General features: G+C 39.7%; 2 protein-coding genes and 1 non-coding gene across 3 annotated transcripts; 1 reads left to right on the top strand and 2 right to left on the bottom strand.

Moving 5' to 3' along the window:
• Nucleotides 1–70,591: 70,591 nt before the first annotated feature.
• On the bottom strand, nucleotides 70,592–121,998 carry iars1.L (isoleucyl-tRNA synthetase 1 L homeolog). The gene is made up of 34 exons (XM_018258935.2): nucleotides 121,842–121,998; nucleotides 121,308–121,439; nucleotides 112,851–113,007; nucleotides 110,162–110,281; nucleotides 109,756–109,838; nucleotides 106,775–106,892; nucleotides 105,439–105,586; nucleotides 105,221–105,308; nucleotides 103,572–103,632; nucleotides 102,701–102,796; nucleotides 100,654–100,776; nucleotides 99,083–99,174; nucleotides 98,702–98,800; nucleotides 92,044–92,170; nucleotides 89,941–90,014; nucleotides 87,510–87,704; nucleotides 86,407–86,493; nucleotides 85,512–85,595; nucleotides 83,142–83,286; nucleotides 82,005–82,125; nucleotides 81,661–81,752; nucleotides 81,057–81,134; nucleotides 80,827–80,948; nucleotides 80,629–80,731; nucleotides 80,438–80,521; nucleotides 79,632–79,806; nucleotides 79,362–79,474; nucleotides 78,195–78,290; nucleotides 76,770–76,946; nucleotides 75,036–75,156; nucleotides 74,392–74,514; nucleotides 74,141–74,284; nucleotides 73,933–74,064; nucleotides 70,592–71,774 (listed from the first exon to the last, which is right to left on the bottom strand). Exons 2-34 carry the CDS (start codon nucleotides 121,424–121,426, stop codon nucleotides 71,692–71,694), a joined length of 3,780 nt encoding a protein of 1,259 aa, XP_018114424.1. The 5' UTR covers nucleotides 121,427–121,439; nucleotides 121,842–121,998; the 3' UTR covers nucleotides 70,592–71,691.
• LOC121403562 lies at nucleotides 117,468–117,600 on the bottom strand. The gene has a single exon (XR_005967413.1). It is a non-coding gene; the product is annotated as a small nucleolar RNA SNORA84 (small nucleolar RNA).
• Nucleotides 121,999–140,475: 18,477 nt separating the features above from the next.
• Nucleotides 140,476–142,444, top strand: LOC108714578. The gene has a single exon (XM_018258934.2). It carries the CDS (start codon nucleotides 140,897–140,899, stop codon nucleotides 141,578–141,580), a length of 684 nt encoding a protein of 227 aa, XP_018114423.1. The 5' UTR covers nucleotides 140,476–140,896; the 3' UTR covers nucleotides 141,581–142,444.
• Nucleotides 142,445–144,179: the final 1,735 nt, after the last annotated feature.

Below are 144,179 nucleotides of genomic sequence, written 5' to 3'. Positions count from 1 at the left end.
TTGAGAAATGTGCCCTTTATTGGAGCTCCCATAGATCTTTACGTCCCTGTCCGTGTTTCAAAGCCTAGCTGCTGATTGGTTCCTATTCTATAGTGCAGAGTGCTGAGTGTTATTCGGACAATTTGTATTTCGTTTTCATTATTTATTATCTGTGCTTTTTGCCTTAATTAACTTTTTATTCAGCAGCTCTCCAGTTTGCAATTTCAGCTTGCTATGTACCAAATGAGATGAGTAATAAAAACTAGCAAAACTGTAAAATAAATACATTTGTAGCCTTACAGAGCATTTGTATTTTAGATGAGGTCAGTGACCCCCCATTTGAAAACTGAAAAGAGTCAAAAGGAGAAGGCAAAATAATTAAAAAACTATAAAAAAAATTGAAGGCCAATAGACACGTTGCTTATAATTCGCCATTCTGTAACTTAACGGTGAACCACCCTTTAATAAGCAAAATTATTTCATTCATTTTCTATTGATTTTATTTTTATTTTACCTACTCAAATTTTCAGCACAAATTGCTCTTCTGCTCTGACCCGGGTTCATCTCATTGGAATCAATAGAAAATCTCATTTTTATTTTGTGGATTGTGTTCTATGCTCTGTTTTTGTAATGCAGATATTTTGTAAAATGCAATTTAAAAATGTATAATTAATGATATGTAGAAATGTTCTAACATTTGGGTATACAGTAAATAAATAACAAAACAATTGCATTTTGATATACTGTATTATATAGAATATTTACCAACAATGGAAAATATTGCACTAGGTCAATATAACTGGTCTCCATATTGTTCCTTTGGCTTTTCTGGATTCAAATGGTCATTCTGTGATACAGGTACTGTATGAGATCCCATTACCTGGAAAAAAAGAAAAAGCTCTGAATTACAGGATGGCCGTCTCCCATAGACTCTATTCTAACCAAATAATTAAATTTTTTAAAGTTATTTCCTTTTTGTCTGTAATAATAAAAGAGTAGCTTGTGTTTTAGCCCAACTAAGATATACTTAATCCTTCTTAGAGGCAAAACAATACTATTGGGTTAATTTAATGTTTAAATTATTTTTAGTAGACTTAAGGTATGGAGATCCAAAATATGGAAAGATCTCTTATCTGGAAAACCCAAGGAACTGAGCATGGTGCATAACAGGACACATACCTGTACAGCAACCATATTGTTAAATGAATATGATTTTATGAATTCATGCCATTTTCAGTTGCATGTTATGATGTTTTCAGAAAGAACACCACAGTGCAGAGACCCCAACAGAGGTGGGAGAAAATTACTTCTCTACAGGTGGAATTAAACTGCTATACAGATCCCTACCAGCAAAACTGTTAATGATCTTCAGAAAGATGGGGGAGTCATTAGCAATGGAGCATTTGCCAATTTATGGATCAGCAGTAATGATTTTCAATTACTGCTACATAAGTCTATGTTTCTATGGAAGGATGAATTGCTACGTTGTACTTATCTAGATATATATGGGGGTTTTTCATAAAAAGCATAGCCACCTGGCTGATCTGTTACTGGCCTGCATGGGAGAAATTATGCCAATGTTATAGGAGAGAAGCTAAAAAAAGATAAGAAGGCTGGAAATCAAATGTCTATATTTATCTACTAGCCAGCTAAAATGAGATCTATCACTAATTAAAATGATCTTTCATTGGTAGGCACGGAACCTATAACCCATTGCAACTAGATGCTTGCTGCATTAGACCAGTTTATTTTTAATTGATTGTGTCTTTTCTGGAACCCTATCTTAATTGCTTCTATGTAAAATATCAAAGGCAGTTGGGTTTCTGCTATACAGACCCAACATCTCGGAGCTGGGTTAGACAGCCAACTTGAGCCCATAAAAGGAGACTTTGTATACTGCCAATCAAAGACATCGCAATATTATAAAATCACATGATCCACGGAAGCAAACAGTGATGAATAAAACATTACTCTACGCAGGACTGAGTTTTTTTTTCATCTCTCAGATCATGGATTCTGTTAATATCAGGGCTGTTTACACTGAGTTACACTGTTGAATAGTGTAGGAATAAGAAGGCTAAAGACAATGTTGGGGCAATGATGCCTTAAAGTGATAAAATGCAGGTATAAAATACAGGTATGAGACTTATCCGGAATGCTTAGGACCTGGGGTTTTCTAGATAATGGGTCTTCCACAATTTGGATCTCCATCCCTTCTCTCTACTAAAAAATCATTTAAACATTGTTTTCCTCCAATAAGGATTAATTATATCTTAGTTGAGATCAAGTACAAGGTACTATTTTATTATTAAAGAGAAAAAGGGAATTATTTTAAAAAATCATTTTATTAAAATGGAGCCTATGTAATTCAGAGCTTTCTAGATAACGAATCCCATCATCTATTTAGGGGCCTATTTACTAAAACTCGAGTTAATCTCGAGTTTTCTTTTAACAAAGTCGACCAAACTCCATTCCACGAATTGAACTCATTTATCAATAATTTGTCTCGAAAAATTCAGAGCCAAAATCGGCGTCAATTTGTATCATACGATTGATGCTCATTTGTTGCTGTAAAAACTCAACTCTATCAGATTATTCGACGAAAACCCGGACTTTATCGGATTATCCAGCTCACATCACGATGTCAAGAAACAAATTCAGAGACATCTGCCATTGACTTCTACATGACCTCAACAGGTTTGAGATGGTGTATTTTCAAATTCAGTTTTTAGCAGCTTTGGAGTATAATAAATCTCTAAAAATTCCAGTTTTTATTTTTGCACAAAAAATTGTGTTTTCCCCCAAAAAAACAGACAAGAAAAAAAATTGAGGTTTAATAAATGAGCCCCAAAGTGTTTTAATAAACTATTGTTCCGTCAGCAGCTGCTGCTGGAACAGGAATAAAAGGCAGTTACTGGGAAGCAGATCCTGTGCCAACCTGAATGAGGAGTTTGGCAGAGGACAACAGGCTTCTTCCAGCCAGAATAGGTCTGGACAGTTTTTATCTCTAAATTGCTTCTCTGCCTGACAAGTTCTGCAGGATACAATGAGTGGGAGTATAGCACCTTATTTATTAGGAGTCAACGGTTTCACCATATTTGGTGCAGGCAAATTAGGAAGATGTTTTTTGGAACTATGCCGAATGGGAATCCCGAAACAATGTAGTAAACATGCCATTGGACTGATGGAGTGCCTCTCAAACACCAGCCAGAAACTGAAAGCTTTAGTCCCCGTAGCAACATTTGCACAGAGATAAATACTCTGCCGTCATGATTACTTATCATTTGTACTGAGCAATGTAGATAGGCATCTGCACACTTTCTGGGCAACATTAAACATTTGCATCTTAGTTTGCATTGCTCCAAAGGGGTTTATATAGGCCATTAACAAGAGCTGCTTGTTATCGATACTATTTGGCTGTCACTTTGCTTACTCTGTGATTAACAATGTCCTGCAAGGGAATTTAATTGGTGTCTATGGGTGTTGCAGCCATGAGGCAGGACCTTGTGTTGTAATGCGCCAGGGCAGCAAATACCAACCCACTGCTATCTGGCAGATCCCATGTAACACATGTAACACATGTAATACATGACAGCTTTATATAGAGTAGGTGAAATCCCCTTTAATATGGAAGCCAGAAGAAAACTGCACTGGGAAATAGCTGAGCAATACTGAGAGGGGAACCTTCCAGCAGCTCTCGGTGAAAGCTCGGATTGGCATTGACTAGTAACAAGTGGAATTCATGGAAACTGCATAAAACTGACCTGCTGTGATTGAATACGGAAAAGGGCAGACTGAGAGAGATAGGAATTGCTTACAGAAACTGAAGAGGAAATTAATAAAATAACACGTAAGGGACTGCATCACAACAGAGGAAATCTGCCAGTGCTGTTAGATGTACAGGCCACCTAATACTAATGGGAGGGCATCATAACCAGCTACTCACACATCAATTAACACCTGCCTTCAATAAACCAGGAATGGGCAATAGAAAATTGGGAAATAAGGGCAATGCTATAAAGACAGGTGCAAGGGCTGTATATGTGAGATTATTCTGGGGCTGCAAACACACAACATTTATAGGTAGAGCCTATAGTAACTGTTACACCGAGGAAGGACTCAGATGGCAAAGTAGCACTAAGGGGTATATTTATCAAAGAGTGCAGTTAATAATAGTGACGTTCCGCCACTAGAGTGAAATTCCGCCACTTCCCATTCATTTCTATGGGGTTTTTAAAGGCGTATTTATCAAATGGTGAAATTTCACTTTCACCCATTGATAAATACACCTTTCAAAATCCCATAGAAATGAATGGAGAGCTGCGGAATTTCACTCTAGTGGCGGAACTTCACTCTTTGATAAATTTACCCCTATATCTTTTCTTACCCTCATTAACTATGCAACTATGATGAACAGGGACCCTTCTGTACCTTAGAGTTTATTTATCTCCCATTTTCCCCCAGACTCCCTGTTATGACCCTATTGGTCAGTTTAATGCACCTACTAAATTGTATTTGTTTATTATTTGTCCTGTGTTGTACCAACATTTGATTTCTACAATTTGGCATCTGTGGCGGTCAAGTTATTTTAAGATCACATTGAAGATTATGAAGAATAGCATAATGAGCAGTAATCAGCATGGCTTTATGCAGGATAGGTCAGACACATTTAATTGCTTTTTATGATGAGGCTAGTAAGACGCTGGACAGTGGGGGTGCAGTAGATGTGATCTATTTAAAGTTTGGATGACGGATTGCAAATAGAGGGGTGGTTGGCAATGGTAAATTTTTTGCTTGGATTCTGTATGTCTACTTTTATTTAATTTCTTCATTAATGACTTGGAGGAGGGTAATTTATGAAATCTATCAGTGTTTGCTGATAACAATAAACTAAGACCATTCTTTTTCCATCCAGAATGCGGCATCTTTGCAACAGGCTCTTGACAAACTGTCAATCTGGGCAGCTAAGTAGCAGATGAGATTCAATCTTGATAAATGTACAGTCATGCACCTGGGATGTAAAACTATCCAAGCACTTATACTCTCCATGAGACTGGCAAACCCATAATGGAGAAGTACTTGGGGCTACTTGTTAATGATACATTTGGTTGTAGCAAGCAATGCCATTCAGGAGCTGCAAGGGCAAACAGGGTTTTGAGGTATATCAATTTGTGGGAGAAGATCCCCATTATTTTACATTAAAAAGCAATGCCACAAGTATAATATGCAGTGGAGTTTTGGTTTCCAGTGCTTGAATGGAATAGAGCACAAGAGCGAGTCCAATGAAGGACAATTAAGCTGGTAAAGGGTACAGAAAATCTTCATGAAGAAAGACTGTCCAAGATGGGGTCTATGCTAGAGAAGAGACACTTAAAGGGGAAGGAATCCTAGTCGGCGCAAACCCCCCACCCCCCCTCCCGTTTGTTGCCCACCCACCCTCCTCCCCCCTGGCCTACCCGTCCCTCTGGGCAAATGCCCCTAACTTGTTACTTACCCTTCTGCGCAGGTCCAGTCCAGGGAGTTCACCGACGACATCTTCTTCCACGCGATCTTCTTCCTGCTTTGAACGGCGCATGTGCAGTAGGATCATTTCGCCGGTACGATCTACTGCGCATGACTTTTGGCACATGCGCAGTAGATCCGTACCGGCGAAATGATCCTACTGCGCATGCGCCAAAACGCCGTTCACAGCGGGAAGAAGATCGCGTGGAAGAAGATGTCGTAGTTGAACTCCCTGGACTGGACCTGCGCAGAAGGGTAAGTAACAAGTTAGGGGCATTTGCCCAGCGGGACGGGTAGGCCGGGGGGGAGGAGGGAGGGTGGGCAACAAACGGGAGGGGGGGTGGGGGTTTGCGCCGACTAGGTTTCCTTCCCCTTTAAGGGGATATACAGTACAGTATTATATCTATGTATAAATATATAAGTGGATCATACAATAAACTCTCTAAGGCTTTATTTACCAGTACATCTTTCCTGTAGACATGAGGTAAGAGTTTATTACAGTGAGAGCTGTAAAGTTGTATAATTATCTCCCTGAATTAGTTGTACTGGCTGATATATTAGATAGTTTCTATAAGCGATTGGATGGTTTTTTAGATAATGAGAAAACACAGGGTTATTAACAATAGCTCTAAGTATAAAATTGTCCAGGGACTGGACTGATTGCCATCATGGAGTCAGCAGGAGACAATTTAGAGAGGCTTCTGGATCATCTATTAGTTAGGCAGGTTTCAATTAGGCATAATAGGTTAAACACGTAGTACACACATCTTTTTTCAACTTAAGTTACTCTGTTACTTATGTTTTTTTAGAACCCAGGCAATCACTAATTTACTTGGCCCTGATTTCCCAGGTGGGGTTTGGGTCACCAGAATGTTAAAATAAAATGAATACTGTCTTGATACCTTGTCCGCCTCAAGAATATAATCACTGATGAGCAACAGGTAGCGGCTCTGTGTGAGTAAAAGTGCAGGTCAGGGCAGAAAAAATATCTGCTTTAAAGGCAACAGACCTTCATGAACTAAGTGATATGTTTTATAAAAGAAAGGTACAGAATCATTTAACTTCATTTTATCAGACATTAACCCAAACCCTACTCTTATTTCTTTATTTGGTTAAAATAAATGTCTTCTGTCTCTTGGCAATAGTATTTCTTTTTTTTTATTGACTAAGAAAAGTGACTCTTTCTAATAAATTGGTCTTTAGAACCACATTACCTGTAAGTATTTGTATTATTCTCCAGGTACAGGTTTAGGTTGTGAATGAAATTCTGTTAAAGGGTATTGCAATTTTGTTGGTAAACTCTGATAAGGTCTTACATTTACCAGAGCTGCTAAAGTCATATATCTCATTAGTTTCCTGTCGCTTAAAAATCAGAAAGCGTGGAGGTGTTGATTAAATGGCCCCTCTGAGGGGGAATTATTCCGTCAGGAGTATTCTGGTGATTTATTATACAGCAGCCACCAGAAAGCACTATATTAAAACAATGGAAAACTGGAGAGGATGCTGCCAAAAGGGGGAAAGGGACAGATCTGAATGGAAATATGGCAGAAAGTGAAAGGCTTCCACAGTCCCCTGGTTCTTTGCCAGCTGTAAAGTTCTCTTTAGCTGATGTCCCCTCACTTCATTAGAAATCCTTATCATGAAAAATTCTTTCCTGGTTGGAATAGTACAAATGATTCAGCACTGTTCCTCACTGTTCCCTGTAGTATATGTACTTGGGGAATTGGTGGTCCAACTGACCACATGGTTTATCCTTTACTACACAATTAGCACCTGGCCCACAAGGTGAACACAGTGTTCCATTTACACATTTACATCCTTTTAACAACAGTCAAGGAAGTCATCCATATCTGATAGATTAGAATTAGGAACTTTTTCATAAATTAACCCACAAGCTGATTTGCATTTAAGTGGAACGATGAAAGCTTTATGCAATTCTTGCTGAATGAATGATAAGTCCCTTATAGACATTCCTGAACCGGGGTGTAAGAGCTCACCCCTTAGTACTCAGTCTGGGAGCCCCCTGCCTTCTGCATTCCGCTCAGAGCTTTGGTAATTCACCAGCAATTGCGTCAGGCACATAACCCCCTTGCAACCACAATGATGCTGGAATTCTTGGGGGCAGATTTACTAAAGCGACTTTTCTCCAGCGTTGCCACTCACAGGGACATCGCCAATTCACTAACAGGCACAGGCGCCAATTCACTAGCGAATGGGATCGTCGATAGTGTTCATTCACACTAAGCGCACTAGGCGACTTTTCGCTCTGGCGAACGATTGTTACTCCGCAAATTCACTAAAGTGCGAATTTTACTGAACGTTACCTCTTTCACCACCTCAGACCAGGTGAAGTGCTATAAAGCAGCTAGATCTTCCACAATCTTATGTCACTTACATCATATCCTGTGTGCCGAAAATGCATCAAAGTTCAAAAAACGCTGATGACTTTTCCTTTTTTTTAAGCGGGATTGGCTGCAAAAGTCCTAACTTACTTTTCTGGGTAAGTGGTTTTCTTCACACATTTTATAACATATGGAACATTCATTTTACCGTGGGCTCATGTGTTAATTATATTAACCCTCTTGTCTTTATTAAGGTTCCCTGAACATGTGTAATATAAACTGTTGAAGCAACATTTATAATAATAACATTTATAATAAAGACGTCCATACAACTTTAGATTTCCCACCCTATGCAAATTAACCTAAGCACAAGATCACTAGTGAAGTTTTACTAGGCACAAATGAACGCTAGCGCATCTTCGCTATTAAATGCTTACACTGCCAAAGTAATGCTAGCAAAAAGTCGCCGTCGTTCTCTTTGGTTTCACAGGTATAGGGTTTATTATGCTCGGGACCTGGGGTTTTTGGGATAAGGGATCGTCCTGTAATTTGGATCTCCAAACCTTAAATCTGTTAAAAATTATTTAAAAAGTAAATAACCCCAATAGGATTATTTTGCCACCAATATGGGCCCATGCAGCATAGTTACCATCAAGTACAAGGTACTGTTTTATTATTACGGGGGAAAAAGTAGAAATTAAAAAAGTAGGAAAAGAGAAAGTAAAATTAAGGGGCCGATTCACTAAGGGTCGAATATCGAGGGTTATTTAACCCTCGATATTCGACTAGGAATTAAAATCCTTTGACTTCGAATATCGAAGTCGAAGGATTTAGCGCAGATAGTTCGATCGAACGATCGAAGGATAATTCCTTCGATCGAACGATTAAATCCTTCGAAACGAACGATTCGAAGGATTTAAATCCAACGATCGAAGGAATATCCTTCGATCAAAAAAAGTTAGCCAAGCCTATGGGGACCTTCCCCATAGGCTAACATTGACTTCGGTAGCTTTTAGGTGGCGAACTAGGGGGTCAAAGTTTTTTTTAAAGAGACAGTACTTCGACTATCGAATGGTCGAATAGTCGAACGATTTTTAGTTTGAATCCTTCGATTTGAAGTCGTAGTCGTAGTCGAAGGTCAACGTAGCCCATTCGATGGTCGAAGTAGCCCAAAAAAAACTTCGAAATTCAAAGTTTTTTAACTTCGAATCCTTCACTCGAAGTTAGTGAATCAGCCCCTAAAAGATAGAATTATTTCCTTAATGTATTTATCAAAGAGTGAAGTTAGAGATCACCACAGTCCTATAGAGTGAAATTCCACCACTCTCCATTCATTTCTATGGTATTTTTAAAAGAGTATTTATTAATGAGTGAAAGTGAAAGTTCATCCTTTGATAAATACGTCTCAAAATTTCATAGAAATGAATGGAGAGTGGCGGAATTTTCACACTAGTGGACTGTGTGGGTCTCTAACTTCATTTTTTGATAAATATACCCCTATGAGATATTGCCTTCACGTAATTCTGAGCTTTATGGATAAGGGGTTTCTGGATAGGGAATCCCATACCTGAACTAAATAAATAGGCAGAAGTATCACCATGATAATACTTTGCATAGTCCAGGGTTTGGGGTTTTCTGAGGTTCATGTACCAAAGCAAGTGGTAACTAATAAAATGATAAAATGAGCGTACAGATAAGTATTGATGCTGGGGGAAACCTAGAACTACCACCTGGTAGTAATTCTGAATTACTGATTCAGTGCCTTCAGAAATGATGACTTTTTTATACTATCAACAGTAATATGTCAATATAAAATATACTAAAATAAACCAGAGATACTCATTCATAAAATTGTGTACCTATTAAATGTAAACTAAACGAATGAACATTATATAATATACAGTATATATAGAGGTGGCATATATATATTTCAGTAAAACACTGGATATCAAACGAGTGAGCACTGTACAGCGTATGGGTATAATAAATCTGTGGATCTGCTATACTATAGGAAGCATTGTGACACAATAATCACAACATTCACATGCAAGGAAAAGCCAAATATAACAGTATAGAGGGAAAAAACACACTGAAAGGATTTCAAGTCGCAGTTGACATTTTGCTGCCTATTATAATGCAGGCTCTTAAATTCCACTCATACCTTCTGTGATATACACCATATTGCTGTAGAATGGAAGTCAAGGCAGACTCCAAACCTCTTTGGTTCCTTTCTACAAATATGTTTTGGTCAGGCTTAGTGGGAACCAAAAGAAATTTGCACTCACAGTAAGTAATGTCTTCTACAGAGAATATTACTCTTTCAAAAACCTATTAAACTATGAAATGGGTTTCTAGTCTGAGATCTTTTTATGATAAATATACAGTTGTCTGGAAAGTGCAGAAGTCGGCGAGTACAAGTGCTCTTACATACAGGGCCCTCTAGTGCTCTTGCATCAGCCATCGAGGGTTTTCTTGGAAGCTATTTCAGTCTTCTCATTTCTTCTCTCTTTAGATGAGCTATTGTTTGCTCAACTTCCCTTATGGGGGATTATTTTTTATGCTGATTATTTATATCTGCCGAAAAAAACTGTGCAAAAAGCTGTGTAAAATATTGCATGGTATGTGTAATTTTATGCCATGCGAACACCAGGTTTGCAGCTATTTTACATTGCTTCCTGCTTACAGGGTGATAGGCTAAAAAAGATCGTAATTTTTTTTGGGGGTTCCCTCCTTCCCCTGTACATTTCATAACATATGGCACCTGAACTATACAGTGGGCACATGTGTAGGGCAATATAACACCTCTATTTTATTAAGGTTCCCTGGCCTTGTGTAGTGTAATGTAGTTACTGCAACATATACATCCATTGTACCTGCCCATCATTACATGTCATTCAGCAAGGTGCCCGGGGATACAAACAATTCGGAAGCCCTTTGATCAAAATGCCCTGGTGGAAGAGGCGCTCTGTGTGAAATACTTGTTGGGTATTCTTTACCCCCCTTAGTATGGCTTACCCTGCCATAGAGATTCACTTCTTGATTAATATAACCAGAATCGCCCACAGGAACATTGCCAGTTCGCTAGCGAAAGAGACAGGCGCCAGACGACAATTCGCTCTGGCGAATGGACGTTACAACATAAATTCACTAAAATGCGTATTTTACTGAACGTTACCTCTTTCACCAGACTTGCCTTCGCCAGCTCAGACCAGGCAAAGTGCAATGGAGTGCATAGATCTTCCTCAATCTCTAGTTACTTGCATCATATTCTGTGAGTGGAAAATGCATCAAAGTTCGAAAAACGCTGGCGACATTTCCTTATTTCAGAGTGATAGGCTGCAAAAGTCCTTAAAAATATTTTTTTGGGTAACCGGTTTTCTCCATACATTTTCTAACATATGGAATAGTAACCTTACAGTGGGCTCATGTGTAGGGCATTATAACAACTCTTTTGTCTTTATTAAGGTTCCCTGGACATGTGTAATAAACAGTGTGAATGTAAAGTATTTGCTGCAACATATAACATAAAGAAGTCCATTCAACTTTAAATATGCAAATTAACCTGTGCACACGATCTCTAGCGAATTTTCAATAGGCAGAAATGAATGCTAGCGTATCTTTGCTTTGAAATGCTCACATTACCGAAGTACTGCTAGCGAAAAGCGTTCAGCGCCCAGTACAAAACTCTGCATGTCAGTGAATTAGAGTTGTCTGAGTGAATTTTTGCCTGGCGAAGTGTTGCGCTGGGTGCAAAGTGGACGCTGGCAAATTTTCCCCTGGTTAGTAAATCTGCCCCTAAGAATCTGTTCCCCGTGGGGTTCTGTGCTGTTCACTGTTCATTCGTAGATGTGCTAATATATATATTTATTTACACTATATTAAAGAGAAGTGTGCATATACTTTGGAGACATCTGCAATTATGTCAACCATAAAGCTCTGTGCTCTGCTCCTTGAGTTGAATTTTCAATCGACCAAAGGTGCAGAACATAATGTGCACTGAACAGGGGCTTGGGACAAGGTATAAAGCAACCTAAAGGACACATTTTGTCTTCCTGGACACACTAGTACTTTTGCCTAGCCCTTTGTAAATGAGTCCAATAGTGTTTTGCAATGTGGTGAATACAGGGCTGGATTTCCATGGTAGGACTGGGCTGGTGGGACACGGGGAATAAACCCGGTGGGCCACAGCACAGACTTGCTTCCCAAGGTCACATTAGATTGTGTGCTTCCTGCACCCGATTGCCACTCAAACGCTGCCCCCATCATAAAGAGAGGAGAAAAGAAGTACACACTGCCAGAGGTAGGCGGTGGTGGGGCAGGGGGGCCGTGGGGGTGGTGAAGTGGTATAGTAGGGTGCCTGGGTGGTACAGGATGTGCATAGATTTAAATAACAGGGAAAGTCCCCAGTGGTCTGAATAAGAGAAAACTTCAGATGTGGCTGGGTGGATTGCCACCCATTAATTTGTGACACCCCAAACTTTGTGGCCTTGCCACAAATCTGGGCCTGGGTATATATTTATGCTGCACCTATTAATAAATCCTTATCTTCTCAGGGACACATCCAATAAATGCAAGTTACCGGGCTGCACTAGATTTTTCATAAACACAATGTTGCACACTCTTATAATTACACCACATTTTTATATGCTTCTTGACTTGGTCTATTTAATCCAAAGCCTTTGAAAGTTGGTACCTAGTGGAGAGCATTTCCTAACAAAAAGCAGTCGTATCTCAAAACAGAAAGCAGTAGGAGCAAATGGAGGTCAATAACTTGCTAATTTTAATGCAAATATTTCAATTAATGAAGGATATAACCAAGTCTCTAGCACTGACAATGTGTTATGATTTGCAAAGTTGTTATGACTGCATAGAGACAGATGGCTCTGCAGGGTAAACGCTCCCTGATTCACTATTAAGAAAGATCAAAAATCAAAATAACATTCATTTAGCCAACAGCCACCTTAAGTGTGCCAAGGAAAAGCTCAGGAAAAGCCAATAGTCAGAACACAATTTTGCAAATTATCTTTCTTGTCTTCCATAAGAGAAACAACATTTATTGGAAGCCAGTCAGGGCTAAAACTAGGGGAAGGTAAATAGAGGTATGTGCTTAGCGCCCTAGGTTCTATCACCTACCTCTATTCTGGGCCCTTGTTTTAACCATTACTGTGTAGTTGCGGTTTACTTAATAAAGACATATAGAAAAGATTGGATTAATGAGATATAATTGTTGTTGGCCAAATGGCTCTGTTATTTCCCACAGACAATGTATGCCTTGGTGGCAGTTAGCCACTTAGGACAGAGAGAAAGGGGCACCATGAAAAGCATTGGAGATACAAATTTTGACCATCTGGACTCAAGCAGAGTTCTAAAGATCTATTAAATGCTGCCTGCCCAGGAGTATATGCATTTGGGCCATATATTGAGTCTCGTCTCCTGAAGGACATGTGGTTCTCTAGGGATAGGGTGGAAAGTGTATTTTAGCTGTTCTACATGTCACAGTGAGATTATTATTTGTTAATGTTATTACTTTGGGGAGGGGAATGCTCCTAATTCACATTTTTGCACAGGGCAACATGCAGCCTAAGGCCCTACTTTTCCTACCCCTGGGACAGTAAGATCAATCTCCTTATTGACAGAGTTGTGTGTTCTAATTAATAAACTGCTCAGCAGCACACACTGGCATCGGCTCTACTCCCCTGGGAGACTCTCTGTATATTTGTCTTTATTCATATGGGCGGGGGCAGCCTTGTCAGTTACACGGAGGAAAGTGAAACCGTGGTCTCATATGATGGTTCATTTGCTTTATGGAGAGATTGGTTTTGAAAGCAAGACCTGTCAGACATGGGTTTTTTTTACTGTTTTTTTACTGCTTTTAAACTTCATAAATAATCATTATAATTTATTTTTAAAAAACCTCAATGAGTTTATTGTTTCAGCCACAGTAACTGCCTGTTGTGCCCGAGCACAAGGGGAAAGCATTAAAGGAGTGGTTCACCTTTAAGTTAACTTTTAGGGGGAAATGTAATCAAATGTGAATATAAATTTGCATGTCGCAATGTAATATTCTTTATTAGGCATTTTATTGCATTGTGAATCTTAATTGCGCATTGCGAACCTTTAACACCTGCTCTGGAGTTTTTTAAAATATTTTGTTGCAAAAAATGGTTTGCGATTGCAAAATTTTATTACATACACTGCGCACAATCGCAAACTTTAAATCAGATTGCTCCAGGCTGTGCAGTAAGTACAGGGGTGGCCTGTGCCTCTTACACTCCCTACTTTGTGCACAGGCCCTGATCGGCAATCTGTTGATTCTGGCACATGCCAGTATAATGTGCAAGTGAGAGGACTGGAGAGGGAAAGCCTACTTGCCTTTGCTGCCTGCCCTATATGAATACAGTGCTGCTGAACACAGGCAGTGATGCATTCATGAAGCAAACGGAAGTCTTTGCACTTCATTTTAGAGTGCAGAGACTAGAGTCTCTTTTCCTACTTGCAAGGCAGTAAGAGTAATAGTAAATATAGTAAAGTAGTCCCTGTAATTCAGGGATCTGTAGGGTCATGGCAGTTCCCCTTTAAAGCTTGTGCTGTTAGTGTTACCTAAGAAACAGGGCAGGACCTTTGAGACGTGACTAGACATTTCTATCTGTATATTAAAGTAAGAACAGGCCGCTCTCCAGGAAGTTAGAAGACAAACAGTAGCCTATCTGACTGTTATTTTATTCCAAAGAACTTCCCATGTCCTTGCAGAGCAAGGTTTCCAGTCTCCCACATGTCAGCTAAATATAGGGACCTCTTATTTTCCACTGAATCCTTTTTCCAGCGACTCCCAGAAACTTTTGCCTTTTTTTTTTTTAAAAGAATAAAAAGTCAAACTAAGTATACCTATCCCGCATAATTAACCACACAGCGCTCGGCATAATTACACAGCAGAACTAAAGCATTGTACGCGCATAGTTATTATCGTATTGTAAGTGGGTGACAACTTCATCCTGGAAAAACACAGATGATATCAATAGACACAAACTTGTGAAAACAGCAAATATTACAGTAATGTTAAAAAAATTAAAATACTATGTGGATACACAATGCATACAGTGAATACGTGAAATCTAGTCCATTATATGTATCCCTATATAACTCTGTATTTTAACATACAGAACAGCACAAGTATAGAGTATCCAAAAGTGATATAAACAGCCCCAAGAGCACTTTGGATTAACCCAGTATCCCCCAGGCATACTACAACTCTACAACTGGCAATGGCACTACAACAGCACCCCCATGTGGCTGGTCTTTCAGTCTTTACCTGCTTCTCTCTCATTAGGTACATTGTTTTCAGTGGAGTGTTAGACAATATGTATGTATGTAAGATACTATTTAGAAAGTAAATTGCCCAAGAATCTTTTCACTACAAAGCTCCTGATTATAGGGCTTGTTTAGTATTTTCCTGGATGCAAGTAAAACCGTACTAGGAGGCCCATGCACAAAGCACTTGTACCTGGGGCAACAGTCTGTGTAACCATCACTCTGCTCCTTGTGCCAAATTAAAAATCCATTACAAGTTGCAAAGCACAGAAATGCTGGGCACACGGAACCTCTGTATCTATCCACTGTAGGCAGCCCTCCTGCTCCTTGCAACTCTTAGGGGCCCATTTACTCGAGCTACATTTAGCTCGAGTGAAGGAATAGAATAAAAAAAACTTCGAATTTCGAATTATTTTTTTGGCTACTTCAACCATCGAATTGGCTACTTCGACCTTCGACTACGACTTTGAATCAAACGATTCAAACTAAAAATCGTTCGACTATTCAACCATTCGATAGTCGAAGTACTGTCTCTTAAAAAAAAACTTCGAACCCCTAGTTCGCCACTAAAAACCTACCGAAGTCAATGTTAGCCTATGGGGAAGGTCCCCATAGGCTTTCTAAGTATTTTGTGGTCGAAGAAAAATCGTTCGATCAATGGAATAATATCCTTCGAATTGAACAATTCGAAGGATTTGATCGTTTGATTGAACAATTTTTCGTTCGATCAAACTATTTGCGCTAAGTCCTTCGACTTCGATATTCGAAGTCGAAGGATTTCAATTCGGCAGTCGAATATCGAGGGTTAATTAACCCTCATATTCGACCATAAGTAAGTTTGCCCCTTAGTGATCTCAAGACGGAACCTTTGAATGGCATGCGATGCATGTATCATGGGAAAGTATATGTGGCACTCACTACCTTTTCCTTCTGCATGCAGTGCTGCAAACAAAGCTTTATGCAAAGCAAGGCTCTGTACTCCATTCCATACTCTTTTACATTGGATGTTGTCCTGGCTTAGTAAAAAAAAAAGGCCTTATGAGTTCCATTATCCAGAAACCTGTTATCCAGACAGTTTAATTTAAATAATGCATGTTTTTAAAAATTATTTTCTTTTTCTCTGTTATAATAAAACAGTACCTTTTGCTTGATCTCAACTAAGATATAATCAATCCTTATTGGAGGAAAAATAATCCTTTTGGAATTATTGACGGGGTTATTTATCAAAGGTCGAGCAAAGGTCAAAGGTTGAGTTTTTCAAACAGTTAAAAAACTGCAAAAAAAACATTATTTGCAATTTGAAAATTTTGAAAAATACACTCCCCCCATAAATCCCCCAAAGGGGATAGCCTTCGTGATATTCAGGTTTTTTTCAGTGGGTTTCACTTGAAATTCAATTAATTTAATCAAGTAATTTAGTTTTTTCCCACAGAAAACTCGATTAATTTGAGTTTTGGGGTTTTTAACCCCAAATTCACTGATTCGAGTTTTTGCCATTCTAGTTTTTTCTTAAATTAGAAAATACTTGAGTTGTGAGTTTATTCGAGGTATAAAGAAAAAAACCCACAAACCTCTAAAACTTGACCTTCAATAAACAACCCCGATAATGTTTAAATTATGTTTTAGTAGATCTATCCAAATTATGGACAGACAGGTCCTATGGCTGTCTTATATTTATACATTATTTTGCCACTGTTCTGTGTTAATTCTGTGTTAACTCTTTTGTGATTATGTTGTTTATCTATTGTAAATACTATGATGAGATTTTTGGACCTAAATAATGAAATGCTTCCATAGTATAGTTTCGTAGCAGAACTTTACATACACCTACACTGGGCCAACTTCATTTAGATGAGATTCAGTTCCAGATTTCCCCATATACTTCAGTAGAGTTTTCACATGATAAACCATGATATAAGGTTTTCTTACTCAACTGACTCTGTCCCAGTGTATTTTAATGACATGCTGTTTCAACAATGTCCCTTATTTATCCTTCAATTGCCATTCTGAAAAGATATGAGCACAGAATATTCTACAGTTATAGGACCTGTTATCCAAAAGACCTGGGGTTTTCCAGATAATGGATCGTCATACCTTAAGTCTACTGGAAAATCATGAAAACATTAAATAAACCCAATAGGCTGGTTTTGCTTCCAATAAGGATTAATTGTATCTTAGTTTGGATCAAGTACAAGATACTGTTTTATTATTACAGAGAAAAAGGAAATCATTTTAAAAATTTGGATTATTTGGATAAAATGGACTCTAAGGGAGGCAGCCTTTCCGTAACTTGGAGCTTTCTGGATAATGGATTCCATGCCTGTAATCATAAATTGTTCACATATGTGTGCATCTGTGTATAAATATATCAGTTCAATGTATTGTTTGTTGCTCATTTCAAGTGCACAGCTTATTATTATTATACTTATATCCCTTTAAGCAGTTGAACAGAAAACACTTAAAATGTACTCTGAATTGTTATGTCACTATAACCAATTTTATACATCTATTTCCTTTTTTTTAAAGGCTGTGCTAGCTTAATTCCAATAGATAGCGCTGGGAATCAGAACCAATCTAACTCCTTCCCAAGGATTAAAATAGATGTTAGCTATGGGAATTAAAGGAAAGACTGAAGTTGCACCAATGTAATCCAAATATAACCTCTGCAGCTCTGCTATAACTTGTTATGTTGTGTACATAAATCGGTATTATAGCCTTTTTAATTGCTGAAACAAATTGTCATTTCAGACGCAAGTCACCATGTTTCTTAATACAGTGGCCATCTTTGCATGACCACATTTGTGTTGCACTTTGTACTGAGCCCTATCACTTTAAACTTTTTAACCTTATTGGGCTAAACTATATTTGCTCTGTCATTTGAAAAAGCTGCCTATTATGTATATTATTCTAGAGCAGTGCTGTCCAACTTCTATGGCACCGAGGGCCGGAATTTTTCCAATCTACATGGTGGAGGGCCGATAGCGGAAGCCAGTGTTAGCCACTCCCTGTTTTTAGACCACACTTTAAACCACACCCATGTTACCGCAAGACCATGTCCACATTAATAGCACACCAAAAAACCAAATGGTTGGTGCTCACTGCAGGGATCAGGGCCGGAACTAGGGGTAGACAGAGTAGGCGGCTGTCTAGGATGCCATCATTGAGGGGCGCACTATTAAGCGTTTATGTAATAATTTGTTTCAGTAATCATGGTCACCCAGTTGGGTGGAATCCATCTCCTTCCCCTTCTACCTCTTGCCGCGACGTGCATACATGCGTCAATGTCATCACTGAAGTGTTGGATGACAGAGAGAGGCAGAGAGCTGGTGGCCTGCTTGGTGTGGCTCTTGCTGCTCTCAGCCTTGCACAGTTGCACTGAACTGAAGACATTCTTTCTATTACTGTGTGAAGCTTCCTGCTGGCACAGCCAGGTACAGATTTGGGGCCCATATGTTTGCTGTTGCTGCTGGGCTGGGCGCTGGCACAAATACTTGGGGGCAATATGATGTGATCAGATTTTATTTTTGGCTGCTGCTGACTCAGGTAAAGATTGCAGGAGGGCTGTATGATGGATGGCTGCTGAGCTTGCTGGTACAGGTACAGGGGGCAGTAATATAAATGAAAAAGTGTTGTACATTTTCTTGCTCTTTTTATTTAAAAACCATCATGGTAAGGAGGGAAATTGTAATGCAGGACAGGAGGGCACTGAGTGAAGCTCTTGCCTAGGGTGCCAAACTACCTTGTGCCTGCCCTGGCAAGGATGTCACTCGTATGAAAACAGTTAAGTCATATTAAGACATACCCATAAATCCATATGCCTCCTCCTCCCCTGTGTATAATACAGTACCCCAGCATATGATTAAACACCTTAGGGGCCACTAACAATAATTTTCAATTGCTAACAAACCCCCAGAACAAATACCAAAGTATGACACATACAGGGAGCATAGGGAAGGCAGAACAGAGCAGGAGACAGGAAAATCAGGACCAGTCTAATATGTACTACATACAGTGACACAGTGCTGGTGCCCCATTAGCATTTTGAATAAAGTGTGAACAGGTGAACAATGTGGGCAGTTTCAGTCTGGGTCTTAGGTGTGAACTGTAAAGGGTTTTAGGGGAGTGAACAATAGAGGTGTCACAAGTGTGAATTTGAGGTTTAGACAATGCAGGGCCAGTTAATCTCTGTCGTGATACCTTTTAAATTTTACATATGATAAAAAGACACAGCAGGCAGACTTTGATGTGGAGGGCCACATGAGGGGGGGTAGCGGGCCACATGCGGCCCGCGGCCCGCCAGTTGGACAGCCCTGTTCTAGAGGGTAACTTTGCCTGAGCACATCAATGAAGCCATGTTGTGGTAACAGCATAGAATAAAATAATGAAGCACCAGACCAGACACCTTGAAGCACTAGACAAAGAACTATCAGAGTGAGAAAGGTGAAAAAGGAAAATCATTCCAAATTTCACATCTATTTATATTTCCCACCTTCCCCCCAGTTTCCTCCTCTGTTTCATTTTACTCACATCTCTTATTCATAATTATTTTTTTAACATGCCACCTGTGGTGTTTATACAGAGGGCCTGTAGGTGTCACAGTGCACAAGAGTTTTACTGTGTATACATAGTACTTTCTATACTGCTTAAAAGTATTAGAGTTGAAGTTACTGTTGAAGTGTAATGGCTGCATGAACCTGCTAATAAAGCAATGTTAAACTCATCCTCGGCTACCAAAACATAACCAATTGGCGACGAGATGTCTCTTCTACCTCTGCAGCAGCCTGCAGCTTTTCTCCCAAAACCTGGTGAGCCTACCATACCTTTTACTACTTGCATCTGTATGTTTGAAAATTACATTATTGCTGCTGACCAAGGGGAGATTTCTGCTGCTAGAAAGCGTGCTTTACACTGTTATATTCTACTCATCCTCGGCTACCAAAACATAACACCCCCTCCCTACATTTTCAGACTTATCTTCTTTAGGTCTAATAATGTTAGCTTGCATAAATATCGCATTCGATTTGCCAAATATTTTTCAAATTTAGGTCCTTACCCATGAAAAGAGTGAGAAAAACTCTCTAGGAAACCATCTAGGAAAAAAGGGCCTTAGTGGAGAAATAATGGTTAATTTACTTATGTCCCTGCCATTATTACAGGAAAACTAATGGGTGCAAAATCTTCATTCCTGAGCTAACCCAGCTAGGCCCCTAGTCAACCTGGCCAGTCACCTCCTCCCCAAGCCGCCCCCTCAACCTGGGCGTACATGCAAATGAAAGGTAAAATTATCTACTGCCAGTGGGGGCGGGGGCAGGCGACAGAAGAGGTCTCTTTGTTTTTTTGTACATGCACTCAATACAGTCACTGAAAATAGTCTGAATGCTGGTCTTTTTTTGACAAATAAGAACCAATGTTATGGCCTTACTAGTGGGCCTTCCTCAGGGTTTCCTGGTGAAGTTAAGTTGAGTTGCCTCAATATATAGGCAACTCAATTGAGGCAACTAAAAAATTCTTCCTGACTCCAAGAGGGTAATTGGAACAGTCCCTGAACAAAGACTTGACCTTCTATTGTCTAGTGTATTTCTGCCCTTCATAAAGCCATGCTGAATATTACCTATACAACACAATCTCGGTGTCAGGGCCTTGGTTGTTTGTTAAATTCTCAGGGGAGAGGGGCATGTATTCTTGATGTTGTGGTGTTCCTGATGTTTCTTTTAATTTCTTATGAGAAAGGGGGTGGTCTCTGAATATATTCTGCAGCTAGGTTGACCATTATTGTCCATAGGCATAGGTCTATAATCATTCCCATCATAATGGGAATCCCCTTCATGTTACTGAGATTGGTCTTACACATTCTGTTTATTTAGCAGTGTCTTGGCTATTCCTTGACAAAATATTCAGCCTAACAAGCAAGGTTAAGGAAATGTAAGCAGTCTTATGCTTGATCAGCTAGCAGCCCTCCACTTCTATCACCTGGGTCATGTTTTGTAATGGAAACAGGCTATGTGGATGACCAAAAATAAAGGACAGAGGCAGCTTCTCAGTGGCATATACATTTTTGTCTGCAAACATTTTGGAGGGGTCAAAAAATTGGTGGAAAGACTCAAATGAAATGTCTGTGTTGATGTTTTTGTCAGGCTCTGCTGGGATTCAAGCCAGAGATCTTTGGGTTTCTGGCTCTGTGCCTTAACCATTGGGCCAGGTAAGCAGCCTGCAGGGATGCTCACTGTCTATTACCTGGTCTGTGCAGCCCTAGCCCAGCATCCTGATTGGTTTGCAGTCTGCCAATCAGGGCTGACTCTGCCCTATTTAAGGTCAATCCTCCAAACACTCTTTGCCTGAACATTGGTTCCTATACTAGCAGTTTGGCATTGTCCCTAGCTAAAGGTTCCTACTCTAGCCTCCTTGTCTTGCCTTCTCTGAACCCTTCCCTGTCTTGTCCTGACTTGCTCTGAACGTTGTCTTGTTTACCTTGCCTTGATCTGCCTTGCCTTTCCCTTCTTGTTCTGCTCCAGTCCTGCTTTAAACCTTGTCTTGCCTAGCCTGTTCCTACTCTGGTTCCAGTACTGCTTTGACCTTGATTTTTCCTTGCTTTAACCTTGCCTTGACCTTCCTACTCTGAATCTTGTTCCGCTTCTTACTCCAAACCTGACCTTGCCTTGATCTTACCTTGTACCATCTCTTCTTCTCCTTTCTGAATTTTGTCTGCCTATCCTGATCCTTATCTTTTCCTTTCCTGCTATCCAGTCCTCCTGCTATCTAGTCCTCCCATTCCTGATCTCAAGTCTGCTCCCGATCTATGCCCGCACTGTCCTGCTCTATCCTTTCAGTCTGCTCCCAATCTATGCCTGTACTGTCCTGCTCTATCCTTTCAGTCTGCTCTCAATCTATGCCTGCACCATCCTGCTCTATCCTTTGTCTGCTCCCAATCTACGCCTGCACCGTCCAGCTCTATCCTTTCAGTCTGCTCCCGATCTACGCCAACACCGTCCTGCTCTATCCTTTCAGTCTGCTCCCAATCTACACCCGCACCATCCTGCTCTATCCTACCAGTCTGCTCTTGGTCTACTCCCGCACCATCCTTGTTCCTTCCAGTTTGCTCCTGTCTCCTGATCTGACCTACGTCTGCACTGTCCTTGTTCCTGTCCAGTCTGCTCCCCATCCTGTTTTGACTCTACAACATTGTCATCCTGTTCCTGCCTTTCCTTGCCATGTCCCATTTGGCACATACAGCTTCTGCCTCAAGGACTCACCCTTCCCTCATCTACATCCACAGTGCCCCCTACTTAATCCTTGACAGTTTTGCAACTAGCTAGAAATAAGCAAGAAAAATGCCCTAAATTAACTTGTTTGTGTTTCTAGTGGTTAGATGTTGGTTGTTGAGTTTTGTTATTTTAACCTCTCCAGGTCAATTGGACGACACTTGTAAAGAATGTTGGGCATTAGAACTAAGAGTGGAACTTGTAAAAGCTATTTGTGTTAGAGGACCAAAACTGGATGGTCAACTTCTTCACCTTCTTCCTCAAGAGGTGAAAATCAAGCAAAATTTGTAAGTTTTTTTAGCAAACATATTTGAGGCTTAAGACAAATGTACAATGGTAAGATTTATGTGTGGGATGGATGCCAGTATTATTATATAAATAAGCTTGTCTAGATAATATCACCACATTTAACAAGTAATTAAGATCTAGACTGATGTACAGGTAAATTAATAAATCACTTTTTTCATTACAGATAGCTAAGCTTCAATGGTAATGACAATATTTGTGCTAATTCAGAATTATTAAGCAATAAAAGCTCTGTAATAAGTCATGTCTCTAGAATTATTTATACCACTGCATTGCCATCTGTGTAAAGCTATATATAACACACTCTCAGATGGGAGCAGCGTTCTTCCAGTGTGTAGGAAATGCAACTTTTCACAGCATTAATATGGAAGGTCATCACTACATACATCTTCCAACATCAAAATATAATTTGTATGTAATAACACTGCTGAGTAGCAGTAAGCCTTGGAAGCACACAGGTCCCTTGGGATATCTTATGGAAATCAGCCAAATAAGTGCACAAACATAATTTGCCTTAAATGGGAAATATACCCTATTTATAAGAAGACCTAGCATAAGCGGACACAGTATGACATCATAGAAAGAAAGAAATATGTGCCCACCCACTTGTATTTATACAGTTTGGAAGGTGTTGTGCTTTTTGTTCTGCTAAGGTAAAGGTAAATATTAACCATAATTCGGACAGGTTTCAGAGTGGGGCAGGAAGGGCATTTGCCATGGCAGCAACACCTTGGAGAAGAATATAATATAGACCTTAGAAGTGCCCAACCTGTGGGCCTTGAGAAGTTGCTGAGGTACAACCTCCAGAATACATTGGGTAATGCTGTTGTGGGATTCTGGGAGTATAGTTGCCAACAGCCCAGCCAGTAAATCATTGGCACAATCTAATTGCTCAATTTAATTTTGTTAACATGTGTTTAAATAATTCTGTATCCTCTGAATCCACCATAGCTGACCACTGGTTCCATCCAATCTCTCCCCCCCCATGACATAATAACCCTGTCTTGCAACATCATAAACCAGCTTTGTGACATCATATTCCCCCACAACCTTTGGGGCCAGTAAGAAGCCCCATTAAAAGTGGCAACCCTATCTGGGAGTTGTAGGTCAGCAACAGCTGTAGTAGGTTGTACACCCCTAATTTATAAACTCCTTTTTCTTGTGATTGTGTTCCCAGACTTTCTAGTCTTCTAAGTTCATCCTGGAACCTAAAAGTTAAAATATCAGGCAAGTATGCCCTGTAATAACACCTCTCTTGTATGTAGTCATCAATTCATATTGAAAAGAAATGCTTGTTGACATGAATTACTAGACTACAGTAAACTCTACCAGTGTTACTCTTTAACCCATATAAAATAAGACTGAGAAGGGAAATGAACAAATACTGATGTGCTTGGTGTGTTTACCTCCAGCCACTAGAGGGCTTCAGTCGATAATAATAAGTGTTTCTGTAGTTCTTACAATCAGACTCCTGGTTCAGGAACTGATATTCAGCCATGAGGTGCCACTGATGTGTACTATAACCACTCTGAATAAAAGTCTGAAGTTCTAACCAGTGGGAGTTTACAAAATAACACAATGTGGACCATCTGGCATTATCTTGACTTGTGCTAACCTGGCTAAATCAGATGCAGTGCTATAGTTTCTCTTATGCAGACATACAACAGATTTAGAATAAAATAGTCTTAGGACTATCCTCTAGGGCAGGGATCCCCAACCTTTTGAACCTGTGAGCAACATTCAGGAGTAAAAGGAGTTGGGGAGCAACACTAGCATGAAAAATGTTCTTGGGGTGCCAAATAAGTGCTGTGATTGGCCATTTGGTAGCCCCTATGTGGATTGTCAACCTACATTGAGGCTCTGTTTGGCAGTGCACCTAGTTTTAATGCAACTAAAACTTGCCTCCAAGCCTGGGATTAAAAATAAGCTCCTGGTTTGAGGCCACTGGGAGCAACATCCAAGGGGTTGGAGAGCAACATGTTGCTCATGAGCTACTGGTTGGGGATCACTGCTCTAGGGTTCAACCTGGAACAGCCTTATTCATAAAAAAAAATTGGAGGTATTTCATTTTAGGTTGCATAACTAAACCAACAGGGGGTTATTAGTAAAGAACACGATAGCCATAATAGTACAGAACGTAACAACTTTTAAATCCTTATTGGTATAATACCAAAGCTCTAGGTAAATACTTTCATTATGCAGAATCTATGTGCTGAGACAATGAGAGCTAAAACACCCACAGATACTTGCACAACACCAATTAAGGGAAATCAAATTTATAACTGTATATACATAACACCTTAATTACAAAAGTAACAACCGGATGTACGTATAAACAGTAAAGTTCTGCATAATTCTCTAAGCCAGACCTGACTGTTGAAAAAGGTTATAGGTAGTAAATAAAGAATTCCAATCATTAAAATAGGATATTATACATATATATATATTATAATGGAATCTGGGAAAAAAGATATCAGAGCAAAGCAAGTACAGAGTGCAAAGTACAATTTCAGGCACAAATTATTGTGTTATAATAATTCTAGAATAACTGACCTTCGGCCACAGCAATTGCACCCAATGTGTCAAAATAGACACTGTTGCCCTAGTGTTTTGAGTGCAAGTTGTATTTAGTATTTTCCAAAGAGCAGTGGCATAACTATTGAGTAAGCAGACATAGTGGTCACAGAGGGTCCCGGAGACAGAGGGGCCTGGGCCATGGGATCTGCTTCCTCCATAACCACTCTACTGCAGCTTGAAAATTCGATGTTCCTGGTAGGTGCTCCAGGGTTCTCCAGTCAATATGCACAGTCCTGCAGGCAGGACACATTGGCAAGTTGGAAGTACAGGAGCATGTTTGGAATCAAATACCTTCATGATCATCATTACTTATTTATATAGTGCCAAAAAGTTATGCAGCAATAATTTATAAAGAACAGGGGACTCACAATAATCTAAAGGGGAACTCCACAAAAACATTACTTAAGCTTTTTGAAAAGTAAACATAATTTCAAGCAACTTTGCAATATATATCAATTTAAAAATATACCGACTTTTCATGATTTTTAATGGTTTCATATAGTTCCCTAAGCCTAGCCCCCTGATCTCCTGCTGATCTCTCTGACTACTTTGCTGAGTTGACTGACTACTGTTACTTTGTATCAACAGCCAGCTGTCCTCAGCCTGCATCCTCCAAACCCCACAACCGGCACACGTGATTTCAATAAGGTAAGGAACATCACAGTGTAATGCATTGTGGGTTATGTAGTTCTTGCATGCTGTCTGTAAGCTGTTGAGAATTTGTTACAATTTGTAACATAAGTGATTGGTCCCCCCTTCCCTGCCAGGATTTCAAATGATGCAGAAAGAGAAGAACTGTTCAACAGCTGGATTTCAGCATAGAAATGGCATTTTATTCATACTTTTTGAAGAAACTTGTTTTCTTTGATGGATATTTTAGGTGTTTTCTGCGTTATGTGGGCCTCTTTATCAGATTTTGGTTTGGAAGCCTGAGTTCACCTATAATGAACAAGATTTGCAGAGAAAAAATAAGATCAGGGGGTCCTACTCACAAGAGCTTACAACCCAAAGGGTACATTTGAAACATAAGGACTATGAAACAATGAATAATCTCTGATAAGCTGATGTCTGTTTAATCAAGATACACTTGAAAGTTTCCAGAGACAGGCAGAAGCAAGAGAAGTCTTGCAGTTGGGAATCGGATAAAGTGTTGAGAGGAGAAGAGAGGCGAAGGTTAGAAGCAGAACGTAGGTTGTGTGAAGGAATGTATTTTGAGATCATAACTGAGGTTGTATCAATATGTGTTCTCCATTATGTCTATTTCAGAGCAACCAAACTCACGTTTGTTTGTAAATGACCCCTTAAAATGTCAAACTATTTGTAGCAAAGGAGATTTTATCATAAACTCAGTTAGTGAAGTTCAAGAGCAAGTCCCCATTATACATTAGAAGATGTCCCAGGGGTGGCTCAGTTGCATATAGGTGTGAAGCTCTACATAGCACTTATGTGTCTATAACAGGAGGGAGCACGTGTTAGGTGGTCCAAAAATGGGGACTTTTGGGATAACACTTGTGCTGTGCCAGCAGAGTGCCAAAATTGATTGTTCCCTGAACAACTAATCACTTGTGTGTGCAGTGTTGACTTTGGCACTTCTCTGAAAAATTGATTTTGCAACGGCTGCTTGAAGATCTTACTTTGATGTTCATTAGGAATCGATCTTCACACCTTATTCCCCTGCATATTTTATGATTTCTATTTCCACCCCTGTATTAGATTTATGTTTATTGGCACCGTTATAATTAGGAAACCACCTCAAATCTCATAATCTCAAACGTTCTTCTGCAATGAATGCGTTAACATATCACGTTGACATTTAGGATGTCACTTTGCTAAAAGAATGGTCAATCATCTTTCATTTTGCATATTATTTGCCTGTTGGTGCAATATATTGGAAAGGTAATACTATTATACAGATAACACAAATTGCATTCAAACCTACTATCAAATGGTAAGGTCATGCAGAACATGAACATAAAGGCAGAATACGTTGAGAGCCTGGTCGATAAAATTTTTCAGAGTTTAGGCCAATCTAGCTAGCTAGTCTTCTATAAATCAGCAGCAGCAGAGGTAGACGTAAAAGTATCCACCAGTCCAAATGCATCAAATCTTATCAAAACAAAGGTTTAAATTTAGATCCTTATTGTAAAATGGACAAATCCACCCGGTAGGGAGGTACAAGCCAATAATGAAAAAGGATGGTGTTTTGATAAATACTTTGTATGTGTGGGGGTTTTTTTTGTTATTAACGGTTAAAGAATGAATTGAGATGTTGTCCATTAACCACAGAGATGAATTCTTGCAGGAACAATCCAAAATATACCTTCTCCAGAGAAGTAACATAGTAACATATTAACATAGTAAGTTAGGTTGAAAAAAGACACACGTCCATCAAGTTCAACCTTTTGACTCTATTTTAACCTGCCTAACTGCTAGTTGATCCAGAGGAAGGCAAAAAACCCCATCTCCAATTTTTCCCATTGGGGAAAAAAATTCTTCCTGACTACAAAATGGTACTATCTTCCATAACCCTGTATTCTCTCACTTGCTAAAAAGCCATCCAACCCCTTCTTAAAGCTATCTAATGTATCAGCCTGTACAACTGATTCAGGGAGAGAATTCCACATCTTCACAGCTCTCACTGTAAAAAAAACCCTTCTGAATATGTAGGTGGTAAATAAAGCATTAAAGAGATTATTATTTGATTCCCTTATATTTTTACACATAGTTATAATATAACACCTTAAGCGCCTTATCTTCAGAGTAAACAGCCCGAATTTGGCCAGTCTTTCCTCATAGATAAGATTTTCCATACCTTTTACCAGCTTAGTTGCCCTTCTCTGGACCCTCTCTAATTCAATAATGTCCTGTTTGAGCGATGGAGACCAAAACTGTATGGTATATTTTATATGGGGCCTTACCAGTGCTCTATAAAGTGGAAGAATGACCCCTCCTCCTGTGAATCAATGCCCCTTTTAATGCAGCTCAAGACCTTGTTTGCCCTTGATGCTGCTGACTAGGCAGAATGGATTTGCCTAGTGCAGTCCCATTAAGGGTATAAGTGACTTGGATATTTTTACATCCCAGGTGCATGACTTTACATTTATCAACATTGAATCTCATTTGCCACTTAGCTGCCCAGATTGCCAGTTTGTCAAGATCGTGTTACAAGGATGCCACATTCTGGAAGGAATAAATTGGGCTGGATAATTTTTTGTCATCTGCAAACACTGATACATTACTTACAACACCCTCCCCTTAGTCATTAATTCACAAGTTAAATAAAAGTGGACCCAATACCGAGCCCTGAGGGAACCCCACTAAGAACCTTACTCCAAGATGCCAGAATCCTGCCTGCTTTGGTTCCTGGGCACATTTTATTGGTGCCAATACAACGTGCCCTGGCACCCACCTGCTGCTCATATTAGATATTGCAAAGCCGCTGCAAAATAACCCCTGCAAAAAACCTCTTTTGCTAAAAACACATATTTCCAACTCACATGCTCTCCATTTTAAAAACTCATTTATTTATTGAAGGTGGGGTTATTTGTTATAGGTTGCTTGTACAGGTATGGGATCCATTATCTGGAAACCCGTCATCCAGAAAACTCTGAATTACAGAATGACCATTTCCATAGACTCAATTTTATCCAAATAATCCACATTTTTAAAAATGATTTATTTTTCTCTGTAATAATACAACAGTACCTTGTACTTGATCCAAACTTTAGATATAATTAATCCTTACTGAAAGCAAAACCAGCCTATTGGGTTTATTTAATGTTTAAATGATTTTCTTGTAGACTTAAGGTATGAAGATACAAATTACAGAAAGATCCATTATCCTTAAGACTCCATTATTTTGGATAACAGGTCCCATACCTGTACCCCCTTAATGTGCATTAATCTGTAAACTGGGTGGTTATGGCATATTACTTTGGCTTCGGCATTTGTTTGCCATGACACATGGAATTAAATATTCCACTGATCCTAACTAATCGTTCCACACTTTTTCACCAATCTGCCTTTGAAGTTCTCTGCTTTATTTGTCCTCCCCTCGCCGCAACTAAGAAAAGCCAGTTATTAAAGTTCATAAAATGAATGAAGTAAGATTAATGAATGGCAGCTCATCTTATTCCAGAACTATTGTTCCATGTAATACAAGCTGATTAGCCCTCCATATGGATACCCTGCAGTGAGGAGGCTTTGAACAGGTGTAAATCTTAATAAGGCAATCTACAGCCCCAGGGAGTTGGAGCCAATACCTCTGTTATGTAGAAATTAGCATTCTGATACAAATTCTTTTTAAATAGGCATCTGACATGGTGGTGCACAATTAGAATATAGATTATCCTGTTGTACCGTTTTGGAGTGATATAAAATAGTAAAAAACAGACAGTTTTAGTTGTGATGTTATTAACATTTTCTCCCTATAAAGATTACTAACTCAAGGATGCCATAGGACAAGTGCCAACTTTAAAAAGTCTACATTCACTAATAATTCACCGAATTACAAAAATGGCCGTCCCCCATGAATCAATCAAATAATTCAAATATTTAATACACATGCTCTCCATTTTAAAAACTCATTTGTTTATTGAAGGTGGGGTTATTTGTTATAGGTTGCTTGTACAGGTTTGGGATCCATTATCTGGAAACCCGTTATCCAGAAAGCTCTGAATTACAGAATGGCCATTTTCCATAGACTCCATTTTATCCAAATAATCCACATTTTTAAAAATGATTTCCTTTTTCCCTGTAATAATAAAACAGAACCTTGTACTTGATCCACACTAAGAAATAATTAGTCCTTATGTTTCAATTATTTTTTTAGTAGATTTAAGATATAGAAAAGATCCCGTATCTAGAAAAACCCCGGGTCCAGAGCATTCTGGATGACATTCTGAATATAGACCCATACTCAACATGGTTTGTAATGTGGCTAGACTGAGTAACTGTAGAGGGGCTACAGACCTGAAACCCTAGAAAAACAATTGAACTAACCATTGTCTTTCTGTCAATAGATGTATCTGCTTCATTTTCCAGGGTTACAGTTATGTAAAGTTTTATCATTGCAATGCAGCGTTGCCCTGAATTCACTATCAGTCAGTCAAACACCCGCCTTAGAAGTAAGTGTAAGAATTGAATTAAGCTTTCTGTTTTTGCCATACTAATCATGTCAGCATTATAAAAACTCATGAAGCAAATCTGGATTAACAGCTCTGATAATCAGTTTGCTAAATGTGATCCAGTGATGAAGCTGCCATGCGGGACTAGAGGGCTGCAACTGGCTTATTACTATAAGGCAGCGCCTCCATCCATTAGCATTTGCCTCATTAAATGTTTTCTTGTGTCATCCTTAATCATGTTACTGTATGTAGTTCATCCTCCCCCTCTGTTCATTGCTCTACAAAACTTAACTGTAGCTTTTCTTCTCAACGACTTGGCTAATTACCTCGTATTTATCTTTGATGTCAGAGCTTTCTTTGGGGGACAGGGGTGGTCATTTTGGGCCCAATAAGTTGTTTGACCTCACATAGCAGCACTTTGTAGGTTTAAGGGTCATGGAAAATATTAATAACACACTTCCAATATACCTTTATCTTTTTAAAGACAGTGGAGATTCTACTTCATGAGATCAAAGGTGCCATAGGGGAAGGTTCTATATACAGTAGCAGTGATGATACCATGCATATGCAGTACAAACTTGCAGGTCCCCCTCACAAGATCCCCTGCCCCCTCTAAAGCCACAGGGAAGCATGCATAGTAGAGAGAAATGGCACCTATAGTAACAGTGGGATAATAGTCTCTGGGAAGGGACTGTAACTGTGGGATAGCAGGTATAGTAGGGAGAGATGGTGCCTATAGTAACAGTGGGATAATAGTCTCTGGGAAGGGAGTGTGACTGTGGGATAGCAGGTATAGTAGGGAGAGATGGTACCTATAGTAACAGTGGGATAATAGTCTCTGGGAAGGGAGTGTGACTGTGGGATATCAGGTATAGTAGGGAGAGATGGTGCCTATAGTAGCAGTGGGGATAATAGTCTCTGGGAAGGGACTGTGACTGTGGGATAGCAGGTATAGTAGGGAGAGATGGTGCCTATAGTAACAGTGGATAATAGCATCTGGGAAGGGAATGTGACTGTGGGATAGCAGGTATAGTAGGGAGAGATGGTGCCTATAGTAACAGTGGGATAATAGTCTCTGGGAAGGGAGTGTGACTGTGGGATAGCAGGTATAGTAGGGAGAGATGGTGCCTATAGTAACAGTGGGATAATAGTCTCTGGGAAGGGAGTGTGACTGTGGGATAGCAGGTATAGAAGGGAGAGATTGACCCTAAAGTAGCAGTGGGATAATAGTCTCTGGGAAGGGAGTGTGGCTGTGGGATAGCAGGTATAGTAGGGGGATGGTGCCTATAGTAGCAGTGGGGATAATAGTCTCTGGGAAGGGAGTGTGACTGTGGGATAGCAGGTATATTAGGGATACATGGTGCCTATAGTAACAGTGGGATAATAGTCTCTGGGAAGGGACAGTGACTGTGGGATAGCAGGTATAGTAGGGAGAGATGGTGCCTATAGTAGCAGTGGGATTATAGTCTCTGGGAAGGGACTGTGGCTGTGGGATAGCAGGTATAGTAGGGAGAGATGGTGCCTATAGTAGCAGTGGGATTATAGTCTCTGGGAAGGGACTGTGGCTGTGGGATAGCAGGTATAGTAGGGAGAGATGGTGCCTATAGTAGCAGCATGGATAATAGGGACTGTGGTTCAGATAACAGGTTTATAGTATGTAGAAACATGTAGTGCAATGCCAGTTTAAAGGGGTGATTCCTCTTTAAGTTAACTTTTACTATGTTATAGAATGACTAATTCTAAACAACTTTTCAAATTTATTGTTATTGCTACTTTTTATTACTCAATACAATACTTATTATATGATTATTATTATTATTATTCAAATAAAGACATGGCTGCTAGGGAAATTTTGACCTTAATAATAAAAAAAAATGAAATAAATAAATAAATGAAAAATGAAAACCAATTGCAAACTGTCTTCTAATATCACTCCCTACATCATACTAAAAGCCAATTTAAAGATGTACAACCCTTTTAAGGGACCTAGGTAATATATTTTTGTGAAAAATGAACCCCCTCCATATCTGTCTTGCCCTCACCCTGCAGATGTTAAAAACTGACTTGCATGATGAACTTTGCTACTGATTAAATTATTTAGAATTATATATATATATATATATATATTTGTTCTGACTGTGCAAATGTTTTAAGGCCCTGCACCTGCATCCAGGATGGAATAATGTTATATAATCTGCATTCTATCATAATCTACTGTAACCCAATTAAAATTAATTGCAATCAAAAACGTATGCAATTACAATATCAACTGTTTAGAATCAAGAATTTTATATTTAACTTTTTTGAAGAGTTAGGAAATACCTAGGCACAATTCTACTTTAACCAAATAGCCAATTAAGGGGTTTAAACCTTAAAATAGGATTTATTGACAATACCTTTAATCTCTGGATTTCGAAGGCAAATTCCAACATGTCTGTCTTTTCCATCTGCACTTGGTAACTTGGCCTTTGGCATGACATGCTTGACAGCTGCTCAGTCTCACATGTAAGTGACATGTAAGTAGAATATTTATAAAATAAGTGTACTACTATATGTGTGTACTATGACAGACGTGTGTTGCAAGATGATGGCTGCCCCCTGAACCAATATTAGACATTAAAGCGATTAGATAGATGTGAGCTGCATTGGTGTTGGTTGACTTTTCCAATGGCAAAAAATTCATTAATTCCCGTGAAAGAGACCATAGGCCTTGATCACTGATTCGGGGTGGGTGGGCGGGAGGAGGGGTCATTGCTATTTCCGTATGGCTACTTGGGATTTTTCAACTAGTCAATTTTATTTCCTGTGCCTTAAGGTGACTTAAAGCTGCTGATATCGGTCGTTTAGACCAATTTGACAGCTTATCTGCCCGGGTATGGGGGCTTCCGACGGGTTTTCCCGACGGGTTTTATCTGGCCACGATATTGATCGGGAAGGTTTGATTTTTACCCGACCGACCCATCGGAGCCCCTTGGCGTATCGTAATCCAATCTTTTGACCATACGGCCGAACGTTCGGATTACCCCCTATATAGGCATGCCGTTAGTGGCATATCGGGGAAAGTTGTCGACATCGCCAAACGAGCGGATCTTTGAGTCTACAGCCAGCTTTAGGCTTTAAAATGAATTTTCTCAGCTCTATGAGGACTCATTAAATCTTTAAAATATTATGTCCAGCTCTTTACTAAATTCTTCAGTATGTAGTAGTCTGGAAAATTCACCATCAAATCCTTTCAGACACTCACAATGGGAACTGTCAGAGGATGCTGGGAGTTGTAGTGAAATGATTGATGGATCATGGATGCATACTTGACATGTGGCTGTCCCCTTCTTATACATCTGCCCTATAAGAATTCTTTGTATTCAGTATTTTAAGAAAGCCTTACCTTGTAAACATCCTGATTTAGTATGGGGCTAGAATGGCAAATATATTTAAAGCCTCTACCTGCTGTACCTGCCCTCTATCTGTTCCTTTATTTTAGACTAGTGGAGACTCCCTGCAGCAGTCAGTGTATGTTTTTTGTGATTCTGTTACACAGGTACTTGGAACAGGGGATTGGTCCTGCCAGTTACATGTAAACTGGCTATATAGACATGGTGTAAAATCAGTGGTACAATTTATTCAATAACAATTCACTTACAAGCAGTTGTAGTACATTCTGCTTGTCAATATTAAAGGTCTGTGCATGGTTATACAGTACAGGTGTGGGATCCATTATCCTGAAACCCGTTATCCAGAAAGCTCAGAATAACGGACAGGCCGTCTCCCATAGACTCCATTTTATCCAAATAATCCAAATTTTTAAAAAATGATTTCCTTTTTCAATGTAATAATAAAACAGTACCTTGTACTTGATACAAACTAAGGTATAATTCATTCTTATTGGAAGCAAAACCAGCCTATTGGGTTTATTTTATGATTACATGATTTTCTAGTAGACTTAAGGTATGAAGATCCAAATTGCAGAAAATCCATTTTCCCGGAAAATCCCAGGTCCTGAGCATTCTGGATAACAGCTCCCATAACTGTACCCGTGAGTCCAAATAGCAAATATACCCATGCACAGGGCTTTTATTTATGAGCTGAATGTACTACAAACACTTGTAAGGGCAATACTTATTGAATAAATTATACCACCAATTTTACACCATTTTCTGTTTATCCTTAGATCTTCATAGACTGACCAAATATTTGTAGGAGGCTGTGCCAAGTACCAGCATCATCACTATACAGAACTTTTGTATTTGGACATCTGGTCTTAAAAGGTTGGTTCACCTTTAAGTTAACTTGTAGTATGTTATATAATGACTAATTCTAAGCAACTTTTAAATTGGTCTTCATTTTTTCTATTTTATAGTTTTTGAATTATTGGCCTTCTACTTCTGACTCTTTCCTGCTTTCAAATGAGCGTCACTGACCCCATTTAAAAACAAATGCTCTGTAAGTAAAAATGATTTATTTTTTCTCTGTAATAATGAAACATGTCCCTTTACTTGATCCAGAGATATAATAAATCCTTATTGGAAGCAAAGCCAGAGTTTATTTAATGTTTACCAGATTTTCTAGTAGACTTAGGGGCATATTTATCGAAGGTCAAATTTCGAATTGAAAAAACTTTTGAAATTCGAATTCAAAAAGACCAACTGAAATGAAGTCAAAGTTTTCTTTGGTCGAATAGGTCTGTATTCGGCCGAATTCGAATCATATGAATCGAAGGAATAGCGCATCCGACCGAATTCGATTCAAAGTTTTTCCCCAAAAAAACTCTGATATTTCAAAGTCCACCAATTGACTCCAAATAAGTTCTAGGTGGTCCCTCATAGGCTAAACCAGCAATGCGGCAGGTTTTAGATGTCGAATGGTCGAAGTCGAATTTTTAAAGAGACAGTCCATGATAAATTTCGATATTCTAATTTTTTTCAAATTCGAATCTAATTTGGACTATTCCCTATTGCCCCATAATGTATAAAGATCCAAATTACGGATGACCTGTTATCTGGAAAATCTCAGGTCCCGAGCATTCTGGATAACATGTCCCATACATGTATATATTTTGTGCCTGGGTATATACTGTCAGGTATTGCTGGGGTTCGAGCCGGGGACCTTTGGGTTTCTGGCTCGATGCCTTGACCATTTGGCCAGGTGAGCAGCCTGTAGGGTTGCTTGCTAGGTATAACCTGGCCTCTGCAGTCCCAGCCCAGCTTCCGCCTGATTGGCCTCTCCAGCCCCAGCTCAGCTGCAGCCTGTTTGACATCTACAGCCTCAACCCAGCTGCTACCTAGTTAATCAGCCAATCAGGGCTGACTCTTCCCTATTTAAGGGTAGCTCTTAGACCACTCCTTGCCAGAGCATTGTACGGTGTTCCTAGTACTGCGGCAGCACCCCTAACTAGGTAGTTCTAGCTCTTGCCCCTTTTCCCTTGTTATTCCGCCTTGCCTTGCCTTGCCTTGTCTTTCTGCCTGTCCTTGTCTTGCTTTATCTTATCTTGTACCTTCCCAGCCTTGACCTTGATCCGACCCTGCCTTGTACCCCTCTCTTGCTATCCTGCTCCAGTCTCCCTCTCTTGCTATCCTGCTCCAGTCTCCCTCTCTTGCTATCCTGCTCCAGTCTCCCTCTCTTGCTATCCTGCTCCAGTCTCCCTCTCTTGCTATCCTGCTCCAAGTCTCCCTCTCTTGCTATCCTGCTCCAGTCTCCCTCTCTTGCTATCCTGCTCCAGTCTCCCTCTCTTGCTATCCTGCTCCAGTCTCCCTCTCTTGCTATCCTGCTCCAGTCTCCCTCTCTTGCTATCCTGCTCCAGTCTCCCTCCTCTTGCTATCCTGCTCCAGTCTCCCTCTCTTTGCTATCCTGCTCCAGTCTCCCTCTCTTGCTATCCTGCTCCAGTCTCCCTCTCTTGCTATCCTGCTCCAGTCTCCCTCTCTTGCTATCCTGCTCCAGTCTCCTCTCTTGCTATCCTGCTCCAGTCTCCCTCTCTTGCTATCCTGCTCCAGTCTCCCCTCTTGCTATCCTGCTCCAGTCTCCCTCTCTTGCTATCCTGCTCCAGTCTCCCTCTCTTGCTATCCTGCTCCAGCCTCCCTCTCTTGCTATCCTGCTCCAGCCTCCCTCTCTTGCTATCTTGCTCCAGCCTCCCTCTCTTGCTCCAGTCCTCTCTTGCTCCAGTCCTCTCTTGCTCCAGTCCTCTCTTGCTCCAGTCCTCTCTTGCTCCAGTCCTCTCTTGCTCCAGTCCTCTCTTGCTATCTTGCTCCAGCCCTCTCTTGCTCCAGTCCTCTCTTGCTATCTTGCTCCAGCCCTCTCTTGCTCCAGTCCTCTCTTGCTATCCGCTCCAGTCTCCTTCTGCTACTGTCTTGCTATCCGCTCCTGTCTCCCTCTGCACTCTATCCCCCAGTTTGATCTACGCCCGCACCGTCCTGTCCCATCCAAGCTGTTCCACTCCTGCCCCGTCCAGTCTGTTCCTGTTGAGTCGTCGCCCTCTTCTTCCTGCCTAGTCCACTCCTGATCTTCGCCCTCTCCGTCCTGTTCTGCACCTGATCCAGACTGACTCTTCGCCCTCATCAACCTGTTCCTGCTTTCCCTTCTAGTGTTCCCTAGGCACATACAGCTCCTGCCTCAAGGACTCGCCCTTTCCCTTCAGTCTCTACAGCGCCCCCCACCTAATCCTTGACAGAATGCTCTGGCCAAAAGAGTCTGCAAGGGCTGTTCCTGTGCCTTCTGACCGGATTCCCAAAAAGACTGAATATTCTATTTTGACCCGCAGATACTGTGATGGCTCCCCAAGTAAAATTCCTATCTTTCTAGAGGAAGTCCTGCTCCTTTCTGAGAAAAAATACTTTCTAAGTGCTCCTCCAGTCGAGCAAGTTTCGGAAATCATTTTCTTCCTGCTAGAAGGTGAAGCTCGTTCCTGGGCCGAGAACTTACTGTGCAGTAAATCCCCTATAATCTACTATACTGCTCAGTTTCTGTTGGCATTCCTGGATAAATTTGCCTCAGTTCCTGGGCCGGCTATCCCTCCGCAGTCTGCTCCAGTTCCTGGGCCGGCTATCCCTCCGCAGTCTGCTCCAATTCCTGGGCCGGCTATCCCTCCGCAGTCTGCTCCAGTTCCTGGGCCGGCCATCCCTCCACAGTCTGCTCCAGTTCCAGGGCCGGCTATCCCTCCGCAGTCTGCTCCAGTTCCCGGGCCGGCTATCCCTCCGCAGTCTGCTTCAGTTCCCGGGCCGGCTATCCCTCCGCAGTCTGCTTCAGTTCCCGGGCCTGCTACCCCTCAGCTGTCTGCTTCAGTTCCCGGGCCTGCTACCCCTCAGCAACTACTTCCCCAGCAGCATCCGCTGCCTACAGTTCCTGAGGGGCCTACCCAGCAGCATCGGCTGGCCACAGCTCCAGAGGGGCCTACCCAGCAGCATCGGCTGCCACAGCTCCAGAGGGGCCTACCCAGCAGCATCGGCTGGCCACAGCTCCAGAGGGCCTACCCAGCAGCATCGGCTGGCCACAGCTCCAGAGGGGCCTACCCAGCAGCATCGGCTGCCCACAGTTCCAGTGGGGCCTTCCCTGCTGCTGCCATTGCCTTCAGCTCCAGAGCCAGTTCCCCAGCAGCCTCCGCTGCCCATGGCTTCAGCTAGGCTTCCCCGGCGACTGGCTCCCCACTGGCTGCCTCCTGCACTTGTGCTGGCTCCCCAGCAGCTGCCTCCTGTACCCATGCCTTGTCCTGTGCCCCCGGAAGTGGGGCTTCTGCCTGATCCTGTGCCCCCGGAAGTGGGGCTTCTGCCTGATCCTGTGCCCCCGGAAGTGGGGCTTCTGCCTGATCCTGTGCCCCCGGAAGGGGGGCTTCTGCCTGGTCCTGTGCCCCGAGAAGGGGGGCTTCTGCCTTGTCCTGTGCCGTGTCTTAACACAGTGACTGTACTAACTCATAAAATAATGTTCAAAACCCAGGCACTCATGTGGAGGGCACCCGCGAGGGTGGAGTTGCCTATACTGTTGCCAAGTCCCAGGGCACCCGCATGGGTGGCTCTGCCAAACACCTGGGCACCCGCCAGGGTGGCTCTTCTGAGTCCCAGAGCACCCGCCAGGGTGGCTCTTCCGAGTCCCAGAGCACCCACCAGGGTGGCTCTACCAAGTATCAGAGCACCCGTGAGGGTGGCTCTTCCAGGTCCCAGAGCACCCGCCAGGGTGGCTCTACCAAGTATCAGAGCACCCGCCAGGGTGGCTCTTCCGAGTCCCAGATCACCCGCCAGGGTGGCTCTACCGAGTTTCAGAGCACCCGCCAGGGTGGCTCTTCCGAGTCCCAGAGCACCCGCCAGGGTGGCTCTTCCGAGTCCCAGAGCACCTGCCAGGGTGGCTCTACCAAGTATCAGAGCACCCGCCAGGGTGGCTCTTCCGAGTCCCAGAGCACCCGCCAGGGTGGCTCTACCAAGTCCCAGAGCACCCGCCAGGGTGGCTCTTCCGAGTCCCAGAGCACCCGCCAGGGTGGGTCTACCGAGTCCCAGAGCACCCGCCAGGGTGGGTCTACCGAGTCCCAGAGCACCCGCCAGGGTGGCTCTTCCGAGTCCCAGAGCACCCGCCAGGGTGGCTCTTCCGAGTCCCAGGGCACCCGCCAGGGTGGCTCTTCCGAGTCCCAGAGCACCCGCGAGGGTGGCTCTTCCAAGTCCCAGGGCACCCGCCAGGGTGGCTCTGCCAAGTTCCAGGGTGGCTAATACAATAGCATTACCTTCTAGTTGGGCACCCATGTGGTTAGTTCTGCCCATAGCATTGCCAGTTCCCCAGGTGCACGAAAATGTTGGTCACTGTGGCGCCTGGGAGTCGCCTTGTGAGGGGGGGGATACTGTCAGGTATTGCTGGGGTTCGAGCCGGGGACCTTTGGGTTTCTGGCTCGATGCCTTGACCATTTGGCCAGGTGAGCAGCCTGTAGGGTTGCTTGCTAGGTATAACCTGGCCTCTGCAGTCCCAGCCCAGCTTCCGCCTGATTGGCCTCTCCAGCCCCAGCTCAGCTGCAGCCTGTTTGACATCTACAGCCTCAACCCAGCTGCTACCTAGTTAATCAGCCAATCAGGGCTGACTCTTCCCTATTTAAGGGTAGCTCTTAGACCACTCCTTGCCAGAGCATTGTATGGTGTTCCTAGTACTGCGGCAGCGCCCCTAACTAGGTAGTTCTAGCTCTTGCCCCTTTTCCCTTGTTATTCCGCCTTGCCTTGCCTTGCCTTGTCTTTCTGCCTGTCCTTGTCTTGCTTTATCTTATCTTGTACCTTCCCAGCCTTGACCTTGATCCGACCCTGCCTTGTACCTTGTACCCCTCTCTTGCTATCCTGCTCCAGTCTCCCTCTCTTGCTATCCTGCTCCAGTCTCCCTCTCTTGCTATCTTGCTCCAGCCCTCTCTTGCTCCAGTCCTCTCTTGCTATCTTGCTCCAGCCCTCTCTTGCTCCAGTCCTCTCTTGCTATCTTGCTCCAGTCCTCTCTTGCTCCAGTCCTCTCTTGCTATCTTGCTCCAGTCCTCTCTTGCTCCAGTCCTCTCTTGCTATCCGCTCCAGTCTCCTTCTGCTACTGTCTTGCTATCCGCTCCTGTCTCCCTCTGCACTCTATCCCCCAGTTTGATCTACGCCCGCACCGTCCTGTCCCATCCAAGCTGTTCCACTCCTGCCCCGTCCAGTCTGTTCCTGTTGAGTCGTCGCCCTCTTCTTCCTGCCTAGTCCACTCCTGATCTTCGCCCTCTCCGTCCTGTTCTGCACCTGATCCAGACTGACTCTTCGCCCTCATCAACCTGTTCCTGCTTTCCCTTCTAGTGTTCCCTAGGCACATATAGCTCCTGCCTTAAGGACTCGCCCTTTCCCTTCAGTCTCTACAGCGCCCCCCACCTAATCCTTGACATATACCCAATGAAAAATCCAGCACAAAGCAGTTTTAGTGTACATACTTATGTTTATGGCACCCAGGTCATTTTGTCTGCTGCAATCCAGTGAAGAATGGCATTGGCAGCTGTAAACCAATCCTAATGTTATTTAGTAGAAAGTGCCCTGGCTGATCCAGACGACTCTTACTGTCACTGCCCCATTAGGATGGGAGCATTTTGACTGCCGCTGTTTTCTTCTGGAGGGCAGTAGCAGTCAAGATGCCCCATGTGCGATTCCCCTTAGGCATTCAGTCAAATACTGACAAAAGTTAATGGCCTGTCCAGCAATAAGCAAGCACATATACAACATTATTAGCACACAGTATTTATGGCCATGCACTGACAATGTTACATGGTTGCTTGCTGTTAGCACAACAAATTACAGCTTCATATTGAATGTCTATTTATAGAAAATAATTGGGAGTATGCAGGGCATAGTTTCCCTTTATGCAGCAGCATTGTGGGCACGCTAATGAAACTGCCACTCAGTAGTCCTGAAGGGCCATTTCATCTCATATGAGTTTGGCGAGGCCCTGCAGTACACTGCTGACACTTTTACTCAACAGATTCTGCTAGACAGTCACAGCCGTTGCCTGAAAGGAGTGTAATTGATAGCTGTGTGCATTATACCCTGGAGACTCAAACAGGTTAATCAGGGGATACACTACCTGCTTTCCAAATAAAGCATCTGGACCAATAACTGGGTCCTGGCAGACCCTTTTTATTTTATTTTATTTTATTTTGAATAGTGTTAAATTTGCACAAAAAATGTGTTGCATTGCATTAGAGCAGTGCATCCAAAACTATAGGTATGTGGCCTGGAGCTGTGACAAGGGGGCTCAGCCTGAAGGCCAGTTAGAGGGAGATAATGTCCTCCTAGATACCCTGGAAGTCCAGCCTAAAGGTCAATTAAAGTTATATTTGTGGTGAAAACAAAATTCCTGCCCTGCATATTCTTGGAACTGATACACCAATAATTGACATTATCTGTAACGTTTTAATAAGTGTAGGGGGCCCTTAACCAAATGTTGGACCTATAAAGGGGGCTTGAACTGAAAAGTCTGTCAACCATTCGAGAATGATGCGCCTTTTTTGGGTCTCTATGCGGCATTATGCTAGATGGTGCTGTGTGTAGGGTTGTAGGGACCTTATTCTATGACACCCCTCTGGATTATTCAAAGTTCATAAACTGTCCTTTTAAAGGAGTTGTTCACCTTTGAGTTAACTTTTAGTATAATGTAGAGAGGGATATTCTGAGACAATTTGTAATTGGTTTTCATTTTTTATTATTTGTGGTTTTTGATTTGAGTTTAGCTTTTTCAGTTTGCAATTACTGCAATCTGGTTGCTAGGGTCCCCGTAAGGTTGTGGAATGCACTGCCGGGTGATGTTGTGATGCTGATTCAGTTAATGCCTTTAAGAATGGCTTGGATGATTTTTTGGACAGACATAATATCAAAGACTATTGTGATACTAAACTCTATAGTTAGTATAGATATGGGTATAAAGAATTTAATTAAAAGTAGGGAGGGGTGTGTGTATGGATGCTGGGTTTTCATTTGGAGGGGTTGAACTTGATGGACTTTGTCTTTTTTCAACCCAATTTAACTATGTAACTATGTAATTACACTAGCAACCATGCACTGATTTGAATAAGAGACTGGAATATGAATAGGAGAGGGCCTCAATACATAGTAATAAAAAGTATCAATAATACATTTTTAGCCTTTTGGGGCATTTATTATTTAGTTGGGATCATTTGAAAGCTAGAAAGAGTCAGAAGAAAAAGGCAAATAACTATAAAACTATAAAAAAAAATTAATGAAAAACAATTGAAAAGTTGCTTAGAATTGGCTGTTCTATAACAAACTAAAGGTGAACCATCCCTTTAAATTGTCATAAAAATAACCAACCTCTGACCCACTGAGCTGTTGTTAGATTCAGGCAGTAGTTATGTGTCAGTGGGATTCTGGGAGTTGCAGAACAGCTGCAACCCTACTGTATGTCAATGTGACAGAAGCATTAGATTGTAAGCTCCACTGGGGCAGGGATTGATACGTGGACTCATTTCATTGGCCCATCCAAGGAGACAATATTTGGAGTGCATCGGACTACTCCCTTACAGACACAGAGCATTCTGTGCTCAATCATCAGAATTTCGAGAGGGAAACAATTAGTTCAGCAAAAAAAAAAAAAAGCAGAGGGTGCACTGAAATATTTAGAAGCTATCTCCTTAACCCTGTGCATTTTTAATTATTATACAATAACAGAGAAGCACCTCCAAGTATTTCCTGCTAATCAATCCCACTGACACTGAGCGGTGTCTCGGGTATCACCTGCGTTCATGTTGCACGGATTACCTGCCATTGACGCTTGAAAGTGCTATATTTAAACTGTGCATTCAGCGCTAGAGAAAAGGACGCCTTCCACCTCATTACTGTTCTGGTGAACCGAATAACACTTGTCTAAACATTAGTAAGACTTACTAAGTAATTAATGCACGGATTTCTGTGTGTCACGTGCCCAAGCCTTGCGTATGGTAAAAAAAGATTCAAGTAAGTGGTGAACTTGTTAGTGGGGCTGGGTGCTATAATCTACAGGACACCATCTACAAATAAAGTCCATGTTTACAGACTTGCCAAAGAAGCTGGCATCTGCAGACCAACAAAAGTTGTGAAGACCCTAGTTTCAACTTTGAAGGCATTGATCATTACTATTACAGGGCTGTTGTACCTCTGGGCTCGTACTGACAGTTCTGTATATAAAACACAGACTTTCTAGCCATATTTCTTTTTAAGGATTTAGTTCTCCGTTAGTCAGCCAGTTGCAGCATCCCCAACGAATTACATGAATCATAAAAACTCAGACGAACAGAAGGAACATTTCTCCTAGTACTTTAAGCAAAGTTCAGCATATTATTAAAGTTATTCTATTTACCTGCAAACTATAAATAAATCCTTGTACGTCTGTCTGGAAACAACTACAATCCAATCATTACATGAATATAATGATTATTCTCCAAGTAGAAGTTTTGCTGTCAGATTGAAGGGTGGAACAAGTGCAATACACTAAAAATAATTTATAGGAGAACAGAAGCAGCAGATAAATATATCTTTGATTGTAAACCCTGAGGCAGCGGAATTACAAGGTTCCTTGTGGGGGAGATCCAAATTGAATAGGCTTTTATTACATTTTTATAGTTGTTTTATGAGGACACTGACAGAATCTTGAAGAATCCATAAAAAATGTGTTTGGGTGTTTGTGCTTTCCGCTTATTTTATTTATTTTACAAATTAATAGTTAGAACATCAAACGCCCACATGCCAGGGACTTATTCGGTTATTATTTCCTGGCAAATAGACTTGGCTTTTTTATCTAGGCTCTAGCTGTGTCGATTCAATTAAACATAAGATGCTCCGTGTGCCTGCTAAAATAGGGTAGCCAAGAACATGATGTCACTCTTAAGAGTTAGCGCCATTACCATCTTCCAATATGTATATAATAAATCACTCCTATAATACGGCCATTACCCGCTTTGGGCACCACAAAGTATGAACAGCTACAGGGGCGTAACTACAGAGGAAGCAGACCCTGAAGCTGCAAGGGGCCAAGAACATATAGGCAATTTATTGCCATGAGGCAAGTTCAATAAATATTGGTAAAACAGGACAACCTCTGGATATGTTAGGGCCCCTAAAGTAATTTTGCTGTGGGACCCAGTAACATCTAGTTACACCACTAATCAGCTACTTAATCGCTAACAACCTCATGTAATTATGCAATGAAACCACAAAAATTCTGATTAATTGCATAGCGTGCAAGTGGCTCTTAGAAAGTAGTGTTCTCCTTTCATCTTTAAATAGTGACTGATAGACCTTGTGTAAAAAGGGGTCTGGATCCCTCACCACACCACCCAGATATCCATGCCCCCGAGCATCATGTGCAAACTAAATTTATTCTGCCCATGTTCCTCGACCCCTACATGGATGATTTTTGCTTGGAACATTGAGATTGCAGTTATATATGGAAAATTATACAGTGGATAGAAATTATTATTGTTATTGAAACCTAAAACATTTGACACAAAAATAGCAGCTCTTTATGAAGCTGTACCTCATGTAGGGCTGTGAAATCCAGTCCCCACTAGAGGAACAACTGCCTAGTGACCTCACTGAACACATGCTGACATCATACATCCTTCCCTTGCTCAGAGGTTTTTAAGCCATTATGAACAAATAATTAAAATATCATGTGCTGCAACACCAGGTATTATAGTTAAAAATAGGCAGAATTTTCGCATATATCCATAAATACCATGTTAATCCCACTCTGGGCACTAACTGAATGGATAAAAGTGGGATTATTAAAGAAAGGCAGCATAAGAAACCACATATAGAGTATTAAGCAGATGGTATTTGGTTCCCACCCGCAAAGCTGAATGGCCACCAGGAGCAAATCCCAACTGTTACAGAGGATGTCATGCATTAGGCACAACGGGACATATCTTCTGGCAGTGTGACCAAATCCAGCATCTATGGATCAGGGTAAATCAATTAATACACAGAGCACTGCACATAAATGGGCCCAACAAACCTAAAACAACATATATAAATACAGACAGTATACTAACCCATTTTAATTCAGTTGTAGCAAAAGCATGGATTGCAACTCTTCTACCGTTCTCAGAAGTGACATCTAGAACGTATAAAGTGTTGCTCATGGAGATACTCACTAACATTCTAGACAAACAAAACAACTCCAGAATGTCTGGGACCCATGGATCAGATAAAGATTTCCACATATATTCCTTAAGTTTATAGTAGTAAATTGATAATAAGTCAGTCCTTCTTTAGATGAGCCTAATGAAACGTTACCAGTGCCCCCCTTGATCATACAATATTCTTTTCTTTCTGATCCTCTTTCCCCCTTTTTAATGCTATTCTTGTCATTGTCACTGCTAATTTTATCTACCGTATGGGATCCGTTATCCAGAAACCCATTATCCAGAAAGCTCCAAATTACAGGAAGGCCATCTCTAAAAATGATTTCCTTTTTCTCTGTAATTATAAAACTGTACCTTGTACTTGATCCCAACTAAAATATAATGAATCCTCATTGGAAGCAAAACCAGCCTATTGGGTTTATTTAATGTTTACATGATTTTCTAGTAGACTAAAGGTATGAAGACCTAGAGATCAGAAAGATCCATTATCCAGAAAATCCTAGGTCCTGAGCTTTCTGGATAAAAGGTCCTTACCTGTATATGGTGGTGATGTGGAAATTCAGTTACTGGAGACCACTTGAGACAAAAGACAAAGTTATTTGACACAAGCTACAAGGATTCTAAACTGACAAAAAGTAAGAACCCAGAACAAAGAGATCACAGGGTTTTGTAGACTTGTAAAAGGGGAGTTAGAAGTGGGAGAGCATAGAGATACTGCTCAACAGCAAAGAAAAACAAAGAAAAACAAAGAACTGATCTTACAGCCAAACAGGTGGCTCTGCCTCAAGACCAGGGTACTAGTGACCAAGGCTAGCTTGAGAACAGACTCTATCACCAAGGAATCTGCATACACAGAATTGTATTCTCTCTCAGTGGAATAATGCAATGCAAGAGTCTGTGTTTTAAGCTGAACTGATATAATAGTTTATTGTGGGCTTATTTTACAAAACTCAACAAAATATTAGAAGACAAAGAGAGTAAGCATAGTGATACCATGCCAACTTTATCATGTTTGAAAAATTATTTTGCCTCTTTATATGTCTACTATTTGTTCAGACCTGACCTTAAATAAGGAGATCTACCTTTTGCACAAGCATTACCGTACCTGAAATGGCTCACTAATAAAGGATAGCTATACAATTCATGAGGGAGAAGAAATGAAGAAATTAATTCACTTAATTAAGTTATGATGGCTGGCTGCCAAATTGGAGTTGTTTTCTCTATAGAATATTTGCTTTAATAGGCATTTTTATCAATAAGGATTAATACCTTCAGTGCGAAAACAGGGATTTCCCATGAAGGAGACAAGGACCATTAGACAAGGCAGCTTTATGATAACATATTTAAAGCATTAGAATTATTCTTCTATGTTGGTTGTTATGGCTGACTATGTAGATGAAAGTAAGACTGCTGTCAGTGTTGAGGTTCCAGGTTTGACTCTTACGGAGTTTGTATGTTCACTCCATGTTTCCTCTAGATACTCAGGTTTCCTCCTACGCAGTACAAAAATACATACAGGCAGGTTAATTGGCTTCTGATTAAATTGACCCTACTGCGTTTAAATGTGATGGGGGCTTCAGACTGTAAGCTCCACTGGGACAGGAATGGATTGGAACGATGAACAATCTTTGTAAAGTAAATGTGTCCATGCTGTATAAATAAAGGAAAATAATATTGCTACCAGAATGAAGGTGGGACTATTGATCCAGTGGGGTATCTGATTGCCTTCTTGGATTCAGAAAGGAATCACCCACCACTATTGACTCAACTATCTTGTGTTTCAGTGGAAGGGGAATGTCTTCCTCTGGATCAGATTACATAGAACAGAGTCATCTTTAGACTGACCTTCATGGACTGGTGCTTTTCAACCTTAGCAAAGGTTTTCGGTAATTAGATAAAGGTATGTTGGGCATGTTTTCCCCATTTGCAGTACTTTTGCTAAAAAATGTAAGAAAGTAACAGTTAGGTAGGATTCATTTAGAGAAAAAGGATGAACTTGAGGGATGAATGTTTTTTCCAGCCTAAATTACTACAAGGAAGAACCACTAAGGACCAGGAGCATAAATACACTGGGGGCCCAGGAGTAATAGGGGGCCCCATGAGCCCCTAAATTATTAGCTATTTCAATATGTATTGGCATAACAGGTCACCTTTGCACATTTTGGGGGCTCTACAATTAATTTGCTGTTAACATTAACATCTAGTTGCGCCACTGCTTGGGACTATACTGTAAAATAGATGCCCAATGTTTAGAATGGTCCTTGCTTATGATAGCAGCATTAACAGCCCTTCTTTAATGAAATGCAAAGCACATTTGACTTTAATGAGTAATACTGTGTCTTTAGCAGAGCTCCGCTAAATTATATTTCCAAATAAAACTGCTTAACAACCCTAAGAGGTTAAGTCAATGATAACGAGATGAAAGAGATACTTTAATTGCAGATCATCTCGCCAGAAAATGTAGCATATGTTTATAGAAGACACGAAGCATAAAGACTACAGACTTCTCCTTCTTTTATGCTTTGCCTCATATGATTGGTGCCGCCTCTGGGCACATCATCCCATTGCATTCATGGACTGTGACGTCTGAGTACTCTGTTCGTCCTATTATTCAATATGGATCGGAAAACCTTTGTTTAGTTTCTGCGGAAGTCTGGATAAGTCAAAAAATCACGCAACATTGAATTTCTTCTGTTTATGCTTTTGCAAAGGCTGTATTTGTGTGTTTGTTCTTTGGGTAACTTGGTTGTGGGTTTGTCTATCCATATTTATAAATGATAAATGCAATCTTGCATATTATACTGAAGCCGTGTATGAAAAAGCAAATTATGTGGTCTGTGGAGAAAGTCTTCCATTGCAGAGAAATCAAATTGGAAGCGCACAGAAACATTACCGCCCTGGGCTTTCCTTCCTTCACATCCATTAGCAGACAAAATTGCTTTGTCTTAAAGAAATGTCTTGTGAACCAATTTATTTCCGACATAAAGACAGCATCTGAGACTCCAAAGGCACTCTTTATACAGATTTACTCAGATAATAATCCCATGCTGAATTAAATCCATGAATATTGTTGCAGCAAAACCCACCATGAACTGTACCATTGCACTGTGGTTGCCACTTCTTTCGTATAGACTCTCTTTTTATGAAATCCTTGATTGAGGAGTGCCCGACCTAACCTGAGACCAATTGAAGGCATGCCCTTTTAAGACTGAACACATAATAAATCTTCATTCTAAGCCAGGGAGGATAAAGTAAAGGCTCTGGGTGGTGACAACCCCCCTCCTTGATCCTCCTCATTTTGGCCTGTGATCCACCTTAAACCTGTACCCAGCTGCTCCCCCTGTCCTACCTAGTCTCCAAACCACTGGGTCCCCTGGAAACCAAAGTCAGACTGGGGTGTCCAGGGCCCACCTGGGTTGCCATCTTGAGGGCCCATCATCCCAGCTATGGAGGCCGCTCTACAGCACAGCTTTAATATACTGTTTATAAATAAATAACCAGGCTCCACACAGGCTAATGAGACTCTAAGCGCAGTTCTACATCTGAATTAACATTTGAAATACTATTAAAGTGATGATTAAAATTTAGTATACCTTGAGTTTATCATTCACTTTTGTCCCTGCACCAGTGGGGCTTACAGTCTAAGGTCCCTAAGAGTGCGGTATGGCATACCCAACTGTCCTCTCCCACACCCTGCCACTTTCACTCAGCATGCCAGCATGAAGGAAAACAAAATGGAAGTAACACAAAAAATGCAGAAGAAACTTTTAGCTTTCTATTTGTACATTAGTATGTGTGTGGATTTATAATGCTAAGGTTGTCACCATTGGATCGCAATGGCATCCCTGCACCAATGACTGACCTGATTTGTATTTTGAATGCATTTGTATGAAATATACATGCAGCTGCTTTGGGTGCCTTGCAGAAATCTTTCTCCTTGTTTGCAGGGATTCCCAACAGTTTAATATTTACCTGACTGCCAGGGAGGGAGGTGTTAAAATACATCTCACTTTTTAGTACAGATAAAACACCATAGAACTAAGATTAATCTGTTAGTCTGTAATAGTCTATCCCCTCTTATTAGATATGATGAAGCTTCACTGTCCTTTAGTCTCATAGTCAGTTGTCCCCATCCACATATTCAGTGTCACCAACTTATCCAACTGTCCCTGACCTACAAAATGATAAGCAGAGAAACAGACCCCAATAGTAAAGTGTCACAAGATCATACTAGTACAAACCTGATATCTGATTTATCAATATGTTCAAATGCCATTCTGCTCAATGGCGTGGTAGCAGTCATTGCAGTTAAGCAGCAGCCCTAAGTGCTAACACCTATCCAGATTCCTGATGCAACTGCCACGTAGCGTGTACATTGGACCCTAGCTACCATATACCTCCTGAAAGAGAGCTAAATAAGAAATATATATATATATATATAAAAGTTAATTTAAAGGTGAACAAACTCTTGAAGCAGAATTGCCATTAATTATCCCTGGTAGTCTTTACAACTAATTAAGTTATGAGCCATGGTATTGTTATTGGTCTAGATCAGTGCTGTCCAACTTCTATGGTAGCAGAATTTTCCTGACCTATGTAGTGGGGGTCCGGTAATGGAAGCCAGTGTTGACTTCCTGTTTTTAAACCACACCCATGTTACCACAAGAACTTTTAAGACCATGTCCACATTAATGGTGGTAGCAAACCAAAAAAAACAAATGCCTGGTGCTCACTGCAGGGATATCACTCTTCATTCATATGTGAAACAAGTTTATTAAGTCATACCCATAAATCCATATGCCTCATCCTCCTCTGTGGATAGCACAGTAACCCCCAGCACACGCTTACACACCATGGGGACCCCTAACAAGTATTTCCAAATGATAACAATCTCCCACCAGGTTCACCTCCCACAGGCAGAACATGGCACACAAAGAAAAAGTAGGGCAGGCAGAGTATGGCACATACAAGAAGCATAGGGCAGGCAGAGTATGGAACACAGGGAGCATAGGGAAGGCAAAATACAGAAGGAGACTCTCCCACCTTGTGGGTTCTTTTAATGGCCCACCAGATTTAACTACAGGTTAAGTGACTTTTTCCCCATCCTTTCTACCCCCTCTTTTCTTCCACCACCCTTCTGAGTAGGGTTGCCACCTCACTCCTTTAAAACCAAACACACATGGAATCCACAGAAGACGTTACCCTTTTATTCTAAAGAGATGTGATATTTCTCTCTGATGAGCTATGGTGAGCTCACTGATAAGTATGTCCCTAAACCTTTACATGGCAGTGGGAAAATTGCCATGTGTCAGTTGTGGTACATTTTCGGTTTTTCTTAACCCGTGAATTCTAAGAGTTTTTCCATGCAGGCTGGGTATAGAATACTTCAGCTCCATTCCGTATAAAGAATTAAGTTATGAAAGTGCTCTATTTGAATGTTCTAGTGGCAGGATACGTAGAAATGGCAGCCCGCTGAGGTTAGGTGATGTAAAGCGTCTAAGAGTTGAGCTTTTTCTTTAAGTCTTTCTTTCTCTTCCCACTTAATAACAACAGAATAGGAACACTGTTTATTTCCCCCTTATGACAATAGCTATGTGTGGGCAGCCAGATAGAAGGACCTAAAGACAGAATGTTCACAGTATACCTTCCAATTGGGTACCATAGAGCTCAGTAAAAAAACGAATTACTCCCCACACAAAGCTGGCTGGGTGACAAAAGAAGTTCCTGTTTATCAAGTGTAAATAGATGTTTTGTTGTACTAATTGTACTTGGAAAGTAAGCAGTGCTAGGAAGGCTCCCATATTCACTCACAGTTCTACTCTGTAATTGCTTCCCCAGTCTGTCGCTTGTTAACATTCACAAAAACAGTTTACATTAATGAAGATGCCAAATTTGGTTGATTGGGAAAACATCCCATCTGTAATCCAGTCAGAATATAAAGCACAAGGGTGTCATTTATACACAAGGCCATGCAATATGTACTTTAGCTGGGGGTAACAATAGCTCATTGGTCAGAAGCGGTTTTATTTGTTAACGCTTTCCAGCTTTCCCCAAAATGTCAACAATTCTGAAGCATCTTTTGGGCCACATTTTCTATGGGGAATCCTCTATGTAACACCTGTCTTTGACTCATAATATCCACTTTTTGTGTGTTACCCATTAAATACCCACATGACTGCCATAGGGATGCAAATGCAATTTGCACAATATATTTAAAGGGAGTTCTGGTATATGTTCTTTATTGCATGTAAAACAGATTGCAAATTGTGCCATTTTTTGCAGTTTGCGTATAGTGTTGTACTTTATATGATTTATCTTTCTCATCAATTAGGAACATTTAAATATCCTAGATGGTATTTAAAAAAATGTTCCAATAGAATTATTTTTTCAATTAGTTATAGTAACTAGGGGTAGAGTAATGCATTAGTTTGGGTACTCACAGTTCCCCTTGGAATACCCACAAAGTGGTCAGGTTTAGGGCAGAAATACACCAGTTCCCTGACCATGTGGGTGGTCATCTGGTTCCCTTCCTGGGTACTTGGGCTGATTGAAGGTTTACATTCCCCCCCCCCCCCCACACACACACACACACACACACACACACCTCCCTGACCTGGTTGATCTAACTCCAACGTTAGGTCACTTTTTCTTGGGTCCTGGGTTGGTCTAAAGGTTTAGGTAGGGTCAGGCAGTGGGGACAGAGTGCTCATATAGCGGGCCAGAGGGTCTGGGTCAGGTTGTGAGTCCAAGTTGGACATGAAACAGACTTGCTAACTATGGGTAGGCAGAAGAGACATGTGCCTAGGGCACAAAGTTGGAGTGGTGCTAGCCTAGGCATATACTTTTCTGTCTGCCTACCCCAAGTTCTGACCCCTTTGTAACTCTGGGCATCAGTGCAGTGTATCAGCAAGTGGTAGGGATTTATTGTGTGCATTGTTAGAGAGTCATTTTCATGAGTTGCAGGGGGGCTTTGTGTGATGAGAAGCATACTTTGGGAACCTTTCACTTTTGGCTCAACATGGGGATACTGTCATGGGAAAAAAAATGTTTTCAAAATGAATCAGTTAATAGTGCTGGTTCAGCAGAATTCTGCACTGAAATCCATTTCTCAAAAGAGCAAACAGATTTTTTTATATTCAATTTTGAAATCTGACATGTGGCTAGACATATTGTCAATTTCCCAGCTGCCCCAAGTCATGTGACTTGTGCTCTGATAAACTTCAATCACTCTTTACTGCTGTACTGCAAGTTGTAGTGATATCACCCCCTCCCTTTTCCCCGCAGCATCCAAACAAAAGAACAATGGGAAGGTAACCAGATAACAGCTCCCTAACACAAGATAACAGCTGCCTGGTAGATCTAAGAACAACACTCAATAGTAAAAACCCATGTCCCACTGAGACTCATTCAGTTACATTGAAAAGGAAAAACAGCAGCCTGCCAGAAAGCATTTCTCTCCTAAAGTGCAGGCACAAGTCACATGACCAGGGGCAGCTGAGAAATTGACAAAATGTCTAGCCCCATGTCAGATTTCAAAATTGAATATACAAAAATCTGTTTGCTCTTTTGAGAAATGGATTTCAGTGCAGAATTCTGCTGGAGTAGCACTATTAAAGGGGACCCGTCACCCCAAAAAAAATACTTAAAAGCCTTTTTTATCACATTAGTCAAGCAAAATGAACTTTAATTACACTGTATAAATTATTTGAATCTTGTTTCCTTCAAACTGGGAATTCATAATTATAGCAAGCAGGCAGCAGCCATTTTGTGGACACTGTTATTAAGACAAGTCTTGCATCATCTCAGAATCTTGTTTGTGCACCAGAATGGGAGACCCGATGTCCATCCCCATGCCCTGGCTACACAATTAAATAGTGAAGAGAACGAGGGAATGTGTGGAGAGCAGTGACATCTAGTAAGTGATGAATGGAAAGTGAAAGTAATTGTCTGTCCCTCCTCTATGCCCAGGGCATAGAGGAGGGGCAGGCAATATTTGATTGACAGCTGAGATTTTTAAACAAGCTCACAACAGCTATGAATGCTTTAATAAAAAATAGAAATTGGATTTCATGTTCAATTTGAAAAGGACTTTTATTATACAGCTTTTTGTGTCTGGGTGACAGGTCCACTTTAACTGATGCATTTTGAAAAAAACATGTTTTCTGATGACAGGATCCCTTTAAGCTTTTCAGTGGGTGCTGGGGGTTCTTCAAAGGGCATCATAATGACGACCTCCTGCAGAACTTTCTGTATACAGGACATTTCCTCTTCAGTGTGTCCAGTCACAGTCCTGATCTCTGAGGCACTGATTAGAAACTGTTTATAATCTGAGTTGCATAAATGGCACCCAACTAATCTGAACAACATACTGTAAATATTCTTGCCATAATGGTCATATCCTTCTCTAACAAGGTGTAAAGCCTGCATATAATTATGCCTAAAGATGGCTGTAAGAGACAACTTTACAAAATATTACATTGTAGGAAATTAATACGTACGCTAAGATTTCTTATGACCTAAAACAATGTCACATTAAATAACCTGTGAGTTTCAGTTCTCTGAAGTAAGAGAAGAAAGTGTCACTGTAGGAAAAGGGAGTTGGTTGGCCATCTGAATCGTTTTGCGGTGCTCCATATGTTGCTGCAGACTTAGTAATTATATTACAACAGGGTAAGGGCTGCACAAAAATCAAGAGCTGTCTAGTGAAGGGTCAACATTGTTCTAAAGAAAAGGAAATGTCTGTTTCCAGAGAAACAATCTCCATCCACAGTCACATGTCATTGTAGAGAGGAAAAATAATGGCAAATGGATTTCTGCTGTTACAAAGCACCAAAACCTACTATATTAGGTATCAATAAAATATGTTATGAAGGGAAAGAAATTATAAAGAGCTTTTCAATTGTGCAAAGTTTTTTTTTTTTTTGTTACATTTTCAGTGTTTTTAGAGTCTGTACATGGAATTATCTAAAGCTGCGTTTTGTCTCTGTCCGATCTGCCTTACTGGTTCTGACCGTAGAAACAATGGTTTTAGTACAGAAATACAAATGCTATGTTGCAAATACATATATACAAATAACTTAATAACGAATAACATAAAAATGTAACAATGAATAACATAAAAATTATTACATTTAAATTTAAAAAATTCTTGGGGTGGAGTTGCTCTTGAATAGCAGCAGTACAGCTTATAGCAGGGCATCAGATAGAATGACACTTCCCTGGTAATGTGGCATTGTTAGATGAATTCTAGACTCTAGTTAGAGATCCATTGGATGAAGGAGAGCATTTCACCTTTAGACCAATTCCTTTCCCTAATAGCTTTCATTTGTCTTAATTTCCTTCTTAACAATCTTTATTGGCATTGCAGCATTGAAAAGTCTGAACATTTGTAAATGTTTTGCGATATGGCTACTTCTTAAAAATGTACCTATTTCTAAAACATCAACTTTGAAAGAAAGAGAGAAGGAATGAAATAAAGAGAGGGGGAATGAGGATGAGGACGTTCATTTTGGTATATGAGGTCACCATCATAATACAAAGTGCACCGAAAATTTAATTAGCCAACATCATACAAATAGGCCTAATTGTATGATGTGGGCTAAATAAATTTTTGGTGCACTTTTGCAACTTAAATACAGTGTGCTGCTGGTTCCTTTTTACATGTTGTTATGACCCAGTTCAGCACCTGACATTACAAGAAGTGTGTATCAGTGAGGTGAGCACTCCACGTTAACAGGTGCATCATACTACAAAGGTCATGGAGGAGGTAGATCGGACATATAATAAGGTGTAATACAGAATACTACACATACTAGACACCAGAAAAGGATGGGGAGGCCAGCCTAGAGTGACATGGAGACCTACAGTTGAGGCAGAACTTTGCAGAAAATATTGGGCACAGTCACAAAACTGGCCAGTTAGAAGTGAAGATCCTTTGTTGCTGCCTTTAGAAAACAGTGGCTATAATGAGCAATGATGATGATAGAAGAGGTCTTCAATGTTTTACTTGGAACAAAACACTGTCAAGGTCATCAAAATGTTATTTAATGACATCTCTGTTAATAAATTGACACGTTCTTCACCATTGCTAGACTTCAACATCAACTTTCTGGAATTGAATAGACCGTTTCAACACAGATGGAGATGTGGAGTGCGTTAAAGGAAAACTATACCCCCAAACAACAGCTCATGTAAAACCCTGCTTCATGTAAATAACCCACTTTCATAATAATGTACTTTTTTAGTAGTATATGCCATTGGGTAATCATTAATAGAAAATTGCCAATTTAAAAACATAAGGGCTGCCCCCTGGGATCCTAGGATTCACAGTGCACAAAAACATACCAAACATGTTAGAAGTGATGGGCGAATTAATTCGCCAGGCATGAATTAGTGGCGAATTTCCACGTTTCGTCACCAGCGAATAATTTCGCAAAACTGCAGGGAAAATCCACCGCAACAAAAAAATAATGTGCATGTCAGCATAGTCGCACATATAAAATTGTCGCTCATCAAAATAATTTTGATGCCCATTGACTTCACTGCGATTCATCCAACACTACGTTAGGTCACATGAGCCAATAAAGAGACAGAGTTCTGTCTTTTGCTTCCACACTTCCTCCTGTTAGAGCTGCAGTATTTCTGGTCAGCTGATCTCTGAGGCAGCACACAGACCATCATGAAATGGGGGCTCAAGGCAAGAAATGTAAAAGCCCAATATTTACTAAAATATATGTACCAGTTTGGGAAGATTCTTTAATATGTCACTTAATTTGATTTAAACTGTATTTTGCTTAAGTATTTGTTTGGGGGTATAGTTCTCCTTTAAAGTGATAAACAATATGGTGTTGAGGCTTCAGTGCGATTAGTTGGTTGCTATTTTAGTTTTTAGTTTAATAGTTTGTTAGTTTGTTCACAATATTTACAAAGAAACCATCAATGGCAGCAGCCACAAGACCAGACATGGGCAGTTGAGTATTTCTGTAAATGACGTCATTAGAGAATACTGGGGTTGCCATCTGGCTGGTATTTTATTGGCGCAACCAGTAAAACTGATTCATTATAACAATGTCATTAATAGAGCAGAAAAAATATATATTGATAGGGGTTTCCAGCTGATATTATTAGTGTCTGTCATGGGCAGTGTGTTTCCTATGAAGAACTAAAAAGCAATTTTTTTAGGCAGTTGCTGTAGAATAACAAACGAGGGATAAGAGGTGGTTTGCCAAATAGAATAATAATCTTACAAATGAAAGCAAAAACACAACACATAAAAAATGTATTCTTCGTAACAAACCCTAATATGACGATGCATCTTCTGGCATTGTGGAACCCAAGGGAGATATAGGGTAAATAAAGTGAGCCTACTAAACTATATGAACGCCGGGATCGTATTATTTTTCAGTAAATAAGCTTTGCAGAAGATTATAAATGTGGAATTAATTGGACAGTACAACAATTGATTACTTAACTAGTTCTCTTGTTAAAGTGCTACTATTAATAAGCTTACTTGCTCGCAGATGGCACAGGAAAGCATGCTTTACATAATGCTGCAGTGAGTGCATTATACTGTATCTATTACTGCACTGTCTGGCCGCAGCAATCTGCCATAATAAAATCCTAAATTTAATTACAAATTGATCACTGTTCCAGCTAATATGTTTATTCACAGGGCTGCTTTCAGACAATCCATAAGTGCACCGAAATAAAATGCCGCAGTCTGCATATAAGATGCCGCTCCTGTGATAGGCTTTTTCCTTTCTCTTAACCAAGATACTGATCCATTAAAGGAGAACATGTATTTATATCAGTGGTAATACTCTCTCCTTAGAATCCAGGAAAATATCAGACACCAGATGAGCAGGGCTCTTTTAGTTCCTGTATTCCCAGGACAGTCACGGCTTTTGCCATTAGAAATATGCAATGTGTTATTTCAGATTTCTGGAGTCCTGTACAAAGGTTGGCAAAGTACAAAAATAGGGGTAATGTGCCATATATTTCCTACTATGCAAGAACTCCGCCATCATTGTACAGGTGACAAAAATGCTCAATAGTTTTCAATAATCCAATTGAAAACTAATTTGGTAAAGAGTAGGGAATCATTGGCTGATGGGGAGATAGATGGGACACATTACTCCAGGAGTCAATTCATTCAGCCTGAGGGCCATTGGATTACTATGATTTACATACACTGTTTATCATTCACACCAGATGGTTATTTATGTGTGGGTCAGAAAAACTCAACTGCACCCGCATAACATTAACCCACACCCAGACCTAACCCACAAAGTATTGCAATTGTAAGACTCACATCATCCCACTCTGTAAGCTATTTCTAAGCGAACTCTGTTTCTAAGACACAGAATTTTTGGGAGCAGTAGAGGAGTGTACTTCTCCAGTCTGATTCGCACCCAACCCTATCCCGCAATGGTTGGTCAAATTTCAACCCTAACCTGGCCAATCAGTGGTCAACCCATGGGTTACCGCAGGTTTGGGTCAACCCAAGCATTACTACAGACTGTGCCCTAGTGGGGCTTACAGTCTACAGTCAATGTATCTGCCTATATGTTTTAGGGGTATTTACATAACAGAAAACCACCCTACAGGCAAGAGGAGAACATGCAACCTCTTTCCAGACAGTGCTCAAGTCTGACCCAGCAACAAATAGCATGACAATAGTCCTATGTGTCACCAACTGTAAGCAGCACCTTAGGCTGAACACAATCAATGTCTTTCTAAAAATACTGTTCGTATACTGAACAGAAGGAATGCCATTGGTTCAATATTATCCCCTTAGATGTAGTTAGCTTTTCCCAGCTACGGTATTACTGTCATACAACATACTAAGATGCCATAACAATGACCTTGTTTATCATGATACCACTTTGGTCTTCAGCAATGCAGGCATCTTTTGCAATGAGCCTAGTTAGGACCTTGCCTGGTCATTGTCTTCTTGCAGTGAGAGATGCATGGAGTGAAAGCATCTGATTGATTTCTAGGTAAAATTAGGTAAAATTAAGTTATCAAGCAGCCAGACTGCATGGAGCTATTTGTCAAAGCTGAAACTCAACCTGAATACAAGGCTTGGGGTTAAAGGTAAAGTAAGGACTCGACTAGGTCCAACTGATATATATTTATAACCCATTATTAAGCACCAGCATGTCTACGTGTTCATTATTCACATCAGTTCCTGCCCAAATGGAACTTACAGTCCCCATCACCCCGTCACACAACACACTTGGGTCCACTTCATTTTTACCTGCCTCTTTGTTTTTAGAGTGTGAGAGGAAACTCCCATCATTATGCTCTTTTCTCATTCATCCCTAATAAGGAAATTGTTTTTTAATTTCTATAAAACCACAACCGGATCTTACTTACTATACAATGTTTGCTTGAGGCTGGAGATAGATAAGAGAGGGCCCCACAATTCAGGAAAGATTGGGTGCCATCTAAGGGGGAGGGGGTGTTGCAAGAATCATAGTTGTTTTACATGCAGACCTGCAGCTGTTGTTGAGCTACAATTCTCAGCATCCATTCAACAATATCTGGATGACTGCAGGTGAAGCAACTCTGATATATATACCAACATTATAGCTACACAATATAGTATGTATTTTTTACCTTTCTCTTCTCCTTCAGGGGATCCTATTACGCTGGGGAACAAGACCAAATGCCCCTCTGTCCTATACTAAAACCGGCCCTGCCTTTACTGCCATTATACTTATGAGAAAACATTTTTTTCTATGAAGACATGACTATGAATATTAAACGTTGCACTTCCGGCTATAAAATTTTGCAAGGTTTTCACCTGCATTCACATCTTGTGTGCCAGTGTGCCTTTTCTCAGAGGTTTATTCTATACCTAATGTCATGGCCATATGGGGAACTTTAAGATTTCCTTGTGAAAGACTTCAGAAGTTCTGCCAAAGTGACTTCAAGCTTTATAGACATGCTGTAAAATATTTATATCAGTAGTATACAGCTCTGCAGAAATTCTTCAACTAATATATAATTCATGATATCATTTCTTTAACAGATATTTGGAGGGTTGGTGATATGTAACTTGTGTAGTGGATCCAGTAATAACTTAATTGCCTTAGTGTCTCATTCTAGACAATGTACAAAATTAATTTCGCTCATCAACTCCTTTGATGATCTTTCCAGCAGCCTCAGAGCAGATGCACAATTTGTAATTCCTGTCTTGGATGCAAGTTTTGGATGCATAAAGACCAAGTACTGCTAAACAATGCCTCCTGCATGCTGGTGATTCTCACCCCCCCTCCCGCCCTGAGGTGGCTTCCGTGCTGCTGCCCCCCCTGTTCCCCCTCTCTCCCCTTTCCAGGGGGTCCAGGGAGGGTCTGCGTCGCTAGTGCAATTGCACTCTCAGCACTAGAGGAGCCGAATTTTCAATTTGATAACCGTAAATTCGGCACTTAAAGGAGAATTCAGCCCTTAATTAAAAAAAAACCCTACACAGACCCCCCTTCCATTCTCTTCGGTAATCTTCGGAATGAGAGCGGCGTATCAGTGCACGCGCAGTTGGAGCAATTTTCCGTTTCGCAACAACTGCGTATGTGCCAAAAGTTGAGGTGAATTACAGAAGTGACGGAAGATGGCGCCCATAAACTCTGATGCCCTGAATCTGCACCGAGGGGTAAGTAAAGAATTAGGGGCATTTACCAGGGGTAGCAGCTAGGCTGGGGGGAGCAGGGAGGGGGGTCTATGTAGGGTAGGGGGGGTAGAGGTTTTTTTTCATTCAGGGTTTAGTTATCAGTTAAGGTTACAAAAAGCTCATGGGGTGCTACTATTTTGCTGCAGGGCCCCTGGCAGTCCACATATGGCTACAAAATAGACAGTTATAGCCATTATTGGTAACCATTACAGCAATGTTTTTCAGGCATGTGTGGCTCCCCAACACGTTTTATCTTTAAATGTGGCTCACAGGTAAACATGTTGGGGACAACAGGCAAACAAGAATACTGTATGGTTAAAAGTAGCCATGGCAAACTGGTATTAAGATGTTATATCCTTGATATAGCTAGTAGCACTAATTGTTACAGGTCAATTTGTGGTTGATTCTGTAAAAGTGACCGGCTCCAGCACAGGTGAAACATGAACATCTCATGGTTGTTAGTTCATATTCTTTTTCCAACTGCAATTTTAATCTTAACATACAGTTAGCTTGTCTTAAGATGCTGTGTTCACTTTAGCTCTGCCCAATATTATTATGCTTTAGAGGACTGTATTGACTTTCCAGTTCTATTAATATGACAACGGTTTTATAAGGACCGCACATGTTACCTTTTAAATGATGTATCATCAAAGAAATGTGTATATGAACAAGATATTAAGAATACATTTCAAGATTTCATGCCAAAACAACTGACTTACTGTCATATGTAAACACTGTTTTGTTTTGTTTTTAATGAATATCAGTTGATTAAAAGATTAAATTTGTTTTTAATAAATGATTAAAAAAACACACAGTTCATGGTGGTGACATTAGACACTTTTGGACCGTATTACATTGTCTTGAAAAAGTTTAGGAAATCTGACCAAAATGTCAATGTATAGCCTCTCTGGCATTTTCGACAGCATTACACCCCCACTGTTTGCACAGGACAAAGCAACATCATTTATTGGTGGGATGGGTTTTAATAACACAGCCTAGGGTACAGATTTATCATCGTTTTTGACGCAATTTGCACGATTTTTGCAGTAAAACAACACACATGTATTAAGCACAAAACACTTAGGGGCCAATTCATTAACTTCGAGTGAAGGAATAGAAGAAAAAAACTTCGAATTTCGAAGTGTTTTTTTGGCTACTTCGACCATCAAATTGGCTACTTTGACCTTCGACTACGACTTCGAATCGAAGGATTCAAACTAAAAATCGTTCGACTATTCGACCATTCGATAGTCGAAGTACTGTCTCTTTAAGAAAAAACTTCGACCCCCTAGTTCGCAACCTAAAAGCTACCGAACCCAATGTTAGCCTATGGGGAAGGTCCCCATAGGCTTGCCTAACTTGTTTTGGTCGAAGGATAATCCTTCGATCGTTGGATTAAAATCCTTCAAATCTTTGATTCAAAGGATTTAATCGCTTGATGGAACGATTATTCCTTCGATTGTTCGATCGAAGTATTTGCGCAAAATCCTTCGACTTCGATATTCGAAGTCGAAGGATTTTCATTCCCCAGTCGAATATCGAGGGTTAATTAACCCTCGATATTCGACCCTTGATGAATTTGCCCCTTAAAATCTCAAATTTGGCAAAAAAGGTGGAGATTTCATGCAGAAGTCAATAGGGAGCTGTCCGACACAAAGGGGCAGATTTATCTAGGGTCGAATTTCGAAGTAAAAAATACTTTGAAATTCGGCCTTCGAATTGAAATACTTCGAATTCGAATATCGAAGTTGAAGTATTTTTCACCAAATTGGCCATGGAACGATCTTAGCGTACGATCGAACGATTTTACTTCGATGTGTGAAGACTTAGAAAAATGGTCTAGAAGGTCCCCATAGGCTAACATCGCACTTCGGCAGGTTTAATTTGGCGAAGTATTGAAGTCGAAGTTTTTTTAAAGAGACAGTACTTCGATTATCGAATATTTGAACTATTTTACTTCAAACCGAATTCGAAGTAAATTCGAAGTCATAGTATCCTATTCGATGGTCGAAGTATCCAAAAAATTACTTTGAATTTACCCTTGATAAATCTGCCCCAAAATGTGTTTCTTTTTTCAATTTGAGTTCTAACTAATATCTCTTTTCCACAATAAAAGGAAAACTATACCCCCAAAATGAATACTTAAGCAACAGATAGTTTATATCATATTACGTGGCATATTAAAGAATCTTACCAAGCTGGAATATATATATTTAAGTAAATATTGCCCTTTTACATCTCTTGCCTTGAACCACCATTTTGTGATGGTCTGTGTGCTGCCTCAGAGATCACCTGACCAGAAATACTGCAACTCTAACTGTAACAGGAAGAAGTGTGAAAGCAAAAGACAGAACTCTGTCTATTAATTGGCTCATGTGACCTAACATGTATGGTTTGTTTGGTATGTTTGTGTGCACTGTGAATTGTACGATCCCAGGGGAAGGCCCTTGTTTTTTAAAACGACAATTTTCTATTTATGATTACCCAATAACACATACTACCAGAAAAAGTATATTATTATGAAAATTGTTTGTTTACATTAAGCAGTGTTATCCATATGAGCTGTTTTATGCAATATCTTTTTGTAGAGACCTACATTGTTTGGGGGGGTATAGATTTCCTTTAAGCAGAAAGCTAATGCATAACACATTCCTAATTAAGTGTCAGTGAGTGTCTCAATATCTTTGCCCAAATAACAAAATTCCTTTATATGCCCAAACTGCAATCAAAATTATTCATCGTAATAAGTCTCCCAGTAGAATCACTTCTCCCAGTCCTAGAAATGGCAGCCTCTGTAAATGCTCAACAGCTAGAGTTGCCACCCGGCAGGTATTTTACCGGCAATGCAATTGCCGGTAATTTGAAATACACTTTAAAAAAAGCCCCTGGCCTGCCCCCAATTCGAAAATAACTTACCTTTTTTCCAGCGCTGTGCGATGTTGCTCCGCCCCTTTTGCGGCACACCACGTAGCTCCGCCCCTTTTAGTGTCACGTCGCGTAGCTCCACACTCTTTTAGCCTCATGGACCGCCCCCTTTTGGTGCCAGCCTCCCACTGGCCGGTAAAATTTTTTAATAAAGGTGGCAACCCTATCAACAGCTCATGCAAGAGGTTGTCCTTCCTGCCTTCAATTGGTCTGGTTGTTCTGTATCTATGGACAGACATCTTCTGTACCAATCAGAACCAAAAGATCTTCTCTTCTGGTACCTTCCAGGGCATCAGATCTTCTCTTCTGGTACCTTCCAGGGCATCAGATCTTCTCTTCTGTTACCTTCCAGGGCATCAGATCTTCTCTTCTGGTACCTTCCAGGGCATCAGATCTTCATAATCTCACTCTGTGTGGAGACCCTGGAGTTGGTTTACACAACTGACTACCAACATGGTGGCCTGAATTCATAGGGGAAGAATTGCAGGATCTTCAGCACCACTGCCTTTACTTTGTATATCATTTTTTTCTCGAGTGTTTAATGGTGAAAGACCTGTAGATTTCAGGTATGTTTTGCAAAGATACAGAAATACATAAACATATTAAAAAGATTTCTTAGAGAATCAGCCTACTATGACAATAGCCATTCCAAATAACTCTGAAGAATGGTTTTGATCTCCTCCTTGACAGTTGGAATTACATTTCCCATACTTGGCTCCTTGCTCCTATACATTACAAGCTAATTATAGCTTTATAAATGAAAAGATCATAATAAAATGTTTTCGGAGTCATTGAAGCTGATAATACAAATGGTATGCAGACAATCAATTACGTGCATATGCAGCTTCCTGATGCAAAGCATGTCATTGCCACTTGAGTGTGTCAAATAATGTTATGTATTACAACATCACAAGCTGCACGCATGGAATGATGGCCTGAGAAATATCACTGCGCCTTTTATCTGATAACCAGACGAATTTACCTAATCTGCTTCTATCAATGTTTCTCACTCTCTTCTGTTTAAAGGTCTAACATATCCTCATTGGTTTATTAATTTCTTTGTACAGGTAAAGGATCTGTTATCTGGAAGCCTGTTATCCAGAAAGCCCTGAATTATGGAAAGGCGATCTCCCATAGACTCCATGTGACCTGTTTTGCAGAATGCTCAGGACCTGGGGTTTCCAGATAATGGATCTTTCCCTAATTTGGATCTTCATACCATAGTCTACTATAAAATCGTGTAAACATAAAATAACCCCAATAGGCTGGTTTTGCTTCCAATAAGGATTCATTATATCTTATTTGGGATCAAATACAAGGTACTCTTTTATTGTTATAGAGAAAAAGAAAATAATTTTTAACATTTAGATAAAATGGAGTCTATGGGAGACGGCCTTTCCATAATTCAGAGCTTTCTGGATAACGGTTTCTGGACAATGAATCCCATACCTGTAGTTCATAATTTTAAAAATTATTTCCTATTTCTCTTTAGTAATAAAACAGTACCTTGTACTCGATCCCAACTGAGATATAGTTAATCCTTATTGGAGGTAAAACAATCCCATTGGGTTACACGATTTATTAGCAGACTTAAATGGGCAGATTTATCAAAATGTGAGATCAGAGCTCACCACAAAAAAAACCCACTTACTAATTACTCCTATGGGATTTTTAGAAGTTAATTTATCAAAATCTTTCACCCATTGAAGTGAATTGAGTTTTTATTCAATAAAACTATCAAACTTGAATTAGATTTGCCAAAATTAAATGTTTTTGAGATTTGTGAAAGTGCAAAAAAACTTCCACGTTTAAGTAGAAGTCAATTGGCGATGTCCTATGCAAAATGTAAGCAATTTTTTAAGGATTTTGATTTTGAAAAAAAATTTGAAAACATTTCTGGAATGTGATTTTGCTCCAGTAAATTTTCAGTTTTTAGAAGATTAGTTCAAATTTAGTTCAAATTTGTTGAGTTTTTTAATTCACAAATTCAAATTTTGATAAATAGTCCTCTAAAATTGGAGTATCAACCCTTTAAAACATGATTTTGGTGAATAGTGTTAAACATAATTCAGGCTATTGTTTTATTGAAGAAATATCTATTGATTCTGTTATGTCTTGCACTATACAAAGCCAAGCCTAAATGTAATTCGTCGTAGCATGAGAGGTTCTATAAAGCCCTGCCATTAGAGGTATTTCCCTGTACTAATGATAATTGTTCAGAAGAAGTTGAGAGGATAATGAACTGACATGGTATGTACTGGAAATGGCTAAATTACAAGAGTAAATTATTTCATGCCATTTTTAATCCCACCATGTGCTTGCATGAACAGTTTCCTTGCCTCTGGGCAAGCTTCTCCCCTGTATTTTACAGCTGATACTGTTATTGAATTATTGCAGCATGAGAACCTCTAATGTACTGCAAACTAAACACATATCAACCCTTTATTCGTGTTAATTTAGTTGGCAGATGTCTATTAAAATACAAAGAAACGACTACATGAAATAACTTTTACAGAATGTCTTATGTTCCATATAAGGGCCAGTTACCTTACATAAACCTGTTTCTCCCATTTGGATATTATTATTATGGAGCTCTTAAAGAGGAAGAGGTCATAAAATTCTGCCAATCGGACAGCCATGTCTTCATAACATTGTTTTTCATAGCGACTCCCAAAGCCATCCTGTTATTGTCATCTCACAATAGAATGAACTAGAGTACAGATTAGTGGCCAATCGTGTGGGCTGATAAAATCCAGGCATTAACCTGGTTATTCCACTGGTCTTTATAGGAGTAAAGTCTCATTTAAATGCTCATTTGTATAGGAATAAATAATGGAGACAAAAAGCTATTTTTTTACAGTTATTTAGGTTACCTTTCCCTCTTGACTTTAGATGGCAGCTGTTTCTTCTACTTCTGCACTTCCTCAAGGCAATTTGCTCCATATTTTGCTATTTTATTGTTTATTCTTCATATCTGATGTGCAGGGTACAGTGGATGTAGATATTACAAGGGAACAAAATGCTGTCATATACTTTATACTAAATACATCATTAGTGCCGAGTGGCATGGATAATTGCTTTACATTTTTTGGGCATGACAGACCAGCGTAAACATTAGCTTGAAAGACAAAGAGCATATCAAGCAAGAATTTAGCAATAAGGAAAATACATTACACTGCTGGGGTCTCAGGTTTGAATCCAGCCTGGGTATTAGCTGCAAGAAGTTTTTTTTTCTTACTTTAAGGCTGGGCCACATTAATGCCATTGGTCACCTCTGTGATCAAATTGATGTACAGATTCAGGATGGTAAGAGGGAATGGATTCTAAGAGCCCCATGAGAGATAAGGGAAGGACTTACTGCATGTTACTAATGATGTGCCAATAATCCCCCATAGTAACTGGTCTGTGAGATAATATAGTATAATTACAGTATTTGCTTTATTCTACTTCATATCCTGCCTGAAGCTTCTCTAGAACATCCAAGAGTTGGGAGGACTTTCAGCACAATGTTTTCGGAACCATTTCCAGATCAAATCAGACTAGGTTTGCCACCTTTTTGCTGTAATAAAACCGGCTTTCAGGTCAGATAGTGGGTGGTGATGTCACATGGGGGCAGGGTGATGACATAACTGCACATTGAACAGGGTGGCGTGGGAGGGAAAATGGGCAGAGTAGGCGGGGGAACGGGCAAGGAATAGGCGGGCTAACATACAAGGGGCTCTTTTCAATGGAGAGGGTCAGGGAGGGGAGGGATTTGTGGGGTGTTGGGAATTAGTGATGTGTGGGCCCATTATTAAGCACCCTGAAGGGTGTGAAACGCGTAGGGTGGATGGAGATGAAGCCATAATTTCTAATTTTTCTACTAATAAATTTATCTTTTAACTGAATATATCTGGTCTTGTGGATCCGTTTGAGTGCCGGTCAGCCCTGTTTCTTTATCTTCTGCTGTACCGCTCCCCGAAGCTGGGGGTCTGGTGCACCCGGACCACTTTCACTGTTTGGTGAGTAACTTTACAATTAATTCTGGAGCCCCTTGTCGTCCTCTAACCATTTGATGACATAACTGCACATTGAACAGGGTGGAGTGGGAGGGAAAATGGGCATAGTAGGCGGGGGAACGGGCAAGGAATAGGTGGCTAACATACAAGGGGCTCTTTTCAATGGAGAGGGTCAGGGAGGGGAGGGATTTATGGGGTGTTGGGAATTAATGATGTGTGGGACGGGGGTGGGTTGGCGCAGGTCTATAAAAGGAACCCGGAAGTCGGGTGTGGGCAGGCGCGGGTGGAGGGAGGGAACATCACTATTGGGAATATACATGCCATTACATTGCAGGTCAATTTTTATTATTAACCGCAATGCAGTCGGTACAAACTGATCTGGCACAATAATATTGTTGTTCCAACAGCATCCCCTCTAGACTGTTCCCCAAACTAGATTTTCAATATGATCATTGTATAAACCAGGTATGAAGGCCTGTGGTGCTCCTGTTACTGGAATATATGCAAGGCAATTTCTGAGCTGCCAGAAGCTTCCAATAAAATGCATCAATGCAATAATTTGCAAGCTGCATTGCTAAGAAAAGGGGTGTAAATATCAGAGCATTTATTAATGCAAACATTTTTCAATTGCATTGTCAGTGTGAATTATGAAAATCCATTGAAGCGTGACTTAATGGCGCATTCTTAGGTTCATCTATTTTCGGCATCTGCACCACTCTGCTAATGAAATATGGCTTTTAACTAATTCAAGACAAGCTCTCTGCAGCAGCAAGGTGTCAATAATATCCATAAATCACTGATGCAGTTGAAGGCACCGGATTTAAAGCCACTGTTATAGATAACTAGTTATGCATGGAGATCTGGATCTAAAATGCAACTAAAACACTAGAGGGAATGACTTTCTGACAGGCAACGTAAGTTAAAGCACATTAATATATAAGCCACCTTTATCTCCGTCTATCTTTTCTACCCTCCCTTGTGATTCTAGTAATAAAAGTATACATATACATTTAAGGAGGGACAATGCTTCAATCTCAAAAATGCCTGGTTGCAAGTAAGAAATAATAAGCAGGAATAGGAACTGCACTCAACAGATATTGGAAAATGTGTACAAGCTTATTAACATGACAAGTACAATACAAATCCAACATTCTGTCACATGTCCCTGTGACCTACATCAAGGACATATGTGCAGTCAAACAGTGAAACGAAATGGATTTACCTATAAATACCCCATATAGTGACAAAAGCGGCACCAATGACTACCTGGTTGTCACAGCAACCTGGTATTTAAACAATAGGGGGGGGTGTTTACATAATCCCTGATGAAGGTCACATAGGTGTGACTGAAACATTGGATTTGTAATTAACATGTAGTATTAATAAAATTCTAGTGAGACTAAAAGGAAACTATGAAGGTGATGGCAAGGGATAAAGCCAGGGAAAGAGAACGAGGCCTATGGCACACAGGTGTAGTCTCTGTTGGTATTTTGCTGCTGGTAGAGAAGAACACACTCATAGCTGATCTGCCTGTTATTTACTTCAATAGAATCTGCATGCCACTAGCAGTAACAGGTGGTTTTAGGGCAAAAAACTCTCAAATATGGATTGTGGCCAAAATTGAAGCAAATGACAGGTAAAATATACATAATTGGTTAATTCCCCACTGGCTGAAAAACAGAGGCACTGTGTGCCATAGGTCACAATCTTTTGCCGCTGGGATTTTTGCCCATTCCTCAAGGCAAAACTGCTCCAGCTCCTTCATGTTAGATGTTTTTCACTTGTGAACAGGAATCTTCAAGTCTGACCACAGATTCTCAATTGGATTTTGGTCTGGACTTTGACTAGGCCATTCCAACACATTTAAATGTTTCCCCTTAAACCACTAGAGTGTTGCTTTATCAGTTGCTTCGGGTCATTGTCCTGCTGCAAGGTGAACCTCCGTCCCAGTCTCAAATCACAGGCAGACTGACACAGGTTTGCTCAAGAATATCCCTGTATTTAGCACCATCTTTCCCTCAACCTGGACCAGTTTCCCAGTCCCTGATGCTGAAAAACATCCCACAGCCTGATGCTGCCACCACCATGTTTCACTGTGGAAATGGTGTTCTTGGGGTGATGGGATGTGTCGGGTTTGCGCCAGACATAACATTTTCCTTGGTGGCCGTTGAAAAAAAAGTTAAATTTTATTCTCATCTGACCAGAGCACCTTCCTCCATACATTTGGGGAGTCGCCCACATGCCTTTTGGCAAACTCAAAACATGCCTTCATATTTTTAACTTAAAGTAATGTTTTTTTTCTGGCCACTCTTCCATAAAGCCAAGCTCTATGGAGTGTACGGCTTATTGTAGTCCTATGGACAGATACTCCAGTCTCTGCTGTGAAACTCTGCAACTCCTTCAGGGTTACCTTTTGTCTCTGTGCTGCCTCTCTGATTAATGCCCTCCTTGCCGGTCTGTGAGTTTTGATAGGCGGCTCTCTCTTGGCAGGTTTGTTGTGGTACCATGTCATAAAAGGTGTGTTTATACTGACAAATCATGTGACACTTAGGGGCAAATGCATCAAGGGTCTAATTTCGAGGGTTAATTAACCCTTGATATTCGACTGGGGAATGAAAATCCTTCGACTTCGAATATTGTCAAAGGATTTTGTGTAAATACTTCGATCGAAGGAACAATCGTTCAATCGAACCATTAAATCCTTCTTATCGAACGATTCGAAGGATTTTAATCCAACGATCGAAGGATTATCCTTCGACCAAAAAAAGTTAGGCAAGCCTATGGGGACCTTCCCCATAGGCTAACATTGAGCTCGGTAGCTTTTAGGTGGCGAACTAGGGGGTCGAAGTTTTTTCTTAAAGAGACAGTACTTCGACTATCGAATGGTCAAACAATTTTTAGTTTGAATTCTTCGATTCGAAGTCGAAGGTCGAAGTAGCCCATTCGATGGTCGAAGTAGCCAAAAAAACACTCCGAAATTCGAAGTTTTTTTTCTTCTATTCCTTCACTCGAACTTAATGAATGGGCCCCCTAGATTGCACACAGGTGGACTTCATTTCACTAATTATGTGATTTTTGAAGGTAATTGGTTGCACTAGGATTTTTTAGGTACTTCATGGCAAAGGGGGTGAATACACATGCACATGCCAATTTTCAGTTTTTTTTTTAATTCTTTTTCACATATTTTTCTCATTTCACCATTTTAGACTATTTTGTGCAGATCCATCACATCAAATAAGATTAAGAAACATTTAAATTACAGGTTGGAATGTAAGAAAATAGGTAAAAAAAACTAAGGGGATGAATAATTTTGCAAGGCAGTGTATGCCTGTGTCCCCTAATCTAGACAAGACAATTTTTTTTCCCTTTACCCCACTTACTAATCAGTTCTCTTTTCTAAATGATGAAACATAGGCACCATGATGGCCATAAAGACCTTGCAACCGGAGAATGGACACCACAACTTTGAGACATATGGCCCCCACTGTGTAAGAAACTCTTTCCTATAGTACGGGGGATATCAAATATATTTATTGAGCATTCATTTAGGCAAAGTACCAATAGGCAGCGCCCAGTAGGAAGGATTATAATCATATACTTATATATTGTGGTTGGTTTGTTTTTGTGGAGGCTAAGCCACTCTAAACCTTTAATATGTTCTCCCTATGCTGTACTGCTGTGGCTAATGGAAGCCTCTGTTAGGTTCAGCTTTTGAATCCATATGTTGATCAATGAAAGTCCCCGCACGTTATTTCCCTTTAATGTCCCACTCTCCTCCTTGCAAGCTTTTGGGCACTACCTGCTACAGTATATATACACTTTGATTTAAGTGTAAGGCATGTGCTATAGATTTGCTACTGCCAAACCCAGACCCTTTCCTCCCACTGATCATAATGTAACTGCTGCCTCTTTACTCATTCACCCACTAATAAAATCATAGCCTCATTAAACCATTGCACTTCCATTTAAATACAACAATGAAAGGAATAGGAAACCACCACTATATCATGAAATAGTCCATTTAATGCAGTCATTTAGCTGGAGCCATCAGAAAGCTGGGATTCAGAAGTACGGTCAAGGCTACAGTTTAGTAGCAGCAATAAACATTTTTGGGATATACAGAGATTGCATATGGGTCCATAAACTCACTTGAATTGGGCTTGTTTACATTGGACCATGTACAGCAGTGCCCACTATTCTACTCACTCCATTTCTGACCATTCCACACACCAAATTGAAACAGATTAGACAATTTTCATTTGAAAGACAATTTTAATTGCTGAGAGGTGCTATGTAGAATCCAATTCCAAAATACATATAGATCAGAGAGAATGTTGCAGTCAAATGGTTAAAACTTTGGTAATAAATAACACTGTCCCAGACCTGACATTATGGAAGCTGCGTGTATAAACAGCTTCTGCGGGATGCACGCCTATCTGATATTCATAGGGAATTATACACCGTGACAAGTAGCTCTTTCACTTATTTTACATTAAATGTTGAAGTACGACAACAAAGCTTGTTGTATGCATAGAACAGCAGGAGTTGCCATAATGGTTTGCCTTGGATGATGCATTCTCTACAGATAGCAACAGGAAAATTCACAATATTTGTCAATCACTTGATTGCGCTGTTAATTTGAGATCTAGAAAGAATGCTTGAGAGCTCTGACAAGCAACATGAAAGCTGCCATTCACCAATATCAATGCAATATATGCCTAAAGGTTACACTTTATGCACACAATAAGCTACTTATACTGTACTGGCTATTTAGTGTAAAATACAAGGAAGGATGGACATGTATTCTCTTTATAAGTCTCAGTGGATAGTAGAACAACATAGTAAGTAATCTTGGGGTCATTGTCTGAGCTGCTGCTTTTCTTGAGTGTATAAGGATAGCCACAATCCAACTAATTCTCAATAATTGGCACCAACCCTTCCCGAGACAGGGTGTCAGCATAGGCACTACTATTCAATTGTTACAATATGAAATTCTCCAATGTCTGTTCTCTTGGTTCCTGTAAGATACGGGTAGTTTGCATATTGGATCCCTTAGGAGCAGCTGAGTGGCAAGAGCAAAGAAGTTCAAGTAGGGAAAAGATCAGCTAACACTCAGCTGTAGTTGGAAGGACCTGGACATACAGGGTCTTCTGATGAAGGCTTGACAGTGCTGTACCAGGCTTCAACTCTACGTGAAAGAAGAAGGGAAGACAGAGGTGTGAAGCTGCGTTAAGCATTAAGAGAACAATACATACCCAAAATTCACACAAATATACATTGGCAATAAAGATTGTACAATTGCTCAATTAAGATATTGCTTTCAGCTTTATAACATCAACATATCCCTGGGCAGTGGCGTAAGAATTCCTGGATGCCAGAGAAATTTCATTAGAACCCCTAACGCTTCTAGCGGTTGACTTGGCTTACAAATATTTAAATAGATCATTAAAGGGGTGGTTGACCTTTAAGTTAACTTTTAGTATGTTATAGAATGGCTATTTCTAAGCAACTGTTCAATTGGCCTTTTTTTTTTTTTTTATATAGTTTTTTAATTATTTGCCTTCTTCTTCTGACTCTTTCCAGGTTTCAAATGGAGGTCTCTGTATGCTCTGTAAGGCTGCAAATTTATCGTTATTGCTACTTTTTATTAATCATCTTTTTATTCAGACCCTCTCTTATTCATATTCCAGTCTCTTATTTAAATCATTGCATATAATTTGGAATCTTGCAACCAGATTACACAAATAGCAAACTGGAGAGCTGCTGTATAAAAATCTATGTAATTCAAAACCTACAAATGATTAAAAAAAAATGATAGTGATGAATGAAGCAAAAAGAGATTTTACTGTATATTATACTTTCACTTAGTTTGTAAAACATAACAAAAGCAGGATAAATGGCAGCATTGCTGTAAGGAATATGTGAGGCCTAAGTCATACTAGAAAAAAAAGTCAATAAGCAGGACATACAGTAGGTGTGACTCAAGGAACCCATCAAGGTTATGGAAGAATATGGAGTATATACTTCTGAGGTCTCCAATAAAGGACAAGAACAATGTAGACATTTATTTACTAGAATACAGATGATGTTGCTTTGGCTGGTAAATTGTTTGGAGGATTGATTTTATTTTAGAAACAGTACTTTGCATTGGAAATCAGATACCAGTAATTGAGTTTTGTCTCTAAAATTGAAAAGCGATACACTTATCACAAGTGGCAAGGTATTTTATTTTAACTCCATTGGCACAGATTCAACAGGCCTCTTCAGCAAGTGTTTAGGAACAAATACAGCCCTTCTGCAGGGACCCCGAACAAGCAAACATCTACCCTGCCAAATTTTAAAGGGGAAATCCACTTTACAAATGAAGCAATATTTTAAAGGCAAAGTCAAAGGCAACTAGTTGCAGTTCTTTATAGTGTTCAACCTATTTAACCTGTTGTTCTTCATGTATTCTGCACTGGCACTGGATAAGAGAAATATTTGGTCAGTTTGCTGGAAACTAAAAAGAGAATCAATGGGAGAGTGCAAGAATATAACTATACATGTACAGGTATAGGAGCTATTATCTCGAAGAAGGGGTCTTTCTGTAATTTGGATCACCATACCATAAGTCTGCTGAAAATCATTTAAACATTCAATAAACCCAATAGGATTGTTTTCACCAACGTGGCTTTATGGATCTTAACTGGGATCAAGTGCAAGCTACAGTTTTATTATTACAGAGAAAAATTACATTTTTTAAAAATTAGAATTGCTTAAAATGGGCTCTATAAGATATGACCCTCCAGTAATACAAAGTCCTTGATGTGTTAGTGGATGCAGGATTTCATACACATATAAATTTAATTTGTAATCACTGAAGAATAAATAATAAAAATAAAGTGAATGTGAACTCCACCTATTAACCGGTACTGTACACTGTCCCTTTAAAGACAATAGTCAGCTGAGCTTAACCAATGTAGTGTAATGTAGAGAATTGTTTGAGCACCATTGTGCTTAACATTATGAAGCATTTTAAATCAGGAATAAAACCCAATACCAAGGCTCTGCAGTCTATTTAATTATGAGGATTTCCTCCTTGCGAGCACACCAGTGGGAGCTGTCCTACATTCTGACGCACAAAGGAAGGCTCGATTCCTCCTTGGTAAGCTATTAGTTGTGCTAGGGGCTGTCTTTTCTGCAAAACAGGTCTCCAGCGCTGAGCCTTTGTTCTCGTAATAAGAAAGAGCTGAAGTTCTTATGAAACCAATTTTCCCAAAGTAGGCAGAACAGGTAGGCATGATTTGCCATGATGAACTGGGGGGGGTTCACTGGCTCCAAAGCATTAAATTGCTTTTCTTACTCACCTTCATTTAGGGCCGAGTCCAAAAACAATCTAAAGCGTCTGCTTCGAAAGCTGAAAACTTTAGCTACTTCATGGAATAAACCAGAGCAAGTCAGGCCATTTTGACCAATGGGGTTTTCCAATAGCAGTGTTCCTAAACAGATGAACAAAACTGATTCAGCATACTAATGTACTTTAAGTAACGGGTCTAAAACAGGACTATGCATTACCTTGTCTCTCTTCATTTAGAAGTCTAAGATTGATATACTGACACAGTAATTGGCTCCCATCGGCAGATACCTCTGCAGGCGAGGCAGAAGAAACATGCAGGGTTTTCCCACTGAGACTTAAAAGGTTGCAGTCATTCCGAAGCTCTATGGGACAGACAAAAGTATTAATATTCCTATGATGTACAGCAGATATCTCATATACTTTCCTTATCTATAGTGACATTGGTCCGGAACACCGTATCAGATCTTACCTGTCCTGCCACAGTACATGTTCAGTTGGGGGCTCAGGTGGAATATGTTGCAGACAGCAGCTTTAAGCTCAGTCAGCTTAGATAATGCATCTCCTTTAGGATTCTCTAGAAGAAGGCAACCACCTAAAACAGACCAAATGAAGAAGAGCTTTATAGCCTAAGTAAATCAATTATTTGCTTTGGTTTTATATATTACTGCAAGTCTATGGGTCATACGTTGCACAATTTGGTCACAAATGGACAGTCAAATTACACAGTGCAGCGGATATATCTTTTTGATTGGTCAGTGACCTTATACAGGTAATAACGGGGCCATTCTGGCTTTCTGTTTTGGGTGATCAACTCTGTGTGGACATACCCAACTAAGCATGGTAATAATTAACATCTTTAGGAGTCCTTCCTATGGACTGTTATTTCATTTGGTGCTAAATAGGAAAACAGTGTTAATGTATCAGTAGAGTTCTTTCTACCAAATAGAACTACTGTGCAAACCTGGAATAAAAATTGCCAAAAAATATTTAAATTGAATTAGGCTGAACTCAAACTGCTTTAAAAAGCTAATTGAATAGGAATACACGAGCAATATCAAATATGTTTGTATCTAGAGGATGAAGGGTTAAAGAAGGTAATGTTTCAGGGCTTACGTTGTTCTGTGCCATTAACAGATATTTTCAGATTGACATAGGCACAAGCAGGACCAGGCTCTTCTGCTACTGGTTGTTGTGACCCTCTGACCAGCGTAATTTCTAAATCAGATCCTTTCAACTAAACGGAGCAAACGTAACAGTTGATACAATGGAATTTATCTTTACATGAAAAAACAGCAAGTTCAATTGGAAAAAGACAAGATACACCTCATGTTGCAAAAATTATGTGTTCCAGTTCCTACAAAAGGGAGGGCCAAATACTGACTTGACTTAGATGCTAGAAGGCCATCAGGAACAGGAGAAGTTTTTGGCATACAACCACTCAACCCCTTTCCCAAATACGGTGCCCATACTATAATTACATCCATATTTATGTAGGCACCACAGCCCCTCTGTAATTTCTTCTTCGGCATTTCTATAAAGTAGTGTAAAGTGTAAAAAACAAGAATGTACCAGTGCCTTATATTCTTCCGATTTACTGAAAATTTCCGCAAAAAACTAATAGTCCCAATAGCCTGTCTTGCTTGTGTGACTGCAGGGCTGTGATTGGCTATCCCCCTCCTACTGTGCTTCTGACAGGGACCACGAGGACACGCCAACCCCCCCCCCCCCCACCACCATTTGAAACACAGACAGAGACCGTAGCAGATCTATAGGGAGCTGCAATAAAGGGATAAAGGGGCCATTTTTAAAAAAAAGATTTTTAGCCCAAAGGGAAACCAGTACCATATAAATTCATTATTGCTTACAAGAATGGGAATTTTTTTTAGTTATGTTATATGTCTCCATTCATACTCTCTTTTCTTCTACAGCTCCTGTCTCCACATCATGTTTCCTCATGATAATTTCCCTTTATTGCCTCCACTTCACTATCTCTCCCTCCTTTTCTACTCGATACTTCATTGTGAGCTCACCATTTGCCTTTCCCTTCTATTTTCCCTTTCTCTCCAGTCCAGTTCTCTCGCTCTCTACTTTGCACTCTACATTCTTTTATGCTTTTTTCCACCCTCCCCGATTGTTCTGTTCTCTCCACTGCTGCCACCCTTTTCTTTTGTGCACTCTTCCCTTACTTATTCTATGATATTCCTCTCTATCCCCATTCCTTGTGTTCTGGCTCAACCTTAAGCTTTCCATCAATCTTGCCTATTTGTTTTTGCAATTTCCGGCTTCCTATTTTTTCTTCTTTTTCTCATTCCTTATAATGTGCCCCCCTTACCCTCTCTGCTCATTGGTGATCTACCCATCATACCTCCATTCACCTCTCGACATGTTTCCCCATCTGCTCTGGGCTGTTTTTCCTTGAATTCCTATTTATTTGGAATTGCCATAAACCATGCAAGAGGACAGCTCTGCTTTCAAGTAGAACCAGGAAGCCTCATATTTGGAAAGACACACACACACATACCGGTAATCGAAAACAATAACAGGTAAACCAATCTACTACCATTTTACCTTGATAGCCATGGAGCAGATATGTTATGATTTGAACTACAACAAGCCAAGTGTGGTCATTTTAGCAGGACGGGAAAATCATATACCCTTAAACTAAACTGAAAATTATTAAAAATATAAATATTTCAAGGGCTTTGAAACAGACATTCTCCCTTCAGATTAAATATTTAGAATATGGCTTTAGATCAGATGGCTATGGATCTTTGTTCAGAAAGTAGTACAGGTCCCTCTTGGTTGGTACAGATACACTCACCATCCGAATCAACTAAATTCAAATACCTGTGTCTTCTCCTTTATAACGACACTGCTAGATGGTGGTACTGGGTAAGCTTTCAGAGGAGACTTTACAGTGGCGAGAATGAAGTCAGTGTGCCTCTCAATAACAGACTGTAGGTAATTTCCCTCTGGGAGTGATTGGTAGTAAATGGTGATCTCATCAGTTGGAACCAGATTTCCCTGGAGAACAGTACAAGGTCAAAAGCCGCAGATGCAGACTGTAAACTTTAATTATGGTCTGGTGTAGAATATTTCTAATTTTAAACCATATTAAAATGCCCAGAACATTTTCATTGCATATATCTGTAGTCGCTGATTCACAGCAGGGCAGAGATGCGACAGACAGCAGATCTCTTTAATCCATAAGAAAAAAAATTTCTTATGGAATAAAATTTAATAAACAGAGAGCATGCAGTGATAATTCATTTGGGCAAGTCAAAAGTACAGGTTCTAAGGAAATCTTCTTGTGAACACAACAGCTCTAGGGCTATTATCGAACAACTAATTGGCCTCCATTGAGATTATTCATGAAATCAGCTCTGAAAATCTTTACCATGAAATGTTAATTTTTCCCCTATAGGCTGCATTTTTTTAATTTAATGTATAGGCCAATTTATTAGCTTACAGAAAATATTGTAACAAGCACAACACAGAGCCAATAATAAAAAACAAAATCTTTGGGTCTTGTGTCCAAACTCATTTGTCCGCTGAAACTTGTCACTGGATTCATTGATGACTAAAAAGGGCAATTAAATAAATTGCAATAAAAAAAAAAAAAATCATCACAGGACTTTATGCACACATTCACTGTCTCCTGCTTAAGGAATCCATTTATTATAATGATCCCATTAAAGATTATGCTTGGCAATCCTTTAGACAATATTATACCATCAAATATTTGCTTTTATAGCATCATCACAGGTCACTGAAAGTCTCGGCAATAAGGTACAAAAAAATGAAAACGGATTATGAATTATGATGAGACTTTTCAATAATGGACCTTTTACAAAATGATTCCCCCCCCCCCCCCCGGACAGGAAAAGTCTCTTTATTTCCAAGAAAGGCCGTGTCTCTGCTGGTAATGTTTTAAGAAAGTTAAGGATATTTTTCATCACTATCTGTAATGCTCTTTCTAGTCTATTCAAGGGTCAAGGAAATGGTATTAAAAAGCCAGGAGCAATTATCTGATAATATAACTACAATGAATGCAATTATCTGTAGCCAAAAATAAGTTTTGCTATGTGGAAATGCTATGTTTAGTTATCATTACACCAGAAAGCAGCGCACAGAATGGATTGGGTTTATCCGAGTAGACTCTAGGTATGCACACGCTGAAAATTACATACAACTAGAAGACACAAATGCAAGAAATTAGAAATAGTAATGCTTGCACATAAATGTTTGGCATTCTAAATGGGAAAAACTAACCTTTTTCCTCAGCTTTTGGATGCGGTTAATCACTTCTCTAGCGACGCCTTCATCTACCATGGACTGGTCTGGTGTAACGTCTAACAAGACCAATACCTGCAGACAAAAGTAAAAACATGAAGGAACACAAGTATTCATTAATGAAATTGCTGCAATGTATGTTGAGAGATCCAGTTGTAACCACAGTTAGAATTAGGCCCTTGGGCAGTCCTATTTAAAGGGGTAGTTTATCTTTAGGTTAACTTTTCGTATGTTATAGAATGGCTGATTCTAAACAACTTTTTTTTTTTAGTTTTTAAAATTATTTACCTTCTGACTCTTTTCCGCTTTCAAATGGGGGTCACAGACTCCATTTATTTGTAAGGCTACAAATGTATGGTTAGTTAGTACGGAAAACCATTATCCAGAAACCTCAAAATGAAAAGGCTGTCTCCTATAGACTCCATTGTATCAAAACAATTCAAATTTTGAAAAAAAAATATTTCGTTTTTCTCTGCAATAATAAAACAGTAGCTTGTACTTGATCCAAACTAAGGAATAATTAACCCTTATTGGAAGCAAAACCAGCCTATTGGGTTAATTTAATGTTTACACGATTTTCTAATAGACTTAAGGTATGAAGATCCAAATTACTTAAAAAGATCTTTTATCCAGAAACCCCAGGTCCCAAGCATTCTGGAAAACAGGTCCCATAACTTTTGTTACTTTTTTATTACTCATCTTTCTATTCAGACCTCTCCTATTCATATTCCAGTCTCTTGTTCAAATCATTGCCTGTTTGCTAGGGTAATTTGGATCCTAGCAACCAGATTGCTGAAACTGCAAACTGTAGAGCTGCTGAATAAAAAACTAAATAACTCAAAAGCCACAAATAATAAAAAATGAAAACCAACTGCACATCGTTTCAGAATATCGATATCTACATCATATGAAAAGTTATCGCAAAGGTAGACAACCCTTTAATAATCCTTCCATAAGTTTCTGTACATTCATTTTAAGGCAGGTCTTCAAATATCTCTAAAGGCACATGCGACCTGGACCTTAAAAATGAGGCTGATACGAAGGAAACTATGAACACTGTACCTGTAATTCTAAAAAAACGTACATTGAATATCTAAAGTAGGTGGCTGAAAAAGAAAACATTACTGGTTGTGGCAAGATTCATACCTGGGCATCCGAATGAGCTTCAAAATGAGCATCTTCTCCAGATACTTGATCAAAAGTGTAAAGAAGCCTAATATCCTCCTCATGTAGCTCATGGCCTTCCACAACTATGGAACCTGCAAGGGACAAAAGCATACAAAAACCTCAGATGTGTACCTATCTATTACCATACACAATTGCGTTTCGGCAGTCATCTAAAGGAATTTGAATTGTTCAACAAATCTCTGTTAAAAGAAAAAAAAAAATCATTAAGGAAAATGATGATTTCCTTACCAGTCTTCTGGAATTCTTCTAACTGATTGCTCTTCAGTTCTTTAATGGCAGCCATAACTGATTTGAAAGCCCCCTTTAACCGCTTCCCCAGTACCATGTGATCTGGCTCTGCCCTCAGCCGAATTCCATATTTGTCTTTGTTTGTGGAGAATGTAACTTGTTTCACATTTAGTTCCTGCACAGTTGAGAACATTACGGGAGTTACATCATATACATTTAAGGGTGTATTTATTAAAGGTTTTAGGCTCCTGGGTGCCAAAATGTGAGTTTATTTTCTTCCTATGCACCAAAAGGATACTTTTCTTTCAAGAAAAATGCCTTTGTATGACCGAAAGCTTACTATCTGCAAGCAGCTTCTTTTAAAGGCAGCCATGACACACAAATCAAACGTCAGTTGGAAAGCATAGCCTTTGATAAAAATGCAAAAGAATAATGGATATCTGGAACCGTCTAAATAGAACTCCCTCCAGCAATTAAAAGCAAAATGTCATATTGTTAATTAATAAAATGTAGATAATCCAGTGGAACATCAAAGAGACCAATTTGCATTGGTAATTTCTAAATGGTAGAATACTCTGCCCACACTAAAGCAAGTTTTTATTAGAATGGGTTTATGCTGAGAATCCTGCAAGCACATGGAACAAACAATGGCAACACAAGATGAGGCACTACAAATGCTAATGAACTACAACTAACACACCCTGCCTGATGGAGAATGCTGGGATATTTTGTTCAATATCAGACGGAAAGGTACAGACTGGCCAATGGCGGGATACATGCGTCAATATAACAAAACAACTGCTCACCTCTTTAATGTATTTTTCCAGGGATTTGATATCTGCTAAGGCTTCAGAGTCTTGGTGGATAACTATCACTTCCTTCAGTGGGTACTATAGGAGAACAGAGTTCGAAATCAACATCAGTGCAGGCATGTCACTGCATCTGCTAACAACAGAAATCATTAGACAGTGAATACAGCCAAGTTTCTCAGACTCACCTTAACTGGAAGGGTCTTACGGTCACGTATGACTCTTCCCAGCTCAATGACAGACTGCATGCGTGACACTGCACTCTCAATCTTTTTGTCAATCAAGTTCTCCCTGATTAAGAGAAGAACCCACAAAGACAATAAGAAATGTCTATGATATTGGAACTGTACAAGACATATGCGGCAACTTCCTTGCTAGAAGATTACCTGACAATGGGCAGCATTAGATAGTGGATGCTCTTTGTGTCCTTATCCTGCATTGAAGATGGATCTATTAACAGTCTCAGCTTTTGGTACATCATCTCTGTTATGAACGGTGTGAATGGGGCCTATTTTAATTAGAAAAGACAGAATGACATTATACCTCATCTTTAGTCGTTGTAATATCTCAGTCCAAGCCACAATGACACATTAATGAAGCAAACAATGTTCCTCACCATTAATCTGCACATGGAGAAAAGAACACTGAACAAGGTTTCCAGAGCCATTTGGCAATCTTCTGTACCACTCTCACCCTAGTGCAAAAGAAAGTAAAAATAAAGGAGTAGGATAAATAACAAGCAGGGTAAGGGTGGTGGCACACTGGGAGATTTAGTCTCCAGCAATAAATCTTCGCTACTGCAGATGACTAATCTCCCCAAAATGCCTTCCTACCGGCAAGAATGTGAATCGCCGGTGAGATGGCATACGTGTCTCTTCGGTTTTCCAAAGTTTGATCTGCTTTTTTGGCAAGGTAGCCCAGAAGGCAACAATTGGATCAGGCCTACAGACACTCACTGGGCAAAGACTGCATTAAGCCTCCTAGAGGGTGGAGCTTAACCCCATCTGTCCCTGTGTCCCCCTTGAGACAACAGAGAAATGCAGATATCCAGATATCAATCAAGCAGGCCTCTTAACATGGGAAAATAAAACCCACCCCCCAACTCAGTCTGGAGGGGCTGAGTCAGAAACTTTATCTGCCTGCATATAGCCAGATTAAAAGAGTGGAAGAAAAGCAAATAACATCACAGATTCATAATGGGCACATCCAGGTCAACTTACTTTTAACCGTCTTCGGTTCATGCGCACGTACCAGTTTGTGAGCATATCAACAAACTTAACAAGCCGTGGGACCACTGAGTATAATCTGTAGTCTATAAAGAAAAATAACAGGGAGTAAGCAACACTGTTCCTGTCGAAATCAGTTTGTAAAATGAACAACTACAGTTGGAAGCCAGAGAATGATATGGACAGAGAGAGAAAAAAAATATATAGGATAACAAACTAAGGAAATACAAGAAAGAATTTATATAATAAATATATAGATAAAAAAGTAGAGTGAAAGAATAGTGTATAAATGAAAGAGAGAGAGAGAGTGCAAGAGAAGAAATTTTAGAGCTGCCTACCAGACATTTCAGCCTTAAAGAACTGCACTAGAGACTGAGTAAAGGAAATTATCCACTTGTCCATGATGTTGCTGCTTTGCTGCTTGCTGCTTTCATTAAATAGGAAGTGGATGTCTTCTTCCTGTGAAAGTATTCGGGAGATATCCATGTTAATACGTGCTGCATTTTTTCCTTTCTACTAATCACAGATAATTCTGCAGTGTAAGAACATTGATCCTATATTTAGTAAAAAGGCAGGCAACCAAGAGAGACAGGCAGCACTGCCCTTACTTGATAAGAACAAGTTAACAAAACTATGTTTAGCCTAACATTGTTGTATATACTTTATCACTATATCTGTGATTATTTACACCAGAGTGCTTCAGCAAACTGGCATCAACATGGGTTTTTTTCTATACCTTTATACATTCCCAGGGGATGTGCATACAACACAAAAATGTAAAAACCTTCATAAATTTTTTTTTTTTAAAGATTATGTTTTATTTGTTTTAATAAACATTACAACTAAAAACATTGATACATCAATAAACATGTGTACAGTTAAACATGGTTTTAATTTAGTTACTTTCAAATGTTTCATCTTATTTGGAATACAAATGAATCCTAGTGGTTTTAGAAATTAAAATTAATTTATTGGGTTACATAGACATCTCTTGTGTTGTGTGCCCGGCCCCATTTCCCAGCAAGGACTACATATCTTCTCAAATTTATCTGCTGTGCCTCTTGCTTCATGCGTGAGCTTTATCATGGGTATCATAGAGTCAACTAATTTTATCCAGGCGTCCCTTTTAATTAAAATACACTGCTCCCCTGTTGTACATGCAAAAATTTTTCAAATGCTTTAGTATCATTCATAGCAACAAGTTCTTTTGTAGCAGTGTAGGGGATCATGTAGGATCCTGTAGGGCCAAACTGGATTCCTATAAATACATCTTCATTTAGATTTTGTTCCAGCACCAGTGTCTGATTTACTGGAATTAGGAACCACACTAGCAATTATTTATCCCCATGAAAGCAATGCCAAGGACACTCACCATCTATGCACTGGGTAATGGTGTTTCTTGAAAACCAAGAAACAATGAAATCTACACTACAACCGAGTATACCGACTATACTATTTTGAAACACTAGGGTTACCTTGTGTAGCCTGTAGATGTTCTGCATTAAGAAGCGGTAGGCGTTATACCAGGGAAGAAAGACATCTTTCAGCACATCCCGGACACCCTCCTCTTTAAAGCGTAGGTTTTCAGCTCTAACCACTGGGGAGTTTATCAGGTACATCCTTTAAAAACACACGAGAAACCATTGGGAAGGGAATTAAATCAAACCAACAGATTTGAAAGTAAACTATACCCCCTGAACTTTGAAGGTCTCTAAAATATTATTTCACATAAAGTAAATAGCAGTTTCAAAGAAAAATATCTGAAATAATGGACTATTACAGAATATGTAATGAATACTGTTATAGAAACTAGAGAATGTCTGATGGAGTAAAATAATTTGAAAAAATTTAATTGGTGAGAAATGCAGGTTAATGGACTTAAGCCTTGTCTTGTAACATTTAGTTTTTGCCTAGTAAAGGTGACATCACTTCTATTTCAGAAAAATTACAATCTGCATCTTCCTTCTGCATGAGCTCTTTTATCAGTAGCCCAAAACAAACCCAGACGTCAAACATACAGAGAATTAACTGCCATTCTTTCCTTTTAGGATAACATTAGACAGATATGCGTTTTCCCCTGGGGTAAGGAGCCAAATAAGTGATCCCTGTGAATGTATTCTTCCCTTTCATGGCAAGGAAAGCCCTGCTGCACCCTGGAACATTAGCTCTTCCACCCATCTATATAAACAGTTCTTGGCTCTATAAGGTTCGAGAGCCAGGTTTTGGCAGCAAGTAATGGGAAACAGAGGCACCGAGAGAACAAAAAAGGCATCACTTTTCAAAAGTAAAACAAAATAAATCTGTAAAGGGCAAGTAAGGTAGCACAGAAAAAAGCAACTGAGGGAAAGATCAAGATGTTTGAATTGGATTACTGGTGTGGTTCCCTTAGCATGCTTTTACGCATCGTGGCATTGTTAAAGTGCTCTTCTAAAGAAGACTATAATAAAATAAGCATAATTCAAAGCCAAAGCAAGCAACATAACAAATTGAAAAAGTACAAGCGGGTGATTTATTTATAAAGTGCAGGGTTTTGGAAAAGAAGAATTTTGTATAGGCATTCGCAAACCTTTGTACCTCCAAATACCTTGAAAATGAAACCCCAGGTATTCCCTGGACACTACTAATTTAGAAAATCCATTGGGGGAGGTACAAAATGGACACATCTCAGAGATGGTTTGCCCAGGAAGTAAAATGTTGCTGCAGGAGTATACATTGCCCACAGCACAGCAAAACCATTTCAGTAGTGGCAAGGATTTCCTTACCAATTTACACCATAACATAGGCGATGCCACTTCCAGTGGAGGAGCTGTGCAAGGCATCCAGGGTTGCTTCGCCAATGAGGCAAGTTGAGGCTGTTGCCTCAGGCGGCAGCGCCCCGCTAGGTACCAGGGGCAGCAAAAATGCTGCTCCTGGTACTTTAAGAGCGAATTTCCGGGGGAGGGGGGGCTCAGGCGGCGGAGGGGCCAGGATCGCCCCTGAAGGCATCCATGCTATGCAGTTTATCCTTTCTAGACCTGGGAAATTATAAATACCCTTATTTCGGGGTATAACGGATAAAAGTAAAAACTGGTGATAAGGGATGATGAACTTTAGAGCAAGACTGCATTGGGGTATTGTTGCTTTAAGAAAAGGACACACATATTTTGTTGGCAGGCAGCTGGTGTCAGATAAGGACATCTCTATACCTTAAGATATCGCAGAGATAATGTGCTTTAATTGCTCCCAACAGGAATAGTTAGTTTTAAGAGAAACAAGCAAGTTTGTCTTGCATCTTTTACTTGAGAACAAAACCAATACTGAATTATAGGAAATACATGTCAGCTTGCATAAAATAAAGATGAAGGGTGCCCATGGGTGCCCTTTACTTACTGTAATGGCACCATAACAGCTCCATTTGTTCAGTTGTATTGAGCCGATATACTGGATTATACATCTGCAGAATGCTGTGTTAGCATTACTTACTTCTGTAAGCACTAAACTATGTGCATTCACTGTCGAGGCAGCATGTTCCTCAGAGCACATTCTCTAATATTAACTGAATTTTAGATGTTAATAAGAGGTGTCTGCATCTGCATGTTAGTGCTATAACAATGCATGTCAGGGTTGTTCTGATCCGTATAAGTCAGCTAGCAACTGTATCTAATCATTTTCCTGAGGGACATACAAGGAGCAAGTTTCTGTGAAAACTAGAATAAAAACACACATATATAATACATACATACATACATGTGTTTATAATATACATGTAGATACATGACCAAATTTACCAAGTTTGCAATCAGGGTGCATTTATTCACAGCACAGAAAAAGCAAGAAAATGTTTTTTGTTTTTTTTCAATTCTGACCTGAGAGCATCTGATCCATAACGGTTTATCACTTGCATTGGGTCAGGGTAGTTCTTCTTACTTTTGCTCATTTTTTGCCCATCGCTGAAACAAACAAAGCAAATAAGCAAATTAATATACACTGCAACACATCAGTGGAACTGCTAGCACCTTACACTTGAAATATGAACCCCTAAGGCGACCAGTGATTGTTTCTAATGCTGAGCTATATTTGTCTATGTCTTAGGAGGACTGCAAATCTAAAGCTAGGTATACATGGGCCAATAAAATCAGCCAATAAAGCCACTATTCAACCAAACTGCATCTCTACTCATGTGTTGGGTTTCTCCAAACCCAATCAACTACTTGAATCTGCTTGGAAGTGTTCAGATTCCAGTGGAACATATTTGTAAATATGTTCAGAAGATGACTGAAAAGGAGTGATCATAGGCTACATGGATTAATGGCCCTTCTGTCTGGACTTTTCATCTAGACAAACACTGAACAAGTAGACATGGGAATGTACAGAGCAATATAACTCTGTACCTAAGGTGTCAATATAACAATCCAATATCTGAAAATCAATACCTGGTCTTAAAGGGGGGGGGGGGGTTGAGTCACCTCTATCCAATCCAATTGACATTCATGGACAAACTTTGATAAGATTAGGGTTATTGTTAGTGGAAGCTGCTTATTTTGATGTGTGTGCTTCATTATTAAATACAGAATGTAGTTCTTGGAATCAAAGATTTTTATAGAAAGGTTTGCCCTAAGTATAATAATAGCTGCATCAGTTACTGTATGTATCAAGCAGGTAAGTGCTGGTTGGATAATGAATGCGAGGAAACCTACCACAGTTCCTTAGAAAATTATTAGCCAGTAAGCTTTCCCAAAACAAACATATTGAGCTCCTTACCTGGCCAGCACCAGCCCATTCACTATAACATTCTTGAAGGGAGGCTGCCCAAACAGAGCAGTGGAAAGCACCAACAGGGTGTAAAACCTAAAGAAAGAAAAAAACTGTAAAATATTCATGTTTAAACTGCATTGCACCATGACAATAATTATAAGAGTGTAGATGTCTGACAATAAATACACATGCTAAAATATATTAGTATATGCTTAAATACACTCACGCACAGCATAAAAAATGTCCTGCTTGCCCATTTAACAAATGTGGCAGCATTTACAATGTGTTACTAACAAAATTCATTTCTAAATAAAGGTATAGGATCTATTATGCAGATAGCATGGAACCTATGGTTTTGGGATAAGGAAATCTTTCCATTATTTGAATCCCCCATGCCTTAAGTCTACTAGAAAATAATTTAAACATTAAATAAACCCAATAGGATGGCTTTGCTACTAATATGGATACATGCAATGTAGTTACCATCAAGAACAGGATACTGTTTTATTATAACAGAGAAAAAGGAAAGCTTTAAAAATTTTTAATAATTTACTTAAAATTGTCTCTATAGGTGTTAGGCCTTCCCTTAACGTCAGAGACACACGCGGCAATTCGGGGAGATTAGTCACCCAGCGACTGCCTCCCCTGCCTTCCTGTCAGCTAGAATGAAAATCGATTGCGGGATGGCACTCGGAACGCTTTGTTTTCCGAAGTCGCCCAAAGTTGCCTCACAAGGAAACTCTGCCGGCTTCGGAAAACGAAGCTCTCCGAGTGCCATCCTGCCGGCGATTTTCATTCTAGCCGGCGGTGAGGCAGGGGAAGGAGTTGCTGGGCAACTAATCTTCCCGAATTGCAGCGTGTATCTCTGGCCTAAATCAGAGCTTTCTGGATACTGCGTTTTTAAACAATGGATTCCATAGCTGTACTGCTGTGTTCTCTGCATGGGGTTGTTCTGTGATACAGTAGCAGCCACGTGTATTTCTAGACATAGTACTCATTATATTATATTGAAGTTTATGATTAGATCTGTTACAATCCTGCTGCGTGTGTAAGGGAAGGTGGGATACACATACATGAAAATACATTTATACGGTATAGGTTGTACTTACCACCCCCTCGTTTGATCGATGCCCTCTGCAATGAAGTCAGCAGGGAAACAGTCTTCAAACTCTCTTCTGTTCTCAAATGGGTAGTGCACCTGGGCATAAGGCATGCTACCACTCTCAAACCAGCAATCAAACACCTCTGTCAACCGTTTCAGGGTACCTTTCCCACGGCGTGATGGAATAGTGAGGTGATCCACACTAAAGGAAAGAGTAGAAGGCAATATCAGCAGAACGGTCTCTGGCAGAGATAATACCTGAGAGTCCTAACTTTTTTGGAGAGAAACTGGCAAGCAAGTCCAATGGTCAGTTTTATTGCCAAAGGTTTCATACAACTCCATGCAGTTCTGGGTCAAACGTCAATAACTTTATTCTAAGCCATTAATTCATATGTAGCCACATACTGACCAGTCAGAATAAAGCAGGGACCCTCCCATGGCCAAGTTAATTGAAAAGGAATAAAACTAGCAGACTATAATACCTGACCCACTCGGTTATGCCAGCTTGGTTCTAAAGCTGACCTTGCTGCAATGCAGGTCTCTCCAGTAAATGAGTGTCAGATAACACTTCTGTTAATTACCCAATAAAGTGCCAGTTTTTCCAAAGTTCAAGCACCTTTTCTGTAAAAATTGACTTGAGGACGATATTCACAGCAATTCTGCAGTGTTATTTTTCTGGTACAACACTATTAACTGAAGAAGCCATGATATTTATAATCAGTACTATATCAAGCATTGTTACACTGTGTTTTAAGAATGAATAAAGACATAGTATTTTTCAGCTATAAAATGTTTCTCATAAGCATTCCTTTGTAGAGTGCGTTGCCAACAGCTGGTGTAATATAGGGACATGAGCGTGTAATCAGCAGAGTATATTAAATACAGTACTATAAACCCATAATTTCCCCTTTATAAATAATTCTGTTTCATTTTATGCATTTTTAATAAGCGTTGGGCAGTTTTCCTTCAATTCATGCAATCACTCTGACAATGCAGAGGGGTTATTATCGGTGGAACGCATACATTTTAGTTATAGATGGGCCATTTACTAACAACTTCGTAATTGTTCTTTATTTTTTTCTTTTGTTTTAATAGCCTGTGGTCTTATTCTGCTTTTTTTCAAGCCTGCAAAGTTAAATACTAACTGGTTGACTTCCAAATTACTGCCTTGTTGCTAGAGTACTTAAGCCCTAACGACCAAATTTCCAGCATGAGAGAGATGCAAAACAAAAATGTAAAGAATTTTAAAAAAAAATGCATATATTAAAAAAAAATGTAGACTTACTAACTATTAATTGTCTAAATATACTGACCGTCTGTCTATATCACAGTATAATTTTATTAAAACTGAACTGCCCCTTTCAAGGAGAACTAAAGCCAAAAACTAAACCAGCTAGAAATTATCTGTTTTATATTTTTTTCTATACTGTGCTAGCCCAGACGTTCAAGTCCACATAACACTAATGATCCATGCCTTCAACTTTATCTATAACAGCTGCCTATTCTGGCTCTTGTTAGGCCATCTTTTGAACGTCAGTGCAACAGCACATGCTCAGAATGCTTTGTGCTGCTGCTGAGAAGCAAAACTTGAAGCCCTGAATTAAATACTAATAAGTTGTGTATTGTGAAATGTATATTATATGCGGTATACTGTGAGTACAAACCAAAGCACAAATAACAGAGTGGCTGAAAGCATGTGCTGTGACTCTTTACTGATTAAGTATTGTGGTGGCCTTCAACTGAATCCTTAAACATAAATATGTAGTATTGAATAGCTTAATTCTTTGTTCTCCCTTAAAGGAATAGTTCAGTGTGAAAATAAAAACTGTGTAAATAGATAGGCTGTGCAAAATAAAAAATGTTTCTAATATAGTTAGTTAGCCAAAAATGTAATATATAAAGGCTGGAGTGAGCAGATGTCTAATAAACAGCCAGAATCCAACTTCCTGGTTTTCAGCTCTATAACTCTGAGTTAGTCAGCGACTTGAAGGGGGGCCACATGGTACATTTCTGTTCAGTGAGTTTGTAATTGATCCTCAGCATTCAGCTCAGATTCAAAAGCAACAGATATGACCCATGTGGCCCCCCCTCAAGTCTCTGATTGGTTACTTCTTGGTCACCAGGGTAACCAGTCAGTGTAAACCAAGAGAGCTGAAAAGCAGGAAGTTGGGTTCTGACTGACAAGTTATACATCAAATCACTTCAGCCTTTATACATTACATTTTTGGCTAACTAACTATATTAGAAACATTTTTTATTTTGCACAGCCTATCTATTTACCCAGTTTTTATTTTTACACTGAACAATTCCTTTAACAACTTAGTTTAAATTGTCTGCCTATGGGACTAACTATAGGTCACGTGCAACTATCAACATATACAAGCCCAAAAAGCTGCATATACCAATAAATGAACTGCCCAGTTTTATAGTAGACTGACCTCTCCCTGTGCAGATCTGTCACTTTTGTGCCAGTTAATTCCTCCAGTTCAACCAGAGATCCGACGCACACAACCTGCACAAAGAGAATTCATATTATATTATTGCCTGAATTTGGAGGTCATTATACATAACCACACTGATAAATTGAACAACATTTCATAGGTATTCCAGCACAGCTGCAAGAAAATAGGTCAGGCCAAAAACCTTTAGCAGCGCAGACGCTCACAGACAGTAGAAGGGGAGTCATTTGAGTGTGGAGACAGAGAAAATGAAAGCAGGGACGAGAGGAGAGACTGTAGCTTCAGGGCACAGAGGAAAAGAAAGGAGGCTACCATAGATTCAGAGGGGGAAAGGCAAAAGCGCATTTAATAAAAAGTATATGATAGTGGTGATACATGAGCAAAAAAAATAAACAGTAAAGGACAGTGGCTAATAAAGATAAAGTCTGGGAGAGCAAAAAAAATTACACTTGTAACTTTAGCAAACCAGGGGAGCAAGAATCACGGCATGTTATGGTAAGCAATTTACTTATAGGCATTTACCTTAAATATTAGCATCCTTTGATTTATATTATTGCTTACGTACTATGCTATTAAAATAAAGGCCCAGCAGATCCACCATTCACTGGCTTTAAAAGGCTGCCATCATGGACAAGCAATTGGTTTGATTATTATTATTTTTCCCAAAATTTTAGGACAATTTGCAACCAACACAGCTGCATCCTTTCTGCAACTTAATTTAATTGACGTTTGCATGTGATAAAAGACCTTTTCCACCCAACAGCAATAGAATAACTTTGAAGAAACCAAGTTTTTGAAATGGAATAACCCTTAAAGGAACTGTTCAGTGCAAAATAAAAACTGAGTAAATACATAGGCTGTGCAGAATAAATAATGTTTCTAATAGTTAAGTTAGTCAAAAATGGAGTGAGCAAATGCCTAAGATAAAAGAACACTACTTCCTGATTTGCAGCTCTCTAACTCTGAGTTAGTCAGCGACTTGAAGGGGGGGCCACATGGGACATAACTGTTCAGTGAGTTTGCAACTGAGCCTTAGCATGCAGAATAAATTCAAAAGCAACAATTATGACCCATGTGGCCCCCCTCAAGTCACTGATTGGTTACTGCCTGGTAAAAAAAACTAAATGAGCTGCAAAGCAGGAAGTAGTGCTCTGGCTATTATGTTAGACATCCAGTCACTCCAGGCTTTATACATTTTTGGCCAACTAACTATATTGAAAACATTTTATATTTTGCACAGCCTATGTATTTACCCAGTTTTTATTTTTATACTGCACAATTCCTTTAAATGAAGCATTTTCCAGAAATGGAAACATTAACTAGGGGTGCCCTGTAATGATGTGCAGGTTGGCCACTGGTTGGGCAGGTTCGGGTTGAAATTTGGTCAATCATTGCAGGTTAGGGTTGGGTGCAGGTCAGCCAGAGTTGTGTAGCTGGGTCGATGTACACCAAGACTGGCTGCTTGAATGCCAGTGCTCTGCTCTAATGGAGATCGCTCATGTGTGCTCAAAGCTGATGGGTTCCCCGCTACAAATGTGCATGATTCTGGTTGGCAAACTGCATGTAGCAATAATAACTTGTCTGCCCTTATTTCTAAAGCATGTTCCTTAGAAGAAAACTGCACGAGCCCAGGATTCTTCCAGCGAGTTCAACTGCACGTACATAGCCGCAAGAAAAAAGAAGAAGCTAGAAGACTATCGATCTGTGGTGCTCACTGGAAAAACCCCGGCCCGATACAGTTTTCTGCTGATAGGAGGACCAGCCCAGGATGTCAGGTAAGTAAATGTAATCACTTTGGCACCCCAAAGTGTAACATGACTTTCCTTCTCCTTTAAAAAAAAAATCTTAAAATAGGTGCTGAGCAGTCAGAACCTTGTGTCAGAGGTTACATATATACTGAAGAAAAAGCAATACTGCAGCACTCCTGGTTGCAAAGGTGAAAAAAGTGATTTATTTAGGTCATATACAGGCAATGTTTTGGATTTTGTATTGCCCAACTGTCTCATAAGACACACAAGTGGATCAGTAAAATGACCCCCTACTGCAGAGAAAATCAGTTACACAATAAATAGACCATCTAACCTCTTCAAAGTCCTCACTGACCCACAGAGGTATGGGGGTACCCCAATAACGGTTCCTGGAAATGGCCCAGTCACGAGCATCCTTCAGCCAGTTCCCAAAACGCTTCTCCCTCACAAACTCAGGAACCCTGGAGGGAAAAGTTAAGAATATATAAATATACCTAAAATGTAAATAATAATTACTTGTGTAACTTGTGAACCATAGCTAGTGTTTAATATACACAGCTCATTTTTATTGAATCTCTGTTACAGAACGCTTCTATTGATTCTCAATAACTGCAATACTGTGCTGGGTTCCACTGGCTGCATTTTCTATGCTGACATTACTCTTTATTAAGATATCAAAGCTCTGCCAATTTATTCTATCTTGAATACTTACCTTTACAATTCTTATGTTTCTACTTACTAACCATATATTCTAACCATGTATTAGTTACAGCTTTCAGTTCACTATCAATAAACCTATATGAAGAGAACACATACAGAAGTCTTGGCCAAACTGAACGATTCCTAAATGCGGAGCTTACACTTGTAGGGAATAACAGAGTGGTGGTTATGGGGGCCAAGTCTAAAGACCAGTTAAAGTGATTTTGGAAGATGCCTGTTTGGTCTCTCAGACATTCCTGAAAGTTCAGCCTGAATGTCAATTGGGGGGGGGGGAATCGAGGGCAAACATTTATCCACAACTTTAGATACTCAAGGAATTTTGTCTGATTGGCAATACTGCAGTGTTTTTATATGAATTAATGGGAAGCAGACTCTAAAAGGAAACCTCATTTTGATCACCTCTCTCCCTCAAAGGACCATGCAGTTTAAAACACTGTGTAAGTATAGCTTAAGTATACCTTGTTGCTAAAATAATTTAGTGGCTTAATGCTTTGCTCTGCCTAGCAGTGATTGGGTATGAACCACGAGTTATTTTGTATTTTTCCATTGTAATGTATTAAGATCACTTTGTAGAAGATCTATTTTTACTTTGACTTGAAAGAGTTTATTTCTGTTGATTAGTGTCAAAAAGAAAATACATTTGCTGTGATTCAATGATCAATAAAACACAAAAACTTCCAAGCAATAAAAAAAAACAGTGCGACAAACGTGTTCACAAGGGCTGTAATGGCCTTGGGCTGGTACAAAAGCCAAAAACATAAGGTTGAATGTTTCTAGCCTACATCTTCAATGAGTTTTTGTTCTTCTTTAAAATATCACTAACACACAAAATATACAGTAAGGTCCATTAATATTTGGACAAAGAAAACTTTTTTCTAATTTTGGTTCTGTACATTACCACAATGAATTTTAAATGAAACAATTCAGATGCCGGCAGACTTTCAGCTTTAATTCAGTGGGTTGAACAAAAAGATTGCATAAAAATATGAGGAACTAAAGCCTTTTTTTGACACAATCACTTCATTTCAGGGGCTCAAAAGTAATTGGACAATTGACTCAAAGGCTATTTCATGGGCAGGTGTGGGCAATTCCTTTGTTATATCTATCAATGAAGCAGATAAAAGCCCTGGAGTTGATTTGAGGGGGGTGCTTGTATGTGGAAGATTTTGCTGTGAACAGACAACATGCGCTCAAAGGAGCTCTCCATGCAGGTGAAACAAGCCATCCTTAAGCTGCAAACAGAAAAACCCCATCTGAGAAATTGCTACAAAATTAGGAGTGGCACAATCAACAGTTTGGTACATCCTGAGAAAGAAAGAAAGCTCTGGTGATCTCAGCAATGCAAAAAGACCTGGACATCCACGAAAGACAACAGTGGTGGATGATTGCAGAATGGTGAAGAGAAACCGCTTCACAACAGTCAAACAACACTCTCCAGGAGGTAGGCGTATCGATAGCCAAGTCTACCATAAAGAGAAGACTGCATGAAAGTAAATACAGAGGATGCACTGCAAGGTGCAAGCCACTCATAAGCATAAAGAATAGAAAGGCTAGATCGGGCTAAAAAAAAAAACAAAAAAAAAACAACATCTAAAAAAGCCAGCACAGATCTGGAAAAACATTCTTTGGACAGGTGAAACCAAGATCAACCTCTAACAGAATGATGGCAAGAAGAAAGTATGGAGAAGGCGTGGAACAGCTCATGATCCAAAGCATACCACATCTCTATAAAACATGGCGGAGGCAGTGTGATGGCTTGGGCGTGCATGGCTGCCAGTGGCACTGGGACACTAGTGTTTATCCCTGATGTGACACAGGACAGAAGCAGCCAAATGAATTCTGAGGTGTTCAGATACATACTGTCTGCTCAAATCCAGCTAAATGCAGTCAAATTGATTGGGAGGCGTTTCATAATACAGATGGACAATGACCCAAAACATACAGCCAAAGCAACCCAGGAGTTTATTAAAGCAAAGAAGTGGAATATTCTTGAATGGCCAAGTCAGTCACCTGATCTAAATCCAATTGAGCTGCATTTCACTTGTTGAAGACTAAACTTCGGACAGAAAGGCCCACAAACAAACAGCAACTGAAATTCTCCTGAGCACATGCAACTACCATTTTGTTGCACAACATACTGTATGTATAGAAGGTCACTAGTAGGCACAATCACTGTGAAATCAGTATTTATTAAACTACTTGTAAACTTTGCATGGGAGCCAAGCTAGTCAGAAAGTGGCAAACCCCTGTACAAAACTCTGGATTATTGCATTTGATTTGTTTTTATGAGTTCTATTCCAGTCAAGGCAATATCTGAAAGGAGTTTGTAGGTTCTCCCATGAATGGGGTTCCCCCCAGTCTTCTAACACTTCAAAACACCCTGGACTTTCTACTGATGAAACTGATATATTTCTGCATGGTTGTCAAGTGTATGTTTCACTGGGGAAGAAACTGATATGATATGCAGATCTTTGCAGAGATTGCTCATTGAGCATGTTGACGCTATATAAATAATAATTAAAAACTAATGTGCCTTTATATTAGTTAGGGCCCACTCAGCCACATAAGAGCATTTCAGCCCACCAGCTCCTTATAGTTTATTTAGGTCAGCCTCCCAAGCAGCACAAAGACTTCCAGCTTTGCCAAATTCAAAGTTTTCCTTCTTGCTTTTAATGTCAGATTGATGAACTAGTTACAAAACTAATTAGGAAACCAATTACACAGAGATATCGTTTGCTTGGCAGAGGCACCTCATTTCTAGTGTGCTGATGTCCCCCTAGCTAGAGAAAGAAATTGGTTATTACATGAGCTGCCAGGAAGCAGAGCGGACCTTCCTCCTCCTTCTCCAGCCCTATTATTACTCTTATTCCCTCAGGTTAATCAGAGATGAAAGGCAGTGGCCTCTATTTCGGGTGCTGAAGCAGGTACTCCCGGGAAGCTAAACGGGGGGCCTAATTAGGTTCATTAATTCAATTCCCTCTCTGCCTTGAAGGAATTTAGAGGACAAATTGTCCAACGGCATGTAAAGCATAACAGGAGTAGCATAGTGCAGCGGCATCTTCACACCGCACTTAGCCGATTTAATTATGGCAGACCTTACAGCAATATTATGCACAATAACCGCACTAATGTCTTTTTCTAGCATCTTTATTTCACAGAGCACCGTTTGTTCTGCGCAGTTTTTTTCCTACCACAAGATTACCTTTCCAATAAGGCTTACAATCTAAGCCTGAACCATTTTGAGAAGGGGAAATGTATTAATGTTCTAGACAAGTGGTCCCCAACCAGTGGCTCATGAGTAACATGGTGCTCACCAACCCCTTGGATGTTGCTCCCAGTGGTCTCAAAGCAGGTGCTTAATTTTGATTTCCAGGCAAGTTTTGGTTGCATAAAACTGTGTATTGCCAAACAGAGTCTCCTGTAGGTTGTCAGTTCACATAAGGGCTACCAAATATCTAATGACAGCATTTATTGGGCACCCCCTGGAACTATTGTCATGCTTGTGTTGCTCCCAGACTCTTTTTACAATTGAATGTGGCTCACTGGTAAAAATAAAAGGAACCGCTATTCTAGACACTAACAACCCCAGTATATCAGATAACTGGAAGATAAAGTAAAGACAAACTATATCAGGTTGTGCAACCATGGGCTATTTGGCTTTTGACTATTACAAGCGGTAGATACACATGGGATGCCATGAAATGTTGTTCAGCTAAAGTGTTACAAGCTGATCACAATTGGGCCTCCTAGTTGTTTAGGATCAGTCCTTTAACCTTTCCCCTACTACAGGCAATAGTAGTTCAGTAAAGGATGGAAAGAGGCAGAAGAGGAAAGTAAATCGTTTAAAAACTATAAAAACTAAAAAATTAAGACCCACTGAAATGTTGCCAAGAAAAGGCCATTAGCCATAACATTTGAAGTGTAACTATTAAAACCCCTGGTAATATTTTACTGAATAGTAACAATCATTCAAGAAAAACTATACCCCAAAAATGAACACTTAAAGGGATCCTGTCATCGGAAAACATGTTTTTTTTCAAAACACATCAGTTAATAGTACTACTCCAGCAGAATTCTGCACTGAAATCCATTTCTCGAAAGAGCAAACAGATTTTTTTATATTCGATTTTGAAATCTGACATGGGGCTAGACATTTTGTCAATTTCCCAGCTGCCCCAAGTCATGTGACTTGTGCCTGCACTTTAGGAGAGAAATGCTTTCTGGCAGGCTGCTGTTCTTCCTTCTCAATGTAACTGAATGTGTCTCAGTGGGACATGGGATTTTACTATTGAGTGTTGTTCTTATATCTACCAGGGAGCTGTTATCTTGTGTTAGGGAGCTGTTATCTGGTTACCTTCCCATTGTTCTTTTGTTTGGCTGCTGGGGGGAAAAGGGAGGGGGTGATATCACTCCAACTTGCAGTACAGCAGTAAAGAGTGATTGAAGTTTATCAGAGCACAAGTCACATGACTTGGGGCAGCTGGGAAATTGACAATATGTCTAGCCCCATGTCAGATTTCAAAATTGAATATAAAAAAAATCTATTTGCTCTTTTGAGAAATGGATTTCAGTGCAGAATTCTGCTGGAGCAGCACTCTTAACGGATTCATTTTGAAAAAATATTTTTTTCCCATGACAGTATCCCTTTAAGCAACAGATAGTACACATCATATTAAGTGGCATATTAAAGAATCTTACCAAACTGGAATATATATTTAAGTAAATATTGCCCTTTTACATCTCTTGCTTCGAACCACCTTTCTTGATGGTCTGTGTGTTCCCACAGAGATCACCTGACCAGAAATACTTCAACTCTAACTGTAACAGGAAGAAGTGTTGAAGCAAAAGACACAACTCTGTCTGTTAATTGGCTCATGTGACCTAAAAAGTATGGTTTGTTATGTTTGTGTGCAGAGTGAATCCTATGATCCCAGGGGGCAGCCCTTATTTTTTAAAATGCCAATTTTCTATTTATGGATTACCCAATGGCACATACTACTTGAAACGTATATTATTATGAAAATGGTTTATTTACATGAAGCAGGGTTTTAGAGACATACATTGTTGGGGGATATAGTTTTCCTTTAAATAAAAGGAGGCTTGATAAAATAGCAACTTAATACTTAGGGTAAGGGCACACCTGGAGATTCGGGGAGATTTAGTCACCTGGCGACTAATCACCTCTTCTTTGGGGAGACTATTTTCCCCGAACGCCTTCCCCGTCTTGCGCTGGCTATAATGAAAAGTCGCCTGCGGCATGGCACACGCGGCTCTTTGTATTCCGAAGTTTCCTCATGAGGCAACTTCGGTATAGCCAGGTACTTGGATTAGGCCAAATCGGAATCCTCTTGAAAAAGGCCAAACCGAATCCTGGATTTGGTGCGTTCCTAATTTATTTAATGTTTAAATGATATTTAGTAGACTTAAGGTATGGAAATCCGAATTACAGAAGATCTCTTATCAGGAAAACCCCAGGTCCCGAGCATTCTGGATTGCAGGTCCCATACCTTTGCCCCATTGGTAGGGGTTGGTCTCCTGGGTAGGGGCATAGAGCAGTGGAAATAGGACCTGACCCAATAGGCTTCAAGGTAAAATCTAGAATGAATGGATATTTGCTCATATGGATACTCTTGGAACACTGGACTATATTGTATTTGAATATATCCTTGTTAGTCTCTTTAACAAGTGGCCTAAACAAATACCGCTTGAATATAATAAATAAGAGAGAAACAGCTAACATTTTGTGACAAATCCAGTAATTTTTCAGAGGTGCTTGTCCTTTCTTCATACAAAACAAGCTGGCAGTGTATTTAGTAAGCTAGGCTTGTCTGCCCACACAGACACTCAATCTCCTATAGTGGAGCCTGATAATGTGCCAAGCGAGGCACAAATCTGCAGCCTGCACAGTAAACAACTTTTCCCAGGAATAAATGCTGCAGTGTCCTTCTAAGGTGTAACATAAAGCCTATGCCCTGATATCACCCATATGGTGCACCTACAGAAGCTGAATGAGTACACTGCAATGCCATCTCACTAAATTGAGCACCAAGAAAAAAAGCTAAAATTCATTAAGTTACATATTGGGGGTGTTTGCAGTCTGCAGCCATCTATTTAAAGCTTCCTCCAAAGCATGAATTCAAAGACAGATGTGAGAACACAGAGTATCTTGAATTCTCTTGCTACACTGTATTATATATGTTATGACCCCACGCACACTATTTGCACATGCTGCAGTGATACATTAAATCTAAATACTTTGCACCAACCCTTACCAGTAACACTGATTGTTGTTCTGAAGAAGTTTGTCAACCATATGTTCAACTCTTACAAACCAGCTGGGAACAGCCTTGTAAATAAGAGGTGTATCTGACCTAGGAAGAGAGAAAAGTAGAAAGCAAGTCCATCAGTAGTGAAAACTGCAACTCTCCCCATGCACCCTATTAGCCCCACGCACCAAAATTATATATTTATTAATATTTCATATTATAATAATCTATATACTCTGATGGAGCACAACATTCCCTCTGCTTATTTACATTTACATAGATCAACTAAGCTCTTTGTATTGTAACGAGTTGCTGACTACTAATAAAAACCTGCTCTGGCTGTTTTGCATCTTCTCGTATATTCCAGGAGAGAAACTGTGTGCTTACCTCCAACAGAAAGGGTAGTTGTGTTTGTATGAGCTGCTGTGCACCAGTCGACCCTGCTCCTTCAGCAGCTTTATGATGTTTTTATCAGCATCCTGCAAGTACCAATATGTTTGTCAAAAATGCTCCTGCATTTAGTTTTGTGAATAAGATGTAATAAAGAGGCAGATAACATAGACCACAGGGGAAGAAGAAAGGTCTTAAACTGCAGCAGTGGACTTGGCAGCAGCCAGAGAAAAACATAAGCTACCAAATCTGTTCTTTAATAAGCAATTCTTTTGTTCACACAGAATTGAATCAGAATTCTAAGAGCGTAATTGCCTACTATTATCATTCTCTTCATATACTAGAGCAAATAAATGATAAGAGTACAAATGCGGAACAATCTATTAAATGGCACAACCTAAGCTTTTACCCCTGTTTGTAAGATTCCAAGGCATATGTTCCATCATCTGCAACTCTAGAAATAGCTCAGCCGTTATTCAAACTTAATAAATGTGATAATTAAGGTTATGGCCTCCTGCTCAAAATCTGCTCTTTGATAATTTACCTATATTAAAGCAAAAAAATTTTTATTAGGAAGTAGCATTTCCTCTAGGTTTCTTTTGCCAGAGAATGTTGAAATACCTTCACCAATTTCATTATAAAAACAGTGATTAGGTTTGTGTTTCTGTCGATTAAACAGCACACTTACAATAAATATACAGATATGGGATCCGTTATCTGGAAACCCATTATCTAGAAAGCTCCAAATTACGGAAAGCCCGTCTCCCATAGACTGCATTTTATACAAATAATCCAAATTTTTTAAATTTACCTTTTTCTCTGTGATAGTAAAACAGTAGCTTGTACTTGATCCAAACTAAGATATCATTAATCCTTATTAAAACCAGCCTATTAGGTTTCTTACATGATTTCCTTGTAGACTTAAGGTATGAATACGGAAAGATCCGTTATCCGGAACAACCCATGTCCCAAGCATTCTACATAATAGTAGAGTTAGTCTGTAGGATAAGTAAACTCCGCGCTAAGTCAAATTGAAGCAGCACCGATAAAAAAGTGGTCCCACTTGTCGTTGTGTATTGTAGCTGTAAGGCAGGTTCAGTGCGCTGATTTAAGAAAAGCCGTTTTTGTTCGTTCATAAGGAGAAAAACGCTTTTCTCGTTAGGAACAGACAAATACGGCTTTTCTTAAATCAGCGCACTGAACCTGCCTTACATTCTAGATAATAGGTCCCATATCTGTACTATAAAGACTATATTATACTATAAATAAACTAGATAAACTATAGAAACAGATTATCTTTTTTATCTAACATTTTAATTTTCTCAAGCCAGAATTGTGTGTGTTACAAGTGTTCTCTTACATCATTGCATCCACAGGACTAGAATATTAAAGATCAGACAATTAAAGGTTGGCAGTTTCCTCTACTCAAGCAATATCCTATTTTAGAGCACCATCATCCTGATACAGATGGTTAGGATTTTACAGAGAGAGAGAGATTGGGAAAAAAAGGTGGGGAGAAGAGAGTGAGAAATACATGCGCATGTATAGGTGCAGATTAATTTTGTGACCTTGACATACTGTCCTGCAAAGTCAGTCACTTCGTTGGTGAAACAGCCAGATGCATCAACTGGGCACACAGGAACTGAATCCCTCTGAATGATATTGAAGTCCATACAGACCCGGTAATCATCCTAAGAGAGAAATGATTATTTAAAGGGGTTGTTCATCTCTGAGATAACGTTTAATATGATGTAAAAAGACAATTTGCAATTTGTTTTCATTTTTTATTATTGAAGTTTTTTTAAAGTTATTTAGCATTTTATTCAGCATCTCATCAACTTCCATCTTAACCAATCTGGTAACTAGGGTCCAAATTACCCTAGCAACCATGCACTGATTTGAATAAGAGACTGAAATATTAATAGGAGAGGCCTGAATAGAAGGATCAGTAATATAAAGTAACAGTAACAATACATTTGTAGCCTTACAGAACATTTGGTTTTTAGATGGGGTCAGCGTGCCCATTTGAAAACTTGCTTAGAATTGGCTGTTCTATAACATAATAAGAGTTACCTTAAAGGTGAACCACCCCTTTAAGCCATACTGGCTGTCTTAGCCTGTTTACCACAATAAAAGGAATAGCAGGTGGTGTTTCTTATACTAATTAATGCTATATAGCAGGGTAAAACTGCTAAAACAGCATGAAAATGAACAGACAACATGAAGGATTTCAGAGGTCTCATGAACGGTCCCAGACTACTGAAAAGGGCTACATATTATATTTAATGTTACTTAGTTACATCGGGTTGAAAGACAAAGTCCATCTAGTTCAGGGGTCCCCAACCTTTTTTACCCATGAGCCACATTCAAATGTAAAAAGAGTTGGGGAGCAACACAAGCATGAAAAAGTCCCTTGGGGTGCCAAATAAGGGCTGTGATTGGCTACGTGGTAGCCCCTATGTGGACTGGCAATTAAAACTTGCTTCTGAGCCTGGAATTCAAAAATAAGCACCTGCTTTGACGCCACTGGGAGCAACATCCAAGGGGTGTACTTATTTCCATACGAAATACTGGTTGGGGACCACTGATCTAGTTCAACCCCTCAAATTAAAACCCAGCATCCATACACACACCCCTCCCTACTTTCACATATCTACACTAACTATAGAGTTTAGTATCACAATAGCCTTTGATATTATGTCTGTCCAAGAAATCATCCAAGCCATTCTTAAAGGCATTAACAGAATCAAACAATGAAAATAGCCGATAGCCAAAAGTGGTAACAAAAGGGATTCTTTCCGTCAGTGTGTCCTTTTTCTTATTAGCCAGTACTGATTCTCTTGACAAAACCAACAGGATGATAAGATTAAGGTTGAATGAGCACCGTAGTTCCATCCGGAATGCACACTCTAATTTAAATTACATCAGTAAGCCAGCATTGGGCAGAATGTAAACACAATGTATCTCAATTACACTGGCAAGTGCTGGAAGAGGTCAAAGCAAGTTATACTAATATAGATAAAAAAATGACTACAAAGAGAGTGCTTCTGGATTTGGAAACTTGACACATTATCCCCCGAGGGAATGAATGAAAATTGGGGATTGAACTGCTTCTTATAGTGATACATTTTGTAACGTAAGTTTAAGCAATTGATAAGAGTATGTGCTACTTTGTAAACGTAGCTCCAGACAACTGATAAGAGCATTTTTTCTTGCAGCTATAGAGAAATGTAGAAACCTGCAAGGTGCCAATGATTTAGAGACTCCTGCTTATACGTATCCTAGTCAGTGAGTAACTAACATTTAGAACATTGACATGACCAGGGGCAGCTGGGAAATTGATAAAATGTCTAGCCCCATGTCAGATTTCAAAATTGAATATAAAAAAATCTGTTTGCTCTTTTGAGAAATGGATTTCAGTGCAGAATTCTGCTGGAGCAGCACTATTAACTGATTCATTTTGGAAAAAAAAATTTAAATTTCCCATGACAGTATCCCTTTAAAGATAAATTATGGGCATTGTAGTCTCCACCAACCACCTGACATTCTACTGCCACCTAGTGGATACCAGTGGTATGAAGTCAATTTGAATAGGGGGAAAAAAATGTTACTTACGGCTCCAAAGTACGGTGCCTGGTGTACCACCCCTGTGCCTTCCTCAGACTTAACATAGTTGTCAGTCACAACTGTAAATGCTTCGCTTGCTGCTGCCTGGAAACACATAGGAGTTGAGTCAACAAAAATATGAAGTAACAGCAATGAAGAAGTAACACATGTAAAAAAAACATTTAAATAATCCCATTGTGGCTGCCAGTATATACATATGTACTATTTAATAGTAAGAGTTAACCTTCCATGTATTTCCCCAATGAATGAATTTGTGGAAAAGTATGAGGGGCCACTATATTTTTGATAGGAAAGGGTGCAGCTATATCACTTGACTTGTCTTAAGAAGACTTGAGAATCCACAAAGCACAACCATAGCAGCAGCACCAACTTCCTACTGCTGCCATAGCACATTGTCAAGCTTTGCTTCTGCCTAGTAGCATTTATTTTAACAAATACAAAAGGCATTGCATGCTTTCAAGTTAAGAGGGTTGTTCACTTTAAGTAGGTTATAAAATGGCCATTTCTAAGCAACTTTTCAATTGGTCTAAATAATTAATTTTTTATAGTCCTTTAATTGTTTGCCCTAGCAACTAGACTGCTGAAACTGCAAACTGGAGAGCTGCTGAATAAAAAGCTAAATACCTAAAAAGTCACAAATAAAAATTGAAAACCAGTTGCAAATGGTCTCAGAATGTCACTCTCTGCATCATACAAAAAGTTTACACAAAGGTGAACAACTGCATTAACTCTCCTCGGCATGCTTAGTCATGCTTTATACATGATTTAGGGAAAAAGCCATTGAAGATACACATTACCTATAATTATAATATGCAGGGAAAAAAACACAAACATAACAAATGTATAACAAGAGATTTACCTTCTCAAAGTAACGAAACAGTGGTGTGTATTTTTTTCCTTTGAGTTTATTACCAGGAAATCTGTTCAGAGCATAAACAACATTCAAAGTAAGTAAATGAATAAAACACAGACACATGTACAAATATATATGGTAAGGAAACTTCTCTGGGCACTCTTTGGAAAAAGCTATTGGCGAAATGAGCGTTGGGCAGATTAGTCAAAGGAGGGGAGTTTATAATTATATAATACACAAAAGCCATGAATATCTTGTAAATTATATCATTATAAACGGTGAGTACTGATATCATCAGTTATAAACGGTGAGTTCTGATGTCATTTCTGTCACATGACTCACTGAAACTTGTGTATTATAATAAATAAAGTACCCCCAGTTGCAAAATATGAGGATATTAGAAGTTTCCTCGGAGTTCCATGACCTTCGGCCTCGTTTTTGTAAATGCTCATGAAACTCCTCGGTAACTTATAATATCCTTATATTTTACAAGAGGGGGTACTTTATTCACTATATGTTGCACTATGAGTTTTCTGCCATCACTACTGGGGCTGAATCAATGTAGAATTTATAGAATAGATTTTAACACTTGTGTTTCTGTGTTTACTGTGTTATAACTGTGTTTCTTCACTTTGACAAATGCTATTCTGTTGGCCAAAATGTGAAGTCTCCACAAATAAATACTTTTGGTTGTCATCATAAGCCCTGTGAGTGCAGATCCCTTTCTTCCCCCTGGATAGATACATAATTTATATTTATTTGTAATATATAAGGGCACTCCCAGTTTATAAGTGTATAAGCGTACATAGTGTGGGTGATGCTAAATTTAATTTAATTTGAGCTACTGTATGAAGGTACTGAGACCTTTAAAATAATTGAGTTTTGATATGCTGAGTAGCTCTTTAAATTAAATGCCAGAATTCAGAACATTTGAGCCTTGGTGGTCGAGCATTCAGGTAAAAAAAAAAAACACGCGAGAGTTCTTAACCTTGTGTGTGGTTTCTTCCTTCAGTTTTTTTTCCCTGAGCTGGTTTTTCCAAAAAAATTAAAAAGCTCTGCATCTAAAACCTGCTGGGCTTTACTTTTTTGGTAGGGGAAAAAGAAAACTGGCTCTGCAAGAAGCCAAGGTATTCGAAGGAAGAAGCCATGCAATTTATATCTGAATATTTATGCGAAACTGCCATTGTGCTGGTGATATGCAAATTATACTTGCCCACAGTCTCACGATTGTGATGTGTAATTACACCATAATTAGCACCTTTCCTACCATAGTGGGTTTATTACTCACAAGTTAGTTTTGTTTCTTTATTTTGACAAAGGCTATCGTGTTAGTTAGTCGATATGTTAGACCCCACAAACAAACATTTTTGGTTTTTATCATAAGCCCTGTGATCCCATTGTTCCCCATGGATTCATCTGAATTTCGGACTGCACCTCTGCTTTTAGACGTGTGTCAGGTTTTGATACTGGTTTTTAACATTTAACTCCGAGGTAACTTCGAATAGCCTCATATTTTGCAACTGGGGGTACTTTATTTATTATTATACACAAATTTCGGTCAGTCATGTGACAGAAACGACATCAGAACTCACCCCATTTATAAGGATATAATTTACAAGATATTCAGAGCTTTTGTGTATTATTTATATATTTACCTTTCCAAAATGTCATATTCAGTTTCAGCTTTGTACAGAGCAGACAGCCTGGCTTCCATAAGTATATACACATTTCCATTCGACATATCTAGTAGACAAACAAACACAGATACTGTAAGGTATCCAAAGACAACTTAGAACAGAATTACTTTAGCCTTCAAAATAAAGAGCCAAAATTAGGCCTAGAAGTACGTGCCAATCCTCAAAGTAAAACTCACCTTTCAACTTGACATAAATCAGATCTGGATTAACACACAGGGCCAAGTTGCTGGGCAGGGTCCAGGGAGTTGTTGTCCATGCTACTAGAGAGATACCTGGATCATCAAGCAATGGGAAGGTGACAATGACAGAGGGATCCTGGACATCCTTAAATAGAGGACAATGGGAAAGATGGAATTTAGGAGATTGGAAGATGTTTTCTGATGTTTATTGTTCTGATATCCTTTGATTTGCCGAAGTCTTAACGTAATTGAGTAAAAGGAAACGTAAAGCTCAATAAAGAAATAAGCTGAAGATTCTACACCTTAGGTATTGGGGTTCTGTACCAGCCTAAATAAACCACCAAAGCTTTTCAGTGATGATCTTTGCCCCAAAAAAATGCCTTAAAGGAAAACTATACCCCCAAAATGAATACTTAAGCAACAGATAGTTTATATCAAATTGAATGACATATTAAAGAATCTTACCAAACTGGAATATATATTTAAGTAAATATTGCCCTTTTACATCTCTTGCCTTGAACCACCATTTCGTGACTCTATCTGTGCTGCCTCAGAGATCACCTGACCAGAAATACTACAACACTAACTGTAACAGGAAGAAGTGAGGAAGCAAAAGGCAGAACTCTGTCTGTTAATTGGCTCATGTGACCTTACATGTGGTTTGTATGTGTGCACAGTGAATCGTACGATCTCAGGGGGCGGCCCTTATTTTTTAAAATGGCAATTTTCTATTTATGATTACCCAATGGCACATACTACTAGAAAAGTATATTATTATGATAATGGTTCATTTACATGAAGCAGGGTTTTACACATGAGCTGTTTTATGCAATATCTTTTTATAGAGACCTACATTGTTTGGGGGGTATAGTTTTCCTTTAAGTAGCTCCCATATTCTCTTCTGCCAATTCACAGAGCATGCTCAGTGCTGCTGTCTTTTACCTGAGGTTAGGAACGGACTCCCAATGTAAAATACATGGCCAATTAGTAATGAATTTAGATTCATATTACAGGGCAGCTCATAAACCAGTACAATCTGCATGAGAATCTAAGCAACCCTGTAGCATCAGCTTCCATAACATGTGAACCTCATTTTCTGCTTGATGATTTGCTATGCTTAGCTTCTTAACAGCTGCCCAGCCACACCGAGCATGTGCAGTGTCACTAACACTTAAAATCCAAGATGTGACTCCCAGTGTAAAATTTTAAAGGTCTAAATGATTGCTTTTGTAGAGATTTAGGCTGGTGCAGTATGGAGTATATAAAATAGGCATTTTATTTATCCATATTGTTTTTTAGGGTTTAGTTCACCTTTAAGATTAAATCCTGTTACCTTGTAGTTCTGGTGGGACTCAAAGTTGGAGAGAGGAGTGTTGCAAGCAGTAGAGAATGGCATGACCTTAACACCTCGATACACCAGTCCTTTGTCATAGAGCTGTTTAAACACCCACCTAAAGTTCAAAACAAAGAACTAAATAAATCAATATTCTTTTGCAACAAACGAGTGCTGCTTCATCTTCTCTCTCTCTTTTTTCAGGGGGTTATATATTGCTGGGGATACCTTGTTTAGTATATATATATATATAATAATAATTTTCTGGATGTTACAACCTATAAACAAAATGGTCAATTGCATACTAAGATTTTTAAAAACCGACAGACAAAAATACAATACTACATTTCCAGAGTAGTCATCCTGGCCATCTGTTGCGATCTCTCCCAAAGTCGCAGATGCTGCGAGCTGTACGAATCACCAGCGAGGTGATTGAGAGAAAAAAAGCAATTGCAAATATGGCGAGGGACTTCCTGGAAAGAGGGTATCCTTTATCTTTAATTAATGAAGTACAGATGTAGGCATTATCTTTAGACAGGCTCTCAGTGTTACAGAACAAAGGACAACAAAAAGATTCCAGAAAGAATGAGAGTGATAAGTTATTCTATATGACTACATATGGTCCACACATACCATTAATTAAGCAATCTGTTTTGCAGAATTGATCGATTGTTGAAACAGACCCAGAATTGAGCAAATTGGTAAGTGACGGCTTTACCTTTGGTTACAAGCGTAACAGGAATTTGAAAGAACTATTCACACAAGCAGATCCTGTTAATAAATATACCAGTGCTTCTAGAACTATGACGATCAAAACTGGAGTTTTTAGATGTGGCAATTGTACAATGTGCAGTACACTCATAACGGGCAGCCAATTTTTTATCCTTACACGGGCAAAGCGTACAAAGTAAAGCATAGATTAACATGTACATCCAAAAACGTAGTATACATTATCAAATGCCTGTGTGGGTTACTGTATTGCGGAAAAACTTGCAGACAATTAAAGGAACGCATCAGTATGCATCGATCATCAATTAGGGCAGCTCTGGAACCAAAGCCCAAACAGGATAGTAGAAAACAGGATATATCGAAGCAACCGGTGGCACAGCACTGGCTGCAGGCCAAACATCCGATTGCATCCTTTAAGTGCATGCCCATTGACTATATTCCAACAACGCCAAGAGGTGGGGATGTGGATCGTCTCTTGCTACAGAGGGAGGCAAATAGTTTTTCACACCACTGTGTGAGTGTGTATATATATATATATATATATATATATATATATATATATATATATATATATATATATATATATATATATATATATATATATATATATATATATATATATATATATATATATATATATAGCAATTTTTTTTTACAGGCTCTGTAAGTGTCAAAATGTTATAGTTTCTTTTTGACGCAGATTATGATGACGGAAGAGTGGCTGCGATAATTATAGTATAGATATATCTAGACACAGAATACAAAAACAAAGATTTTGATGAAGAAGGTGAAGAGGAGTTAAGGAGCTGAGATTCAGACACTGTTCCAAGAGATCAAGATTAAAGCAATACTTTCTAGTGCCATATACAGGATACAAGGCCAATCCAGGGACCTTGACTTTTCTGTATATTTAGATTTAAGTTTCATGCAAAACTTCAGATAGGTTGTGCATCTTAAAATGGCGGCAACCATAGTATAATGTGCACTACTAATATTCTAAATGGATTATCCTAGTGTTGTATTATCTGTAAATGGCCAGCAGGTGGCGATATTGACCAAGACAAAGCAAGTAACTACTTTGGTGAGACAAACATTTTTCTTTCACACAAAGGAAATCGGGAAGTGGGTGAAACCCTTTGGGAAGGCCTGCCAGCCACATAGCAGGGAAGGAAATCCAACAGCCAGCAAGACACTGCCAGACACAAGTGCAAGCCTGTACAACAGACACCATTCCATAAATATACAAATGGTTGCAATGGCTATGTTCTTTGTGAATTATTTTGTCATTCAATGCATTTAAAGTCTACATGCTTGACCTCATGAAAATAGAGACCCATCTTCTGTCAATAGGCTTATAATAGGGTCTCTGCTTGGGTTTATCTGTAGGACAGACTCTGGCTGAAGCTAACAAAGTAAACTGGACTGGTGCATAAATCTACCAGCTGCTACCATATCTAGGGTTCAAATTGAAAAGAATGCCAATACCTGTGGTTGCTGCAAGCGGGGTGATCTTAAATTTTTTTCAATGGTGCTATACAACACTTTTCAAATGATCAAACGTTCGGGACCGACACAGCTATTGGCATTCTTTTCAATTTGGATTCACTACTGGCGTGTGACTAGGCCAGTGCCATATACCTTTATCCCCTAAATTGACTTACCATATCTAGGGTTGTCACCTGGCCGGTAAAAATGATGGTTGAGCCCACTGTTATTAATAGGGAAAAAAGATAAATATATAGGAAGACCGGTATTTTTCTCCAGAAAAGGTGGCAACCCTAACCATATCTGTTTTTATTGCATGCCTACAGCGATTTCCTAAGCAGGCTTCATTCATACTGGCACATGTTATTCTGGCCAGAGGCCTTTTTTCTTCATATTCCTGCAGAGTGCATGTGAGTGGGCGTGCACTGTGAGTGACACTGTGCTCAGGTTTAAATTCTCAAATATAAATGGAGTGTGAGCTCAGGTAGCCGAGAATTGCTAGTATCCTTGTTTTATTTTAGCAATTACTTCATCTACACATAAAAAAAGGCAAAGTGGTTGTAGAGAGATGAGACAGAATGTCCGACATAAGGATAAATCTGCAAGTCTATGGTCAGCTTTACTGACAGATCATAGTAGGACACACAATAAATGGCCAGGTCAGGAAAGGCTTCTAATATACGAGATAGCTACAGTATGTTTGCATTGATGAGCCCCGCCCTGTTATGGAAATATTTGCAAATTTAATTCACATGCGCCCAACCTACCAAACCGTCTCCATGAACCACGGGTAGAGTGTCTTGTAGTCATTCTTGAAGTCAATCCAGCGGCCCAGCCTTGTCACACTGATCTAGGAAAAAATAAGGAATGAGTAAATCCATGGAAATCCAGCTCCGCCTTTGCCAATTTTATGCCCATTTTAAATTTGGGTTTCATGCTAACAAAATTCATTGGCAAAGAATAATTCAGGTATAGAGAGTGCATTAGAACTGCCCACAAAATTAATTAGGGAAAAGTTTACATATCTGTCACAAGTTCTGATATTTCCCAATTCCTATTTCAATAAATATCCTGCCAGGCACTACATTAACAGACACTTTATACATAAATGCAAAATGTGGTTGTGTGGACCACTCTAAGGTTCTGACAAGGCCACAGAACAACTCTCTATACCTCCCATTCCTGAGAATATCTCATTACAATCCCACGACACTGCTTATTATATTCAGTAATTCCCATTTTGGCCACATCTTCTGGTCCTTTTATTCCCAATGTCTTGTCGATTTCATACTCCTAAAGGGGCAGAAAGAAAACAACAAATCACACAGAGACTCAAATCAAAGTCATGCTTAGGGCAAAAGAACCTCTTGATCCGGCAATGAAATTAATAGTAAAGCAGTCAGTCACTATTGTTAAAGGGGTCGGTCACCATCAAATTAACTTTTAGTATGATGTAGAAAGTGATATTCTGAGACAATTTGCAATTGGTTTTAATTTTTTATTATTTGTGGTTTATGAGTTATTTAGCCTTTTATTCAGCAGCTCTCCAGTTTGCAATTTCTGCAATTGAGTTGCTAGGGTACAAATTAGCCTAGCAACCATGGACCATTTTAAATACAAAACTGGAATATGAATAGGAGAGGACCTGAATTGACTTCAAGAATGTGACTTGTGCCTGCACTTTAGGAGAGAAATGCTTTCTGGCAGGCTGCTGTTTTTCCCTTCTCAATGTAACTGAATGTGTCTCAGTGGGACATGGGTTTTTACTATTGAGTGCTATTCTTAGATCTACCAGGCAGTTGTTATCTTGTGTTAGGGAGCTGCTTACTGGTTACCTTCCCATTGTTCTTTTGTTTGGCTGCTGGGGGAGGGGGAAAAGGGAGGGGGTGATATCACTCCAACTTGCAGTACAGCAGTAAAGAGTGATTGAAGTTTATCAGAGCACAAGTCACATGACTTGGGGCAGCTGGGAAATTGACAATATGTCTAGCCCCATGTCAGATTTCAAAATTGAATATAAAAAAATCTGTTTGCTATTTTGAGAAATGGATTTCACTGCAGAATTCTGCTGGAGCAGCACTATTAACTGATTCATTTTGAAAAAAAAAAATATTTCCCCATGACAGTATCCCTTTAAGTGAAAGATCATATTTAAGTCACCCATAGACGTATATACAAATTCAGCATGTAGTACGTCAACTGGTTTGGAATTTGAAAGCAAACAAGCGCTTGCTATGGGCTACTAGATCTGGATCACGCTTTGCACATCTTAGACACCGCAGAATTAAACCAGAGTCAGAGCATGGTTTCACCCCGTCAGCAAAAAAATACAAAGTCACAAAGATAGAAATGTAGGAGTTGTAGCAGTGTATGGCTTTCTTTAAAATGAGATGCCACAAGTAATCCGTGGTCATTTATTATATGCCTTTTTCATTAAAAGAAGAAAAAAAAAGACAAAATGTAACAGACAAAACCAAACATATTGTAATGCCCTATCTGGACAGAAAAAGCTTCTACAGCTGTCAGGCTCTGCAACGATTTGAACCTAGGACATCCAGTCTCTTTAATGTCTTTCCTTTTAAAGGAAAACTATACCACCAAAATAAATATTTAAGTAACAGTTTATATCAATTTATATTAAGTGGCATATTAAAACATCTTATCAAACTGGAATATATATTTAAGTAAATGTTGCCCTTTTACATCTCTTGTCTTGAGCCACCATTTTCTGATGGTCTGTGTGCTGCCTCAGAGATCACCTGACCAGAAATACTACAACTGTAACTGTAACAGGGAGAAGTGTGGAAGCAAATACAGAACTCTGTCTGTTAATTGGCTCATGTGACCTAACATGTATGGTTTGTTGGTGTGCACCGTGGATCCTAGGATCCCAGGGGCAGCCCTTATTTTTTTAAATGGCAGTTTTCGATTTCTGATCATACAATGGTACATACTACTAAAAAAAAGTATATTATTATGAAAATGGTTTATTTACATGAAGCAGGCTTTTACATGAGCTGTTTTATGCAATATATTTTTATAGAGACCTACGTGTGTGAGGGGTATAGTTTTCCTTTAAGTAGCCAAGATGGTGAACTGGCTTATCACCTGCCTTCCCCAACATGTGTATAGAAACCTAGCAGCTTCATTGGCTATTTAGGGCCATCCAAACAGATCTATGTCTTGTGCTGCCTTTCCTTCTACTCTTAAATCCTGCTCCAGTTTGTCCTGTTCTACCAACACTCCACCTTGCCTAGAGCCTTCCTAGTCCCCCCTTGAGCACTAAATGCCTTGTCTCACTACATACAACCTGGAAGATTGTGTGATCTTCCTTGCAGTCGGTTAATAAAATATGTCTGGCAGTAAAGGAGGAAGCCATGTGCCAATCTTTTTTTCTGTTCAGTTGCCTTAAAGAGAAGGAAAGCTACGGAGGCATTTTATTGCCAATATAAGCTCTCCGTTTGTTTAGGATAGCAGCTGCAGTATTAGCTTGGTGTGACACCACTTCCTGCCTGAGTCTCTCCCTTATAGCTCTGGATTCTGATTCCAACAGAGAATGGGGGGGGGGGAGCAACTGTGCATGCTCACGCCTGGGGCAAGGTTTAAGGTGAAGGCAGGAAGTATGATACAGAAGCCCATGTGTACACAATAGAAGGAAAGAAATTCTGTTTCTTTTGACAGAGCAGTACTACTTGAGCATTTACTGGTATGTTTAGATGGACCTTTCTGATAAGTCTGGCTTAGTTTTAACCTTTCCTTCTCCTTTAAATGCTCTCAACCCCCCTACTCTTGCATCAAGGATTTCCCCTTACACAAACATCAAACAGATCAAATGATGAAACCACACAGTGAGTAAGCATACCACTGGCAATCCATGACAATCCCAGCCAAATCTTCTCTCTACATGAAAGCCACTTTGGTGAGCAAATCTGGTAACAATGTCCTTAATAGTGCCAGCCAAGATGTGTCCATAGTGAGGGAGACCCGTTGCAAAAGGAGGTCCGTCATAAAAAGTGTATCTGTGGGAGAGAAGGACAGCAGGGATGACAGGTAAGTGACAGCAGCCCAGAGCAGTTCTAGTGAATCAGCAGTAAAGTAGTTAGGGAGGTAGTTGGCGATCTTCAGAAGAACAGATCTTTGCCATAAGCTAGTAAAGAAGCCGAAAATTAAACAGAGCTCCAAAATTTCCCCCACAGACAGTTGTGGTTAAAATCACCATAATTAAACTGTACTTGTGTCAAAATAGGTCCTTGCACTTCCGTATAGTTGCACTTGATGCCACTCAGTCTTTCCTGCCTTCTGTTCTGAATTGTATGCTGCTGTGCAACTTTAACGCAGGGGAACCCTAGAGCGACTGCCACCTCCAGACCAGGCAGTAGCTCCAATGGTTCCATTCACACCCAGCATCGATCGGTGAAGCACATTCAATGACACCAGCCAGACCTCCGCACAATTGTGTCATGACAAAATACATGAACATTTACGGTAATTTTGCTGAATCTGACACAATTATGGTAGCTGCTGCAACAATTCTATTGCCCCTTTGTGGCCACAAAGATGCTGGAAGTTGGAACATTTCTCACTGCACTTGAGGGCTTACAAATGCCCTATTCTTTAGTAATTCTAGCCTAAATCTTGTGAAGTTTATAGAGGTTATTATATACTTAGGAGCCCAGCACTTCAATACAACATTGTGCTACTCCCACCATCTCACTCTACTTCAACGGCTATCCCAGTCTCTTCCCAAAGACCATTATCCCGGGTTTTATAGGCACCATCTCTCCCTACTATACCTGCTATCCCACAGTCACATCCCCTTCCCAGAGACTATTATCCCATTGCTAATATAGGCACCAACTCTCCCTACTATACCTGCTATCCCACAGCCACATTCCCTGTATCCCACTGTTACTAAAGGCACCAACTCTCCCTACTATACCTGCTATCCCACAGCCACATTCCCTTCCCAGAGACTATTATCCCACTGTTACTATAGGCACCATCTCTCCCTACTATACCTGCTATCCCACAGTCAAACTCCCTTCCCAGAGACTATTATCCCACTGTTACTATAGGCACCATCTCTCCCTACTATACCTGCTATCCCACAGTCAAACTCCCTTCCCAGAGACTATTATCCCACTGTTACTATAGGCACCATCTCTCCCTACTATACCTGCTATCCCACAGTCCCTTCCCAGAGACTATTATCCCACTGTTACTATAGGCACCATCTCTCCCTACTATACCTGCTATCCCACAGTCAAACTCCCTTCCCGGAGACTATTATCCCACTGTTACTATAGGCACCATCTCTCCCTTCTATACCTGCTATCCCACAGTCCCTTCCCAGAGACTATTATCCCACTGTTACTATAGGCACCATCTCTCCCTACTATACCTGCTATCCCACAGTCACACTCCCTTCCCAGAGACTATTATCCCCACTGCTACTATAGGCATGGTCACTCCTTACTATACCTGTTATACGAGTTATCAAACTTTTACTATAGGCATGGTCACTCCTTACTATACCTGCTAAGACACAGTCCCTTCCTAGTCACCCATTTATAATCAAATATTCCACAGCAACACAGTCTGCCCAGAGGTTTATGGAAAAGTTTTTGAAGCATAGGTAAATACAATTTCATGCTATACATGAAAAATAATGAATTGGCAGTCTTTATTCTGCTTATAAAGCTATAAAGGGTCTGTCATACATAACTATGTATAATATATAAGGGGATCATATAATAATCTCTCTAATGCTTTATTTACCAGTAGGTCTTTCCAGCTGACACGAGGTCACCAGTTCCGATTAGAAGAAAAGAGGTTCCGCCTAAATATTCAGAAGGGGTTTTTTACAGTGAGAGCTGTGAAGATGTGGAATTCTCTCCCTGAATCAGTCTAGAAGGCTGATACATAAGATAGCTTTAAGAAGGGGTTGGATGGCTTTTTAGCAAGTGGGGGATTACAGGGTTATGGAAGATAGCTCATAGTACAAGTTGATCCAGGGACTAGTCAATTGCCATTTTGGAGTCAGGAAGGAATTTTTTTCCCCCTCTGAGGCAAATTGGCTGACCCATCTGAGGCTTCAGATGGGTTTTTTTTGCCTTCCTCTGGATCAACTAGTAGGCAGATTAAAAATAAAAACAAAAAAAATAAATAAAAGGTTGAACTTGATGGACGTGTGTCTTTTTTCAACTTTACTTACTATGTTACTATGTACCTATGTTACTATGGTTTTTTTTTTAGCTTTGCCCACTGTGTGGGTCATTGAGCTTTAACCACTGTGTGGGTTATTTTTTAGATTGACCTATACTAGTTATAGTCATTGTACATGAGGTCTACAGCATGCAAGAGGTTTCATAACGAGTATTTTTTTATCAATTCTTCAAGGAAACTTTTGGTTTGGTATATTCATATTTTTCAGCATCCATATTACATTTGTGTGTGTGTTTGGAGTATTTATTCCCAGCATTTTATCCTTTTTGATAACTTTATTTTCTTACTACACATTAGTAATAGAGGATGTAATGTACCTTAGACTGCTCACATTCAAGATGCAAGCTGTATTTAGTCTCTGCTGAAATGAATTCCAACAGACACTAATAAGGATGTAAAAGTTGGAAGCCCTTTTAAATCTCTGATTTTCTGCCTGGTCTCACTACATAAGGAGGCAGGTTCAGAAAACTGCTCCTACGATATCTCAATTTTACTTTCGTCAGCCGTATATTCTAAGCTGTTTACACTCTGAAACCAGTATGGAAAAACAAATATTCAGATGGATACAAGTAGTGGAACACTCCTTTATCATTGGTTAAGGGTCACTGCTTGTTACACGCATGAAACAAATTAATGAATACACACCTTTTCTTTCAATACACTGAGTAAAGTATAATCTCCTGTCGTCCCTGTTCCGTGGGACAAATTTTCCAAGGGTCCAAATTCCCAAAATGTGTCTTAAATGGAAAATACACTGCATTTACACTACAAGTAAGGGGTTTTCTTTCACTGATCTCCCTTAAGACAGTGGAGTATGAAAGCCTAATTTATTATAGTACTGTACTTAAAATGAGTAGCAATGGTCATATAACAAGTATGCATTTTTCACATATAATAACAGCAACATCTGAGATCGCTACGGTACTGTTGTTGAGATTCCACCCATACATTATTTAACACATGCAAACTTGGAATGCTGTGTGCAATCAGTACCCTACAACCCAATGCTTGGTCTTTACTTTAAAAGAGACATATAGGATAAATCAACCCATAATCTTGTAGGCAATAATGAATACTATATGGTGCTGGTTTCACTTTTGGCTAAAAAAATTATATAATCTTTAAACATGGCCCTTTATTGGAGCTCCCTGCACTCAGTTCAGCCTAGCTGTGGATTGGTTCCAATAATACAGTGCAGTGTGTTGAGTGCTGCCTGCTCCCCTGCACAGCCTGGGAAAGGAGGCAACCGGAAGTGGAACAGATGGGTGGGGTTAGTAGAGTTTTTGCAGACATTTTAAATAAATCAGCACAAAACACTACTTTTATGAGCACTTTCCTTCTATATTCTTCTATATTTAAAACAGTATAATGTATAATGCACTGGCACTTGCTTGCACATTGTCTCCTTTAAGGCAAAGCTGTCCATTTGGTAGCCCACCAGCTGGATGCAGCCTTCCAAAGTCTTTTTAAGGGCTCCACTTCTTTCGTGGCCTCATTTTAAAGCAATGCATTCCTCAAACTTTGGCTTTATAGCAGATATTTGCCCACTGCTTGCCATACTGCTTGAAATCTATACCAACAAGAATATCAAACGTTGCACTAAAACTAAAATTTGCAAATTGCTTACTGTAGTCATCCCAATTTAGGTACAACCCTCCCCGAAAGTATGTTTTCTGGGGATTATAACACAACTCGCTAAACTCAGTAATGTGAATCTGTTTCTTGCTCATAAGCATATTTCACTCGAATGGCTCTCAAACTACCCCACCTACTCTTGGTATGCGGAAGACTCTCCTATCAGAGCATTTTACTTTGACCTCTTTGGTCTTTATTCAAAGATGTCTTTTGAAAAAGATGAACCTGATTGTGTTATAGGTGTAATTCTCATATATACTTTAACACAGGAAAGTCTGTATAATGTGGCACACTGTTCTGTTTACGCACCCTTCGCAAATGTTTTTACATAATGCAGGCTTATTAAAAGAAGTAAAACTTTACTCCTAATCACTATGGAGGGGATTATTTTGTCAACCCTCCAGTCCCTGAAAATAAACAAAATGTCACAAAAAGGATATAGTTGGAACAGTTATTAAAAAACAGATGCTCTTTAAAACTCCAAAGAGACCTAAGTTGCCAATTTTAGGGGGGCAAAAATGAAGAGGTTACAGCAGTAACTCTCCTGCTGCATCTCAAGGTCATTTATTGGCCCAATAATGCTTTCCGTGTGATACCTGTTAAATGTATTCAAATATAAAAATGTTAATGTGACCGGGCTATGGGGACAAGTACAGCACAATGCCCCATGCAAAGTATCACAGCTTTTATTTCTGCCCATTTAATAACACCAGAGTACTGCATGGAAATGTCAGGTCTGGGAACCACAGGGCAAATCAATCAAAACTCAATATCAAAATACATATTCAATATGCACTTCTGGATGTCAATTTGAAAGCCAAGGAAACCAATCTACATACATGATAAAACATGCAGATATAGATAGAGATAGATAGATAGATAGATAGATAGATAGATAGATAGATAGATAGATAGATAGATAGATACCTGCCTAAAAGAATATATTTTTAAAAACATATGGATGATTTCTGTTCACAACTTCCCCAACCTTCCAGTGGCACTGGGATACCAGCCAATCTATTGTGCCATCTCTGTTGCCATCAGAGGGGTGTGTCATTGTGGGTGTGAAACCTTGGCAAGCAACCTTAAAACTGCCTTGTACTCCCAAACTGCACGTCACTATTAATTTCATAGAAAGTTCCTAGGCAGAGAATAGTAACTTGCAGAATAAAGCTGTCCTACTAGCAGGCCTCAGGTTCTTGTTAAACTAAACATTTAACCATTTATCTTATATATTTATTTATTTATATATTAATGTGAAGAATTGCACAACTTGTCTATTTAGTGACCGTGCTACTGATCTAAAAATACCCGAACCATTCAGATCAGTACAGTTCAGAACAGCACACAGGGATCAGGCCATGTTTATGGAGTTAAGTAGAAGCCATTTAACCTGTGGTTCTCTGTTTCTCTCTGAAAGTCACTTGGTGCTTAAAGGGTTATAGATGGAAACAATCAGAACTTAAAAAAGCTATATGTAACTATATGCATATACGTGGAGTTCCTAAATACATACTATACATGTATACTATCAAAAAATCACCAAATCAGTCTCTTTAAAGCAAACATACTTTGGATATACAAAACTTTGCCCATACACAACTATACCTTTACGTTCGGCTTTTCATTCCACTACCCGTCCAGACATTAATAGTGAAACTACAACATTCTTAAGGAAGGGCCAAGCCCAAGCAGCAATTTACTGCAAAGTGCTTTTATTCACACATGTTTCAGGTGTGGAACCCTTTTTCAAGTGTGAGTGTTAAAAAGCTGTATGTAACTATATACATATATGCGGAGTTCCTAAATACATACTATACCCACACCTATACATTTATGCTATGAAATAATCACCTCTACTATGCTACAAATAATCAGTCTCTTTAAAGCAAAGATGCTTTGGATATAGAGGTATAGGGTCCATTATCCTGAAACCCGTTATCCAGAAAGCTCCTATACACTGCATTTTATCCAAATTTTTTTTTCTGTAATAATAAAACAGTACCTTGTACTTGAACCCAACTAGGATTTAATTAATCCTTATTGGAAGCAAAACCAGCCTATTGGGTTTATATAATATTTAAATGAATTTCTAGTAGACTTAAGGCATGAAGATTCAAATTATGGAAAGATCCGTTATCCAGAAAACCCCAGGTCCCAAGCAGTCTGGATAACAGGTCCCATACCTGTATCATTTTTTGATTTGTCTGAATATCAAATTTGTGACAAAAGTTACATGACAATATGGGTATGATTATGGATTTGCACTGGGGTTTGGCTAAATTCTAAATGCAGCTTAGTACATTACAGTATGACTTTAATTTGCAAGCCTGATGCAAGAAAGGAGTCCAGTATAAATTTAAATGAGACACAGGGGCCTATTTATTATGCGGTGTAAAGATCTGATTGGTTGCTGCTGCAGGGCGACATCACCACTGTTTTACACAGCATGATAAATAGGCCCCATAGTGTCAGCATCAATTCTTTTTTATTATTTTGCTCCTTCCTTGAAATGTATAATGCCCAAGAACAAGAAATAAAATACTAAAAAATGGTATTACAGAGAGAGATCCAGTCTGCTCAGTGTCTAGGCTGAAAGGAGGGCTGGGTGTGTGCTTTTATCAGATTAACATGGCCAGAACTGTGAGTAACAAGCACAAATCTACATTACCAGTTGAAGTCCCTTCCCTGTCTCTCTGCTCCAAACTGTTAAGATTGTGTCAGATTGAGATTTGAGGAAATGACCGCCCGAATAAGCAATACTTACATAATAAAAATGGGGTAATAGGAACTGCTGAAGCTCACTCCTATGATGGCTGAAGAATCATTTTTTGACCTGTATATGTATAAGAGAATGACTACTTGTGCTATCTCCTTCATGCGTATTTGATGACATTCCGTAGGGCTTATTCCTATTTTTTGTTAACCCTTCCCCCACTAGTTCGCTTTCTATGATTTTTCTTTCGATGGATATGTATTGAGTGTAAAATGCAATTGCTAGTGTTGTACAATTGTAAGCTACCACAGATAACTGGCACAATTGGAAATATATGTACTTTTCTCTTTCTGTCAAAATCAATAAAACGCAAGTTACAAAAAAAAAATTTAAAAATTTTAAAAAAAAAAGATTGTGTCAGATTGTTCTCATAGGGGTTAGTGGTGCTGCTGCCTTCGTCCAAATGGTAAGGTTTTGCTGTGTCCCATTTTCAGATGTTAGATTTTATTCCCAAATCTGCTGCACATTTTCTAAGGAGTATAACTCTTGTATTCAACCTTAGAATTTGATTAATCACAGCTGGAGGGCCACCTCCTGATGCATTGTTCTAATTAGATGGCCCTCCAACAAGAACGTTCTACACTCTTGGCTGAAGGAAAAGCTAAAGCGTCATCGTCTGATATATGTTACTGGTTAACTACATGTTCCAGCGACTTTTAGTTCATGGATCCACACACACACACAATTTTCTGCAGTGGGTAAAGTGCCCCTTATTTATTTGTTTATATCTCCACCAGTATCAAGGTTTCGGGGGGTACAACCTCCCTTCATCATGTTGGTAGGTCACCACCCATCTGTTTCAGAGCATGAACTACCTGCACTATTGCCTGTAGGTAGTTATACAGGGACAGATACAGGAACGGACACCTTCTTATATGTTCTGTTCAGTTGAAGGGCCACTGTCTGCTGTTGGACAATTACAAAAAAAAGTTTCACCTTGTGGGCAGGTAGCAAAACAATCTAGTTTTTGTCCTGTGACAGCTGGAAGACCACAGATTTACAACAGTACATCAGCAGCAGGCCCTCCAGCTGTGATTAAATCAAAACTCTCTCAATCTAAGGTTGAAGGGAGTTGTTGCTTGCAGCAGGGCTGCCACACCGCAGTACACAAGAGCTTCTGTTTTAAAGAGACTGTTATATACAGTAGATGTTCTGCAAATAAAAGTGCCAAGAATGATATCTCACAGCAGATGATGGGACACAATATAACTTTAGATTCAGGAAATAGCTGCAGCTCATCTGCCATGAGCAAACAGCTCAAACCTCCTTGCCCCAGGCGTGAGCACTCAGTTTGCTCCTCTTCCCCCCTCCCTTCTCTGCTGTAATCTGAGCCAAGAGCTATAAGTGATCAGGGCGAGACTGAGGCAGGAAGTGATGTCACGCCAAGCTAATACTGCAGCTGCTATCCTAAACAAACAGAGAACTTCTAGAGCTTTTTACTCAGGTATGGTAAACCATTCTACAGAATAAATATAGCATTCTAGCTTGCACTATTGCAGCTTATCTATTGGCAATAAAATGCCTCCGTAGCTTTCCTTCTCCTTCAAGCAGAGGAACCATCTAAAGGCTAAAGCTAGTGCCTTGGTTGCAGACACAGTGTAGATTTTGAGACTTGAGTATGCATGAACAATCAAGGTATATGATTAGGATGATTACACACGGATAACCCAGGGCAGCTCTCACCTCGGACGGCTTTTGGACTGCTTTAAACATTCTTGGAAACAGTCAAGGGATTGCCATAGTTCCAGGATTTTCTCCTCCTCCGCAGGGAAGTTGATAGTTTCAGGTACTTGCTGAGCCATTTGTAGAAAGAACCTGGGCATAACAGCATACAGATTGTATAGATAAATATTCAAACCACATGTGTAACACGTAACAGTTAGATACCCTTGTTTTGCAGTCTCACAAATAAATTCTATCGCATGGTTGGATCACAAAATAATAAGGCACCAGGTGGGTGATGATTGGTACAAAGCAAAGTGGCCAGTGACTGTGCAGAACTACAACCAAAAATAATGATTTTCATGTTTACAAAGGCAGCCTGACTAGATTAGACATGCTGATCAGCGGGTATGAACAACATCTGTTCTGCTGCAAAGCTCATCATTTACATATGGAGTACAGTAACATCACTATAGTCCTACTCCATATGCAAATAGCCCATGACACATTAGCTGCCTATACTGACCGTTCATGCACAGCCTCTAACATTCTTACGTTTATTTCGTTCCTATATTAGAGAATCTTTCTCTGACTCCCAGCCGATCTGCAGCACGGTCAATTCCCAGTTCTTTGCACCGGCTGTCACTAGCTGATGCAATGAGAAGACAGCATGAGCGGAAAAGGAAGTAGAATCTGAAGCCGGGAGAGGGTGTGACGATAACGAGCCAATCAGCAAGCTCAGCTGTTTTCGAAAATGAAACGGACGCGTTGATTGGTCAAACGTTGCTTGTATACTGATTACAAAAGTGAAATATTGATATTGTGAATCGGAGCTCTTTGACTTCCGGTATTACTAGGGCCTCTTTTAGAGCTCTGTTATGGGATGGTTTATGTGATGTCCCCTATTAATATATAATTCAGAAGTGGGGAAAATCATCCGTCTTGTGAATGAATCGCAAGTCTTTGTGGCAAATTGTATAGTTTGAGGCACAGTAATACCCAGGGCGACGACGGGAGCGTTACTATGTGATACAATTGCTTTAAATGGGTCGCTTACGTTTAAATTATTTTAATTTAATTAGAGAGTGATATTCTGAGAGGATTTGCAATTGGCTTTCATTTTTTTATTATTTGTAGTTTATGATTCATTTAGCATTTTATTCAGCAGCTCCACAGTTTGCTATTTCAGCAATCCGGATGGTAGGGTCCACATTATCCTAGCAACGATGCAATGATTTTAATAAGGGATGGGTAATAAAAAGTAGCAATAACAGAGCATTTGTTTTAAGATGGGGTCGGTGAGCCCTATTTAGGGTTGCCACCTTTTCTAAAAAAAATTACCGGCCAGGGGGGGGCAGGAACAAAAGGGGTGGAGACACGCGCAGTGATGCAAAAGTGGGCGGAGCAATACACGCGATGGCCAGAAGCCTGATATAAAGGTACGATCTGAGTGAATTGGGGGCGGGCCAAGGGCTTTTTTTTAGGGTATTACAAATTGGCCTGGTGGGCCGGTATTTTACCGGCCTGGCCGGCAAAAATAATGGTTGATCCCAATTTTAAACTAGGAAAAGGAAAGTTAAACTAAAGAAGTAGGCTAGAAATGGTGTACATTATGTTTTGGGCTTCTGTGCCAACCCAAGACAACCACAGCCCTTTAGCAGTAAAGACCTGTGTCTCCAAAGATGCCCCAGTAGCTCCCCATCTTCTTTTCTGATGATTCACTGCACATGCTCTGTGCTGCTGTCACTTACTGAGCTTAGGGACCCACTCACAATATACAGTACACATAGAATATAAATGTCACAATATAAGGCTGATTACTAATTAATACAGATAATTCCTACATGGCAGCACAGAAACCAGTGCAACTAGCCTCAGAATTGAATAATCAGCCCTGTAGCATCAGTTTATATTACAGGACAACCTCATTTTCTGATAATTTGCGACGACCCCTAAGCTTAGCTTCTTAACAGCTGCTCAGAGCCCACTGAGCATGTGAGTGTCGCAGACACTTTCCAAGATGGTAACCCCTTGTGAAAAGTTTGAAGTCCTGGATCATTGCTGCTATTAAAAAGCTGACATTTTAATCAGGTTCTCACAGCTAGCTATAGCTAGTAAATGGAAAACCATCAATCCTCCTACACTATCTGAAGTCATTGACAAGGTTAACAGTAACAAAGCATTTGAAGAACGATATCTAGCGGTTTGGTCTATTTGGGAGCTCATGGGGTTTGTCCACTTAGGTATTGCATTGGTATAAATGATTTACAGTTGTGCACCAAAAAATGCGAGCAAGCAGGCATATGTATCAACAGATTTTATTGACACTCAGAGTTAAATCTGGTACATGGTTAATATAATCTGTTTTCTCTTTCTCCTTTCCTTCCTTTTTTTTTTTTATTCTTTCTCTTTCTTTGTCTTCTCCTTTGTTTTTTTTTCCCCCTTCTTTTCTTCTTTGTTTCCAAACGTGTCCACAATAGCATATGACTTTGTAAACATTATATGCAGTTGGTCATGTATATGCTTTATTTGTTTAAAATGCTCAATAAAATTATAAGTAACAAAAAAAAAAAAAAAGATGAAATTGTAGGCTGGTGCAACAAGTTCAATATATAAAAAAATTGCCTGTTTAGCCCTATTTATTTTTAGGGTTTAGTTCTCCTTTAATAGGGGAAAAAAGATAAATATATAGGCTGGTATTTTTTTCCAGAAAAGGTGGCAACCCTACCCCCCATTTGAAAGCTGGAAAGAGTCAGAAGAAGCAGGCAAATAATTGAAAAAGTCGAAAAAGTTGCTTAGAATTGTCCATTTTATAACATACCAAAAGTTAACTTAGACGAGAACCACCCCTTGAAAAGGGTTGTTCACCTTCCAAACACTTTTTCAGTTCAGTTGTTTTCAGGTTGTTTGCCATAAACAAAGACTTTTTTTCAATTGCTTTCCATCTTTTATCTTTTATTGTTTTCCCAAAGTTGAAGTTTAATGTTCCGGTGTCTAGTGTCTCAGTCTGGCAGCTCAGTGATCCAGGAGCACCTGAACTGTTACAATTTGCTACATTTAGTTGATAATAATATCTGTGGAATATTAGCAGCTACTGTATCAATTCTAACAGCTGCCTTTAATGAAACTCAGGGATTCTGATCAGCAGGGATAAAGGTAACAAATGTATCAACTAAAGCTGGCCATAATAGACGTGCAGATATGATCGTACGAATCTTTGTTTTATACGATTTTCGGCCATGTGTGCAGTGTCCTGACATTTTTCGTGCCATGATGATCGGTCATTCGGTCGATCTGATAGGTTTGAAAGTTTCTGTCGGCTGCCAATAATTTCTCTGCATGTATTGCCGATCTGACGATATCAGTGGGAGACTGTCACAGCTTTTGTCGGACATAACATGCTGTCAGGGGCAGAACGTTGTCTAATCTGTTCTTTTACTACTTTATTATCTGAAAGTTTAGTGGCAGGTCAGGAGATTATATGCACCAATAGTAGTAATCTCTGCCAAATCTAAAGTAAATATGCAGAGGGAGCTGCCTTCCCTGTTGTATGGTGGTTCTTCTGACCTGTAGTTCCACTTAATAATAATCAGTAACTGTAGATTTGAAGTCTCCAGACAAATCCCAACATGCCGTATTTTGGTTTATTCCAAAGGGCAAGATTCTACAGGCCTACAAACAAAAAACTGGTTTTAGAGACTGCTGACAGAGCAGAACACATTGGGAGATGTATTCATCTCAGACAAACAGAAATTAGCAGGCTAAGCATTGCAGGTGAATTTCATACAGGGGGAGGAGACAAGCCATGATTTTATAAAATTAATTAAATACAAAAAAAAAAGCCATGGTTTTACCCTTTCCCTGCCCTAGCATCCTATATCCATTATCCAGAGAAAGCTGTGTGGAGACCCAAGGGAGTTGATCCTTCTTTATTGCATGCATATTAAGCTGGTATATTAAGCTTAGTAGGGAGTCCTAATAGGACAATTGTTCAAAAGAGCCAGATGTCAACACTTTTCTAGTTAAAGTTGATCTTCAGTATATATTTTTTATTATTAGCATTTTCATTTTGGCTATTCTGGTTGTCAAGGTCACTGACCCCAACAGTTAACAAAACAGATTAACTGTGAGGGCCACTGTTATTATCAGGCCTAATTAAAGGAAAACTATACCCCCAAAATTAACTCTTAAGCAACAGATAGTTTACATCATATTAAAAAATCTTACCAAACTGGAATATATATTTAAGTAAATATTGCGCTTTTACATCTCTTGCCTTGAGGCATCATTTCATGATGGTCTGTGTGCTGCCTCAGAGATCACCTGACCAGAAATACTGCAGCTCTAACTGTAACAGGAAGAAGTGTGGAAGCAAAAGACAGAACTCTGTCTGTTAATTGGCTTGTATGGTTTGTTTGGTATGTTTGTGTGCACAGTGAATCGTACGATCCCAGGGGGCGGCACATACTACTAGAAAAGTATATAATTAGGAAAATGGTTTATTTACATGAAGCAGAGTTTTACATATGAGCTGTTTTATCCAATCTCTTTTTATAGAGACCTACATTGTTTGGGGGTATAGTTTTCCTTTTCAATTGCTTATCTTACTTTTAAGCCCTCTGGCATTGATCATCCAAACGGCTGCCTGGTTGCTATGAGAATTATGCCCTACCAACCACGTAGCAATCGAAATTCCAATCTGGAAGATTGAGAAGAAAATGTCAAAAACCACAAAGAATGAAAATGAAGATTTGTTGCAGATTTTTTTTGAATGCTGCTCTGTACAGCATAGTAAAAGTTAATATTAAGTTAGATTACCCATTTCATATTGGGTTCAAGGTAAATATTTGAGCACATCAGGTCATGTCAGTGATGTGGCATGGACCCAATGTGCTCACTTATTTACCACAGGTAAAGCATATCACTGAAGGTTTCTTCCCACTGAGACCAAGATAACCCCTTGGTCCACAACTATTGGAACTATTAAAACAAAGGCATTTGCCTTGACAGCTTTTTAGCGAAACGCGTTGGCAGAGTCTCTCTTCACAATAATTTTATTCAATTGTTGTTCAGATTTTAATACTTTTTTGATCACCTTGGAAAAAACCTTTTTCAAAAATCCTTTTAATTGAATTTGAATACTCATAGCCTGGTCCAGGGAACCGCATTCAATTCCTTTATTCTCTGTTATTTATATGGCACTGGTGGATTTGTGGTTTTTTAGGTTATTTTAGCTCTTTCAAGAGATAGTTTATGTAATATACGAGACCACAGTCCTCAGTGTACTACTTTCCCCCCGTGTGGGGTCCCAGGGCTTAGAAAATAATAGGCAGCAGTTTCTTTGGGACTTCTCCACCTCTACACTATTTTCCTTTTCCTACTTAATTTTCCTTGAATGACGGTCCTGGTTCCTTTTCCTTAAACGAATTTTGGTAATGAATTACCCTGTGATTTTATAATTCATAAATTATTCATTTTGAACCACACCCAGTCGACGACTGTAAACATTTGAGCACTTGCACTTTATAACATATTGGAATTTTGAATCTATCACTTACAGATTCAGAATATAAACTAACAAGTTGGCACTGGCTATCTTTAATACACAGAAAAAGCAACTCTATGCTTCTCTGAACTTGTTGTTTTGTTAATTGTTTAATATCTATTTAAACCTATTAGATGGTTTTAATTAACCAAGTAAGTCCTCTTTATTAGCACAAGCACTTTATATTTATCAATTGATTGGTTCACTATATAATTTAGATAACTTAACTTATTTGAGAGTGCCGGGGCTCTTACTATCTTTTTCTCATTTGAATGTTAAAACAATGCTATCATCATATGAACATATATATACTTTTTATATTTCTTTTTCAGTGTTACAGATGTTTTCAGACAGTTTTTTGTTACTGTACTTAATATATACAGTTGTCATATTGCATATTTTGAAACTATAGTGAAGCTGATTTCCCTTTCATGGTAAGCTTTCTTATATTAACCAACATTAGGGTTGCCACCTTTTGGCCATCTTACTCTGCGGGGGGCAGGACCATGATGTAATGGGTGCAGGGCGTGATGCGCCAGGGGCGGGTCGTGACATCAGTGATAGGGCTATGAAGTGGTGATCGGCGATTGCCCAATCCCCGCAGCAATCATATGGAATCCTGTCTGGTTTTCCTAATTTGGAAAACTGGGCTGTCCAGGTCAAAACCAGACAGGTGGCAACCCTAACCATCCTGTTGATTTATCCTACAGTGATATAAACTATGAGCCTTTAAATAAAGAATGCTTTGATACTAAAGGCATTTTGTCACAGCAAAACTTCACTTTTTTTGCAAAATGCATCAATTAATAGTGCTCCTCTAGCAGAATTCTGCATTGAATTCCATTTCAATGGAGCAATCACATTGTTTAATATTTAATTTTGAAATTTGACAAGGAGCTAAAAGTTTTCTCACTTTCCCAAGTTGGCTCAGTCGTGTGTTCTGGTAAACTTCAGTTACTCTTTACTTGGAGCAACATCACCCCCCCCCCTTCCCCCCCCCAAGAGCCTTTCAACAGAACAATAAACGTGCAGATTTACCTTCATATCCGACGAACGATCGTTCAGTGCCATCTCCCGACCTGCCACTAACCATTCAGATCAAATAAAGTAGTGAAAGAACAGATCAGATGATGTTCTGCCCCTGACAGCAATTGTACGAAAGTTATGTCCGATAAAAGCTGGTGACAGTCTCCCACTGATATCGTCAGATATATTATCTGTAACCTGTCCAATCGTCTGAACAATCGATTGCCATGGCACGAAAAATGTTGGGACACTCCACACACGGCCTGAAAATTGTACGAAATGGAGATTCGTACGATCAAATCTATGAGTCTATGGCCAGCTTTAGAAGCTAACTAGATAACACTTGCTTGCACTACTGAAAATGATCCCATATCCCAGCCAATTCTAAGCAACTTTTCAATTGGTCTTCATTATTTATTTTTATAGATTTATAGTTTTTTATTCTGACTCTTTGCAGCTTTCAAATGGGCGTTGCTGACACCTGCTAAAAAGCACATGCTCTGTAAGACTACAAATGTATTGTAGTTGCACATTTTTATTACTCATCTATTCAGGCCTATCCTATTCATATTCCAGTCTCTTATTCAAATCAGGGCATGGTTGCTAGAGTCATTTGGACGCTAGCTGCCAGATTGCCTAAAATACAAATTGAAGAGCTGCTGAATAAAAAGCTAAATAACTCAAAAACCTTAAATAATAAAAAATGAAAACCAAATGCAAATTGTCTCCAAATATCAGTATCTACATCATACTAAAATGTATCTCAAAGGTGAACAACCCCTTTAACACATGGTTCTCAGATACAAATAATGGTATTTATAAGTTTAGTTTACTTTAAAAAAAAAAGTACTGTGGAGTTGCCAGGTATAGTAATTATGGAGGGTATGAGCCTACCCTCACCATTTCCCATTATTGTTACTTGTATGCCATAGCCAAAAAGCACAAAAAATATTCTAGAACCATACCAACCCAGTATGGCACCACATCAGTAACAAACCCCATTGTGTCACAGACAAGTTAATTACATTGCAGAATTGTTGTGGTAAGACAGTCTAAGGTTATGAACCTGTCAGGGCTCATTAGGTCAAACTCTGACATAGGTAGGTAGGAAGGTAAAACATTACGAGGGCACCTAACCCAACTCAGAAAAGGAATATTCTAAAAAGTAAAATTAAGGCTAATATGTCACAGGTAGTGTTTTCTATGTTGGAGGAGAAAATGCAAATAGTGCCCAAATCTGCTAAGTTAACTTTTAGTATGTTATACCCCATCTAAAAACAAATGCCTCTCCTATTCATATTCCAGTCTCTTATTCAAAACAGTGCATGGTTGTTAGGGTAAATTGCAGCCTAGCAACCTGATTGTTGAAATTGCAAACGGCATACCTCCCAACATTTTGGTATTAAAAAGAGGGACAAAAAAGTTTGCACGCGTAGAGCAGTGAATTTTTTTTGACCATGCCCATTTTTGTGGCCACACCCCCTAATTACCATGTTCATTTTACAAAATTTGGAAGGTTATGAAAGTTTGAACATATTTCTGTTTTTTTCCAGTTATTACAGTTTTGCTAATGAAGGTGAATTGCCCTTTAAGCTGCGAGTCTAACTTTCCCCAAGTGACCTGTTATCTTATATTGTTACAATTATTTATTTGCTTATCTACAAATTGTAACAAAAGTATCTTATCTTCTGCTGTGGCTGTTCTGTGCTCTCTGCCAAAAGCCAATTAAGTTAGAAACTTTGTTTCTTTTTCTTGTTGTTCAGTGCAGAGAAAAACTGGACTTTCCAGTTTAAATGAGGGACTGCTGTTGAGCTGTCAAAAGAGGGACTGGCCCTCTAAAAATGGGACAGTTGGGAGGTATGCAAACTGGAGAGCTACTGAATAAAAAGTTAAATAACTCAAAAACTACAATTAATAAAAAACAAGAACCAATTGCCTCAGAATACCACTCTTTACATCATACTAAAAGTTAATTTAAAGGAGAACAAACCCTTTATTGCCATTGATTTCAAGGATATCGGCCTGTCGCTGCACACATGAGGTACAGTTTGGGGGAATCGAGCCATCATAGACGATCATAGAGCCATCTGACATTAGCCTAAGTATCTTAAGACCTAAGGAATATAGGTCATATTCTCCATCTGTGTTTTCCAGTCAGCGGAGAAAAGATTGTCATTTAATTCAATGGAAAGGTTGACATCCACCTGTCACTAAAGTTGAAGTTAATGACAGGTTCAAGAAGCACGTTGGGTGCATCTCCACCATCTTAAAAAATTAGGAGCAGAATATGCTGTGTGTGCTATCGGCTTATGTAGAGCACTAATACATTAGTCAGGGGTGTAACTATAGAGGAAGCAGACCCTGCGGCTGCAGGGGGGCCAGGAGGTTTTCCAATTTCAATAAACATTGGTAAAACAGGTCAACTTTTAGACATTTTGGGGACATGAAAATGAATTTGCTCTGGGGCCCAATCATATCTGTTTACACCAATGACATTAATTATATCAAACCCAATGTAATGGCCTGTTCCATATGTTCCCCAGCTAGTGCAGACTTTGGAAATATTTACTTACAATGTCATTACTGTAAAGCATGTTAGGAATGCACTCTGGAACACATTCACATATGCGATGGAAATATACTACATAGCAAGCCCGTACATTGTATACCCCAGGCAGTGTTACATTGCAACATATTTACATCCAGTTTTAACGTTTACTGCCATAATTCCTATTAGATTTTTTTTTTTGGGATTCACATGACAATGAATTATTGGGGCATGTTGTGCCCCAAAACACACCATTACGATCCTATATAACTATACTAAATAAATTCTATTGTCCAAAATAGGATTCTAAATTACTCATCTTCTAGCTTTTTTTCTGAAATGGATTCCCCTCTCTTTTAGAACCCTCAGCACAAATCAAAATGAAATAACAAAGCAAAAATGAAAATTAAATTAACTGTTGCGAAAATCAAATTTAATATAAGCTTCCTCATACTAAAGTAAAACTTTCTAAATGCAATCAATTAAAAATTCTGCATTGTTTCTGAAATAAGTTTATATTCACGATTCCTCTCGAAGCATCTGTTTCTCTTCATTCTGTCTTCATGCAGCAGTTGGGTGTCAGACGAATGATTCAATATATCTTATATTTCCTAGCGATGTATTAGAGCTCACTCAAATAACTGATTCCAGTACAAACAAAATCTAACAAAATAGCTGCCTTTTGCACAAATTCTGCACGTAGAGAGACATGCTTTCTGGTGATTTTCTTAGAGTGATCTCTAATACATCTTCTAGGCAAAAGGAGCCCCTCTATAAGATATATTGGATCATTTACCTGACACCCAACTCCTGAATGAAGACAAAATTAGGAGAACCAGATGCTGAGAGAGGAATAATGAAGATTAACTTGATTATTTCAGAAACAGTACAGAATTTTTAATTGTATTTAGAACGTTTTTTCATTTTCGCGATAGTTCCCCTTTAAAGGGTTTTGTGTACATTTAAATATAATATACTGTTAATGTGCACTGGTAATCATTAATATAGTTATATATAATTCAAGGTTGCAGGGCCCTTATTTGCATAGCACAGTGTTGAAAGGGTTTTGACCACTGCTGCCTTTAGTAAACTATGGGAAATACTGAAGAAAATGTAATTGGTGTTTAATATTTTTATAGTATTCCACAGTTAGTTGTTGTTTTTATATAAGGGAGGTGTGCATTGGCACACATAACAGTTCTGGGCAGGGGACAGAATGTTTGGAATTAAGCTGGCCATACACATTAACGGGGTAGTTTACCTTTGAGTTAACTCTTAGTATGATGCACAGAGTGATATTCTGAGACAATTTGCAATTTCATTTGTTTTTATTTTTTATTATTCCTGATTTATGAATTAGTTTGTTTTTTATTCAGCAGCTCTCCAGTTTGCAATTTCCACAATCTGGTTGCTAGGGTCCAAATTATCCTAGCAACCAAACATTGATTTGAATAAGAGACTGGAATATGAATAGGAGAAGCCGTGAAAGAGGAGTAATAAAAAGTAGCAATAACAATACATTTGTAGCCTTACGGAGCATTTGTTTTTAGATGGGATCGGTGACCATTATTTGAAAGCTGGAAAGAGTCAGAAGTTGAAGGCAAAACTATAGAAAATAAATAATGAAGACCAATTGAAAAGTTGCTTAGAAACAGTCATTCTATAACATACTAAAAGTTAACTTGAAATTGAGCTACCCCTTTAAGATCATTTGTTGAGGTTGCCAAAGGAGCAGGCCTTTGCCCAGTTTGGCCACCTATGTGCAGCCCAGGGGCAAAGCGATCAAATTTGATTTTCATGGCAATTGGCTGTACTCGCAGGGTAGTTCGTTGGTCTGAGAAATGCAGCAATTAGCATCTCAAAGTAACTTCAGAGGGCAGGTGATTGACGTTCAAGTCAATGGGGATTGATTCCAAATGGTTTGTATCCAACAGAGGGGAATGAACACGTACTAGGGGTAGGCAGACCCTGCCCATCGCCCCTCTCATTGTTGCTGCCTAGGCAGGTGACTCTTCTGCCTACCCCTAGTTCTAGCCCTGCATCCCTACCTGCAGAGCTATTCATTTTCCAACAGACTCAGAATTGCTACATGTGCTATTGCTGTAAGTCACAGGACATTACAGAGAACCACTCCCAACTTCCCACTGAATCACATTGAAATAAACATTTATGAACAACGTAACTGTTATTTAAAGGGGCTGTTCAACTTGGAGTTAACTATACCATATATACTATATATAACAATACATTTGTAGCCTTACAGAACAATTGTTTTTAGATGGGGTCAGTGACCCCCATTTGAACTCTGGAAATAGTCAGAAGAAAAATGCAATTCATTTGAAAAACAAAAAAAAAAAACAAATAATGAAGACCACTTGAAATGTTGCTTAGCATTGGCCGTTCTATAACATAATAAAAGTTGAATAAAAAATTAAGCAGTAGCATTCTTTAAATATGCAAGTAATTTAGAAAGGTAACCACAGAGCTTCCTGTGATTCTTCCCATTGTTACTGGGGCCACTGCTAAATGCACAAGCACTCGCTCTGGGTCTGTTTATTATGATTTTTATATTATTATTTTTATTATTATTATTATTAATATCTTTTAAATGAAATGGACAAATATACTAGTATTTTTTGGGCGTGTCTCTGCATATGTCATGTTATATAGTTATAGTTACATATAAAACCTGTTGTTCTCATTATTTTTTAATCCCCAATACATTTATCATCGTCAAACTCAAGAAATAATTTCTCAGTCCAGCTGTCAAACAGAAGCTAAAAATGATTTAACTGCAACTTTTCAAATTGGTTTGTTAATAGGATCCTGTAAGAATGAAAACAATGTTCCCATAGGATATAGTGTGTAACACCACCTCAGGGTTGATTTTTTTACTAGAATACAACAAATATTTCACGCTTTGGGAAAAATGCCATTTTTTTTTTTTAAATGAAACCATGCACATTCATCATACTTGTTGACTCTCTCTCATACAGCAGCATTTTTACAAGGGTGCACAAAGGTCCTAATCATTGACAGGGCATCTAATACTTTTCAATATAGCCCCAGAGGGAAATGTTGTTTTCGAATTTCAGTGGTGTAACTTCTGGGGGTGCACTACCCACAGCCCCATGGTGCCCCCTGGAGATGAGACAGGTTTTCTAGCAGGCAGCAGAGCAGGGGGAGATTTTTGCTGTGAGTGCCGGCACCATGCTACTGCACAAACCACTGTTTTCACACTTTGCACCATAGCTCATTCTTGGGGCCCATAGGCACACATTCAGAATGAATAGCAAAGATCTATACCTCTCCCATCAATATAGCGCTTTCTGTGTTCAAGACTGGGGTGCTGTTCTTTGTGCCGCATTGTGGAACTGTGCCTATAGGTGCAGGGCAGCATGCAAAGTGTTGAATAGATATTAAGTACAGGGACCCACTGCATCCTGTGGCTGCTGATGGGATAGTTGATACCTAATTGCCACACTTCAGGAATACTTACAGTTGCCACCTTTCTCTGCTGATAACTCCGCCAGGAGACAGGCGATGACATTGTGGGGGCGGGGAAGTGATGTCACAGTTTGGCGTTATACAAAATAAGGCAGGCCGTTTTGACCCCGACAGCCCTTCCAAAAACTGGACTGTGCAGGTCAAGACCGGACAGGTGGCAACCCTATGAATACATCACTGAGCAGAGGCAGTGATGTAGGGTTGCCACCTTTTTTGTTTGGGTAAAACGGGCTGGAGGCGGGCCAGGTGACATCGGGAGGCGGGCTGGGTGAAGTCGGGGGAGGACCGGATGATGGCAGGGGCCGGGTGGGTGACGTAGAGGCCAGGACTGATGTCCTGGCGATCAGCGATTGTCTGATCACCATGGTATTCACTTTAAAGGAAAACTATACCCCCAAAATTAACTCTTAAGCAACAGATAGTTTACATCATATTAAGTGGCATATTAAAGAATCTTATCAAACTGGTCTATATACAGTATTTAAGTAAATATTGCCCCTTTTACATCTCTTGCCTTGAGCCACCATTTCGTGTTGGTGTGTGTGCTGCCTCAGAGATCACCTGACCAGAAATACTACAACTCTAACTATAACAGGAAGAAGCGTGGAAGCAAAAGACAGAACTCTGTCTGTTAATTGGCTCATGTGACCTAACAAGTATGGTTTGTTGTTATGTGCACAGAGAATAGTATGATCCCAGGGGGTGCCCCTTATTTTTTAAAATGGCAATTTTCTATTTATGATTACCCAATGGCACATACTACTAGAAAAGTACATTATTATGAAAATGGTTTATTTAAATGAAGCAGGGTTTTACATATGAGCTGTTTTATGCAATATCTTTTTATAGACACCTACTTTGCTGGTAAAGGGAATGGAATGTCTGAAGTTATGAAGAAAGACTGGCCAAGGTAGGGGTTGTCTACCCTGGAGAAGAGGTGATTAAGTGGTGATATGATAACTATGTATAAATATAAATAAAATATAAGGGGACCATATAATAAACTCTCCAATGTTTACCTACCTATCAGTATGTCCTTCAAACAGACATGAGAGAATCCATTTCAATTAGCATCTTAATATTCGGAAAGGGTTTTACAGTGTGAAGTTGTGGAATTCTCTCCCTGAATCAGTTGTACTGGCAGATACATTAGAAAGCTTCAAGAAGGGGTCGGATGGCTTTTTATAGCAAGTGAGAAAACAGTTACTGAAAATAGCTCTAAATACAAGTTGATCCAGGAACTGGTCCAATTTCCATCTTGGAGTAATGAAGGAATTTTTCTCCCTTGGAGGCAACTTGGAGAGGCTTCAGAATGTTTTTTTCCCCCCTCATCTGGATCAACTAGCAGTTAGACAAGTTTTATATAGACATAAAAGGTTGAACTCAACGGACATGTGTTTTTTTTTTCAACCTAACTTACTATGTTGCTATGTATGTAGTAGTTAAGCATATGAAAAGACAAATGTTCATCAAGTTCAGCCTGTTAAAACCTGTTTAACTGTTGATCCAGAGATAGTTGAAAAAAACCCAACTGCGGCCTTTCAATTTGCCTCAGAGGGGGGAAATTCCGTCAAGACCCCAAGGTGGCAATCAGACCAATCTCTACAGTTAGTGCTCTAGCATTTACAGCAGAGGATTTGGTAAATAAAACCTCATAGTAAAAAAAAGGGCATGTATTGTTATATATATCAGACATGGATAGTATGTGACCCTACAGATCTTTCTGAACTACATCTCCCACAGTGATTTAACTAAAAATCGCTGAGCCTACAACAAAACCATTTTCGAGCCCCCTAAACTTTGGGAATAAGACAAATCTCATGTAACTATAAGTCAGTTCCCCACTAGGTGTGCTTCTTCTATTGTTACACCCCTGATTCTCAGAGTACCACCAACAGCCAAAGGCTCACGAGTCCTTAAAGTCAATAATAGTAAGAGCACTCGACGTCTGTTTAAAGGGGTGGTTCACCTTTACATTGACTCTTAGAATGTTATAGGACGGCCAATTCTAATCAACTCTCTAATTGGTCTTCATTATTTATTTTTTATGGTTTTTGAAATATTTGCCTTCTTCTTCTGACTCTTTTCAGCTTTCAAATGGGAGTCACTGACCCCATCTAAAAACAAATGCTCTGTAAAGCTACACATGCATTGTTATTGCCACTTTTTATTCCTTGTCTTTCTATTCAGGCCTCTCCTAATCATATTCCAGCCTCTTGTTTAAATCAATGCATGATTGCTAGGGTAACTTGGACTTTAGCAACCAGACTGTAAAAATTGCAAAGTGGAGAGCTGCTGAATGAAAAGCTAAATAACTCTAGAACCACAAATAATAGAAAATGAAAATCTACACATGAGTTTATGCTCATGATAATACATTATGCTCATTCCAAAATGGAGATGGGGAAGCAGAGTAAAGTCTAACCCCTAAGAAGACAACTTTCTGCCTGTGTGGGGGAAGGAGAGGGTGCAACTGTTCAAGACCGGATTAATCTGGAAGCTCCATCAATAGGTCCCACAATGGATTCCATACACAATCATGTCACATGTTTCTCTTTACAACAGCAGTGCAACTGCCAGGGCCCTTTATATGCATTTAAAACAACCGAAAGTTTAGTGGTGATAGCCTGTTGACTATTATGACAATTGTATACGGGTGATTGCAAGTGTTTGGGTACTTGCGTGAAACACACAGGAGGCAAAATGTTAGCAATTGCCCTGAGCCCTATGAAACTGCTTAAATGTCAACAATCTCTAAAGAACACGGTCACCTTTAATAACCCAAGGTGAAATGCGTTTTTTTTTTAAAAAAACATCTACAACAACGTAGACAGAGGTCAAAACGACTATTAGGAAACCAGAGGCAGAACAAACAGCATTAGATGACAGTGAGAGTATTTTGCAAATGCAATACAGCAGTGAATTCCCCTGAGATCTGAAATGATTCTCAGGATGTGATGTCACTGCCGACAGTGCATTGGTTTTGTTTCCTCTTTTATAAATTGGGTACACAAATGCAAATGATGCAGCAGTCACAACAGGCAGCTTGTTATGAATTTCTGTTTGCTGTTGCTCATGTTTAATATGACTGAATGCAATTAAACATCTCATATAAGACGACATCAACAACTAGTTGTCATGCAAAAAAAATGTATTAGGTTATCACAAATCATGCATTTGAAAGTTATGGGGTTTATTTATCAAAGGTTGAGTTGGTTTTTTTCCTGAAAAATTCAAGTTTTTTCGAGGATAGTTTCACTTAAAAGAAAACTTAATTTTTTTGAGATTTATTATTGCCGAAGATGCAAAAAGCTTGAATATGAAAATACTCCAGCTAAAGGCTGTCAAAGTCATTTAGAAGTCAATGACAGAGGTCCCTTGAACCATTTGAAGATGTTTTTAGCCTTCATGATTTCCGGGGGATTTCGGTGGTTTGAACTCGAAAACTCAATCAATTTGAGTATTCGAGTTTTTTTCATAAATAAGCAAACATTTGAGTGGTGAGTTTATTCAATGAAGAAAAAACTCATAGACCTCACAAACTCAACCTTTGATAAATAACCCCCTTAAAGTTCAAACAAACTTCGCTGAATCTAAAGTGATATTCCAAATTCATAAAGATGCTGCCCAGAATATCAGTTTAACACTACAGCTAACAAATATGGGTCTTTCATGAAACTGGAGTAAGACTTTTGTGCATTTGGTGTATTACTCCATTAATCTTTATGACTTTACTCCACGTTTGTAAATAATTCCAAAATTGCAGCTATAGCAATCAATCAGACAGGGCAGGGACTAGGGGTAGGCAGATGCCTAGGGTTCATCTATGGGGGGTCAATTCCCCTCTACCAAAAAATAAATTACTGCATAATACCATAAAATCAACCCTCCTGCTTGCCCTCGTTTACTTGAAATTATTTGAAAGGGTGAGCGAGAGCAGCAGAGTGGCATTGAGTGAGTGGAGATAAGTGGGTCTGGTCTGTTTTTCTTGCAAGCTATCAATAAAGATGCCTTCTACCACCAAAAAGTTTGGTCCGCTAAGTTTCTGAAGATTATATGAATGGGCCACAGTTTACTTATCCCCTGATTTCCTCATTGGTGTGATAAGTTATGTCATTTTAATAATGAGAATTAATTTTAGTATAAAAATGAGTCACCCAGGCTGCCGCTTCGAAAAATGCTTATCAGCTAAAGATATTTATAGGTGAGAGTCTCTCTTGACACCTGCTCACGTACCATTCTTTTTATGGAAACATTTTGGAGAAACTTGGTTTGTTTTTTAATTAATGGTGGGATGTCACAACTAATATCTAAAATGTTGAAGCTGAGAATGCTGGTATCTGATTGGTTGTTGGCTAGTTTACTGGTGCACATTCAGCATCTGAGGTTATTTGGGAAGGATTTATACGCCTTTTCTGTTGTGGAGTTTAAATGAATTCAGGGTGCAGAAAACGGGCAGGAGATTGTGCTGTTAGTGTTGGAGCACGGGGGGGGTCAAAACTAGATGATTGCTGAAAAGTTATTATGTCTGGAGGTGTTGGCAATTCAACTGCTGTTGTACTACAACTTCCAGTACCACCAACAAACAAGACAGCCCTTAGCAGTGGTGGTGGCCCATTATTAGGCAGGCATTTCCAGGGCCAGGCCAAACCGACTGGGCATCCTAGGCAACCCGGCTGGTAATCTCACTCCCCCCCCCGTGACATCAAGGGGGGCAGTGACAGAGGGGAAGCGACAGAGGGGAGGGCCGGAGTGGGCAGGGGCCAGAATGAGGAGGGGAAGCGGCAGAGGGCCAGAATGAGGAGGGTCTTAGTGGGTAGGGGAAGTGGCAGAGGTACGGTTGCCACCTGGCTGGTATTTAACTGCCTAGTCGGTAAAAATGATGGTTGATCCCAATGTTATTAATAGGGAAAAAGGATAAATGTATAGGAAGGCTGGTATTTTTTTCCAAAAAAGGTGGCAACCCTAGGCAGAGGGGATGGTTGAGCAGCAGAGGAGAAGTAACTACGATCAGGGGTAGGTAGAACAGGTGCCTGCACAGCGCCCCCTATTGTTGCGCCCTAGGCAGGTGCCTCTTCTGCATACCCCTAGTTCGGGCCCTGGGCATGTCCAACAAGACAGCTGTTCCTAAACCCACGTTCTTCCAATATCCCCTTGACTTGAGACTTTTGCTGTGAGTAGATACACATAGTCGTAGACCAAAAACAGATGAAAACAAGGTGGGCCCGTGCCTTACACTGTCGCCACTTCAATTGCTACTTGTTGTCCACACCCAGACACTGTCTCCTCCCACAAGCCAGTTGTGCAACATTCAGGAGTGGGCCCAGAGCAGTCACCCCCTTCTCGCACAACTGAAAATAGTCAGTAGGAGGTTCTGGTGGTTGAACATTAATGACAAATGAGAGTTTTGTGGGATTTGAATACTCACAGAAACTTGTATTTGTTTGTATAAGACCCTGCTGCTACACACAGCATTCTGGACTGTTTAGTAAATAAATATTAATATTTCTCAGGCCACAGGGTCTACTGTTATACCCCTGGTTGGGGAGGTGCAGAAAGATTGTAAACCCTTCAGGCCAGAAAACATTTCCCCTTTGATGAACTCAGTCTGTGAATGTAAAGGTTTGTGTGTAGTTACAGTGTCGGACTGGCCCACCGGGATACCAGGAAAACTCCCGGTGGGCCAAGGTGTCAGTGGCCCTCCTGCTTCTAACCTTTTGGCCTATTTCATGGTCATTCTCTATTTCTTTATGGGAATAAAGAGGCTTAATAATGGAAGAATAGAGTTTAGTATGTAGAGAAAAGAGACTAGGAGAATAAAGAGGTTGAGTGAGGAGAGGAGGTATAAAAGTTTGGAAAGTGGGCCCTCAGCCTAAGGTTTTCTGGTGGGCCACTGGTATCCCAGTCCGACACTGTGTAGTTAAATATATTTTTATTAGTAAATGAAGTGGGAGTTGACTGAATAATGAATATATTTACAAGTGCTTGTTTATGAGCTTTGCTGCCGAGTTTTCTGCCTCACCCGTGGGGGAAGGGGGGGGTAGAAAAAAGATGTCTGCTTCACAAAACAGCATCACAAATAACTACATTTGTATATTATATTTCCAGCCCAAAACTCAGCTTCCTTTTCTAATATCCTGGGAAGGAGACCAAGTTTCCAAGTGCAAATAATGAGAGCCCACGGTACAGTCTGGCAGGGTTTACCGACGGTTGCTCCATTTACGTAACTGAATGACATTCTGTGCATATTCGGCTCCGCCGTTGTCGCTTCTTAGACTGAGAATACAGCGCTTCCGACAAGAGAATCACAAGTCATCTCGATTGCCGAAGCTAAAGGGGAAGCCGGACCCCACCGATAGCTTTAACAAAAACAGGTTTACCAGTCTGATACACCTTCGGATTCAGCAAAGTACCGTATGAATGTTTTCTCAACACAAAGGGTTATGTCAAAGACGACTGTGGCAGCAATCCGCAAATATTTTAATTATAAGCTGAATTCGCACCCCCGCACAGTCGAGGCACTTGGTCTGTCCCAATGTATATATATACAGAGGGTTTAACAGAGGGGAGGCAATTTTAAGGAGGAGCGTGAACAGTGTGGAGCTCTGAGGCGCATATCAGGTTCTGTGCACTGACACTAAGCTGCCTGACACGCCTCCCATAGCTTATTACCACAGCTCACACACATTATCTGATCCCAGCAGCCAGGAAGATTCAACCCCACAAGGCGACCTACCTGTCCAAGCTGTCCCCCAGTCTGGCCCCCCGGGGTATGAACTGCCCAGGGGCCTTGGTAAAGAAAAAGTCGGTGAGGATCGTGAAAAGGTAGATCAGAGTGCAGCAGGGGAAGAGTCACCACTATCTAGCAGTGTGTGTGTATATATTATCACTTCGATATATATATATCACTAAGCAAGCTCCCCCCCTAGTCACCTGGAGCAGTCCCCCTGTGTGAGGGGAAGAATGATAGCCTGAGCCAGCCCAATGCTACGGAGAGGGGGGCTCATGATGTGTGGCAGAGGGGTGCTGTGTCCTTGGGGGCCACCCATGCTTGACTGGGAGCAGGAAGGAAAGACGAGTTGCAGAACCCGCTGGCAGAGAAGGGGGGCGGGCAGGGACCACAGATGGAAACATGGGCACCCACCCTACACCCGCCCCAGAGCTCGTAGTCTGAGACCAGTGAATATGATGGGCAACAGGGCCCCGGGGATGAGGGCTCCCCGCAACACCAACCAGTTCCTGATGAGTGAGAAGTACCAGATGCTTAAGCTTCGCTCTGATTCAGTGGGTACAGAGTGCAGTGGAGGATCAGACAGTGAAATGGACCCTTTAGACATGGACTCATACATGGGCGTGCTGGAAAATGCCCATGGGGCTCTTTTGGAGCACCCCGAAACAGGTGTAATTGGGATCTTTTGTTCTCCATCTTCCTCCCCATCCAATTCCTGCTGGAGCCCTTTCCGAAAAGATGGGGAGACTAGGGCTCCGCGAAGGTGTGACAAGCTGGCTCCTCCCACCCGTTCCCCATGCCCTTTCCGCGGAGTGGGACCCCTGCTGGAGCTGCGGGGGGAGTGCAGCGAGCAGTATTATCCCTCTGAGGATGATGTCATTGAGAGCGAGAACTTTATGGAAAGGGATTTTCAGGAATTCTGCAGTAGGATTGCTTGACTGTATTTGTCTTGACCTTATCCCTGACCTAGAGGGCCAACTGCAAAGTGTTATGTAATCTCATTATCTGGAAGCAAAACAGCCGCTACATATTTTGTAGTGATCAGCAGTGCAGCTACTAAACCTGGATTCCTCTGTTGTAGTTGAATTGCAGCTGCAGCATCCCCCACTTTTGGAGGATTGTGGCAGTTGTAGTTCAGCAATAGCTGACAAGCCTCAGGTTGTTGATCCTTGCACCAGACTTTAAATGTAAGCTGTCTTTTCTCTTAAAGAGTGAGGGTGACCGAGGGAAAAAATGCAGACCAAAGTACCTTTGTCGTGGCAGACAAAAGGAACCTATCTTATTTTCAGAAACCTTCAGTATATGTTTAGCAGTCGGTGGCCTTCCTGGTGTTCTAGAACTGTAACTCCCAACATCCCGCCAACAGCTGTTAGGGTTGCTGGGAGTTTATCGATCTACAACATCTGGAGCATTGCCAATTTTGCATCCTTGATTTAAACATTATCACTAGTAGCAGATAGACATCATATGTGTATAGGGGTCTAGGAGTCCATTTTGGAGTGGGGGGGTGGTATCTGTAATTTTTATTTCTGTATATAAAATCTTTTCTTTGTCTGCCTGCCCAGAATAAGTCTATTGCCTTGCTTTTTAAACCTAACTGTACAATGTGGATTTTTTTTTTTTACGTCTAAATATCTTGTTTGTGTATGAGAACTATCTGACCGATAGGAATGTAAAACTACTACGGGGGGGGGGCTGTAATAATTGCCGAAGCAGATCTTTTTTTATTGTCACGTTTTCTGGGTTTGTTACGGTCCTTTTCCACGAATTTCTGTAAATAAATTTGTATATTATATTATTAACCATTTGGTGTCTTGACTTTTCACAAGTAACAAAGCTGATAAGGTTCAAAACTAGAAATATAAATGTTAACTTATCTTTATTGTTAAGGGTGAGGGTGGGCATCCGGAGGGGATTTCTATATTAATCGGGGGGGGCAATGTTCAACCCGGTGTTGCTGAACTACAACATCCAGAATGCTTAGAGTTGCAGTATAACAGCTGGAGGGCTGCCCTCCTTTTATGTAGATTTTATTCTGTGAGGCTGAGGGCCCTTTCTTTAGGCCTACCTTTAAACCATCCCTTATTCTGAAGTTTTCTTGTTAGCCCTGTCCACAATATCAATAAATTTGCAGTGTTGACGTGGATCGTGGCATGGGGCAGGGGTAGATTTCATAGGATATACAGAATTAAAGGGAAAACATAGGGGTTAAATTACTTCTTAAATATAGCAAAGCAAAAACGCTTATAGAGTGCATGATGTTTGAATGTATTTGGTAAGGAGTGAGGCCTGTCATATTGCTTGCCCTGTCACAGCCATTCTTCATAAGTACTAGAAGAACTGCAACCCTAGTGGTCAAAAATATATTGCAGTGTATAGCATGTGAAGGATTTTCAGCTGTCCTTTAATGGAGGTAAGTCCTATAAATATACAAAGGATGCAGTTTCACCATACTGTTTATAGATAGGATAGTAGATATATATATTTTCATTTAGGCGATGACCTAGTGGATGATTTAATCACCATATGTTGGGAGCCATTCTGTAGGGCAAGCACCGCTTTTGGCTGGTGGGAATGGGAAGGGGTCGTGTTAGCAGGCGTGCCCCTCTCTGATGTTCCTGTCAGCGTAAGGTTTGCTCCATCAACAAAAATCACAGTTCAGTGCAATTGATATCCAATAACCCAACAAACAAGGCTCTTCTTTCTTCCTATGGTCCAGCAATAGACTCCAGCACCCCCCACCCCTTTCTGTTTGCACCAGCGAGTGACACTCAGTGAGAGCAGCCTGCTGCATTCCATAGCAAGTCACCTGACACTCTTATTTGACTGCCCGCTGCTTCTATGTGGATCGGGGTAAGGGCAAGGTTGAACTGTAAGCTGATACACAGTATTACGTAGTGACTGCATGCGTGGAAATGTGTTCTGGCTGCTTGGTTTTGATACATGTATGTTCATTTTATAATATAAACTTTCCACGGTGCATGTCTTTTATCAAAGAATAGCATGGAAGGAAGGAGTGAATTCCGAGAAAGCTATTCTTGGGTCTAGAAATATATACAGTAGCAATAGTACATATAAAGCAGTCCCAGATTCATGTTATCTGTCTACCGGGTTTCCCTCTGTCTCCTACCTGCGTTTAAACAATATTTTTTTCTGCCTTCCCCATGGGTCTGAAGCAGGAGACTCGGCAGCAAAGCTGACGAACAAGCACTTGTACAAATATACATTTCAATTAGCACTCGTGTGATTCACTAATTAGACACATTTGACTGCATGCACCAACCTTTAAATTCTCTACCATATAATCCTAATATTTGGTTTGGCAATCGGGTACATTTCAAGAGAAGAGATTCTAGCCAAAAGAGCTTACAACTGCTCTATACTTAGAAGCACAGCCCTAGCCAGGGGTATACAAATACAGAAATCTGATACTGCAGCTTCTTGGAAGTCCAGTGGCTTAGTTAGGACCTGGCTGTTGAGCTATTCCAATATATTTTTACTAAGCAGGTCACCCACTGTTCCAGACACACAGGGATG

Source organism: Xenopus laevis, chromosome 4L (genome assembly GCF_017654675.1).
Source record: "Xenopus laevis strain J_2021 chromosome 4L, Xenopus_laevis_v10.1, whole genome shotgun sequence".
In the NCBI taxonomy this organism is placed as follows: Eukaryota; Metazoa; Chordata; class Amphibia; order Anura; family Pipidae; genus Xenopus; species Xenopus laevis.
Note: the sequence above shows the minus strand (reverse complement) of the source record. Positions and strands in the feature narration are given on the sequence as shown.

What these genes read in the sequence shown, in the direction of transcription:
- iars1.L (XM_018258935.2), bottom strand. Translation starts at nt 121,426, where the DNA reads ATGGCTCAGCAAGTACCTGAAACTATCAACTTCCCTGCGGAGGAGGAG. An exon ending in GAATATGACATTTTGGAAAG is followed by an intron (nt 103,633 to 105,220) that starts GTAAATATATAA and finishes TGCTCTGAACAG; the next exon opens with ATTTCCTGGTAATAAACTCA. An exon ending in CTAATGCTGCCCATTGTCAG is followed by an intron (nt 80,732 to 80,826) that starts GTAATCTTCTAG and finishes TCTCTTAATCAG; the next exon opens with GGAGAACTTGATTGACAAAA.
- LOC108714578 (XM_018258934.2), top strand. Translation starts at nt 140,897, where the DNA reads ATGCTACGGAGAGGGGGGCTCATGATGTGTGGCAGAGGGGTGCTGTGT.